Consider the following 144,179-nt stretch of genomic DNA (forward strand, 5'->3'; position numbering starts at 1 on the left):
AGCAAATGACTGTACAACCCCTACTTTCATACATGCTGAGTGCAACCAAATTTTAATATTTGCTGTTTATCTTCATTTCCCTTAATTTCTGGTGTGTTTAATTTCCCTTAATTTCTGATGTGTTTAATGCAAAGACTATATGGGGCCATGTTGTTAAGCTTTTGTGCAAGGCATAGAGCTCTATAATTTGCGATTCCCTGGGACTGTCTTGAAAATAAGCCAGAAATTGCTGCAGGTGCAGAATTCAGTAGCTTAAAAACTGCATTCAAGGAGAAGACCAATTTCATTAAATGAAGACATGGTATGTAGAGTTTTCTACAGGCTCAGGCGGAAGAACCCAACCTACTTGTATTTTGCATCGAATTAAGAATTTGGCTGGGCAGTTATAGTCCTGCCCCTCTGATTTCAACAAAAGCTTTAGTTAAAATGGGGGTTCCATCACCAGAAACGTCTCCTCAGAGATGTACAAGTTTTGGAAGGGTAGTTTTAAGAGTTAAAGATGTGTTAAATCACCAACTGCCTGCATAAATAATGAGCACCTCTCTTTTCTGATCTCAGGTCATCTGTTTCAAGGGAGATCAATGGTTGAAACACTACAGAAATCAGAGATGGCCTACTGCAGTATGCTGTGAGTACTTATTTTTGTTGTTTTAGTCAAATTTGAAGAATGGAGTAAATACTTGCTAATAGGAAACAATTTATAGGGATTATGAAATGAAGGTAGAAAACCAACAGTCCTTGGATGAAATTTAAGAATGATTGAAATAAGGGAATGGATCCTGAAGACAGGCCAATTCCTAAAACAGACAATGCTTTGTGTTCTGTTCAGAAAATCATATACTCTATTTTAATAATATACTACATAGTAGTACTATGTGATATTCAAAGTATATACTAGAAGTAGATTATGCATCATTACTCTTTATCATCTCATTTTATTGAAGAGGAACACTTTCCTCACAGGAACATCCTGAATAGGGATGTCACTACCACAAGGTACTCCATTAGAAACTGGGGAATTATGGCCTATCTCAGGGCATCATGTATCTCTAATAAGAATTTTAAACTTCCTTATCTCTATCCTCTTCCATGTTTTTTTGTATGAGTTGTATTAGTTAAAGAATGTCATGCCTTCTTGGAGGAAAGAAAGTGCAGGGTAGTTAAGTAATTCTAGAAGGTTTTTTAATTCTAAATTTAGTCTCCCTCTTACATATTCCTGAGAGTTTCTGGCATAGCAAATTTTAAAAAATACAACAGTAGTCTTTAGCTCTCATCAGCGCTTCATTTATTTAATTACTGGTTCAATGTCTTTTCTCTTTAACTAAATAATAGCCTATCTCAAGAAGAGGACTTCTCACTGCTATATTTCAAATGCTTAGCACATAACAGAAAATCATAACAGAAAATCAATATATCTTTATTGAATAAATGAATTTAAAAATTAATAATCAATGCAGTCATGAAAAACTCAGTCTGGAAGTCACTTCTGACTTAGTCTGAGAATCCTCAGGCTTTTCTTACATAAATGTCAAATAACATTGATTCCCCTCCTTACATCTATATTATAATATCCAAGCACCTCCTTTGGGCAATTGTACCTCTCTCTGAAGCTCCCAAGAAACCCACGTTCTGGCCAAATATAGTTCCCCTCCTGAGCACAGATCCGGCTCATCTTAGCACTGTGGATATTTCTCATTTGGCCATGTGACATGTTCTAACACCAAATATGTGGAAGTTTTCCCACACCAAACAATTCTAATTCTCCGACTCCAACTGAGCATCTAACAATTCAGTTCTGATATCAACTCCTGGGGTTAGTTCAGACCCCATGAATTAAGAGCTCAATCATGCCAGACTGCAACTCATATTTCTGCTCAGTCAACTCTAAGTTTGAGGGTTCCCACAACCTTCCTCTCAGGTGTGATAATATGCTGTAATGACTCACAGAACTCAGGTAAGCACTTTATTATTACCCCTTTATTATAAAGAAACACTCAGGAACAATCAAATGGAAGAGATGCACAGGGCAAGGTATGGGGAGGCAGGCACAGTGCTTCCACGTCCTTTCCAGCTATACCATTCTTTCAGAATTTCAACGTCTTCACCTACCTGGAAGCGCCCCAGACCTCACTATTTAAAGGACTTTATGGAAGTTTCATTATGTAGGCATAATTAAAACGTTGGCCATTGTTGATTGAGCTCATTACCCAGACCCTCTCCCCTTCCTAGAGGTGAGGAGGTGGGGCTGAAACTTCCAAGCTTCAAATCAATTTTTGTTCTTCCTGGTGACCAACCCCATCCGGAAGCTAATTAGAAGCCTACCAGGAGCTGAATAAATAATGAATAAATGCTAATTTATTCATTAGCATAAATTCAGGTACAGTTGAAATGGACTTATTGTGAATAACAGAAGGCGCTCCTATCTCCCTTATTGCTCAGGAAATTAGGGGTTTTAATAAGAGCTTTTGGGAACAAAGATCAAATATTTTGTCTTATTTTACCATACCATGATTGTCACTTTTCAACTTCCTCTTACCTGTAGTACACTGAAAGGGGAAATATGATCCCCTATTTGTGCTGAAATCCACTATTAAGCTATAGCATAGAGCATTATCGGGCTCCTGGATACCAACATGGCCTTAACGCTATACATGGCTCATTAACATGGCTCACTAGAGACCCAATATAGCCCCACCCCAGGAACCTGGTCTGATTTCCCTAGCAGGAATTTTTCTGGAAGATAATTTATTAAGAAATCATACATCATGTGTTCCACATTTTCCCCTTCAAATTCCCACCAAATGACTATAAACGAGATTTATATATCCTGACTCTATCCACCTTATGACAAGCTCTTTGCCTATCTAGGCGTATCCTTCTTGGTTGAAACAGCCCTGAATGCTGCCCATGAGTATCCTCGGGCATTTCTTTTTTTTTTTTTTTTTAGTGTAGCTAAAACTTAAATAGTGTCTACTACATGCCAGGCACTGTACCCAATGTTTTACTGATACCAAATCAACCCTTAATGAGGAAAGAGAGAGACCCTCTCATATTGTTCTATATTGTTTTATGCGCAGTACGTGTTTTAAGAAAAAACAATGAAGTAAAACCAAGGACACGCAGCCCAGCGTCAGGCATGGAACCAGGCCTGGGTCTGCCTGGCCTAAATCCAGTAGTTAAAAATCAACTCATGACTTAGAAACTGATGTTGCTGACATTGTATAGAAGAGCACTGTGAAACTCCCTGCCCTGTTCTGTTTCACTCTGACCACTGGTACATGGAGCCCCTGTCACGTACCCCCTGCTTGCTCACATCAATCACGACCCTTTCATGTGAAATCTTTAGTGTTGTGAGCCCTTAAAAGGGACAGAAATTGTACACTCAGAGAGCTCGGATTTTAAGGCAGTAGCTTGCCGATCCTCCCAGCTGAATAAAGCCCTTCCTTTTACAACTCGGTGTCTAAGAGGTTTTGTCTGCGGTTCGTCCTGCTACATTACAACAGTCCTTTGAGGTAGGCACCATTATTTTCTCTATTTTCCAGATAAATAAAATGAGGCACAAATTAGTTAAGTAACTTGTCCAAAGTAACACAGGTAGTGAGTAGGGGAGGCAAGGTTCAAATCCTGGCAGTCTGGCAGCAGAATCCAAGCTCCTGACCACTAAGGTAGTAGACCAGGTTCTACTATGGGGATCGTTGCACTTGTAAGCAAATTAAATCTTCCATATTCTACTGAGTGGTTGTAAGAAGGAAACTCAGGCTTGTTTTCTCTTGCCCAGATTCCCATTGAAGGAGCCTAGAGGACTATACCTTACAAACCATAAAAATCTCATTAGATAGGTTTTTTTTTATGAACCCAATCTTACTTACTTCGCAATCTGACTCTGATGTAACATCACACCACAAATAAAGACCCTGATTATTCTTTTGATTATTTGTTCCTGATTATTCATTTTCAAATGGTTGCCTCAAGGCCAACAGACTGAAATGGGCTTGCAAACCTGTCTTTTGTGAGGGAAATTTGCATCTGTAAAGAATCTCCATTAATGTAGCCATGACTTCCCTTACTAGGCCTTTCCTAGATCTAGGGGAGATTGAGTCTGACACCTTTCAATGTCTGAAAAGAGACATTCACCATCTGTTCTGAGGGCTGCTGCCTGTAAGGATTCATCTACATAACAAGGCCACCTTTGCTAGCCAAGCCTCTTCCTTTCTCCTTCCCACAACTCTTCTTGCCGCTAAAACCTGTTTTGGGCCATGATCTGAGCTTGCATTTATTCTGTAACTTCAGGATGATATATAAGCTTTTGAACCTCATTGACAGGTGGTGTTTTCATTCTGAAGGCTTGTACACATTAATAGGGAAAAAAAAAAAGGCATACAAATTTATTTAATCAATCTATCTCATGTCAGTGATTTTCAGCAAATGTTCAGAGGGCCAAAGGACCCTATAGTCCCATTAACTCAAATCAAGCACACTTTTCTGCTGACTGCAAGTCTTTAGATAACTCAACTCTCTCAACCAATTGTCAACTGAAGGATTCCCACCTATAACTTGTAAGACCTTGCTTTGAAATGCCCTGCCTTTTCCATTCAAACCAATGTATAGCTTCCATGTATTGACTTATTATTTTACCTATAATACCTGTCTCCTTGAAATGTATGTAAACCAAAGATGTGAGAGTAGTCTCAATCAACTTAGAAAGTTTATCTTGCCAAGGTTAAGGATGTGCCCATAGCACAGCCTCAGGAGATTCTGATGACATGTACCCAAAGTGGCCAGGGTACAGCTTGCTTTTATACAATTTAGGGAGACATACACATCAATACATGTAAGATTCACATTGGTTTCATCTGGAAGTGCAGGACAACTCAAAGCAGAGGCTTCTAGGTCATAGGTAGATTAAAACATATTCTGATTGGCAATTGGTTGAAAGAGTTATAGTAGAAAGGAATGTCTGGTTTATGCCAAGGGGTTATGGAGACCTAGGTTTTATCATGCAGATGAAACCTCCAAGTAGCAGGCTTTAGAGAATAAACAGTAAATATTTCTTATGAGACTTAAGGTTTGTGTTGATGTTAATGCTGGAGGGGTATAATGAGGCATGTCCAATCCCCAGTTCCCATCATGGACTTAACCAGTCTTTCACATTAAATTTTAGAGTGCCCTGGCCAAGAATGGAGTTCATTCAGATGGTTGAAGGGGGCCTTTAAATTTTACTTTTGGTTTACATGTATAAAATGAAACTGTATCTGATCACCTCAGGTGCACTTCCTCAGGACCTCTTGAAACTGTGTAACCCCAAGCCATAGTAATTCATATTGGTTCAGAATAAACCTCTTTTTTTAACCCTTTTCTTGTTTAGAAAAACAAAAGTACAGCTCACTGCCAGCAGTCATTTAATTTTACATAAACACACTGAAGCAAATCTGGCTGATTTTCAATGTAAAAATAAAACATAAAAATTGTCCTTAGAGTTATTTCTAAACAGAACATCAGAATCATCTGAATCATCGGAATCATCTGTTTCAGAAAGATCAGATTCATCAAATGAACCTTGCTGATATGGTTGGGCTGTGTCCCCACCCAAATCTCATCTTGAATTGTAGCTTCCATAATTCCCATGTGTTGTGGAAGGGACTCGGTGGGAGATAATTGAATCATAGGGGTAGTTCCCCCATACTGTTCTCATAGTAGTAAATCTCAAGAGATCTGATGGTTATACAGGGTTTTCCTTTTTGCTTGGCTCTTATTCTCTCGTCTGCCCCCATGTAAAATGTGCCTTCCACCTTCTGCCATGATTGTGAGGCCTCCCCAGCCATATGGAACTCAGTCCATTAACCTTGTTTTCTTTATAAATTACCCAGTCTCAGGTATGTCTTTATAAGCAGCATGAATGAAAATGGACTAATACATTAAATTGGTACCGGGTAATGGGGTGCTGCTGTAAAGATATCTGAAAATGTGGAAGCGACTTTGAAACTGGTAACAGGCAGAGATTGGAATTGTTTGGAGAGCTCAGAAGAAGACAGAAAAACCTGGGAAAGTTTGGAACTTCCCAGAGACTGGGAGGGCTCAGAAGACAGAAAGATGTGGGAAAGTTTGGAGCTTCCTGAGACTTGTTAAATGGTTTTGCCCAAAATGCTGATAATGATATGAACAATGAAATTCAGGCTGAGATGCTCTCAGATGGAGATGAGGAACTTGGGAACTGGAGTAAAGGTGACTCTTGCCATGTTTTAGCAAAGAGACTGGTGGCATTTTGCTCCTGCCCTAGAGATTTGTGGAACTCCAAACTTGTCAGAGATGATTTAAGGTATCTGGCAGAAGACATTTCTAATCAGCAAAGCATTCAAAAGGTGACTTGGGTGCTGTTAAAAGTATTCAGTTTTAAAAAGGAAACAGAGCATACGAGTTTGGAAAATGTGTGGGCCTGATGATGAAGTAGAAAAGAAAAATCCATTTTCTGAGGAGAAATCCAAGATGGCTGTGGAAATTTGCATAAGTAACATGGAGTCAAATGTTAATCACCAAAACCATAGGGAAAATGTCTCCAGGGCATGTCAGAGAACTTTGCAGCAACCCCTCGCATCATAGGCCTGGAGGCCTAGGAGGAAAATATGGTTTCGTGGACCGGTGAAGCCTAGGGAGACTGTGTCCCAGCTGTTCTAGCCATGGCTAAAAGGGGCCAAGGAACAGCTCAGGCCATGGCTTCAAAGCATACAAGCCTCAAGAAGGCAGCTTCCACATGGTATTGAGCTTGTAGGTGAACAGAAGTCAAGAATTGAGGTTTAGAAACCTCCACCTAGATTTCAGAGGATGTACAGAAATGCCTGAATGCCCAGGCAGAAGTGTGCTACAGGGGCAGGGCCCTTATGGAGAACATCTGCTAGGGCAGGGTGGAAGGGAAATGTGGGGTTGGATCCCCCACACTGCGTCTTCACTGGGCCACTACTGCCTAGTGGAGCTGTGAGAAGTGGGTCACCATCCTCCAGATGCCAGAATGGTAAGTCCACTTATAGCTTGCACTGTGCACCTGGAAAAGCCACAGACACTCAATGCCATCCTGCAAAAGCAGCCAGGAGGGAAGCTGTACCCTGCAAAGCCACAGGGGCAGAGCTGTCCAAGACCATGGGAACCCACCTCTTACATCAGTATAACCTGGATCTGAGACATGAAGTCAAAGGAAATTATTTTGGAGCTTTAAGATTTGACTGCCCCATTGGATCACAGGCTTGCATGGGGCCTTTAGCCCCTTCATTTTGGCCAGTTTCTCCCATTTATCCAACACTTGTACCTTCATTGTATCTAAGAAGGAACTAACTTGCTTTTGATTTTATAGGCTCATAGGTAGAAGGGACTTGCCTTGTCTCAGATGAGACTTTGGACTGTGGACTTTTGAGTTAATGCTAAAATGGGTTAAGACTTCGGGGGACTGTTAGGGAGGCTTGATTTGTTTTGAAATACGAGGACATGAGATTTGGGAGGGGCTGGAGTGGAATGATATGGTTTGCCTGTGACCCCACACAAATCTCATCTTGAATTATAGCTCCCATAATTCCGACATGTTGTCGGAGGAACACGGTGGGAGATAAATTGTATCATGGGGGTGGTTCCCCCATACTGCTCTCATGGTAGTAAATAAGTCTCATGATATCTGATGGTTTTATAAGGAGTTTCCCTTTCGCTTGGCTCTCATTCTATCTTGTCTGCCGCTATGTAAGATGTGCCTTTCCCCTTCCACCATGATTGTGAGGCCCCCCTAGTCACGTGAAACTATGAGTCCAGTAAACCTTTTTCTTTATAAATTACCCAGTCTCAGGTACATCTTTATCAGCAGCATGAAAATGGTCTAATACATTTGGCCAACAACTCTGAGAACAATGTTAACATCATGTGTAGAAATGCTACGTTTTCTAGGATTTTACATTTTTAGCAATCAAGAATTACTAGATTTTATAAATGGAAATACCACTAATAAAAAACAGAATGCTATAAATAGAATGAAGTACTTTGTTCCAAAGTCAATATACTAGAGTAATGCTAAAATAATAATAAAGGTGAGATGGCAAAATTATCTTGGAATAAATGCCAGAGCCACAAGCACCTCTGGCAAGGTATTCCTGGAGATAAGAAAAGGGTTGAATTTTCTGTAAAGTTTTTTATTTTTAAATTGTGTAGGAACATAGTAGGTATACATATTTGTGAGTTACATGATATGTTGATAGAGTAATATAACGTCAAATTATCACATCAGGGTAAGTGGGATTTCCATCACCTCAAGTATTTTTCCTTTATGTTACAAATGATCCCATTAAACTCAGTTATTTTAAAATGTACAATAAATGATTGTTGACTGTAGTCACCCTGTTGTGCTGTCACATACTAGAACTTACACAATCAAACTATATTTTTTCCTTCTTCTAGAAGTTGTACAATTTTATTTTTATATTTGTCTCTGTGATCCATTTTTTTAAATTATACTTTAATTTCTGGGATACATGTGCAGAACATGCAGGTTTGTTACATAGGTATACACATGCCATGGCAGTTTGCTGCACCCATCAACCCGTCATCCACATCAGATATTTCTCCTAATGCTATCCCTCCCCTAGCCCCCCACCCCCTCACAGGCCCTGGTGTGTGATGTTACCCTCCCTGTGTTCTCATTGTTCAACCCCCACTTATGAGTGAGAACATGCCGTGTTTGGTTTTCTGTTCCTGTGTTAGTTTGCTGAGAATGATGGTTTCCAGCTTCATCCATATCCCTGCAAAGGACATGAACTCATCCTTTTTATGGCTGTATAGTATTGCATGGTGTATATGCGCCACATTTTCTTTATCCAGTCTATCACTGATGGGCATTTGGGTTGGTTCCAAGTCTTTGCTATTGTGAACAGTGCTCCAATAAACATACTTGTGTATGCGCCTTTATAGTAAAATGATTTATAATCCTTTGGGTATATATACCCAGTAATAGGTTTGTGGGTCAAATGGTATTTGTGGTTCCAGATCCTTGAGGAATTGCTACACTGCATCGACAATGGTTGAACTAATTTACACTCCCACCAAAAGTTTAAAAGCATTCCTATTTCTCCCCATCCTCTACAGCATCTGTTGTATTCCTGTTTCTCCCCATCCTCTACAGCACCTGACTTTTTAATGATGTCCATTCTAACTGGCATGACATGGTATCTCATTGTGGTTTTGATTTGCATTTCTCTAATGACCAATGATGATAAACTTTTTTTCATGTGTTTGTTGGGTGCATAAATATCTTATTTTGAGAAGTGTCTGTTCATTTCCTTCACCCACTTTTTGATGGGTTTATTTTTTCCTTGTAAATTTGTTTAAGTTCTTTGTATATTCTGGATATTAGCCCTTTGTCAGATGGATAGATTGCAAAAATTTTCTCCTATTCAGTAGGTTTCCTGTTCACTCTGATGATAGCTTCTTTTGCTGTGCAGAGGTTCTTTAATTACATTCCATTTGTCAATTTTGGCTTTTGTTGCCATTACTTTTGGTGTTTTAGTCATGAAGTCTTTGCCCGTGCCTATGTCCTGAATGGTATTGCCTAGATTTTCTTCTAGGGATTTTATGGTTTTAGGTCCTATGCTTAAGTCTTTAATCTATCTTCAGTTAATTTTTTTATAAGGTGTAAGGAAGGGGTCCAGTTTCAGTTTTCTGCATATGGCTAGCCAGTTTTCCCAACATCATTTATTAAATAGGAAATCCTTTCCCCATTCTTTTTGTGAGGTTTGTCAAAGATCAGATTGTTGTGGATGTGTAGCATTATTTCTGAGGCCTCTGTTCTGCTCCATTGGTCTATATATCTGTTTTGGTACCATGACCATGCTGCTTTGGTTACTGTAGCCTTGTAGTATACTCAATCAAACTATATTTTTAAACGTTCCCTCTTCCCCTAAATACCTTTCCTGCCTCTGGTAATGACCCTTCTACTCTCTAAGTTCAATTGTTTTAATTTTAGCTAAATTTTAAGTTTTAGCTCCAAAAAATAAGTCAGAACATGCAAAGTTTGCCTTTCTTTGCATGGCTTATTTCACTTAACATAATGACTTCCAGTTCCATCCATGTTGTTGCAAATGACAGGATAGTATTCTTTTTTATGGCTAAATAGTACTCCGTTGTGTATATATGTCACATTTTCTTTATCCATTCATCCCGTTCATGGACAGTTAGGTTGCTTCCAAATGTTAGCTATTGTAAATAGTGCTGCAATAAATGTGGGAGTACAGATATCCCTTTAGTGTACTGATTTCATTTCTTCACCGTATATGCCCAGCAGTGGGATATATGTGGTAGCTTTTATGGATTTCATGTGGTAGCTCTACTTTCCATTTTTGGAGGAACCTCCAAACTGTTCTTCATAGTGGTTAATTTACTTTTCCACCAACAGTGTGTGAGGGTTCCCTTTTATCCACATCTCACCGGCGTTTGTTATTGTCTGTCTTTTGGATTAAACCCATTTTAACTGGGGTGACATATCATTGTAGTTTTGATTTGCATTTCTCAGATGATCAGTGATATTGAGCACTTTTTTAAATGCCTGTTTGCCATTAGTGTCATCTTTTGAGAAATGACTGTTCAGATCTTTTGTTCATCTTTAGATTGGTTTATTATTAGATTTTTTTTCCTATAGAGCTGTTTGAGCTCCTTATATATTCTGGTTATTAATCCCTTGTCAGATGGATAATTTACAGACATTTTCTCCCATTCTGTGGGTTTTCTCTTCACTTTGTGGATGGTTTCCTTTCCCACACAGAAGCTTTTTAACTTGATGTGATCCCATTAGCCCGTTTTTGCTTTGTTTACCTATGCTTGCAAGATATTACTCAAAAAATATTTGCCCAGCCAGTTGTGATGGCTCACACCTGTAATCCCAGCACTTTGGGAGGCCAAGGCAGGCGGATTGCCTGAGCTCAGGAGTTCCAGACCAGCCTGGGCAACACAGTGAAACCCCATCTCTACTAAAATACAAAAAATTAGCCACGCATGGTGGCATGTCCCTGTAGTCACAGCTACTTGGGAGGCTGAGGCAGGAGAATTGCTTGAACCCAGGAGGCAGATGTTGCAGTGAGCCGAAATTGACAGCCTGGGTGACAGAGTGAGACTCCGTCTCAAAAAAAAAAAAAAAAAAAAGTGCCCACTTCAGTGTTCTGGAGAGTTTTCCCTATGTTTTCTTGTAGTAGTTTCATAGTTTGAGGTATTAGATTTAAGTCTTTACTTCATTTTGATTTGATTTTTGTGTATGGAACAAAATAGGGGTCTAGTTTCATTCTTCTGCACACAGATATCCAATTTTTCTAGCACCATTTATTGAAGAGACTACCCTTTCCCTAATGATTAGGCAACTTTGTCAAAAATGAGTTCACTGTAGATGTATGGATTTGTTTCTGGATTCTCTACTATGTTCCATTGCTCCATCTGTCTGTTTTTTATGCCATTACCATGCTATTTTGTTTACTACTATAGCTTTGTAGTGTAACTTGAAGTCATGTGATGTGATTCCTCCAGTTTTGTTCTTTTTGCTCAGAGTAGCTTTGGTTATTCTGAATATTCTGTGGTTTCATATACATTTTAGAATTTTTTTTCTATTTCTATAAAGAATGTTATTGGCATTTTCATAGGGATTGCATTGAATCTGTAGATTGCTTTGGGTAGTATGGACATTTTAACAATACTGATTCTTCCAATCCATGAACATACAATACCTTTCCAACTTTTGAGTCCTCTTCAATTTCTTCAGCATTTTATAGTTTTGGCTGTAGACATCTTTCACTCCTTTGGTTAAGTGAATTCCTAGGTATTTTGTTTTATTTGTACCTATTGTACACAGGATTATTTCTTAAGATTGTTAGAAATTCTACTAATTCTGTGTATTGATTTTATATCCTGCAACTTTACTGAATTTTACTGTTAAAATAGCTTTTTAGTGAAGTCCTTAGGGTTTTCTAAATATAAAACCATATAATCTACAAACAAGGATAATTTGACTTTTTCCTTTCAATATGGATGTCCTTTCTTACTCTTGTCTGATTGCTCTAGCTAGGACTTCTAGTACCATTTTGAATAGCAGTGGTGAGATTGGGCATCCTTGTCATGTTCTAGATCTTATAAGAAAGGTTTTCAGTTTTTCCCCATTCAGTATGATACCCCATTCAGTATAGCTCCGTACTGTCATATATAACTTTTTTTATTTTGAGGTATGTTCTTTCTTCACTCAGTTATTTGAGAGTTTTTAATCATAAAGCGATGCCGAATTTTGTCAAATGCTTTTTCAACATCAGTTGAAATGATCATATGATTTTTGTCCTTCATTTTTTTGATACAATGTATCACAATAATTGATCTGCATATGTTTAACTATCCCTGCTTCCCTGGGATGAGTCCCACTTGAAAATTGTGATCTTTTTAATGTATTGTTGAGTTCAGTTTGCTAATATGTTATTGAGAATTTTTACATCAATGTCCATCAGAAACACGGAGCTGTAGGGTGTGTGTGTGTGTGTGTGTGTGTGTGTGTGTGTGTGTGTTTTGTTTTTGTTTTTTGATGTGTTGTTCTAATTTTGGTATTAGGGTAATACTGGTATCATATAACAAGTTTTGAAATATTCCCTTCCAAGCCGGGCGCGGTGGCTCAAGCCTGTAATCCCAGCACTTTGGGAGGCTGAGACGGGTGGATCACAAGGTCAGGAGATCGATACCATCCTGGCTAACACGGTGAAACCCCGTCTCTACTAAAAATACAAAAAAAAACTAGCCGGGCGAGGTGGCGGGTGTCTGTAGTCCCAGCTACTCGGGAGGCTGAGGCAGGAGAATGGCGTAAACCTGGGAGGCGGAGCTTGCAGTGAGCTGAGATCCGGCCACTGCACTCCAGCCTGGGCAACAGAGGAAGACTCCGTCTCAAAAAAAAAAAAAAAAAAAAAAAAAAGAAATATTCCCTTCCATGTTTTTTTGCAACAGTTTGAGTAGAATTGGCATTAGTTCTTCTCTAAATGCTTGGCAAAATTCAGAATTCAGCAGTGAAGCTCTCAGAAATGCCAGGTACTGGGCATTTGTTTTTTCTTTTTGTTGCTGGGAGACTTTTTATTACAACTTCAATTTTGTCACTTATTATTGATCTATTCAGGTTTTGGATTTCTTTGTGGTTCAATCTTAGTAGGTTGTGTCTAGGAATTTACCCATTTATTCCAGGTTTTCCAATTTATTGGCATATAATTGCTCATAGTAGACTCTAATGATCCATTCAATTTCTGTGGTATCAGTTGTAATGTCTTATTTTTCATCTCTGATTTATTAGGTCTTCTCTCATTTTTTTGTTAGTCTAAAGGTTTTTATCAATTTTATTTATCTTTTTAAAACACAAGTTTTTATTTCATTGATCTTATGTATTGTTCTTTTCCTTTCAATTTTATTTACTTCTGCTCTGATCTTTATTATTTCTTTCCTTCTACTAATTTTAGGCTTGCATGCTCTTGCTTTTCTAGTTCTGTAATATGTACTGTTATGTTGTTTCTTTGAAGTTTTTCAATTTTTTTGATGTAGGTACTTATAGCTATAAACTTTCCTCTTAGTACTGCTTTCACTATATATCATAGATTGTGGTATGTTTCCAGTATCATTCGTTTCAGGAAATTTTTCAGTTTCCTTCTTAATTTCTTCACTGACCCACTGGTCACTCAGGAGCATATTGTTTAATTTCCAGGTGTTCGTATAATTTCAAAATTCCCTGTTATTTATTTCTAGTTTTATTCCATTGTGGCCAGAGAATACTTTATATATATATAGATAGATAGATATATATACACACACACACACACACACACACACATACACACACACACACACATATATTTTATATTTTTTGTATATATTTATATATTATATACACACACACACACATATATATACACATATATGTGTGTATATATATATGTGTGTGTGTGTGAGAGAGAGAGAGAGAGAGACAGAGTCTCACTCTGTCACCCAGGCTGGAGTGCAGTGGTGCAATCTTGGCTTGTTGCAACTTCTGTCCTCCTGTTTCAAGCAATTCTTGTGCCCCAGCCTCCTGAGTGGCTGGGATTACAGGCACGTGCCACCACACCCAGCTAACTTTTGTTTTTATTTTTATTTTTATTATTATTATTATTATTTTTGTGTTTTTAGTAGAGACAGGGTTTCACCATGTTGGCCAGGCTGGTTTTTTCTAATTTTTTAAGGCTTGTTTTATGCCCTAACATATGATCTATCCTTGAGAATGATCCATATGTTGAGAAGACTGTGTATGCTGCAGCCATTGAATGAAATGTTCTATAAATATTAGGTCCATTTAGTCTTTAGTTCAGATTAAGTCCAATGTTTTTGTTGATTTTCTGTCTGAATGACCTGTACAATTCTAAAAGTGGGGTGGTGAAGTGTCCAGCTATTATTGTACAGAGGTCTCTCTCTTTAGGTCTAGTAATATCTGCTTTATATCTCTGGTGCTCCAGTGTTGGTGCATACATGTTTACAACTGTTATGTTCTCCTGCTGAATCCACCCCTTTATCATTATATAAAGACCTTCTTTCTTTTTATAGTTTTTGTCTTGAAATCTATTTTCTCTAATATTAGCATAGCTATTCCCACCCTTTTTTGGTTTCCACTGGCATGGAGTATTTTCATAGCTGAAGTGTGTTTCACTTCACTACAACAGGTAATTGGGTCTTGCTTTTTCATCCATTTAACCAGTCTATGTCTTTTTATTGGAGCATTTAGTTCATTTACATTCAATCTCATTATTGCTAAGTAGGGACATACTCCAGCCATTTTGGTTTATTTTTCTGGTGTTTTGTGATCTTCTCTCTTTCCTTCTTTTTTCTTTTTAGTGAAGGTGATTTTTTCAATAGTATGTTTTAATTTCTTGCTTTTTATTTTTGGTGTATCCATTGTATGTTTTTTGATTTGAGGTTACCATGCAGCTTGTGAATAATATAACCCATTAAAGTCATGACAACTTAATATTGATTACACAAACAAGCGAAGAGAAAACTAATACAAACTACATTTTAACTTTGTCCCCCTGCTTTTTAACTTTGTTGTTTCTATTTATATCTTATTGAATGTCTTGAAATGTTGTACTTATTTTTTATTACTTTTACTCTATTGTAATTGAAGAGATGAGATTATATACAATTACGGTATTATAATATTCTGTGTTTTTCTGTATACTTACTATTGCCAGTGAGTTTTACACCTTCAGATGATTTCTTATTGCTCATTAATGTCCTTTTCTTTCAGATTGAAGAACTCTTTTTAGCATTTCTTGTAGGCCTGGTTCAGTGTTGATGAAATCCCTCACCTTTTGTTCGTCTGGTAAATTGTTTATCTCTCTGCATGTGAAGGATATTTTCACTGGATATACTATTCAAAGACAAAAGTTTTGTGTTTTTTTCCCCCTTTGGCATTTTAAATATGTCATGGCACTCCCTCCTGGCCTGTAAGGTTTCCACTGGAAAGTCTGCTGCCAGATGTTTCGGAGCTCCATTGTATGTTCTTTCTTTTCTCTGGTTGCGTTTAGAATCCTTTGTTTATATCCTTGACATTTGGGAGTTTGATTACTAAGTGTATTGAAATAGTCTTATTTGGGTTAAATTTTCTTGGTGTTCCGTAACATTCTTATGCTTGAAAATCGGTATCTTTAAGTTTGGGGAGTTCTCTTTTATTATCCCTTTGAATACCAATCTCCTTCCCCACACCCGTCCCTTCCCCCTTCCCACACACACACATCTTCTTTAAGATGAATAACTCGTAGATTTGGCCTTTTGAGGTTATTTCCTAGATGTTGTAGGCATGCTTCATTCTTTCTCATTCTTTTTCTTTTTTCTCCCCTGACTGTATTTTTAAATAGCCAGTCTTCAAAGTCACTAATTCATTCTTCTGCTTGATCAGTTCTGCTGGTAAGAGACTCTGATGCATTCTTCAGTATGTAAATTGCATTTTTCAACTCCAGATTTTCTGCTTGATTTTTAAAAATTATTTCAATCTCTTTTCAATTTATCTGATAAAATTCTGAATTCCTTCTCTGTATTATCTTGAATTTTTAAGTTTCCTCAAAAAAAAAGGGGGGGGGTATTTTGTATTATCTGTCTGAGAAACCAAATCTCTGTCTCTCTAGGATTGGTCTCTGCTTCCTTAGTTTGTTTGGTGAGGTCATGTTTTCCTAGATGGTCTTGATGTTTATGGATATTTGTCAGTGTCTGGGCATTGAAGAGTTAAATATCTTTTGTAGTCTTTGCAGTCTAGGTTTGTTTGTACCTGCCCTTCTTGGAAATACTTTCCAGGTATCTGCCTTGGAGGGCACCCCATACCAACTAACAATGTAGCTCTTGCAGACTTATGGAGGTACTGCCTTGGTGGTCTTGCATAAGATCCAGGACAATTCTCTGGATCATCAGGCAGAGATTCTTGTTCTCTTCCCTTACTTTCTCCCAAACAAATGTAGTCTCTGTGCTGATTAGCCTGGCGCTAGATAGGGGTGGCACAAGCACTCCTGCGGCCACCACCACTGAAGCTGTGCTGGGTCAGACCTGAAGCCAGCATGGTACTGAGTCTCACTCAAGGCCCATGGTAACCACTATGGCTACTGCCTATGTTTTTTTTCAAGGCCCTAGAGTTCTACGATCAACAGGTGGCAAGCCAGCCAGGTTTGTGTCTTTCCCTTCAGGTTAGGAAGTTCCCCCAGCTCCAGGCATGTCCAGAGATGCTGTTCAGGAGCCAGAAACCCTAGGAATCTACCTGGTACACTATTCTACTGTTGCTGAGCTGGAACGCAGGCCACAAGACAAAGCCCTTCCCATTCTTCTCTCCCCTTCACCACCACTGCCCCAGGCCTGTTGTGAGTACTGCCTGGCTAGTGCCAATGTTTACTCAAGGCCCAAGGGCTCTTCAGCTTGTGGTGAATGCTGCCAGGCCTGGGACTCCCTCTGTCCCAGGGCAGGTCCAGAAATGCCATCCTAGAGTCAAGACCTGGAATCAGGAACTCCAACAACCCTCTTGGTGTTCTACCCTACTGTGTCTAAGCTGGTACCTAAGCTGCAAGACAAAATCCCACAGACTCTTCCCTCTCCTTTTCTCAAGCAGAAGGAGTCTCTCCTCATAACAACTACAGCTGGGAATATGCTGTTACACCTGAAACCAACATGTCTCTGAGTTTCACCCAAGGTCCACAGCAAGTGCTACCTGTCTACCACTGCTGCCTATTCAGTGTCTAAGGGTTCTTTAGTTAGCTGGTGACTAATCCTGCCAGAACTGGGTCCTTTCTTTCAAGGCAGTTGATTCCTTCTGGTCCAGGGTGTGCATAGAAATGTCATCCAGGGCTGGGCACGGTGGCTCACGCCTGTAATCCCAGCACTTTGGGAGGCCAAGACCAGTGGATCACAAGGTCAGGAGATCAAGACCATCCTGGCTAACATGGTGAAACCCCATCTCTACTAAAAATACAAAAAAATTAGCCAGGTGTAGTGGTGGGCACCTGTAGTCCTAGCTACTGGGTAGGCTGAGGCAGGAGAACGGTGTGAACCTGGGAGGCAGAGCTTGCAGTGAGCCTAGATAGTGCCACTGCACTCCGGCATGGATGACAGAGCAAGACTCCATCTCAAAAAAAAAAAAAAAAAAAGAACTGTCATCTGAGAGCTAGGACCTAAAATGAAGCTTCAGGACTTCTCCCAGTGCCCAGTCCTATTGTGGCTCAGCTGGTATCCATGTTGCAAGATAAAGTGCTCTTTACTCTTCCCTCCCCTCTCCTCAAGCAGAGGGAAGGAGTCTCTTTTGGAGCTGTGAGCTGTGCTGCCTGGGGTTCAGGGAGGGTGGTACAAGCCCTCCCTTGACTGCTCCAGCTGGTGTCTCACTAGCTCACATGCCCCTCACAAATCCACAGGACCCATGCCCAGCAAAGCACCAGGACTTGCCCAGGAATTACAGTCCTTGTAGCCTAGACTACGTTCCAAGTTTAGGACTCCATGGCACTTTAGCCCACAGTGGCAGCACCTAGTGGAACTCAGTCTCCAGCTGCTGGAATGGGTGATTCTTCTCTAGCTCAGGCTGATCTGAATGTTCCTTCTGTGGCTGCTGGCTGAGTCCTGCCTGGTGTTGCTTTCCACTATGACAGGGCAACACTGAGCTCTAGTGAAAAGTCTTACAATCACTGTGTTCTGTCTCCCCCAAGCACTTGGATTCTCTCTCTCTACCACATGGATGCTGCAAGGGAATAGGGAAGAGGTGGCATAGGCAGTTCAAGACTGTCTTTCCTACCCTCTTCAATGCCTTTCAGTGGTATGAAGTTAAAACCAGGTACTGTGGTTGCTCACTTGGCTTTTGGTTCTTATGAAGGTGCTTTTATGTGTGGTCAGCTAAATTTGATGTTCTTGCAGGATGATGATTAATGAAGGCTTCTATTCAACCATCTTGTTCTGCCTCTTCTCAGAATAAACCTCTTTCAATATGCTTTTACAGAATTTGGCTTTTCTGTCAACAGTTGTAAATATTAAATTATATCATATATACAAAAGTATTAAGCTATTCTTCTTTCAAGTAGTGTTGGTTTCTAATTTCCTCCCTCTTCATTCTTTTTTCCTCCCTTTTTTCCTTCTCTTCTTTATTATTTCCTCATTATCAGCTCCTCAAAAAAAGATTATAACAAAATGTATTGTTTTTCAATGAGAATTGTGGAAAGTGGGGCTAGGTGAGAAGTTCATCAAACAATTCAATGAGAACTCCAGAAAATAGCCTCATATCAGCTTCTACCAGATGTTAAATCTTAGGCAGATGGAAGTCACAGAGCCTCAAGGGATGCCTGTTTTGTACAAGACTGACCAGACTTCAACGTGGAGTATAAAATTAAAAATTGCAAAACACTTCTTCTTACAGATATCTTCTTGAAATCAAGATAACACATCTCTGCCAATTCTACTTGGTTCTTAGGGGTCTTAGAAAACATTTTTTTATGATTCCATGGGGCAAAAACTTGAGTCATTGGGATAATGTCTAAGCCTGAGAAATAACCATCCCAAAAGACCTCCTACAAACATTTGTTTCCACATTGGTAGACTGGCTAAATTTCTCTGGTCAAGATGTGCTTCTAGTTGGTTTGCATGGCCTGGGGACAATGTGACAAACAATGCTTCTGTTTAACCAGGACTAATATCAGCAATCTTTCCTGTTGTGAATAGAAAATATTGTACTCATATGCCCACATGAATTGGTTAGACATGTCAGCCTTCTATAATTAAAGTATTATTGCTGCTTGCCATCTTGGCTGACATACGAAGAGACAGTACCACCTTCATGTATGCTCATGAATCCAGCTCAGATAATGAGCCAGTTAGCTGTCCCACCCTATCCCTGTGAAACATCAACAGTGATAAAAGACAGGTAACTAAATCTTAGTTAAGAAGTAGCTCTGAAGAATGATAAGAAAGTAACAATTGGCAGGAAGAGTAAAAGACTATAATCAGCCTATAATTCAAGAAGTAAACCCTTACCACTTAAATGTCCAATATGGTATGTTGCAAAAGATAGGATGATCACATTGTTTAAATGAATCATAATAAAATAAATGGTTACCTTTGAGAGTTCTCATTATCCACACAAGATTTGTTGGCAAAAAAAGCTGAGGGTTGGGAAGAAAGCTGAGGCAGGGCTTGCGTGACTGACATAATGTCCTCTGGAATGTGTCTCGACTTGCTGGCTCCTTGCTTCTAAGCCCTCCTAGGTGCTTATTCCCATTATCTCAAGTAGCAGAACATGTTCCATATAAATGCTAAACCATCACAGCTGTAGATCATGCACCTGCCCTTTTGACCCCCACATTCTCACCACCTATTTCTCTGTTGGATTACCAATAAATAGTGTGGGCTTCCAGAACTCAGGGCCTTCACAGCCTCCATGATCGCAATGGCCCCCTGTTCCCACTTCTCTCTCTCTGAAACTGTCTTCTCTCAATCCTTTGACTCCACCAGACTTCATTACCACCTGGTGTTGGGTCTGGCCACCCCAACAAGATTTCCACAGTGAGGTGAAGAGAAAACCCTTTTAATATTTCCTATTGTCATTCCATACTCCTGGCTCAGTATTATTCACTCATTATCTAAAATAGAGGTTGGCAAACTATGGTCTGCAGGCCAGCCAGCTGTTTTTAATCAATAAATTTTTAATGGGACACAGTCATACCCATTCATTTATATATGGTTTATACCTGATTTCATGCTATAACTGCAGGATTGAGTAGTTCCAACAGAAATCATATGACCCACTAACCTAAAATATTTCCTATCTTGCCCTTTAGGGAAAAAATTTCAAAGTAGTGTCTAAATTCTAAGCCAGAGTTTCTGAATCTGGGCAAGATGGAGTAAACACATTCCTCGCTGTCTCTCACTGAATTCAATTATAAAACCTGGACAGATTGCATGCAGAACCTTTTGGACATTCTGAAAAGTAAATAGTTGCAGATTAATTGGGACTAAAGATCAAAATTCAAAGTACCAACAAATCAGTGATGAATTTACCATTTTTTATCCCTCTAGTCAGAATTTCCACCACTTGGCCCCACAGGTGGGTACAGATGCAGAAGTCCAGGGCAGAATAGGATAACTGAAGCCCCATGTCTGGCTAAAGAACTAAAATTGTTTGTTAGCTCCTAGATTCATCCAGGAGCTGTGCACATGTGGATAAGATCTTAATCAGTAAATAAAATTTTGAAAACTGAACCACTCTCTCCTAACACACAAAGAGCAACTCAAAATGAATTAAAGACTTAAATGTAAGTCCTGAAACTGTAAAATTCTAGGAGAAAACAGAGGGAAAGCTTTACGACATTGGTCTTAGCAATGATTTCATGGATATGACACCAAAATTACAGTCAACTAAAACAAACCAGTGGGACTGTATTCAATTAAAAGGCTTCTAGCATAGCAAAAGAATCATAGTGAAAAAGCAGCCCACAGGATGAGAAAAAACATTTGCAAATCATCTATCTGATAAGAGATTAATATCCAAAATATATGAGACTCCTACATCTTAGTAGCAAAAAAGACTAATAATTTAACATTTAAAACATTTAAAGACTTGAATAGATATTTTTCCAAGGAAGCCATACAAATGACCAAAAAGTATATGAAAAAAGTTCATTGTCACTGATCAGAGAAATGCAAATCAAAACTGCAATGCGATATGACCTAACACCTGTCAGAGTAGAAATTGTCAAAATAAATAAAGACAAGTGTTGGTAAGGATGTGAATAAACTGAAACTCTTCCACACTGATGGGGGAATGCAAAACAGTGCAGTCTCTATGGAAAATAGTATTAAATTTCCTCAAAAATTAAAAAATAGAACTACCATCTGATCCAGAAATCCCATTTCTGGGTATTTATTCAAAAGAACTGCAATCAGAATCTCAAAGAGCTATCAGCACTTCCATGTTCATTGCAACATTCACAATATCCAAGATGTAAAAGCAATCTAAATGTCCATTGACAGATATATAAAGAAAATGAAATATTATATAAACTTTAAAAAGAAAATTCTGCAGTATGTGACACCATGAATGAATCTTAAGGACATAGATGAACCTAAGTTAGATAGGCCAGTCACAGAAAGACAATGATTCCATTTAGATGAGGTATCCAAAATGATCAAATTCATAGAATCAAAGAGTGGAATGGTGGTTGCCAGTGGGGTTGGGGGGAGGAAAATGGGGAGTTTCTAATCAAGGGGCATTAAGTTTCAATTAATCAAGATGAGTAAGCTCTAGAGATCTTCTGTACAACCTTTTAACGATAGTCAACAATAATGTATACTTAAAACTCTGTCAAAAAGGTATAGCACATGTTAAAAGTTCTTACCACAGTAAAATAAAATTTAATAAAATAAAATAATTGAACTAAAAGACAGATCTCCACCCAGTTTGGTGATCCCAAACTGACCAACAGCTGATGCGCAGATGGAGCAGATCCAAACATTGCAAGGCTTTTAAAACTGACTTGACATTGGAACCACTACAGTTTTAAACTTTCAGTCTGACTAATCAGACTACTAAAACAAAACTATTCATATTCACCGCAGGATTAAACAAGACCCAGAGTTTCACAACATAATATTTAATATGTGTCAGACTTAATCCAAAATCACTCGGCATATGAAGAACCAAGAACTTCTCCATTCACATGGTGAAAGGACAAACTACAGACATCAAAGATTAAACATTTGTTAGGATTATCTGACAAAGACTTTAAAGCTGCTATTATAAAAATGCTTCAGCAAGCAATTGTAAACACTCTTAAAAGAGCAAATAAATAAAAGACACAAAGAAGAACAAATGGAAATTTTATAACTTAGAAGTATTGTCTTGGTCAGTTGGGTAGCTATAACAAATTACCATAGATTGGGTGGCTTAAACAACAAACATTTATTTCTTGTGGTTGTGAAGATTAGGAAGTTCGAGACCAGGGTGCTGGCCTGCTCTGGTCTCTCATGAGGCCCCTCCAGGTACATATAGTACATGCTACTCAAACTACCCTACTACCCAGGCACACAGAGTGATTTTTTTTATGAAGAGGAGACCACAGTGCAGAATGAGCATAATAGAACATCATTAGGAAACTGAAGAGACTGATAGCTCTGCTTTAAGGCAAAACATAACGCAAGCTGATGTGGAGCATCTTGCCAATGTCAGATGTAGAAGAGGCTGGAAGTAACCTGGACCCTGGGCCTCCCCTTCTGCTTCACAGCAGCAGAGAAAATCCCCATCACAGCCTGGGAGAGGTAGGGGATGGTCACCTCACATGGCCACCACAGCCCTTCACACATGTAAGGACCCCTCAACCTCAGGGTTTCAGAGAGAGAAGGCTGGAGTCCTGACAGCTTTGAAAGCAGAGAATGAGTTAGAGAATAAATTCTCCTCCTAGTCTGTGATCCCCTTTTCCTCCTGGGGAAGTGCAGGTGTCATTGCTTAGATCCAAGTTACCTTGGTAATCTTCTCTTGCTGAGAAGGCAGGAGAACTGGCCCTATGTGGACTTCTACAAATCATGACCAGAAATAAGCAATCCTAGTAAATAATGACTTTCCTCCATATTTCAACATTGTCAGTGTGTGTATTCAAACACTATATCTAAATATTAGCAATAAAGAGTTTTTTTTTTTTCCTATCAGCAAGAGACTTCCTTTATTTTTATGAGAATGCCATGGTGGGCTCCTAAGATGAATGTGGGTAAACTCACTAAGCAGATGTGGCCTGCTTTCACAGACCCACAGACTCAATTACTCTATGTACATCTCAGCAGTGTGAGTACGATCTGAGCACATGCTGGCAGCCAGCATGACAACATAGTTTCGTTATTAGGAGGTGGGCAGGCATAACAATCTGAGGGAAGAAACTCAGGGGAAAATGTAGTCAACACACTTCTCCACTAATTTCCCTTCATAGAATATCTACCATGTTCCAAGCAAAAACAAAAATTGTTTCCAACAAACAAAACATTTTTCTTTCTTTCTCTGAGGCAGAGTCTCTCTGTCACCCAGGCTGGAGTGCAGTGGTGTAATCTCAGCTCACTGCAACCTCTGCCTCCTGGGTTCAAGCGATTCTCATGTCTCAGCCTCCTGAGTAGCCAGTATTACCGACATGCACCACCACACCTGGCTAATTTTTGTATTTTTAGTAGAGACAGGGTTTCACCATGTTGGTCTCCAACTCCTGACGTCAGGTGATCCGCCCACTTCCCAGATTGCTGGGATGACAGGCGTGAGCCACCGTGCCCATCCCATTTTTCTTTCTTGATTAGCATTCTTGTCATCCAATAACCTTGTCCTTTATATAATTTTAACTGTGTGCTACAATGCAAGGTATCATTAGGACTCTTTCAGACACAAATGATAGAAACTTAAATCAAACTAGCTCAAGCAAGAAGAGGAAACTACTGGCTCAGGTAACTGGAAATCTTAAGGGAGAATGCAATTTGGGCATAAATTAGAGAGCTGAATGAGGCTGCTCCCGCTCTGTCTCTCCAGCAATGGGCTCTACTTGTCTTTGCTTCTCTGTGTATTTACCTCATTCTTTCCTGCCTTAACTTTATAGGTTATTCTCCAAAACAAAAAGAGTCATCCTACCATCTCAACATCTGTATTTAAATTCTGTATTTAAAGATTAAACATTTGTTAGGATTATCTGACAAAGACTTTAAAGCTGCTATTATAAAAATGCTCCAGCAAGCAATTGTAAACACTCTTAAAAAAGCAAATAAATAAAAGACACAAAGAACAAATGGAAATTTTATAACTTAGAAGTATTGTCTTGGTCAGTTGGGTAGCTCTCAACATCTGTGTTTAAAATCTCACAGGACTCCAATTCAGTCTTTTTTTTTTTTTTTTTTTTTGACATGGAGTCTCACTACAAGCTCCGCTTCCCGGGTTCAAGCCATTCTCCTGCCCCAGCCTCCCGAGTAGCTGGGATTACAGGCGCCCGCCATCCCACCCAGCTAATTTTTTGTGTTTTTAGTAGAGACAGGGTTTCACTATGTTGGCCAGGCTGGTCTCGAATTCCTGACCTCGTGATCCGCCTGCCTGGGCCTCCCAAACTGCTAGGATTACAGGAGTGAGCCGCTGTGCTCGGCCCTAATTCAGTGTTCTTATATCCTATGTGCACACCTAGACCAACACAGTGGTGAAAGGAATAAGGTCTCCCAATCAGCCTGGCTAGGTCCTGTGCTCACCCTAGAGGTCAGTAGGAAATAAGAGCAGGTCCATTAGAACTTCTGAACTCAAGAGACATCAGATCCCCCACTTAGAGAAGGGATCCAGACAGACAAAAGTAATACATGTCCATTTCACATGACCAGTCCTGTGTTTAGTTAAACTGAAAAACATGTGTTAAAAGAGATGGTTAAAAAAAAATTAAAGAAAATAACAGTTTAAAATGAAAATATTTTGTTATGTTATTCTAATCTGCTTTTATTTTGTTGTATTTTATTTTTCTTCTATCCTATTTTAATCCTCATCTTATTCCATTTCACATTTAACGCAACTAGCAATCTCTTCTGTCTCAGTACTTCCATCCCCCTCACTATGGAATCATTCCCAGCAACACAAACATTTTGCAACATTTTCCATCAGAAACAAGCTCCAGTACCGCATGACTTCTCTCCTGCTCTTTATTGCAAAACCAAGAACGGTCTCTATTCACTATCTTCTTTCTTCTTTTTCACCTCACATTCTATTTAAATCTATCCTAATCAGACAACTTTCAGTCCCTACACTTCCCTGAAATTTCTCTGTCAGCAAGGTCATAAAACAAGATCTATTTTGTAACTTTTATGGTCAATTCTCCATCTTCTCCTTGTTCATCGTTTAGCAGCATTTGACACCCTCTGGTCAACTTGAAAAACTTTGGTCTCTTGGATTTCACAGATTTTTGCTTTCCTAGGTCTCCTCCTACCTCAATGACTGCATCTGTGGTATTTTTTTTTTCCAAGCTAGCCTTCCTTCTTTTACACTTTAGAACATTCCAGGGACTCTTCAGTCTTCTTCTTCTCTTCATCTCTACAAACTCCTTAGGCAACTTTTTCCAATCACATGGCTTCAAAGTACCAAGTACTCTCAAATTTTACACTCTATCCCTAATCTCATCTCTCAGTTCCAGACCCATATACCCAGTGACTTATTTAACATCTCCATTTCAATGTCTAAGAAACACCTCAAATTTAACATGTCTAACACAGAGTTTAATCTTTGCCCTCCACCAGAAATACATTTTTCCTGCAATTTTTCACATCTCATTAAATGGCAACTCCATCTTAAATTGCTCAGGCCAAAAACTCCAGAGTTGCTCTTGACTTCCGTCTCTCTCTCACACCCCACATTCAGGGCATCAGCAAGTCCTAGTGAGGTCTGCCTGCTTCATATATCCCCCAAACTGAAGAGATCACTTTCACCAATACCAGCTAGTCCAAGCGTAGACCACTGCCACAACCTCCAACTGGAATTCCTTCTACTTCTCTTGCTTCCCACAATCAAATTTCTACCCAACAGCTAAAGCACTCTTCTCTTCTGAAGTCCCAGTCTTATGATCTGCACAGCTCTCCATAATCTGGTGGTTGCCTATTTCTCCAACTTCATGTCCCACCATTCACTCTTCCCCTCACTTCCTCTACACTAGCTATCCTGTACTTTATTGTTCTGTAAATATCCTAAGCTAATCACACATCAAAGGTCTCTGCATTTGCTTTTTCCTCCCCTGGAAAGTTCTTGCTCCAATTCTCATCTCCTTGTTATTCACATATCAGCTCTAATATTATCTCTTAAGAAAGATTTTTCCTAGCCACTCTATTTAAAATACTCCTCACCCCTCACCATTCATCACCCCCATCCTCTTATACTGCACCATTGTTCTTCTATGCACATCACTTGGCCAAAAGTTATGTGTCATTTTTTTTTTTTTTTGTAGTCTGTCTTCCCAGATAGAAAGGAAGCTCTGTAAGGGAGAAGCACAGTTCCACTCTACTCACATCTATACATGCTCAGCCTCTAGAGTAATACCTGGGTAACAGCAGGCCCCTAATAAATAGTAATGAGTGAGGAAAATGCCAGAAGATGTTTCAGAGAAACTGGAAAAAAAATGAGGAACTGTCAGGGTAACTGGAATTTGAAAGAAGTTACAGAAAACATCCCTCTGTTCAATTAAAGAGTTTTTATCAGAGACAGAACATCTCTAACCTAATTATGTTTGCAGGAATCTAACTGATTTTTAAATACTGTTAAAAAAGCACAGCAAACACTGCAGAGAATGTCAAACTCCTGACAGGAAAATGACAGTTAAAATTCATCAAGAATATGTAATGAACATCTTATGACTGAGTAGGCTATGATTAAGAGGTTGCATCTTGGAATATGCTTAAGTATCGCATATGGAATTTGATCATTTCCAGTTATCTTTGTAAATTCATGTTATGTGTTATTTCTCATTTATTATTAAAGGTTATTTATATTTATTATTTATTTATAATTTAAAATTTGACTCAATTTTTTAAGAGAAATAGTCATTCTATGTTCTCATCTCCTTTTGTATTTAATTTGTTCATTTATACACAATCTTCAAACTGTCCAGGTATTGCTAACCGAGATAATTAGTATCTTTTCTCACAAATGGAACACAACTTAGGAAGAAGGTAATAGTTCTTGTATTAGTCAGGGTTCTCTAGAGGAAGAGAACTAATAGGATACAGGTATATATGAAGGGCAGTTTATTAGGAGAATTGACTCATATATTCACAAGGTGAAGTCCCTCAGTAGGCTATCTGCAAGCTGAGGAGCCAAGAGTAGGGAAGCCGATAGTGCAGCCTTCAGTCTGTGGCCAAAGACCCAAGAGCCCCTGGCAAATAAGTCCAAGAGTCCAAAAACTAAAGATCTTGGAGTATGATGTTCAAGGGCAGGAAGCATCCAGTACAGGAGAAAGATAGAGGCCAGAAGACTTAGCCAGTCTAGTCTTCCCATGTTCTTCTGCCTGCTTTTATTCAGGCCATGTTGGCAGCTGATTAAATTGTGCCCACCCAGATTGAGGGTGGGTCTGCCTTTCCCACTCCACTGACTCAAATGTTCATCTCCTTTGGCAACACCCTCACAGACACACCCAGTAACAATACTTTGCATCCTTCAATCCATTCAAGTTGACACTCAATATTAACCATCACAGTTCTTAAAAACCTTAAGAGTATATAGTAACCATTTCCTAGAATATCAGCTCACTCAAACTCTTTTCAAAGCCTCTGCTTCCACTCTGCAAGCTGAGTTGGTAGCAAGCCATGGCATTATTGCCCTTCCTATAGACAAATAGAACAGGAGTGTACAATTAACCCGAAATGGACTATTGAGATGGTCTCTGCCCATAATTCTGAGACAATCTTCCAAAGCTCCAGCAAAGGAACCTCTACTTCCAGGAATACAGAGTAGACATACTTTATCCTACTTATCCCTCTAACTACAACTAAAACCTTGGATGCTGTACATATTTTAAAAAATAATAATAAGATAACCCTAAAAGGTGTAGAAGGCCAAATGGGTCCTTACAATCCAAAGACCAACATATTAGTAATTTCTTTGTTTATTTGGGGGAAGTGGGTGGGGTCTTATCTCAGATATCCTAAACTGGGTGCTTCAGAAAATGGCAGCTAGGAAACACCAAGAGGAACAAACAAGAAAAGTCCCAACAAAAGACTCTTTCTAACCAAAGAACCAGGAAAGGGGCAGCCTAGAAAGATGGAAAACTTTTAGATAATAACTACTCTACTAAAGTCAAATACCACAGAATACACTAGATGTGGCCCCATCTAGTGAAGGCTAAATGGAGAGTCCTGACTGCCACACTTGCAAGGCTGTCCTGAGGCACTGAAAGCCCCCACACCAAGATGGTGTCAGAGAAGGCTGAGTAGGTAGCCAGGACGTTTGCCCCTGCTGGGTGATAACAAGTCACCCCAACTCAGTGTCAGTGGAAGCCACGTGGGGAGCCTGGACTTCTACTCCCATGGAACAGAAACAAGGTGCCTTTCCTCTCCCACAATGTGGTAGTGTCAGAGGAGGTCCAGTGGATAGTCAGGATGTTCACTGTTGCATGTAATGAGGCCACCCCCTTCCCGTGGTGTCACTGGAGGCCCTGGGGGGAACAGTAATGAGGTGCTGGTGTCACTTCAGCCTAGGAGGAAATCAGTAGAGGCCTAGAGAGGAGCTAGGAATCCTACTCAGCAGTAAAAATGAGCCCTACCCTCAGCTATCAATGTATTAGTCCATTTCCATGCTCCTGATAAAGATATATCTAAGACTGGGCAATTTACAAAAGAAAGAAGTTTGCTGGACTTACAGTTCCACGTGGCTGGGGAAGCCTCACAATCATGGCAGAAGGTGGGGAGGAACAAGTCACATATTACATGGATGCAGCAGAGAAAATAAAAAAGGGAGATGCGCGGAGAAACTCCCATTTTTAAAACCATCAGCTCTCCTAAGACTCATTTACTCTTAGGAGAACAGCACAGGAAAGACACGCCCCCATAATTCAACCACCTCCCACTGGGTTTCTCCCACAACACGTGGGAATTCAAGTTGAGATTTGTGTGGGGACACAGCCAAACCATATTGGTGGCCAAGTGAGAAACCTGGACTTCTATCCCCACACGGCAGTAACAAGCAGCATTATCCCTTCCCCTGAATAAGCAGTGGTAGAGAAAGCCAACTAAAACAGAAGGTGTAAATAAAATGCAGGATCCTATAACAAAATATACAAATGTCAGCTTTCAAGTGAAGATCATATGAAAAAATTCCAGGAACATCTCAAACTGAATGAAAATAATCAACAGGCGACAAGTCAGATAACAGATATGTTAGAATTACTCTGACAATTACTTTAAAGCAGCCATTATAAAAATGCTCCAAGGAGCAAATGCAAACATACTTCCAACAAAAAAGCAGAGTCTCATCAAAGAAGATATAAGAAAGAACAAAATGAAAATTTTAAAACTACAAACCGCAATAACCAAAATGTAAAACTCAGTGAATGGGCTCAATAACAGAACTGACAACTGAAAACTATAATAATAAAAATGTAAAACTCAGTGAATGGACTCAATAACAGAATCGAGAACTGAAAACTATAATAAAAAAATGTAAAACTCAGTGAATGGGCTCAATAACAGAATTGAGAACTGAAAACCATAATAATAAAAATGTAAAACTCGGTGAATGGGCTCAATAACAGAATTGAGAACTGAAAACTATAATAATAAAAATGTAAAACTCGGTGAATGGGCTGAATAACAGAATTGAGCCCATCTGAGGACAGAAGAAAAGAATCAGGGAGGAGTCCACCTGAGGATAGAAGAAAACAATCAGTGAGATCAGTGAGCTGGAAGATAGAACAACAGACATCACCCAATCTGAACAGAAAGAAAACATACTAAAAATATATTAACAGGGCCTCTGGGACATGTGGAACCAAAAGATCTAATATTCAGCCACTGGAGGGTGGGAAGTAAAGGATAAAAAGAAAAATGCTGAAAAGGTATTCAAAGAAATAATGGCTAGAAATTTTCCAAATCTGACAGAAGACATAAACCTACAAGCTGAGTAAGCCCCAAACAGGATAAACCCAAACATGCCTACATCAAGATACATCATAGTCAAAGTTCTAAAAACATAGAGAGAAACACCATCTTATCTGTAGGGAAAAACAATTCAAATGACAATGGATTTATCATCAGAAATCACAGGTGCCAGAAGGAAATGGCACATTTTTCAAATGTGAATATTTTTCAAATATGAAGCAGAAACAAGACATTTTCAGGTGAAAGAAAGCTAGTGTTGCCAGCGGACCCATTTTTAAAATGGCTAAACAAAATTCTCTACAATTAGAACATCAACAAGGATATAAAAGAATTCAACAGCATTATCCAACAGGATCTAACAGACACTTATAGAACACACCACTGAACATACAATAATTTGAAAATGCAAATTATGTTCAAGCACTCTGGAACATATAACAAGAAAGACTATATCCTGGTTCCTAAAATAAACCTCAACAAATTTTAAAAACTGAAATCATACAAAGTACATTATTGCAACCACAATGAAATCAAACTAGAAATCAATAAGAAAAAGATAACAGGAAATTCTCCAAACTGAGCTGCACACTTCTAAGTAACTCATGGGTTAAGGAGCAAGTCTCAGGGACTACAAAAAAAGATACACTGAACTGAATTAAAATGAAAATAAACTATATCAAGATTTGTGAGATGCAGCAAAAGCAATGCTGAGAGGGCAGCTTATAATATTAAAGGCAAACCAATGGCAATGATATTAGTAGAAGGAACCCTGAAACAACAGGACAAAAAAATATGGATAAATACAATGGACTTTTCTTTTTAGTTGTCTTATGTTTGATAGTGAGAACAAAAATAACACTGATGAGGTTCTAAATGTCTGTAGAGGAAATATTTAAAATATTTATAAGTTGGGAAAATTGACAAGGGGAAATAAGGTTTTCATACTTCACTAGAACTGGTAAAATGATGACACCAATGGACTGTAACAAGTTATATATACATAATATATTAGCTACAGTAACTACGAAAAGAGCTGCTCAAATGGATATATTTTAAAAGTAACACAAATAAATCAAAATAGAGTTGTAAAACATGTTCAACTAACCAACCTGGGCAGCATGGAGAAACCCTGTGTCTATTAAAAAAAAAAAAAAAATACAAAAATTAGCTGGGCATGGCCACTGCACTCCAGTCTGGGTGACAGAGCAAGATTCTGTCCCCAAAAAAGAATAAAAAGTTCAAGTAACCCACAGGAAGGCAGAAACAAAACTAAGAATAAGAAAAAACAAAGAAAGAAAAAAATAAAATGAAAGGTTTAAGTCTTCCAAATTAAGAAAGACAGTAAATAGAAATCATCTAAATATATCAATTAAAATATAGCTATTGGCAGAAGGAGGAGTGGCTGTAAATACTGATGAAGCTTCTTTGCTCACTTGCCTGCCACTCATCTCTTGCTGTGCAGCCCGATTCCTAACAGGCCACAGATCAGTACAGGCCAGGGGTTGGGGGACCCCTGACTTAAAAGACACATAGTGGCAGGCTAGATAAAAAGACAAAATCCAACTATCTGTTGTTTTCAAGAGACCCATCTCACATGTAACAACACCCATAGGCTCATGGTAAAAGAATGGAGAAAAATCTACCATGCAAATGGAAAACAAAGAGGAGTAATCACTGTCTTTGTATCAGATAAAACAGACTTTAAATCAATAAAAATTAAGAAGGACATTAATATGTACTTTAAAGCAATAAAACTTAAGAAGGACATGCATTAATACATAATAAAGGGAATTACATAATGATAAAGGGTACAATGCAACAAGAAGCCTTAAATATCCTAAATATATATGCATTCAACACTAGAGCACCCAGATTCAGAAAACAAGTTCTTCTTGGCCAATTAAAAGACTTAGACAACCACACAATAATATAGGAAACTTCAACACTCCCACGGACAACATTAGACAGATAGATTATCAAAAGGTAACAAACTCTGGACTTAAACTTGACTCTTCACCAATTGGACCTAATAGATATCTACAGAACACTCCACCCAACAACCACAGAATATACATTCTTCTCATCTGCACATGGAATATATTCTAAGATCAATCACATGTTCAATCATAAAGCAAGTCTCGATAAATTGAAAAAAAACTGAAATTATACCAAGCACATTCTGGGACTGCAATGTAATAAAAATATAAATGAATATTAAGAAGATCTCTAAGAACTACACAAATACATGGAAATTAAGCAACTTACTCTTGAACAACTTCTGAGTGAACATCAAAATTAAGGCAGAAATCACAGAATTCTTTGAAATTAAAAGAGAGATACAATTTACCAAAATCTCTAAGAAGCAGCCAAAGCAGTATTAAGAGGAAAGTTTATAGTTCTAATCAAATCACTTATCATCAAGAAGTTAGAAAGATGTCAAATTAACAATATAAATTTGCACCTAAAGGAACTCGGGAAAAAAAAGAACCAACCAACCTCAAACCTAGTAGAAAAGAAATAACTAAAATTAGAGAAGAACTTAATGAACTTGAGATGCAAAAATCCATACAAAAGAGGAAATAAACAGTTGGTTCTTTGAAAAACTAAGATAAGTAGACCACTAGCTAGATTAACAAAGAAAAACAAAGATCCAAATAAACACAATCAGAAATGACAAAGGCAATATTATTGCAACTGATCCCACAGAGACATAAAAGATTCTCAGAGACTACTATAAACAACTCCATGCAGATAAGTTAGAAAATCTAGAGGAAAAGAATACATTCCTAGAAGCACAGAATCTCCCCAGATTGAATCAGGAAGAGTTTGGAACCTTTAACAGACCAATACCAACTTCTGAAATTCAGTCAGTAATAAAGAACCTACCACACACAAAAAAGCCCAGGACCAGATGATTCACAGCTGACTCCTACCACATGTATAAAGAAGAGCTTGTGCCAATCTTACTGAAACTATTCAAAAAAATTGAGGAGGAGGGTCTCCTTGCTAACTCATTCTATGAAGCTAACATTAGCCTGATACCCAGATCTAGCAGGGACACACACACAAAAATTAAAACTTCAGGCCAATATCCCTGATGAACATAGACACAAAAATCCTCAATAAAATATTAGCAAACCAAGTGGAAAAACATTCCATGCTCATAGATTACAAGAATCAATATAAAAATGGTCATATACCCAAAGTAATTTACAGATTCAATGCTATTCTTATCAAACTATCAATGTCGTTCTTCGCAGAATTAGGAAAAACTATTCTAAAATGTATATGGAACCAAAAATAACCCAAATAACCAAAGAAATCCTAAGCATAAGGAACAAAACCAGAAGCATCACATTACCCAAATTCAAACTCTAAGCTACAATAAACAAAATGGCATGGTAGGCTGGGCGCAGTAGCTCATGCCTGTAATCCCAGCACTGAGAGGCTGAGGCAGGCAGATCACAAGGTTGGGAGATTGAGACCATCCTAGCTAACATGGTGAAACCCTGTTTCTACTAAAAATACAAAAAATTAGCCGGCATGGTAGTGGGTGTCTGTAGTCCCAGCTACTCGGGAGGCTGAGGTGGGAGAATGGCCTGAATCTGAGAGGTGGAGCTTGCAGTGAACTGAGATCATGCCACTGCACTCCAGCCTGGGTGACAGAGTGAGACTCCATCTCAAAAAAAAAAAAAAACACAAACAAAAAACAAAACACCATGGTACAAAAATAGAAACATACACCAATGAAACAGTATAGAAAACTCAGAAATAAAGCTACATGCCTACAATCATCTGATCTTTGACAAACTAACAAAAAAAAGCAATGGAGAACAGACCTATTCAGTACATGGTGCTGAGATAACTGGCTAGCTAAATGGAGAATATTGAAGCTGGATCCCTACCTTTCACCATGCACAAAAATTAACTCAACATGGATCAAAGGTTTAAATGTAAGAACTCAAACTATAAAATCCTAGAAGACAACCTAGGAAATACATTTCTGAACATCTGTGTGGCAAAGAATTTTTGACTAAGTCCCCAAAAGCAATTGCAACAAAAACAGAGATAGACAATCGGGACCTAATTAAACTAAAGAGGTTCTTCACAGTGAAAGAAACTACCAACAAAGTAACCAGACAACCTACAGAATAGGAGAATATTCACAAACTATGCATCTGACAAAGGCCTAATATCCAGAATCTATGGGAAACTTAAGTCAACAAGCAAACACAACTTCATTAAAAAATGGCCACATAACATGAACAGACGCATCTCAAGAGATGACATACAAGTGACCAACAAACATATGAAAACTTGCTCAGCATCACTAAATGGAGAAATGCAAATCAAAACCACAATGAGACACCATCTCCCTCCAGTCAGAATGGCTACTAAAAGGCCAAACAACAGATGCTGGTGAGGCTGTGGAGAAAAGGGAATGCTTATACACTGCTAGTGGGAATGTAAATTGTCCAGCCATTTTGGAAAGCAGTTTGGAGACTTCTCCAATAACTAAAAACAGAGCTACCTTTTGACCCAGCAATCGCATTGCTTGGAATATACTCAAAGGAAAAGGAATCATTCTGCCAAAAAGACATGCACTCGTATGTTCATCACTGTGCTATTCACAATAGCAAAGACATGGAATCAAGTCAGGTGCCCATCAATGGTGAATAAAGAAAATGTGGTCCATAGACAGCATGGAATACTATTCGGCCATTAAAAGAATGGAATAATGTCTTCTGCAGCAACCTGAATGCCGTTCTAGGCCATAATCCTAAGCAAATTAATGTATGAACAGAAAAACAAACCAACAAAAAAAAAAAAACAAATACTGCGTGTTCTTACTTATAAGTGGGAGCTAAACATTAAGCATACATGGAGATAAATATGGGAACAATAGACACTACAGGCTACTAGGGTGGGGGAAGAAAAAGGAGGGAGGGGTTGGTCAGAAAACTACCTATTGGGTACTATGCTCATTACCTAGGTGATGGACTTTGTACCTCAAACCTCAGCATCACATAATAGTCCAACATAAGAAACCTGCCCATGTACCCCCAGGATCAAAAATAAAACCTGAAATTTTAAAAAGAAAAAAGAAAAGAATGAAACAAATCTGGTTCTTTGAAAAGACTTTTAAAAATTAAAAATCTAGAGGTTTATCAAGACTGACAAAAAAGAGAGAAAAGACACAAATTATCATCATGAACTAAACCCAGGTTATCACTAAAACATTGTAGACATCAAAAAAAGAATAAGAGACTACTATGAACAATTCTACATGTATAAATTTGACAATGTAGATGAAAAGGACCAATTCCTTAAAAAACACAAACTACCACAGTTTGCTCAGTGTGAAATAACTAGTTTTATAGCCCTGTAACTATTAAGTTATTTGAATTCTTAATTTCAACACTTCCAAAAAATAAATCTTTAGCCCCAGATGGTTTCACTGTAGATTATGCCAAATGTTTAAAGAAGAATTAACATCAATATTACACAGTCTCCTCCAGAAAACAGAAGAGGTGGAAAACACTTCCCAAGTCATTTTATAAAACTGGCAATACCAATACCAATCCAAAAAGTATCATAAAAGCCACTACAGACCAATATCCCTCATGAGCATCAACACAAAATTCTCCACCAAATATTGACAAACAGAACTCAGCAATACAAAACATACAAGTATACAGCATGACCAAGTTGGGATTACTCCAGGGATGCAAAGCTGGTTTAATATATGTAAAAAGTAACCGACCTTATTAACAAGCTAAAAAAGAATGAATCAAGATCATATCAATGGACACAGAAAAAGCATTTGACAAACTTCAATAACTACTATAAAAACTCTCAAAAAACAGGAATAGAGGAGAACTTCCTTGACATAATAGTTTATAGCTTACTTTATACTTAATGTTATGCTTGAAACCCTGCAGCTGACATTATACTTAATGATGAAAGACAGGGATAAGGCAAAGATGTCCACTCTTACCATGCTAATTCAACACAGTACTGGAAGTTCTAGCCAGCGCAATAATAAAAAGACATAAAAGGCATAGATTGGAAAGAAAGGTAGCCCTGTTTGCAAATCACATGACTATGCAGAAACTCCCAAAAAATCTTCACAAAATACTCCAAGACAAAAGGACGTAAGTTTAACACAAACTGTGGTACATCGAGACAATGGAATGTTATTCAGTGCTAAAAGAAATGGCTGTCAAGCCATTAAAAGGCGTGGAGGAACCTTAGATCATGTTACTAAGTGAAAGATGACTGTCTGAAAGACTACTTATAGTATGATTTCAACTACATGACATTCTGGAAAAGGCAATACCACAGACACAATGAAACGATCAATGGGTGCCAGGGACTGGAGGAAGGGATGAATAGGCAGAGCACAGGGGATTTTTAGGGCAGTGAAAAATATACTAACACTGCAATGATGGATACCTGTCATTATACATTTGTTCAAACTCATAGAATATACAACACCAGAAGAAGACCCTAATGTAAGGCTATGAATTTGGGATGATGATGTATCAATGTAGGTTCATAGATTATAACAATGTACCACTCTGGTGGGCATGTTGCTAATGGGGAGTTAGGGGGATATATGGGAACCTGTACTTTCCTCTCAATTTTGCTGTGAACCTAAGACTGCTCTAAAAGTCCTTTTAAAAATGATGCATAGAATACATCAGAGGTAGATTTCCTTTTGTTTTGGGTTCCACCAGGGCACTCATTTTTTAAGGGTAATATGAAATGGCTAATTTGTGGAAATACGCATAATATTACCAGTATTGATTATAGTTGTAAACAGGGTATCTGCTCAGATCAATTGACTTGTATTTAACCTTTTGGATTGAAATGCCTTATTTTCGTGGGAGAATCTCAAATTGTTTTCCTAGTAGTTGAAACAAATCATTTTAAGCTTCCCTTACTTTCCTTAAATTAGATCATCATGTTCAATGCTTAGAAAAACAAAAAGAGAATGTTTAAGAACAATGTGATTCCTTAGAGGACATCTATTTTTCAAGCTGGATACTGTGAGGGGGAATCAATTTATGTTACTGAGCTATATAAACCTTCAGTAAAACTTAATTCTTTTGCTCTTCTGCTTATGATCATCCTTAGCTTTTCATATGGCCCCCAATTAAATGCAAAAGATCATTCTGATCCCTTCTTATAAAGCAGAGGAATGATTCATTAAAAAAATCTTCTCAAAAGCATTTATCTCAGTTTTGTTTGAAATAGCCATTACCTTTCCATCTTGAATAAAATTCAAGTTTACAAAATAAATAAGTGAAGAAAATTCAAGTTTACAAAAATCAGCCACAATTCTTTCAGAACATATCTATTACATATATATATATATATATACCTCCTTACATATTGTGAAGAGCACTTAGCCACATACTTATTTATTCTGTTCAATAGTTATGATACTCACACTGTTACACATTGGACTACATCTATAAAGTAGAATAGCATATCTTAAGATCCTCACAAGCAGTGAGAACTGTAGTGGGCCTGTTAATTGCATGCTATCTCACAGTTGTACATGAGCAAGCATGTGTTGCGACATGTAGAGGAAATCAGCAGAAATAATTCTATTTAAAGAAAAACTATGACCAGACTGGGCAACATAGCAAGACCTCATCTTCACACACACACAAATTAGCTGGGCATGGTCTCACATGTCTGTAATCCTAGCAACTCGGGATGCTGAGGCAGAGGGATCACTTGAGCTCAGGAGTTCAGGGTTGCAGTGAGCTCTGACCACATCACCACACTCCAGCCTGGGCAACAGAGCCAAACCCTGTCAATCAAGTAATAAAGTAGAACTAGTGGGGTTGTATTTATGGGTTGTGTGTATGTCCAATCACATCATCATGAAATTGAACAAGGAGCCCGAGAGGACCATCTCATAGCTTGTGGTGTGCCAACTAAAGGTAAGCCTTTAGTGAAGTGCCAGGAACAAGTTTCATGGAAAACGAAACAAACCAAAATGCAATACAATATTTTAGGAATTAGGAATCTTGTATTTGTACCATGATAAAAGTGCATTTGAATAGAGGCATAGTAACAAAAATGCATTATGCCACACAAGCTGTGAATATAAGCATGAAACTTTGTCATATTTCTGACAGTGAGAGATGTCTGGATCCCAGAAAATTTACCTTCAGGAAGCCTGGCATATTTGTAACTCAGCAAATTATAAGAACATTGTCTCTGACATTTTCTGTGAATGGCAAAAGCTTCCAACCTGCTTCTGCGTATGTGGAAATTGGATTAAAATGGAATAGACATTTTTGTAAGGTAAGCAATACTGCCTAAATGTATCAGACAAAACACTTGCCTCTTACCTCATTAAAGTGCTTTGTTCTGAAGGCAGACTGTTAGTCAGTATCATAATTATAACCCTAATTGTTCCATTTATGAAGTGCCTATCACATGCCAGGTACTATATTTGCTACTTTCTGGATGTTGTCACATTCATCCTCACAATAATCCTATGAGGTATTGCCACCCCACTTTATAGAAGAGGAAACAGTCTCAGAATGACCTGGCTAGCCTAAGGTCACAAACGAGAGTACTGTATCACGAAACAAAAGTCAAACACCTCACATATGCTTAGAAAATGGAGGAGGGAGATGGTAGTTGCCTCTGGAAACTTAAGACTGAGAGGTGGTGGGTGAACCAGCAGAATTTTCATTTTTATATCTCTCTCTACTGTCTCATTTTTTTTTTACAAAGAGTATGAATTACTTTTATAATAAAAACAATTTAATTCTTTGGTCTGAAAAACACCTGCTATATGAAAACATCAAATCCCTGAGAGCTAAACACACAACAGGCACTAAGTAAACACTAGACAGAACTGAAACAGGTTAGAATATCTTGTTCATTTTAAAAAAGAAAGATAATGATTGAAAGTAGCTAAATAGAAATGTGTTTGTTTACACTTATAAAAGATCATTAGATAATATACACATATATGTATATACACATACCCTTATATGAAGTGTAAAAAATATATCTAAGGAATGTTTAACATGGTTTGCCATAAAAAAGATCACTTATTCTCAACTTCTGCCACATAACTGAATTTCCATGAGGTTTTGTTTTTAATGAAGAAAACTTAGTCTTAATCAGGTAGGAAGTGGGACTTCTGGAGGCAGAACTCTGTCACAGGACCAAATTGAGGACTAGTTAAAAACGAGGTCTGGAAGTATCCCCTAATTAGACATGCCCACCAATGTACCGTGTTTACCATTGCCATGGCAATGTCCAAAAGTTATCACACCTTTTCATGGCAAAGACCCAATGACCTGGAAGTTATCACCCCTTTTCTAGGAATTTCTGCATAGACTACCCCTTATTCTGCATGTAATTAGAAATGGGTAGAAATATGACTACAGAACTCCTTCTGAGCTGCTATGCCCAGCACATTGCCTGTGGGGTAGCCCTGCTCTGTGGAAGCAGTCATAGAGCCATAGCACTTCAGAGCAATTCTTTCCTAGGCAAAGCCAAGAACCCTCCCAGGCTAAGCCCCAGTTTAAGGCTCCTGTGTCCCGCATCATTACTCCAGACGGATGACCTGAATTTAAATTGCTAAGGTGGAATTAGACATAGGAATGTTTAAAAATCTTCAAAGATATTTGTTGAATAAACCAATGATTTAGTATCCCTACTAAAATTGTTCTTAAAAAAATTCCACTCCTAGGTATATACCCAACATACATATGTTTATCAAAAGACATATACTAGTCTGATAACAGCACTATTCATCATATCCCCAAACTAGAAACTAGCCAAAAGCCTAGAGACAGAAGAATGGATAAATGAGAATCTTCACACAATAGAAGGTTATAAAGCAATCTACAGCTACAAGCAACAGTAAGGATGAATCTCATAAATGAAATGTTGAGAAAAAGTATCCAGATATAAAAGAGTACATAGTGTATGATTCCATTAACATAAAATTCAAGAACTCACAAAACTAATTTTTGCTGCTAGAAGTCAGGATAGCAGTTACTCTTGGAGTGAGGAGTTTGGGGAATAAAATGGAGAATAAAGAGCACTTCTGGGATGCTGGTATTTTTCTGTTTCTCAACCTGGGTGCTAATAACATGGGTATGTTCACTGGAGAAAAATTGAGCTGTACACTTAACACTATGTGCATTTTACTGTAATATGTTATACAGCAATATAATAAAAGGTAAAATATATCTAAAATGTCCATAACAAAATAAACAGGAGTTATTAGGCAGTTGAACATTTTAAAATCAAGACATAATAAAATTTAAAATATATAGTAAAGGAAAGGGTGACGTAATAGGGAGGGAAGGAGTAACAGATGTAGGCACTGAGATCCTGGCACTAGAGCATGAGATAAACTCAGGCGCATCTTTTGACCTGAGGCCATCTATGTCATAGATTCTATTTTACTTCTCTTGCAGAGTCATTGCCAGGATTATGTAACATATGTATGTAAAGCCTAACACTTGGCACTTGGTTCAATAAGCACTCATTCATCTCCATTCCTTCCTTGACTCTAAAGCAAAATATGAAAATAAGTTTCATAGAAAGCCAACTGCTATATTCTTAAATGTAGTAAGGGTATATAACCAATGTACAACTCAGTATCAGTGTGAGCGTACAGAATACAACAAAACGTTGACATCAGTTCAGAATTACATAATCCCTGAGGATTTTTAGGTATTTCCAATTTGCATTCTTTTCTGCGGTGAGAACACAAATGGTGGTAGTGACTGAGCTACCAGACACACACCTTCTCCAGCATCCATATCCATGAGCTGGACAATGTAATGTCTAAGAAAACACTGGCAGTGATACACTGTTCAACAACCTGGATCTGTTGTGTCATTGAAGAAAGGATGATAAAACTCAAGCAGCCAAATCCAGATGCAACAGAAAAAACATCTGGGTATTGAAAGATTTCAAGCTGAATGGGAGTAAGCACTAGTATGTTCTCATTTAAAAGACAGCCCATTACCTGATGCTGCAAGGGGAGCCGGCATGGTCTGTCACGGCGCTCTGACAGTATGGAACATCTGCCCTCACCCCCAGTTCTCATCTGGGCTCCAGAGCAGATGAGACTTGGAAAAGACTGAAAGGAGCAAAGGTTGAAGTCTAAGACAAGTAAGCAAAATGTTAAATTAACTAGCATTCTTCACACAGGGAGAAAATTTGGGGACACTTCAACAACTGTTAACTGTATTTGAATCAAAACATCAATGATTTATGAAGAAAAATAACAGAAATAAATAGGCAACAAAACCAAAAGTGACAAACCTTATGGTGTGGTTTTAATGCCCTGCATATTGGTTCAATTACTGCTTTCCCAGGCAAGAATGATGCCTTCCTGACTGACTTTATTTTGCTTTTAGAACAACAAATACAGTGGAGGGAATAATAACTATAATTTCTGATGGTAATAAAAAAATGCCTGGAAATAAAAGAAAAAGTAGATGAAAAAGAAGTGTTTGAATGAATAAAGTTGTTTTATATTCCACAATCTTCTAATATGGTCTTGGCTACTAGGGTCTATTGCAAATGATTCTAAATGTCATGGATCATGATCATCCCCAAAATAGATACTAAGAAAATTTGGAGGCAGTTATACATCCATGAAAGATCAATATATTACATGACGGTCTTCTAAATACCAAAAAGGATGATAAAGACAATAGCAAAATATCACAACTTTGCTCTTTACCTTGAAATCTTTAAAAACTTAATTTTCACGCATCTTCCAAAAAGTAAATTGATTGCAGACAAACATTGGGTCAGCTCTGTGGCTAACAATTTAAAAGGTCTGTTTCCATGCCAAACTTTCACATACTAACTACTAAGAGGACAGAAATGGGAGATGGAGATTTCTGATTTATTTTTAGAGCGATTATAATGGAAAACCATAGAAGTAGAGAATTAATTGTAAGGTGACAGAGAATTTGCTCTTCTATAGCAGGGGTCAGCAATTTGTTTCTGTAAAGGGAAAGATAAATACCTTACAATTTGTAGGCCATGTGATTTCTGGCACAACTATTCAAAGTTCTGCCATAACAGCATGAAAGAAGCTATAGACAATATGTAAGTGAATGAGTACGGCTGTATTCTCATAAAAGTTTTCAAAACAGGTAGCAAATATTTAGCCTTAGGATCATCATTTGCCCACCCCTGCTCTAGAGAGTACTATTAAAACCACCTTTCTGTTCAGTGGAATATATCAAACACCCATTTTAATAAATCTGGCCATGAGAAGATATCAGTCCTCAATGCCATATTAAAAGCTTGGGCACTTATTCTCATAAGATACTAGCTTCCTCTTTAAGTCTTCTTACACTTACAAAAAATAGAAGACCTTCTTTCTTGATATTTAAGCATATATTTCATCTATTTTCATAAGCTTAGAAGCATAATATCAAAACCTTAAAATGAATGAAAGATAAACGCCTGACACAAAATAGAATTCTTAGGGGAAGAAAATCCAGTCTATGTGACTGATTCAAACATGATTCATTCTGATGCAACAAGGGCTTATAATCTAAAATATGCAGGCAAATAAAAAAGAGTGAAAAAAATGTCTTTTGCAGCAACTTGGATGGAACTGGAGGCCATTATCATAAGTGAAGTAACTCAGTAATGAAGAATCAAATATTGCACATTCTCACTTATAAGTGGGAGCCAAGCTGTGGGCATGCAAAGGCACACAGAGTGGTGTAATAGATATTGGAGACTCAGAAGTGAGGAGGGTGGGAGGAGGGTGAGGGATGAAAAACTATCTATAGGGTACAAAGTACACTACTCAGGTAACAGGTCATTAAAATCCCATACGTAACCACTATCCAATTCATCCATGTAACCAAAAACCACTTGTATCCCTAAAGCTACCGAAATAAAATAATTACAATTAAAAAATAAAGATGTATGCAGGCAAGACAATTTTGCTCCTTTCAGTGACACTATAAAAAAACGTAAGAGTTAGAAACAAATGCAGGCTCTATCTTCAACAAAATTGGTAACCTACTGTGGCCTTGAACCACCATATATGAGAAAGGGCTGCCAAATTCAGGGGAAGTCAAAAGAATTGGTGTGGGAAGATGTCAGAAGAGCATGCCTGTGGCTACAGACATCAGACAAAGCAAGCCACATCCATTTTTCCAAGAGGTGGCGAATTATGAGAGAGAACACCAACAGTTCCTTTTTTGGTAACAGACTGGGGTAGGTGCACTGATGGCAAGAGCTTCCCTAATCCCATCTGGTACAGAAAAGGCAGGAGGGATGAGAAGTCAGGAAGCAGTTGTCAGTGAGTGGGACAGGCTGACTACAGGAGATGGTTTGCGTTGATTGCTGTCCTGCAGCATCAATCTCTGCTCCCTCTCATCTGAGAGGTGGAAGGAGAATGAGGGATGAGAAATTACCTATTGGGTACAATGTACACCATCTGTGTGAGAGTTGCATGGAAAGCCCAGACATCACCACTACACAATATATCCACATAACAAGTTAGCACTTGTACCTTCTCTAAGTCTATAAAAATAGAAACACACACACACACACACACAGTGGAATAAGAAGCTTGACCAAACCAGCCATAAATCCACTAAGACTAGGCTCTAGTTCTATAGGACCTATGGAGAAATTCCCTAAGAAAAAGAACAGAACAGAACAGAGCAGGAAAAAAAAAAAAACTGGCAGACCAAGAATATTCTCCCCTCCTAAAAAGTGACCATGGAAATTAAAACTGACCAAACATGACATGTATGAACATAAAGGTCTTAATCAAGCAATCTTTTGTATAAATAAGACCTTGAAGCAGCAATTTTACATCTCAAATAACCTAATGTAAGATTAGCAGGAATATCGGAAGGAAGCATAACAGGAGCTGGCTCATGAAGGAAAACAAAAAGCAGTCACAAGAACGTAGACCACGTTGAAAGCAGCAAGAATAGACACTGCTAAAACACAGTAAGAGACAAGGGGGACAGAATTGAGAAAAGTGACTAAGATAAGATAAATAAAAGTGAATAAAGGCAACATATACTCACTATTGGTGCCCCTAAGGAAGACAGTTTAATCAAGGTAGCAAAAAGATATGTAAAAATGCAGTCAAGAACATTTTAGAGACATTCGGCCAGGCACAGTGCCTCACGCCTGAAATCCCAGCACTTTGGGAGGCCAAGGCAGGTGAATCACTTGAGGCCAGGAGTTCAACACCAGCCTGGACAACATGACAAAACCCTGTCTCTACTAAAAAATACAAAAATTAGCCAGGTGTGGTGGTGCATGCCTGTAATCCAAGCTACTTGGGAGGGTGAGACAGGAGAATCATTTGAACCCAGGAGGCAGAGGTTGCAGTGAGCCAAGATCATGCCACTGCACTCCAGCCTGGGTACGAGAGGGAGACTCTGTCAAAAAGAGGAGGAGGGAAGGAGAGGGGAGGGAAGGTGAAGGGGAAGAGGAAGGAGAGACAAAGAAAATTTGAGAGACATTCAAGAATTTTATCTGCAGATGAAAAGGGCATACAATGTTCCAGGAAAACCTGACACAAAACAACCAACAGTAATAGGTATTCTAGAAAACTTACTAGATATCAAAAGCTCAAAATGAGTAAAAGAGTTATTTGAGCATCCAGACAAAAAGCTTAAGACACCTAAATGGGGGAAAAAAGTCACTGAACTCACACCTCTCTGCAGCCATATTCAACCCCAGAAAACAGTTAATACTTACAATATTCAAGGAATGAAAATGTGACAAGAATTTTAGACTGATCAAATGTTATTCAAGTATAAAGACAACGTAGAACTGGTGTTGAACTTTAAGTCACTCAGGAAATACTTTTCCATGACTCATTTTTGAGGAAACCACTAGAAAACAATCTTTAACCAACCATGAGCTAACTGGGAAGCTACAGCAAAATGGAGGGTAGAGAATATTCATCCCATTAAACTATAGGACTAAGACCAGGACAGATGTGGGAATTGTGTTCCTAAAACAGGATTTAACATTATAAGCCCTAGAAATGTTTAGAAATTATATAATTAACAAAACTGGAAAGACAAGAAAGGAAATATGTATGATGGTTTTTCCTTCTTTTATAGATATTAGCTAAAGCTGGCAAATCAAGCAGTAAAGGCATACATAGGCTTAAGAGTCAGACGATCCATAAAGACCTTGATGAGTCACAGCTCTGCACAAGGCTATGATGAATTTCCACAGTGCATTAATAGGTGAAATATTTTCTCCAAACACGTTATAGCCTTTGGATTTTCTTTATGGCGTATGATGTAAAGAGAAATACTTAAGCTTTGTAGAGAAATTTTCTAGAAACAAGTTACTGAAATGCAGATAAAATAAACACTGATGGAAATGGTAAAAGCAGGGAATCTCAAACTGTGGGAAGAAGATATTATACGGGGATATGGTCACTTTTTTGACTTAGGAAGATTGTGACTTCCAAAAATATTGCTATATTTTTAGGCCTTGAACATTTATATATTTGTGAAATTTTTCATAAATATCTTTATTAGAAAAACTAAGAATTTTGTTTTACAATGAGAAGTTCTAATACAGTAACTGACTGGCAGCTCATAAGATATAAAGGTGTTAGAGTTGCCAGTTTAAAAAACTCCATGTTAGATGTGAAGGAAACACTAATACATTGTTGGTGGGAATATAAATTAGCATATTATTTTAGACAGCTATTTGGTGAGATCTTTGAAATTTAGCACTTGCAATCCTAATAATTTATTTAACCTGTTCAAAGAAAGACCAGTTAAATAAATTATGGTATATTCATGAGAATTCTATTGCCAATCTATACATTTTTAAGTCATATATAATATATATAATACATATAATCATATGTAAACACTTGTATATGCAAAGAAAATATCTGAAAGGATATCAAATATGAGGAGTATGAAAGAGTTCTTTCAACATGGTTTGACTTTTTTATACTATGCATTTTTATAGTTAAAAATGAAATAAAGATCAAATTTATGATACAGTACCAATGTTTAATTTTTCTTTTTTAGATCACAGAATCAAACAACATTAGGGTTGGAAGGGACCTACAAGGACATCAAAGCCAACTCACTCTATGAATATTTCTCCTCCAGAGATTCTAAAAACATAGTTGTCCAGTCTTCTTCAACCTTTCTGTTCTGAGAATTCACAGCCTCCTGGTGCCTAAGTATTTGTGGTTCTGGTAGGAATATCCCAGAACCAAGTCACCCTATTATAGTCTTGTACTCCAGGGCCAATGGCCACCATGTGAGTATGAATGAAGAATTGTACTGGCCACCTAACCACTGCAGAATGCCAAGGAGCAAGGGTGCTTCCATGACAAATCAGCTTTTCTTGAAAAGGGCAGAAAAGGCTGCAACAGAGACACTATGTGGCAGCAAGAAGCAATGGCAGTAGAGGACTGATCAGTTACCTCCCCTGCCCACATGAGGTTTGGTGTAGGACTGACCTCTTTGGTCAGAGACTCCAGAGTCCTTCATCAATCTGGGGGAAAGCGGGGATAGTAACGGGCTTCAAAAGGGAGATACTAGACATCTTGTTTTAAGGGCAGATAGGAGCCCAAATGATTAATTTTTACAAATAAAATATGTAACCATCTTTTTTATTCCAAAATTATGGAGCACGTCTTACCAGACATATTCAAATAGAATGTACAACCTTATCCTGGACAACACCATCAAGCATAATTTGAGATAGAAAATAGAACAGGAAGAGTAATTTCAACTAAATTGAGATAATGTTCTGATCCATTTCAGTGGTTTCTAGGACACCATCTGAGATATTGGTAAAATGCTCTGAGGGGATTAAGTGCCTAAATCATCACTATCAGGTGGACAGAAGGAACAATAATTTGGTTTTTAAAAGTATCTTCATGAAGGTGAGAACTTGACTTTTCTGATATACTGGGAAGCTCCCAAAGGCAGCATTTCATATTCATACTGACTGACCTGTGGCTGCTGAAGCCATTGGAATACAGAGAAAGCAAGAATCTGCTCGACCCATTCTACCCTGAAGTCAAAATTCAAGACTTCCATTCTCCCAAACTGCCACTCACCACAGAGGGAGAGCACCGGCGTGAGTCAAGACCAGGGACGCCATTAGGCCATATTGTTAACAGATCATTGAAAGCAGCAAAGAGGTTAAAAATCTATCCTCTGAGTAGAGAACTCTCGTTATTTTCATTTTAGGTTTGTCTCTTTCCTCCCATAGGCTGCTTTTCTCATATAGCTGGTTTGATAAAATTGGTCCAAAAGACTCCTCTTTTCCGTGGGAAGTACCTGAACCATCAGTCTCTCCCCATCCCTCTCAGCCTGAAGTGGGAACCGGCTGGGCTCAGAGCACAGATCTAACAGGCTGCTAGCCAGACCCTGACCAGGAAAACAGAACCCTTACAACCCAAATGTCCTGTCTGGTTCACCACATGCCCTCTTTAAAAGTAAGAGGTAAATGTACCTTGAATATCCATTCAGCCACAAACACCTGACAGTTGGTGCCGGAACAAAATTTGGGATCCTGGCCAAACATCTTAAGTTTCAACCAACAGGCATCTGCAAAAACCGGTGAGGGTAATTCTTTGGGACTAGCAAAAATCTTTTGCCTCAAATAGTTCTACACTTTTCTTATAAGAAAGGTAATCATCTTGCTCTATGATAATCTAAGTGATAATATATTCACTTCTCCCAAAACCTGGGTTATGCCTGGTAGTAAATTAGATATTTTGGGAAACACACTTTTAGATCACTGACTGGCTGAAGTGCTATTTACCTCCAGAGTAAAAATGTAAAAAATGACCTCCCTGTGACCTCAAAAAAAATGTGATGCCTCGTGAAACAACCAAGTATGACTCAGACACCAGAGCCAATGTGGCTGAGTAAAAACACAACAAAAAATAGACAAGCCGAAGAGTATCTTGTGCTAATAAAGAGTCATTATTTTACGGGCCTGGGCAAAAAACATTTATTTGGGAAATGGTCCATTTCCTATAGTGTCAGTGAAGCTGGTAAGTCGTGTTGCTCTGATCCCCTGCCCACAGGGACAGCAGGGTGACCCAGACTGGCTAATTTGAGTACTCTATTCCCCTAGCTATCATGATCATTTCAGAGATGGGCATGTGGGTCTAACCAGGGTCTTGTCTGCAAGTGAAAAATACTCTCTTGCAGAGTTAAATCCTGTTTCACAGGCTGCAGTTATGTAAAATCAGAACTGCCAACCACCACCTTTTCCAGTTACATGAAAGAAGCCATCTACAGAAGAGAATCAGGTCAGTGAAAGGGAAGCAGATTCTAGAGGTAGCAATGTAGTCCTAATAAGGTCCTTTCAGCCACTAGATCCAGCCATGCCTTAAGTTAGTCCCACCTGGGACTTGTCAATTACTTGCACATCTCCCTTGATCCTTTTCGACTTGGATTTCTGCCATTTGTCTATAATAATCCTGAATAAAACAACTGCCACACCTAACAAAAACAAGCGGTTTAAAAATTTTAACTTAAAGCCAGTCTGTCTCAGTCATGATTAAAGTATAAGGTCATCTCTGACCCTCCTTTACCTGAACTTATTTTAAATATTTTTGAAATAATTATGTTTATAAACACATGCATGCTTCAGAATATTTACAAAATTCAAAATCAGCATTGAAATAAAAAAAAAAAATCACAGCTCCTTGACCCAGAAGATATCACTGTCAACATTTGAATGTACTTCCTTCTAGTTTAGAACCATGTATCCACGGTTTTTTAAAGCTGAGAACATGGACTATAGAGCTCATTCTTGTTTAACATTAACTTGTGCATGATTTCCCACATAATGAAATGCTCTTCAAGTATTATGACTCTTAGCAGCTTCACCATATTTCATTCGGTCTCTCTCCTTGAGATATTTTCTTATCTTGGCTCCTAGAACACCACATTCTTCACTTTTCCTCCTTCCTCACCAACCCCCAGTCTCCTCTGCCACGTCTTTCTTATCTCCCTTACCTCTAAGTGTTGAAGAAGCTCCAGATTCAGTCTTTAAACTGCTTCTTCCTCTACTCGGATATTTAGGGAATCACATTCTACCTCACAGCTTTCAAAACCATGTATATACTGACAATTTCCAAATTTATATCTGCATCCTGGACCTCTGTGCTCTATTTCAGACTCTTATGTTCAATGTCTTATAGACATAGTTATTTGTCTTGTACAGACCTCAAGTTAGCATATCCAAGACTGGTCTGATAATCACCCCAAATAAGCTCCCACTGAAGCCTTGCCTATTTCTGTTAAGGACAATGCCCCATCCTTCTGTTTGCTCAGATCTAAAACCTTCAAAGTGACGCAGCTCTCTTCTTTGTGTCACGTCCCATATCCTATCATTACCTGTCATCAAGTTTTGTTGGCTCTACCTTTAAAACTTACGCAGAATCTGACCATTTCTCGCAAACCCACTAGTACTACCCTAGTGCAAGCCACACCATCTCTCACCTGAAACTGATGTTCTTGCTTCTATCCTCCCCCTCCCCTCTTGAACCCATTCAGTTGGGCTGTTATTCCAACTACTCCACTGGAACAGGTCTTATCAAGGCCGCCAAAGACTACCATTTTGACAAATTTTATGATGATTTCTCAGTCCTTATTATACTCAGCCGATCAGGAGGCATTTCACCCAGTTGCACACTCATTCTCCTTGACAGTCTTTCTTTTACTTAAGGATTACACTTTCTCTTTGTGTCTCTCCTAACTTGCTGGGAGCCCCTTTTCAGTCTACTTGACAGGTTCCTCCATACTCTCTGACCTAAAATATTGGAGTAATCCATGGCTCAGTTCTCAGACCTCTTACCTTCTTTATCTCCACTCACTCTTTAGATGATTTCACCTAGTATCATACCTTAAATACCAATATGCCACTGGCTACTTGATGTCTCTTCTCTAAACTCTGTACTCATCAATGCTACTGCCAACTATTTCTTGAACAAATGAAGGCAGGAACTATGCTCATCTTCATGGTTATACTCAGCACCTAAAATACTGCTTGACACAGCAGTCAATTATCAACTGTTAAATTAATGAAAATTGTGCAACTCAACGCCACTGAGAGAAAATTAAAAAGATAGATGACAGTCATTAGCTAATTTCAAGTAGTTTTTTTTTAATACAAGCCAGTGCCATAACAGAAGGCAGTTCATGATATTGTTTTCCAAGTATATGTTGGTCAGATGATCTGGCTTGTTCCAAACCTGGGAATCAGAGCACCGAAAGGAAGTGATAGATTAAATGTCAGTCAGTAAAACCTCTGTTAATATTTTTTTCCTCCTTCTCAGGCCATTAGTAATGTTTGAGCAGCAGAAATCTTAGAGACATATTCTTAAATATCATAGAGTAAAAGAATTCTATGCTGCCAATTCATAACAAAATCAGGTATAATCAATTGAGTGAAGGTTAAGGTTGGCACTGTCTTGAAAAATTAAGCAGCTTAGAAAGGACAGATGCAACAAAGAAAAGAGACCGAGTCTATGTTCCTTTGAACAAGAAAAAAAAATAAATATTGATATCCCAAATGTCCAGGCCATTTCAGTTTCTCAGACTACAATCCATTAAATAATAATTTAATTACAGCGACATGGATGAACTCACAGATACACTGTTAAGTGAAAGAAGCCGGACACAGAAGACTGCAGAAGATGCTACAGTCTTTGCCTCCACTAGGAAGGAGGGCCACATATTTCCATTTAAGTTAAAGTCAAAAAAGAATAGGAGGGTACTTTCAAAAATGATGAAAATGGTGGATATCTTAATTTGAGTGATGGTTACATGGGTGTATATATTTGTCAAAACTCAGTGAATTGTATACTTCAGAGCATTACATTTTAATAAATTTAAAATATAACCCAATTTAGACAAAATAAGCGTCCTTCAATGAGTGTTCTGGAAGAGGAAGAATGAAATCGGTAAATATAAACAAATTTCCTTACTGCAGGATCCTTCACAGCTTTTAATATGCAATTATGCACTGTATATTTCTAAGAGGAGACTATACGATACAGTAATGTTCCAGATTTAATTGGCCAAGGAACTTTTTTTTCCTCATATACATTGACATCTATAAGGCACTATAGTTTCAGAAACCCAGTAACTTTAGCCTGGAAAAAATTCAAACAAGGGCTACAAATACCACTGAAGTCATTAAGAAAAAATTAACATCTAATTTTAAGCAATGACTTTGTGGTGAACCTTCCAGAATGAACTAGTTATAAAATGTATTCCCATATAAGGTCCAATTAAGGACTAGAGAAATTCTGCCTAAGATAATAAATATAGTTCTGAAATTGTTGACCTTAAATTCCTTCTGGCAGTAATTAGATAACAAAGCCAGATGTATATTGAAGAACTCTAAGCTTATGGCAAGGAAGCATCATTCATCATTATATAGACAACACTTACCTGTTTTGTGTAAGACATCTAACTCGGCCAGAGATGTTATTCAAGGCATTAAAACACAGCTAAAGATGATAGGTCACAGGTTGAGCTCCCCAGGAAGTTGACTCTGTGACTGATGTGTGTGCAAGAGGTTTGTGTGTGGGGAGAGCTCTCAGATCAACACCGGCAAGGGAGCAAGAGAAGCCAGACTGGACAAGGGGAGAAATTTAACTTGGATTTGGTACAACAAAGGCCTCAGTGGATCCCATAGGAGCACTGGAACCAAAGTTATTCAGCCATCAAGCAAGAGGGCCAGCCCTTTATATCCTCTCCTCACAGCAGACCAGTGTCTGCATGCTGGCTGCCAGAGAAGGGGCATGACCACTGGCAAGTTGGCCTCCTTGGCTGAGGGGAGTCTTCACAGAAAGAATGAAGAACCAGCTGCCAATCCTTCCAGCAGCAGGGAGCCTGAGTGTCCCAGGCCTGAAGCAGAAGCTGAGCGATGCATCACAGCGCACACTACAGCAGCCAACACACACTTGTTTCACCAAACTCACAAGGGGCATCTGCCCAGCAAGAAACCATTCGTACCTAATCTAACTCTCACGCTATTAACCAAGAAGCTCTGTAAAAGAATCAGGAGCCTAGATTGTGCCCCTACTACTTTGTCCATAGCAAGTATTCATAAAATTGCAATAAAAACTACAAATAATCTTACATGGTTGCCAAAAAAGTTTTTCCCAGTGTAAACCATATAAGAAACACTGATTAGTTTTGACGTGACTAGAAGCCTAGCTGTTCTTCATGAGACATAATGGACTGAGATCATCAGAATTAACAAGAAAATCTGTAAAATTTAACCTCAGAAAACTTTTGAATAACTTCCTAACACTGGAGTACTTTTTAGATCACATTTCCCTTTGTTCTCTTTAATAAAATTAAATTGGTATCCCAATAAAGTAACAAGAAAGAATGAGAGGTTCTAGGTTTCTCCCTGGTTCTCCTTTTTAACAATCAATTCATCTTAATTTATGCTAATAACAATTCAATCAGAACACATCTGTTGAGGACCTTCCATTATGAGATACCATGCTTAGATACCACATGTGAGGTTTATGAATTACATCTGGGTGGATAATATAATAGTATAATATAGTTGTAGTAGACATTACATCTATATTAAGGGCATAGAAATGAAGTTCAACATCTAATAGAGAAGACATTTACACAGATGTCTGTCATGCATTCATTCAACAAACATACTTAAGCACTATGTGCCCAGCTGTGAACAAGATAGACACAGTTCCTGCCTTTATGAGGCTTACATGAGATGTGATGTGTTAAAATAGAAGGCTGCAGAAGATGCTATAGTCTTTGCCTCCACTGGGAAAGAGGGCTAAGGAAAGCTTAGGAACAGTAAACTTAGTAAGAATAATAGCAACTAGCCTTTACTGAGTGCTTCAAATGTGCCAGGCACATATGTAAATTTATTTGGCTTTCACATCAATCCTCTGAGGTCTTTTAATTATTAATATTCCCTACTTGCGGATGAGGAGACTTAAACACAGAGATTAAGTAGCTTAATCAAGGTCACGCAGGTGATGAGTGATAGGCCTGGGATCCAGAGCTGCTCCTGAACTGAGCAGGAATTTGCCAGATGGACACACACACACACACACACACACACAAGGAATGGTAAAAGCACTCCAGGCACAGGGAAGTGCAAGTACAGAGACATAAAACTGGTCAGAAACATGTAAGTTCAGTCTGCATATAGGCTGACTGGGAGAGTAACCAGAGTCCAGGCCCGCAAAGTGGGGCAAGAAGGGTACAGGTAGATGAAGAAAAGTGTCATGTGCCCCACATGGAAGGGACTGTAGGAGTGTAGGCATGGGAGTGATGCCAATTCTGTCACTAAATAATATCAGTAAGAATATCAGTAAGAATGAAAATGGCTGACATTCCTCGAGAACTCCCTATAAGCCAGACATGGGCCAAATACTCACACACATTATCTCATTTTAGCTTCACTACAATCTTATGAGGAAAGTACCACCTTATCCCATTTTACAAGTGAGAAGACTGAGCTTTAAAGGGAGCAACTAGATGATGCCAGGTTCTACTGTTTATGAGTTACAGAGCTAGGATTCAAAACCAAGGAACTCTAAGGTCTGTGTTCTCTGCTGCCTGCTCGCCAGTGTGCACATTTGACATGGAGGGGTAGGAGGGTGGCAGGCAGGGCAGTGAGGGGGACACTAAGGCACCCACCCAGGAAATGGATGGCCCAGGTCTCGACCACAGGGTACGAACTGCAGGCTGCAGGAGAGGACATGTGAGAAATATGCATACAGAGGTAGCACTGGAGACTAAGCGGGATCTGGCAGCCAGAATGAAGAGTTACAGATAACAGCAGCTGTCTGAAGAGGTGGTGATTCCATCACGCAAGTGAACGGGTAGGAACAAGCACTGAGAGCAGGGCAGGGGGATGGAGAGTGAGGGAAGATGCTGAGGTTGAGGTCTCATAGGCTACCATGGAAGGAGCCAATGGGCAGCTGGAGACTTAGGTCTGGAACTGAGGGAAATAATCAGCTGTGAAGGTACAGACTTGGCCACAAACATATTGAAGCCATGAAAGTGGCTGAATTTGTCTAGGGAGAACGTGAAGAACGGAAGGTGATGGAACTCTAGAAAACCCCAACTATTGAGGAAAATATTTTCATGCCTGCAAAAATAGAGAGATCAAACTGCTTCCCTGAGAAACCTACTTGGGAAAGGGCTTTCTTTACAAGTACGGCAAGCTGTCATTACTGGTGGGGGAAAAAGTTGGTACTGCAAAACCAACTTGTTTCCTACCACATGTGAGGTTTTGAATAACATCTGGGTGGCATACTTCTGCTGAAGAAAATAAGCCATTTCAATGGCATATCTATTCAATAAAAATAGTGCTAACAGTTTATCAGAGTTATCACCACAGATATGCCTGGCCACCCTGAGCCCATGTGGCCAACGTCAGTAATTCCACTCTGGACACAAACACTGCTGGCTTCGGATGGAAGTGCTGGCCGCTCACAGCACTCCCAGGACGTACTGTTTTTCAGCCTTATGTATGTTCTCCCTTCACCCTAAAAAATTACCACAGTGCCACTTACCCACCTTAATGGGAATCTGCACGAAAGGCCATTTCTCCAGTTTCTCTCTCTCAAAAGCAAAGGAAAACTTCCCCATATTAATATGTAGCAAAAAGAGGGAGAAGAAAAAGCCTATTTGGTCCGCCCTCCTGGCTGTTGCTACCTTGCAGCTTATGACATACACATAGAGGGAGGTCTGATGAAGTGAACGAGGCAGCCGGAGGGCTACTCCATTCCCGTGGAAACCAGGAGTCCCTTGGTGCAGACGGCTCTTCCTACTTTCCCGTGCAGTTCTTTTGTGTGACTTTGAGGGGCTCGTGAATGATTTCTAAATGTGTGCCTGCTGAGGCGAGCCGCACAGCGAGGGAGGAACCCAGCCGAGCCGTGCCAGAGGAAGCCAACAGGATCCTAGCAGTGCGGGAGCTGGCTCGGCTCTTGCATGCAGTTTTTGAAGTCAGCAAAACAGAAACCAAATTACTATCATATTATGCTGGTGCAAGATCGAGAAGAGGGGACTCTACACCAGTTTAATTACTGTGAGAGATACACTTGTTATTCTGTGACTCGCTGCATCTCACGTGTGGACCCTGAAGACAAACGTAAGTTCTCGTGCCGCTATATTTTATTGCTATGTAATTTTCTTTCCAGTTTGAAATCATGCTTGGCCAACATGTCATCATTTCAATGAGAATTTCTAGTGAGCAAAGTTGTCTGCTAATCTTTACTTAAGACTTTTTTGTTTTCCTTCTATTAGCTAAGCAACATTGTGGGAGCTGAAATTCCTGACAGCAGCTGTGGCAATTCAGCCTAAGAATGGCTGAGAACTGTAACCCAAAGTACATCCAATTACTATGGGATTAACACTGGATGTATTTTTAATTGACTTTCTTAATGTAGAATGTGTACATCCCCGCTGTTTCTGATTGCATGCTATTTTAATAATACTGTGGCTAAACTAGTACTATCGGCATAACCAAGAAAATGAGATATAAACAAGAGTCCCAGTAATTATAAAACTTTTCTTCTTTGTCCAGGACATTTATCTCCCCGAATGCTCAAAAAAACCTGCAACCTTTATGCTAAAAGTTCATTCAGCTTTTTTGTCCTCGCTTTGCCGAGAAAATAATAAAACCAAACAGTGGACTCTCCTAAAATTGTGAATGAAGAAAACCTAGAGCCACCACGGTTCGGTTCTTTATCATTGTAATAATTGTAATAATGGAAGACAAAAATCCAGCCCCGGGAGACCAGCATGTACACCAGTCTCAGTGTTACAGAGCATGGGGACATCAAGGTGAATGGTGAGCAGAGGCTATAACGTGTTAGTCCTTCCACACCTCATCTGCTACAAGTTCTGGCTTAGACATGGATATTCTTTGTGAAGAAAATACTTCTTTGAGCTCAACTACGAACTCCTTAATGCAATTAAATGATGACACCAGGCTCTACAGTAATGACTTTAACTCCGGAGAAGCTAACACTTCTGATGCATTTAACTGGACAGTCGACTCTGAAAATCGAACCAACCTTTCCTGTGAAGGGTGCTTCTCACCATCGTGTCTCTCCTTACTTCATCTCCAGGAAAAAAACTGGTCTGCTTTATTGACAGCTGTAGTGATTATTCTAACCATTGCTGGAAACATACTTGTCATCATGGCAGTGTCCCTAGAGAAAAAGCTGCAGAATGCCACCAACTATTTCCTGATGTCACTTGCCATAGCTGATATGCTGCTGGGTTTCCTTGTCATGCCCGTGTCCATGTTAACCATCCTGTATGGTGAGTGGCATTAGTTTCCCAGCTGTACTCGCACTGGTAATAAAGAGCATGTGCATGCCATCAGCAGATGAGATGGGGCTCAGGGGGCAAACAAATTATAAATAGAAGGCTTTATTTATAGACTAGGGTCTACTGTGTTACTTATATTTTACTTTTAAAATGGGATTTCACATAAAAATCAGACAGTCTATGACCTGTGATCATTGGAGAGTTTTGTGCTTTAAAACATGTATATCCTGTGTAAAAATGATCATTGGAAAGTTTTGTGCTTTAAAACACGTACATTTAATGTAGACATTTTTATAAATTACCCCGATATAGTCATAAACCAGTAACTTACCCGTCATTCTGAATCTACTTGATTTTTGCTCCTTTATATTCCCAACCAATATTCCAGCCTTCAGGACAGAACAGTTTCATCTTTGTCACACAGTTTTCAGCACTTCTAATGGAGTGATAAAGCCTTCCCAATTACCTTGGAACATTTGCAGGGAGGACATTCGTGGTGCAGTAGGTTTTATGTTAAAATATGCAGAGTCTCCATTAGAATAAATGAATTACTCCAGTTTTAATCGTTCCCTGCCCAGAGAAGCTAATTTGGAAATGTGCCTTGAATTATATCCTCAACTCTTTAAAACTGCATATGCATAAACTCCTCCAGTCTGGTTTGGAGGAGGGTGGGAAACAAATGGGAAGGGATTAATCTTGCTTTCTTCTCAACAGAGTTTGAAACAGTCAAACCTCTCAGCAAGGGACCAGAATGTGATATTCTTTCCAAATTATGAGTAATACAGCCAGATACCTCCTTAAAAGAGAGAGAGACTATTGTGACTGCTGACACAGGCACGAGCAGCAGTCACCCAGAGCTTAGAGACAGGTTATGATAGCTATCTTTAAGGGGAAATTTTCTGGCCAAGTCTTAGGGGCTAAGATTTAAAAACAATCAACCCAGCGGTGGAGAGTGTGAAGAAGGAAGGCGGTACGCAAGGGCGAGCAGACGCCAGTTTGCACAAAGCTGGTAAAGCTCATTGCAAGTCCAGCCTTCGCCTGACCATTTAAATGCCACACCAGAATGATTTCATTGAATTTGCCTGTCCTTTCCCCCGCATCCTGGGGAAGATTCTCCCTTCCCAAACCCCCTCCCCTAGGGGGCAAACTCCAGTGGGGGTAGGAGGAGTGACAGAGCAGGAACCAAAACAGCGGCTGGAGGGTGGGGTGACCCCAGGCGTCACCCGCTTGGGGAGCAAGGGCGCCCCCTGGCGGCCGCCGCTCTGAGCGCAGCCCATTCCCTCCGGAGCCCCGCCCCTCCCTGAGCTGCTCCTCCCGCCTCCCCGAGTCCACGGGGCGTGGGGCATGAGGCTTCTCCCACAAGGAAATGCCCCCTCCTTATCCCGCATCGGAAACACGGACTGAGGCCTGGGCTGCCTCCTTGCCAAGAAAACCCCTCCGAGGGCCATCTGTTCCGAACAGAAAGAATGTGGTTTCCCCCATCAGGCGCTGCAAAGGAAAAGGCTTTCATTTCAGCTCAAGCTCTTCGCAAATAATACAAGTGAATGGATGTAAATTAGGCTTGTACCTACGCTCTTTACTTGTCTAAGTATCTCCTGTGGCATTTTGGTAGAGAGTGTATGTTTGCGTTGGAGTTTGTTCAGCTTTGTGGGTCTGTAATAAGAAAAGTGGACTTTTAAATTTTCCTTCTCACATGCAGGCAGATCTAACTCCGCTGCTTATACTGTGATCAACACTAATTAAAGTTTATATAACTGCTTGATCCACCTCCAAAACACAAAACCAGGACACTTTGTTTATGTCCATAAGGCAAGGCACACTCTAACCTTCCTCATATAGCAGGTGACCTGCAGTGTCTCTTACATTGGAATTGTCTGGGGAGCTTGGAAAAGGCTTTGCAAACGCTTTGACATTTGATGTCCACCTCAGCCCACCCTCCAAAGATGACTTAATTGGGCTGGATTTGGCACAGGCATCAGGACCTTCTCTAAAGCGCTCCAGCTGATTCTGATGTGCAGCCAGGATTGAGAGCCACCACCCCAAAGCAGCTGTTCACAAAGCGTGGTCCCTGGACCAGCAGCATCCGCATCACCCTGGAGCTTGCTAATTCAAATGCAAATTCTACAGCCTGCTCCAGACTAACTGCATCTGGACCACTGGAGGGAGGTCCAGCAGTGAGAGGCGTGGCAGAGTCTGATGCTCACTCAAGTTTGAGAAATGCTTCCCTAAAACAAAGTTCAGAGCAAGGACACCTTCCTTTATTTTTCTTCACCCTTGCCTTCAGCTCTCCCTACACATACCCTAAATTTGAGTTTGGCACCCAAAGCATTATTAGATCATTATTTTTCATTTTTACAGCTAGACATATTCACAATCTGAATTTTTAATCATTTACTCATTTGCACCAGTGCAATTTATTGCCATCAGTGGATGGGACTGGATGGTTATAATAATGACTAAGAGGTGAGATTAACCTCAGGGAAATACAATCCAGAGAATCTGTGACCAAATCCTGACAGTAGTGTGAGAGGTGCTCCAGAAGAGGAGCCAAAACACAACTTTTGATGTAAGCCATTAAGAAAAGTTTTGCCAGGTGTAAGGGGGAAGGAAGAGAACTCCCAAATAGAGACAATCCGAGTTTCCATGCCACACTCACATAACTCCAGACGCTAGAAATTTTCAAACCCTGCATTCATCAGCCAGTGCTAGCTTATCATAGTTAAGTATAGCTGCCAGTGGGCTTCGTTTTTCAAATACTAAAAATATATTGTGTTGTCCTTTGCCATCACCTGTGCCCGTCCCAGAGCTGGAAATTGTCATAGGGTAGGGATCCGCATGCGCCAGGAGGCACAAGGTTGCTCACTGACACCAACCTTCTGCCTCGTAGGGTACCGGTGGCCTCTGCCCAGCAAGCTTTGCGCGGTCTGGATTTACCTAGACGTGCTCTTCTCCACGGCCTCCATCATGCACCTCTGCGCCATCTCGCTGGACCGCTACGTCGCCATCCAGAATCCCATCCACCACAGCCGCTTCAACTCCAGAACTAAGGCATTTCTGAAAATCATTGCTGTTTGGACCATATCAGTAGGTAAGTGGGAACATATTTCAGAGTCTCATTTGAAATGACAGTTCGTGCTTTCTGAAAAGACTTGTTCCATTTTGTTGTACTGAAACCTGACATCCTCAATCTACTGTTTTAGGTGGTACAAGATATGTTACAACACCGTAATTATCAGATTCGCTTCAGGAAAGAAAAATCTGTTTATGTCACTGGCTGACAACATCAATTTGTATTGCTTTGCACAGGCAAGACTATAAACAGTAGAGCCAAAAAAAAAATCAGAAATAACTGTGCTGTTTTCCCTATTTCTTACTTTCAAGTCCACGACTCTAATTATTGGGTTTCCCAAAGACCTCAACTTTTATAATCACTGGACTTATGGTCAACGTAAAGATGCAGATCACTTTGCTAGAGAACAGAAAGCCTCTGGGCTCTAGAGAAAGGTCCCACGTGCTGAAGCTTGGAGGGAAAAGGTGGGCCAGAGGGAACTGCCAGGATTTGCTTTGGGGCAAGGCTGCTTCTCAGTCTGCGCCGGTGTCCTTAATGACCTTCCTCCTTTTATGATACCACACGCCAAAGGATTTCAACCCGCTTCTGTTAGGTTGATCACATACATTCATCTGTTGCCAGTATTGATCTTCTGTCACACACCTAACAGTCAGAAAAGCCAAGGGAATGGAAGCTAAGGGGGCAGGTCTCAGGCAATGAAGTGAATTGTACCTGTCAACCTCGGCAGCTTGGTTGGTAACCAAAGATTCTCTGACATTCATTTTAAAATCCAAAAGCCTGTCAGGCAGGAGTGTTGCACCTGCTTATGGCCATGCTGGTGCCAGCATCTGCTAATATGAGAGACTATGGGATTCCACCGCTTGAAATCAAGGGCTTGAGCGAGCTCATCCACAGCATTGGATAATAGTACCAATAATAAGAGCCAACACAATAATACAGTATCTTGTGTTTTTTAGTTCCCACTGTTTACTTTGCTGCTAGCAATGGGAACTATTATGCAATTTGAAGAGTAGGTAGCTCCATCTTATAGAAGAGGAAAAACTGGGATTCAAAAAGCGAAATGAGCCGTGCAAAGCCCCACAGCCAGTAAGCAGCACAATGAGGATTCTATTGAATTCTGATGGGAACATCTGATGGAAACACTAACAAATCACACTTGTGTCACTTTCAAATGTTTCCAGTCTTACCTGCATTCTGTTTTAAATTTCCCATTACAGTTTGAGATAGAAGATTCTATGGTGCTTATTTGATAAATGAGGGAACCAGAGTACAGAGGTATTGTGGCTTATTGGGTCATATCTCCAACTTGCAGCAAGACTAGGACTCTAAACTTCCGGCACCAAGCCCTGTTCTTTCTGTTCCGTCCTTAGGAAACAGTTTTTGCTCCTAGAAAATGCTTGTAGTTTCTGGGACTGTGCAAGTTGAACTCATTCTACTAGGAGCAAGAAAGTGAAGGGCCAGTAACCACTCATTCCCAGTTACACATAAAATACTCCTGGGGGACATTCTGATTTAATGGTCTAGGGTGAGGCCAGGTGATTCTAAGGAGCAGTCAGAGTTGAAGACCACTGAGACAGGTTTTCAGGGTGGTCAGTGTGATAAGTAGGAGAATCAAGAATATAATGCAAAGGGAACAAATGAAGCTATTTATTTTTACCCTGATACACTGTCCATAGTCTTATCCCAATATACTGTGCCACTGGGGAGACAAATGCTGAGAAGGTCAACCATCTTTTCCTCAGCCACACTGACTCCCCCATCTCATTCAAGCTTCATGGTAACAACAATAGTAAGGTAACAGTTTCTGAGCACTGAGTACAGACCCAGTAGTATACAAAGCCCCTTAAAGAAAATCAGCTGCAGAGAACTCAGTTGCACAGGATGATATCGCTTATAATCAGGAGTCAATATGGGTCAATCGGAGTCCAAAGCCCATGCTCTTTCCACTGCCCAAAAGATAGCCAGAAAGAGCCAGAGGCAGACTATCACCACAGGAGGCAGGCAGGCTGGAATGGCTATGGTGGTGCTGGGCAGGGATCATTCATCCATCCATTTGGCCAGTCTTTCTGAGATGGAGTTTCACTCTTGTTGCCCGGGCTGGAGTGCAATGGCACTATCTCGGCTCACCACAACCTCCGCCTCTGAGGTTCAAGCGATTCTCCTGCCTCAGCCTCCTGAGTAGCTGGGATTACAGGCATGTACCACCACACCCAGCTAATTTTGCATTTTTAGTAGAGATGAAGTTTCTCCATGTTGGCCAGGCTAGTCTCGAACACCTGACCTCAGGTGATCCACCCACCTTAGCCTCCCAAAGTGCTGGGATTACTGTGCCCACATTTGGCCAGTCTTGTAATGTGCATCTATTATGTGCTTGGCACCACATAGACCAAGATGAAGAAGATATGCATTCAAAGATTTCTCACAGTAAGGTAGGCGAAGACAATCGATTCTTTTATCATTAAATGTCCCACTTTATATCTAGTGATGCTTCTTGACTTAATATCTATTTGATCTTAGTATAGTTAATTTTCTTTTGATTATCATTTTTGGATATATCTTATTTCATCCTATTACTTTCAAACCTTTTGTGACTTTAAAGTGTTAGCCTATAAGCAGCATAAAGTTTTGTTTTTAACCCAATCTTTGTCTTTTACTTGGAGTATTTAGTCCTTTTACATATAATGTTAACTCATATTTGGGTTTAAATCTGTTATCTTACAATTTGCTTTCTATTTTCCTTTTTGTTCTATATTCTAGTTTCTTTTCATTCTTACCTTCTTTTGGACTAATCAAGAATTGTCAATCCATCATTCCCCTTTATGAGCTTTTATCCATTGTTTTAAATTACTTTAATAATTACATTCCTTATTGACCTTAGAGTCTAAAACAAATTATTACTTGTAACACTTCTTGGTTAGTGCAAAAACTTTAGAACCTTTTAACTCCATCTATCCCTGTTGTCTTTTGGGTTTTTCCCTGTTTACTAAATGTCTTTTTTTTAAACCCATAAGACATCATTATAGCCATTCTATTCAGTATTTCTCATATATTAACCCCTGTTGCTGTTTATTGTTTTATTCACTTTCATGATTTTGCCTGGGTTCCTCATTCCTGAAGAATTTTCTCTAGAGTATCATGTAGTTTTTTCTGTTTTTCTTATCCTAGGCATCTTTATTTTGTTTTCATTTCAAACACATTTTCCCTCAGTATAGAATTCTAGGTGGACAGTCATCTCTTTTTCAGCACTTCATAGGTGGCAAATCCAACATTTCAGGCTTATATTTTTTGTTTGTAAGAACCCAGCTGTCAGTCTTATTGTTATTCCTTAAGAACCATCACCTTGTGCCATGCCCTGCTGCTTCAGAATATTCAGTCTCTATTTTAGCAGCTTTACCATGATGTACTTAATTGTGAATTCGTTTTTGTTTTTATCCTGCATGGTTATGTATTGATTCTTAAACTTGTGACTTTGGTCACTTTGAGAAAACTCTTGGCCATCATCTTTTCAAATATTGCTTCTGCCCCATTCTCTCTCTTCCTCATGTCTGGGACTCCAATTTCATGTATGCTAAACCTTTTACCCAAGTTCCTTATAACTCGAACACTTGTGTATATATATATTTTTTTTCTTTTTTCTTCAACTTTTAAGTTCAGGGGTACATGTGCAGGATGTGCACGTTTGTTACATAGGTAAACGTGTGCCATGGTGGTTTGCTGCACCCACCATGTGGTCATCCCATTACTCGGGTGTTAAGCCCAGCCTCCATTAGCTATTCCTCCTGATGCTAACCTTCCCACCTCCGCTCCCCCCACAACTGGCCCCAGTGTGTGTTGATCCCCACCATATGTCCATGTGTTCTCATCATTCAGCTCCCACATATTAGTGAAAGCATGCAGTGTTAAACACTTCCACATTTTCTACATTTTTCTTCTCTTATTTCTTTAGATAGCTTTACTGACTTTTCTTCTTCTGTTTCTAGTCCTCTCATCAGCTACTTCTAATCTGCTTAGGACCCATCTCTTGTTTTCTTAAATTCCTACACTTTTAGTTCTAGATTTTTTCATTTAATCCTTTATAGATTCCAGGTTTTTAGAAAAATTCTTCATGTTTTCATCTATTTTCTTAAATATTAATCACAAGTATCTGGATATCTGTTTTCTGGGTTGTGGGATGACCTAGGGACTTCTCTTTTCTGAGTTGTAGGTTTTATTTCTTCATTCTGTCGGTATGTCTGGTATTTTTTTTAAATTGAGTACTGTGTATGCCTGGTAATTCTTTATAATTGAATACTGGACACTGGAATAAAATGTTTGGATGTTTTGTTGATGCTGTCTTTCTCAGAGTGGAGTCTTTTAGCATTAGCAGCAGTTAAAGTAAGCACAGGTCCCCTTAATCCAATAAGGGATTGAGTTTAATATTTAAGGCAAGGTTCTTATAAAAACCAGTTTATTTCCAGTTTGCCTTTACAGCTAGGATGTATTTTTTCGTGATCCCAGATGAAAGCCTGACGTGTTCTCCATTTTGAGGAGCCCTGAACTTCAAATTTTTTATCCTCAACATCGTAAGACTACTGCCAACTCTCTTTAGCTATTCGGTCTCTCAATCTGTTTGATCAACAAACTGGCAATTGCCTCAGTAGAAAGGTAGCTCATAGTGTTATCTTGCTTTCTTGCTCTTCCCTTCATTCCACAATCTTAACTTCTTAACATCCTGGCTACCTTGGTACCCTCTCACCAACTGCTTTTTATCTCCCTGATCCCAAGGACAGGTTTGGGACCTCGAATTCTGCTTTATGTGGTACTAGTATTACTCTACCTTTTTTGTTTGACTCTCCCTAAGCTATTTTCTCATCTGTAGCTTTGCTTTATGTGCATTTTCACAAGTAACATATGGACAGATTTATTTTTAACAAAATCCGTTAGTCTTTGCCGTTTTAATACTGAAATTTGACCTGCCCACATTTGTGACAATCAGCACCAGTTTTAGCCCTTCCATCTTATATTCGTATTTTAATAGCTCGTTTTTTAAATGAACTATTTCATTCACTGACTTGCACAGTGTCTCCATTTCCTTCTCCATCCCAGTTAGTTTGAATTGTTATGGGCCTCTTCCATTGCTCTCATTACAGTCCCATTGCAAATCATCACATTATTTCTATTAATATATCTAAAGTAAATAATCTCATTAAGTTATTTCCTCACTACCCTGAGTCCCAAGTCACAGGTTTTCCAATAATTTCTAAATAACCTAGTGGCAGAGTAGATCTTTTAAAGCAAGTCAAAAAATGCAGAAGCCATAAAGAAAAATATATAGATAAACAGTTATGTAAGTTTGATGTGGCTAAAATCAGTGTAAGCAAAGTATTTCAATGTGTATGATCGGCAGACCAAGGGTTAATAACCTTAAGCTACAAATAGCAACAGATTGAAAAAGAGGAAAAGGAAACAATCTAACAACGAGAGAATAAGCAAACTAAAATTTCAGGCAATTCACAGAAACATAACATGAAATGGACAATAAAACTTATTAAACATGTTGAGCCTCTTTAACAGTCATGGCAATATAATCTAAAACAACGCAGTAACATGTTTCACTTATCCAGTTGGCAAAATGAAGTTAGTGAAAACAGCCAGCGCTGCCCTGAATATGGTACCACATGCACTCTCTCAAAACCCTGCTTGTGGAAATGTGAATTATTTGTTCTGGGACTATCTAGCAAAAGCTATTCAAACTTGACCTACCAATTCCACTTGAGAGAATCTATTCTATAGAAAAACAAGAGTACATATAATGATCTTTAATGCAGCAATTTCTTCAGAATGGAAGAAATGGAAAGGTTGGATTATGTTGAGATACATCACTTTTCTCTAAATTGCAGAATATTTTGAAGATCTTAAAAATACTGAGACTATACAGTTGTTTCCATTTATCCACAGTTTCCCTTTCCATGGTTTTATTTACCCAGTTAACCACACTCTGAAATTGTTAAATGGAAAATTCAAGAAATAGACAATTTGAAAGTTTTAAATTGCCCTCCATACCAAGTAGAGGGATAAACTCTCCCACCATCCTGCCTCATATTACCCAGAATGTGAATGATCCCTTTGTCCAGCATATCCACACTGCAGATGCTATCCACCTGTGAGTCACTTGGTAGCCATCTCAGTTATCAGACCAACTGCCATGGCATCATAGTGCTTGCGGTCATCTTTATTTTACTCAATCATTTACTAATACTTGAATTCTTACTGCTGCTAAGCTCTTACTGTGCCTTATTTATAAATTAACCTTTATCATAGGTATGCATGTACAGGAAAAAAAGTCTATATAAAGTTTAGTATCCTTGGTTTTGGGCATCTACTGAGGGTCTTGGAATGTATGGCCCTCAGATAAGGGGGACCACTGTATTTGATATTTAAGTGAAGGAATGTTCATGATGTTAAATGCAAGCAGCAAGTTTTGGGGTGGTATGCATGGTGTGAGCTCATTCTGGTAAACTAATAATAATACAGTGATAATATGTGGGGATATAGATATATGTATACATACACACACAAATACACACACAAGTGCTGAGAATCTGTCAAAAGACTTCACACTTATCAAGATGATTAAATTAGAAAGAATGGTAGGATTGTCATATTTTTCTTTATGCATTTCTAAATAGTTTTGTGTTTTTGTTTTTTTTTTTTTTCCTTCTTAAGACAGAGTCTTGGTCTGTCGCCCAGGCTGGAGTGCAGTGGTGCGACCTCGGCTCACTGCAAGCTCTGCCTTCTGGGTTCACTCCATTCTCCTGGCTCAGCCTGCTGAGTAGCTGCGACTACAGGCGCCCACCACCATGCCCGGCTAATTTTTTTTTCTTTTTTAGTAAAGACAAGGTTTCACCGTGTTAGCCAGGATGGTCTCAATCTCCTGACTTTGTGATCCACCTGCCTTGGCCTCCCAAAGTGCTGGGATTACAGGCCTGAGCCACTGCACCCGGCCTGTCACAAATATTTTTATTCCAAAGTGTTTCAGATGATCCAGAATGCAGCTGTCATACCTGCATCACGGGTCAAAGACAGCTTCTTGGATGAGGCGGCCTACTTTCAAAGTTAGCAAGGATCTGACACATTTTCACCGTGGTAACCACATCATAGATTAGTCAAGTTTTCCTGCACTCAGTACTCCTGAAATGTACTGCTGCTTCTCCCTTGCTCACCATTATCGGTGTGGTCACTTCACTGCCTGCCAAGGATTCCATCTAATTCTGAGGAAAAGGAACATATCGCAAATCAATTGTGTTTTCTGTGTGGGAGCTTCTGAGTAAAGCAGCAATGACAGGAGATTGAAGCATTGGATTAAGAATAATCCTGGGGGGTGGGGAGGGAGGGATCCTGGTGTTTTCTATGGGTTTCATTTTCCCTTCATAAACCTACCTCCCATGATCAGCAGTAACTGTGACTTCACCGCAACCTATAAAACGAGCACACCCTTTCCTCAGGATGGTTTCCTTTCTCATAATGGACGCTTCATAATGTATCCTTTTTCCATATGCCAATGCCATGAGAAGAGAAAATAGAAGCTACTTTATTTCCTGTCTTTAGCAAAGACATATCTCAGAAAAGGTGAAAATGACTATTTTCACTTTGTCATATTCTGACAGGCAACCAAAGATACCACTTTAAATTCCTTTTCCAGACATTATTTCATTTCAGAAATATATTTGCAGTTTATGGGGTAATTTTGAAGTACCGTCGGTCTAAATAGATTTTTTTCCCTCAAGGATAAACACGACCATGTATTTTCTGCATTATTACTTTTGTAATGGGAGGAAAGGCAAGCTGTGTTACATTTATTTGGGGCCTTTGCCCGCAAGCTGTGACACCTTGCATAGAATCTTCACCTGAAGGCTGAGGTCACCGGACCTAACCTCTTGCCTTCATGCAGCTCAAATCCTACCTTCCTAGACAGTGCAGATGTTTCAGGAATCTTTGAAGGACAGTGAAAATAAGCTCTCATTGTAGTTGTGTGTTGATTTAGCATATGGGGGTTTTAGCATCTTTTCAAGTTTATTCATGTTTAGCATCGTTTCATGTTATGTTTATGTTTTGTTTTCTATGATTGGCTGTCCATGGTTTTTACTGTAGGACTTAGGGAATATAAGCAAAATGTCTAGAGCCACACTATCTGGATGTGAATCCTGGCTCTGTTCCTCATAAGCTGTGTGACCTTGGGCAAGTTACTTCACCTGTGTCTCGGGTTCCTGGTGATAAAATGGTGATGGTAACAGTACCTATATTATGGTCTGTTTGCATGATGGATCTCTCTTGGATTCTATTTCATATGCTAATGCCATGTGAGAAAAGATAATAGATGCTGATTTATTTTGTCTTTATGAGGTTATTTTAAAGATTGAGTAAATGTAATGCTTGTCATATAAGTGTTAAGTTTTCAATATAATTTGAACTCTTGTCTATAAAGTTCTTGGCTTTTTCCTAATTGGTAAATTAGGGGATTAAGCTCTTTGTGTTATCACAGCTTTCTTGTATATTCCCAGTTTGTCATTTGTCATTACTTGTTTTTTTTCCACATGGATTTATGGAGTCTCATTTATAAATGTTCCTTTCTCTTATAGCTTCTGAATTTTGAATCATTACTACAAAAGCCTTTTCCACTACAAAGTTAAATGTTCTCTCCCATTACTTTTATGGTTTTGTTTTATAAATGTAAGTCTTTGAACCATTTAGAAATTAACCTGTGATCTAATTTTATCTTTTTCTGCATGGCCACCTACTGTCCCCGCGTCATTTGTTTCCCCATTGATTTCATATACCACCTTTGTCATCTACGGCATTCCATGTGTATTTAGGTATGTTTATCGACTTTCTACTGATCTGTCTACTCATTCACCAGAGCATACTTTTAATTAAGGATTTTTTTTTTATTGTCTGATTTAGTACTTTCTCATTTTTTTTAAACTTCCCTGATCATTTTCATTTGCTTATGGGTTTCAAAACTCAGCCTCTCATTTCCCAAAAACTACTATACTTGGAATTGCATGTAACTTTATATATCTACTTTCTAGACCTTTTGGCTGGCGTAATTTTTGCACTTTTTTTGGTCTTATTTTTTATTTCTTTTTTATGAGCAACCTCAAGCTCTACATGGAATGAAGTGAATGTATATAAGCAAATGTAACTACATAAAATCTAAGCACTTAGGTTGAAAAAATAGCATGCTCATTTAGGTCCAAGAGGAATGACAGCGAAATATATTTTCCCATGATGCCATATCTTCTGGGAAAAAAAAAAAAATTCTTGAAAAAATTAATCAACTGAGGAAACCAGACTCAAAACCAGATGGTGTTCTGTCAGCCTTTACACTGGAGGACATTCCCAGCCCCACGGCCTGAAACAAACGATCTGAAGAATCCACTTGAGATTGTCTCTCCTGGGACCCTCCAGGTTTATACCCAACTCCTTTACATGGAGATTAGTCAGAGACTATTCAGGCAACCAGGACAGAAAGGGCTTTGGGTTACCTGTCCTGGCTTCTACTGCTGGGAGATCATGTTGTAAGTTAGCATCTACCAGAATACAAACAGAAACTTGAATTCGTCCAAGTCTCCTTTGGTTTCTCTGTCTTCTCACTTTCTCTCCTGGGGGAAAGAAGTGAAACTGCCTCCATCTGTTGTACTTTTATTTTTGCCCCTGCCATGCTTCATTACCCTCCCCAGAGGTCCAGGGAGAGATCCAGGCACTGCCCCAGCATGCAGCTGAGTGGCTTGGCATTCAGGAACAGAGATGTTCCAGCCACGTTGAGAGAAAGTGCTGCTGTATGGCAGTGTTGCAGAGCTGTCAAGTATCAAGTGGCCATCTATGCCTGTCTCTACCCTGAAACCAAGGACCTGCAGGGCCACCACTTGGTCCACCCCTTCTCTTGTCCCTGAGTGCAGTGACCCTTCCTCTCCTCGGCCCACAGATGCAGGAGAATTTAGGGACATCTCCTTGCCGGGCCAGTTGTCTCATACTTAGAAGTACAATATGGTAAAATATCACAAAAACCTCTGCTCTTGAAAGACATGTCCTTGGCTGTCCTTCAGGACATTAGCCCATGGGTAAGAAGTCATTTAATGACCCAGACAGCTGAAAGCCTGCCAGAGTGGCAGCTGACTTCTCTCTGCATGGTAGACTTCAACTACAGCTTTGGGAAAACATGCTCAATAAAACAGCACTTAGCACAGCACAGACACTCCATAGCCACTGGAAACTGGTGCGAATAATTAAGAAACGATCAGGTCATAAGAAAGAAAGAAGCGCTTTTTTTTTTTTTTTTTTTGAGATGAAGTCTCACTCTGTCACCCAGGCTGGAGTGCAGTGGTGCCAATCTTGGCTCACTGCAACCTCCGCCTCCCAGGATCAAGTGATTCTCCTGCCTCAGCCTCCCGAGTAGCTGGGATTACAGGCACCCGCCACCACACCCAGCTAATTTTTGTATTTTTACTGGAGACGGGATTTCACCATGTTGGTCAGGCTAGTCTCAATCTTCTGACCTCAGGTGATCCGCCTATCTCGGCCTCCCAAAGTGCAGGGATTATAGGCGTGAGCCACCATGCCCGGCCAGAAGTGCTTTATTCTTTGTTAGTCTGTTGATTTGGCCTGGCTTATGGACTATGAATTTCTTTATTCATTTGCTAAATATTCTTTCTAAGAGGAAGAGAAGGGACAGGGGATTTGTGTTGCTTCTGGCTATTTAAAGCAGAGGAACGACATCTGCATGCTGCCCCTTCATGCCCACTCCCTGCCCTTGGGCTGCGTCAGGAGGCTGTATGCTCTTGAGGCTTCCACTCTCTCCAGATCAGTCTTTTCTGGGCTAAAAGATAGGAATCGTCACCATGCGAGGAGCTAAGGCGGATCCTCTGATCAGTTTATTATCACCAGCATCCTCTGTGTCCTAGTATCCTACTCCTTCATTGGCCTAACCAAATCCCAACCAAGATGGCTCTGACAAACCAGCCTTTACTGTTGCTATACTCAAGTAACTCAGACCTGCTGGAGAAAATTCCACTCCATGAATTGGGCACACACCTATCTGTGGTTTTCAACCTCAGCTGGAACCTCTCCTTCATTGCTATCAGTCCTGAATTTGTTCTTGGATTTTTTTTTCTTTTTGATATAGGGTCTTACCTGTCACCTAGGCTGGAGTGCAGGGGTGTGATCATGGTTTCCTGCAGCCTCAGTCTCCCATGCTCGTGAGATACTCCCATCTCAGCCTTTCGAGTAGCTGGGAATATAGGTGCACATCACCACATCTGGCTAATTTTTGTATTTATTGTAGAGATGGGCTTTCAATGTGTTGCCCAGGCTGATCTTGAACTCCTGGGCTCAAGCAATCTTCCCACCTCAGTCTCTCAAAGTGCTGGGATTACAGGCATGAGCCACTGTGCCAGGTAGTGGATTTTTTTAGATTTTTCTACTTAGATCCTTTTTATAGCCTTTGATCGCCACTGTCTAAGGCAGATAACCATTTCCCATTCTTCCCCAAGAAAAGACCATCATGCACAATTGTTTTTTTCTACTCCCATCATCCAATTGTACCCCTGATCTTCTGTACTTCCTGTCTCTACCACCTGTCCTTCCCAAGAATTTGATTTCTCTCCATCTCTCTTCAACTTGTGTTAATTTCCTCAAGATTTTGCCCTTGCTTTTTCCATTTTGTCACCTCTCATTCATATCTTAAAGCAACATTGTCTGCAGCCTCCTTCCCTTTTATTGTTCTTGTCAAGATCACCAAGGCCTTCTGCATTTCCAGTTGAATCCAAAAGACTATTTCAATAATTTATTCAGGTAATACACAAATACATTCTCAACATGAAAGAATCAAACAGCTCAGGACTATAGAGAATAAAAGTGAAGTTATCCTTCATCCCTCTCTGCCTCTCTGGATCAGCACCCACAGCTCTTGCATTAACCTTGAACTATGCTGTTCCTCCCCAGCGCAGAGCAGAGGCAGGAGAGGAGCACTGCCAAGCAAACCTCCCTCAGATTTCAGCCCTTGGAGAATGCCCCTCAATTCCCATCCCTGTGTATATCCTTTGATCCTGCATTTCATGCCGATTCCTCAAAACCCTGCTGACATTTACTGCAGTTTCTTATATTTATTTTTGTCCTTTCTTCAAGTTCTGTTTCCCTCTAAACCAGATCCCATCTGCTCTCTTCCAGAAATTCTGCCATCATTTAAAAAATACTAATAAAATGACATTTTCTTTTTGGGAACTCTGTTTTTATTCTTTTGTATCATTAAACAGAATTGTAGGGGTGAGGTAGTACAAACCTGTGCTCAGATACTATCTTGGTCTACAAAAACAGAATCGTATGTGTATACATACACATATATGCACACAATCATCTGTTACTGTTTAATTCAATTTTTTGATTCTGTGGATTGATGTCTTCACATCTATCTTCTTTCTCTGCTCCTTCCCACTCCCTAGATCTTCTTCCTCTGTGGCTTTTGCAGACTCCTTTTCTTCTCTTCCTTAAATGGTAATATCCTCCAGGGACCCATTCTCTACCTTCTCATTTTTTTATTCTTGCTTCTGCTGGGTCCTTTTTCTTTTCATGGGTTCAGCTAGTAGAACACTGACAGACTGCTTAATCCACATCCTAGCATGAAATGCTTCCTAGGGCTTCAACCCCCTGCATCCAACTACTTGATGGACACTTGTAGCCAGAAGTCCCCCAGACTTCTCAGGTGAAAAGCTCTACTCATTGTCTACCTGTTTCTTCTCCTGAAGTCTGTCTTAGCATCGGCCATCAACATCTACTCAGCCCATTAGACTCACAGAATTCCTCTCCTCTTCCTCACCTCCACATGCAAGTAGTTGAGTGGTTCTTTTGTTTTTAACTTATTCACTGTTCCCTAGTCAGTTTTCTCCTCCCAGTCAGCCCTCATCATCTCTCTCTGGTGCTACTGCAGACATTTCCCTGTCCACAGGATGGTTGCTCTCATTCTCTACCTCGCCACTGAAGTGAGCCATATGAAACAGGTTTAACTAAATCACTCTTCTGATTGAAACTCTTCAGTGTCTCTCTTGCCCCATAACGTACAGATCCTTAAATGAAAGGCATGAAGTCCCCATAAATAAGGTCCTGGTCCATACCTCTATTTCATCTCTTACCGTGTATTGCCTCACCTTTTATTCTCCAGCTACAATAAATTTCCCATCATTCTCATGTCATTTCACTTCTACACTTCCATTTTTTAATCTTCTACTTGAAAAGTCTTCTCATCCTCCACCCCTCCATATCTCTATCTTTTCACATATTCAATTACAATCATTAGTTTATTCCCATACTAGGTCACAAATTTTCAGAGAGCAAGGAATGGAAAGCAAAGCGGAAAATGTACTTCATCTTGAGTACAAACTATATAATAGAAAATGCCTATCTAGGTTCGCCTGCATACAAAAATTAGTTTCTGGAGTCTGACTCTGCAGGCACTTTAAAAAAAAAAAAAAAAATTTGTTTCCTTATGCCCTTGGTTTCAAAAGTTTTAGGTTACTTTCCCCATACGGTACTTTAAATAAAAGCCTAACCTTTATATAAGAATAAACCACTTTTGTTTGTCTACTTAATACCACCATGTTGTAATTAGAAAAGCCTAGTTAGTAAGGTCTGTTTAAAAGAAAGAGCTGTTGAGCTGTTGATCTAGTTTGAATTTCACCCCAACTCCGCCTGCTCCACCAAGCTGGTGAGCTTTAGTTTCAGATTGAGATTTCCTTGGGAAGCTTGCAAGAATCGTTTTCATCTGAGTTCTGCCATAGAGGAACACACATATCATCTCAGGGCAGGTTTTTGTTCTTTAAATTTGATGCTTTTGGAAAATATATATAAGAAGGGGTATAATACAGCTTCTAGAGGCCTCGTGGGTCTCATCGTAATGGCTACTCATTAGTGGAGTCCCCACATTTCACAGTCTAGGCATCAACTTAAGCTTAGATTACTATGTTTTCCCCTTCATCCAGAGATGATTGCACTCTGGGAAGTTGGCTTATATGACTCAAATTACAATAAACTCACTTATTTAAAATGAATGTAATAGGAACCCATTTTCCTGGATCCATTCACCTGCGGGGGACGCACCTTTCTGATAAGAGCATCTTCTCAGCTGGTCATATTAAACGGTAGTGCAAAGTTAGTAAGGGTCCACAGTGGATAACGGACTATACAAGCATATGGGGGACACAGTGAGGATTCAGTGGACAAAAAGCATCTAGCAAAAGGGTTTGACAGATCCATTCTCATCAACTTTTGTTAAAAATATGAATCAAAATACAAGCATGCAGCAAATGGCTAGCAACTGAATGGAGCAACTGCTAACTCTAAGAGAAAGCAGAATCTGCCATTATAATAAAAATGCAGAGAACTCTGGCAAAAATTGGGGATCCAAGATGGTTGTGTCAAGAGGGAGATGCTTGAGTTGAACCTTGAAGGATGGGCAGAATTTCAACAGTGAAAATGGAGAATAGGCCAGAACTTTTGAAGATAGAATATGGAAAAAAGACATTATGATATAGCTTGATAAGCAACAGATTGAGATATATGAACTTAGATGTTCTTTAAAGGATATTTTTGTAACTCTATAACATTGATGAATCACCATTTTCCACTCTAGGGATATTTGTGATTAGATAAGCAATCAGTTTTCTAAAATCAGAATGTCTTCTCCCCTGGAAAGAATGCTGAAGACTTTTTAGCTGTTATACTCATCTTTTTCGGTATTTCTTGTCAATCATCAAAATTGTTATAACATATATTACTATTACAGTTTCAAAATTAGCACCTGCTTTCTCTAGTTGTGCTGTGGGTATTTGCTTTTGATTACTTTTGGAGAGCCATTTTGGAGTCCTGGATGAACAGGGAGCCACGTTTTTAATCAGAAACATTTTCAAAACATTCCTTCTGAAGAGTCACTTCTAGGAAGATTTCTGTAGGTGAATATTTTCATCCATTTTATGTTGATCTTCCTTGGCTCATTTCAGAATGCAGCATTTTTCTGACCTTTCCTTGAATTCTAGGGTCCTGTTTAAGGGTCTATAATAGCTTTTGTTTTAACCAGGAGGAGCTGAGAAACATCAACTCTAGTGACACTTTAAAAAGTGATGTCTTCAAAGCCAATGATTTGCTGTCTTTTAAAATTAATTTTAATTATTAATAATTGATTTCATGAGTTAGGACCATTAGCTATAGTGACATGTAAAGATGAACAAAACCTTTTGCTCAATTTATATTAGCATGTGTCAATAAGAACCTTTAGGGTAACAATCATGAATGCTTGCCATTCTCTGCTTTTTAAAAGGTCTTTAAAAATGGGAATTGATTTTTCTCCTACCTTTCCCTATTTTCTGCGGGGGTGGATTCATGATTCCTTTTCATATTTCAAACTTTTTAAAATCCCAAATGAACTATAAAGGTTTATATGAGTGACATTTGCAGGCTACATTCCCATAATTTATACATTGTGCAATTAATTCCAACTGTACATATGATTCAAGGAAACCACTCAGATTATACATTTAATAAAGAACTTTTGGAGATAACCCAGTTGTTACAGAAATCAAAGGTCTGTCTACTCAGGGGTAGAGTAGACCAATTAATCCATCTGTCTTTGATAAGGGCAGATGGATTTTCTTTTTCTAATAGACCAATTAATCCATCTGTCTTTGATAAGGGCAGTTATGTATTAAAGTTGTTTCATCTGAGAGAAGATATTCAATCCTGTCTGGTATAAAGAGAGTTGATCCTCATGTATTGGCTGTGCTTCAAGCACTGTGGTTTTATGTCTACTATTTCTACCTTAGGCGCAGTCTTCTGAATTCCCCAACCACACACCTGTGACTTCTTCACTCAAAGGAAAAGAGGTTCCTTTTGTGTTTCTCAGCAACTCTAACTCTCCAACACATTTCCTATACCAGTCCTCAAGAGTTCTACTGTAGCTCCAACCATTCTGTTCTGGCATCAGGATTCCTAATGTTGATGGAGCCATTTTGTGTTAGATGCCAGGGATGGCAAGACACCAACCTTACCCTTCCATTGTTTATATCTGTTTAAACAGAGATGCTTCCTAGACAGAATGCCAGAGAGTATCTATTGGTTTCTCTCTGAAAACCATGCATCAGTGTTCCTGACCTACGTGGGAGAAAACAAGTATGTGTACATATATTTAACCATACATAGGAACTCGATTATATTGGGTGAAGGAACGAATGAATAAATGAGAAGGCAGGGAAAAAGAAACAAAAGAGGGATAGGGAAATAGAAGGAAGAAACATGGTTCCCTGAGAGGCCCTTGTGGTTTTTCCCTGATAGCAAAGTCATTTTTATACTAGGATGCCAGCCTGTGCTCGCCTTTTTACACCCGCGACCTTACTTGGCAAAGTACAGCAAATGAGTTTAGATGATCATCCCCGTGGTAGCTTTTTCAGTATTTTCAGATTTGATGTCTGTTTCCATGGAAATAGTTTTGGCAAGGCTGGTTGTAGACAGAAGCTAAGAATGACAGACATACCATGAGAATTTCACGTTCCAATTGTCAGGCAAAAGCTGAAAGTCGCACTTTTGTCTTTTCAATAACTTCGTGCTTTAAACTCAGCAGGAGAGAGTTTTATTAATTCCAGCAAGAAATATTTTCATTATATTAATGAGGTTTCATTTTTGACTGTTTACATTTCTCATAAAAGTGAAAGCAATTATGGGAACAGTGTTAATAGGGAATTTTCCTCAGGGGAATGAACTTCCTTTAGATTCTGGTTATGGCCTTCAGAACTCTCCCCCTCTAGCCCTTTCCTCAGTGAACTGCCTTAGCCAGCACTTGCTCACCTGCCTATGTTTGGGGACATTTGAATGAAAGACAAGAATATGACTGAATTGTGAAAGTGAAGTGTTTCTGAACATCCAGACTAACCGTTCTCAGACAAGTTTGAAAGTAAAATAGAAGCAAAAATAATCACTCATAACTGAAGATCATTTCATCTTTGAATGAGAATTTGTCTCTGAAGGCTAACTTTTCTAGGCAAAGTCAGGAAACAATGGCAGTGGCCGGGTGCGGTGGCTCATGCCTGTAATCCCAGCACTTTGGGAGGCAGAGGCAGGTGGATCACCTGAGGTCAGGAGTTCGCGACCAGCCTGGCCAACATGATGAAACCCTGTCTCTTCTAAAAATATAAAAAATTAGCTGGGCATGGTGGCGGGCACCTGTAATTCCAGCTACTGAGGCAGGAGAATCACTGGAACCTGGGAGGTAGAGGTTTCAATGAGCTGAGATCACGCCATTGCACTCCAGCCTGGGCAACAAGAGCAAAACTCCATCTCAAAATAATAACAACAATAATAATAATTACTGGGAAATACATATTCTCAGGGTCCATTCCCAGAGAATCTGAGTAGGAACTAATGGGAAGCCCAAAAATTGGAACACTCTGAGAAGCACTGCCTAAACTATCCATTTGGGATTGGAGCAGACTTCTAACATCTACTCATGAATTATACTGCATGTACACTTTAAAGTTCAGGGCTTTTGTATATAGAGATGCAAGGTATTAAACTAATAAAGATGCAAGGTATTAAACCAATGTTTTCATGTGTCCTTTTTGCACGTATGCTTGTTAATGTTAGCACTTCCATTAGTAGTATACAGAGTGGTCAAAAAACAGACATAACAAATCATAATTGTAGCCCAACTTAGACATAACAAGTCTATCTAATATAGTATATAATTGATACAACTATAGAAGCTAGCCTGTAACTCCAAAGTTATTTTTCATAATAATTACTAATTGAGATGCAATGTATTAAACCAATGTTTTCATATATCCTTGTTGCACATGCGCTTGTTAATGTTAGCACTTCCATTAGTAGTATAGAGTGGTCAAATAAACCATGCAATACAGCATGCTAGATTTTTAACCTCTCAAGGACAGGGGCTATGTCTTATTTGTCTTTGAGTTCCTCAAAGTGCTAAAACTGGCCATTGATAACCAATTCTGATTTCCTTAAGCAGGTGCACATCACTTTCTTATAATTTTCTCTCACATTATCTTTGATTTAAAGTCTGTAGTCTTCATTCCAAATTGGTCAGAGTAAAAAAGTACCTTCTCAGATTTAAAAGAACACCATGGTATTTTAAAGATATCGCTGTCCATTAATAAGATATTTATCAGAATTTAAAGAGGATAAATAGAAGACACAACTAATTTCCATGGCGGTCTTCTGAAACAGTTCAGAAAATCACATCTTATGCGGGATTTGTCTAGAATGACATTACATTTTGATAATCCTTTCCAGCTCTATAATTCCATTTTCTACTGTTGCGTTTCAACACCTAAAATTGTCAGCAAGCCTCTGAACAAAGATGCTTTTGCCCTGTTGGCAAAAGATTCTACTTCTAAGTTTCCATGTGACCCACAGAGCCATACTCCGAGCCAGTTGGGTGTCAAAAATGCAGGGAAAGATACTGAAACCTCTTACTGGCCTGACCAATACATGCAGTGTTATCTGCAACTCATGTCTCTGTGTGCCTACCTGGAGAGTTTACTAACACTTTGTAATTATTTTGAAATTGGGTTGGCTCTTCGTGTAATAAACTAAATCCTAGACCCTATTGAAAGAGTAATGCTAAATAATGTATTTTCCAAATTGCTTGTTTTCTTTTTCCATTATGGATAAGTATAGGATAGAAAACTGTTTAGTTAGCAGCCTGATCAGTGGCTCAGCAGCCTATAATAGTTAGGCAATAAAATTAGACCAAAAGAGAACTGATGGACCAAAAGAGGTGGTTTTTTTAATCCAGTCTCTTGCTTCAAGTAAAATTGAATAATCATAAAAGGAGGCAATGTTTTCATTACTGATTTCACTTTTTCAAGTCAAAATTGACCCACTGAATTTATGGATTTGGAATCGCTTTTTCACAAGGATGGAATAAGAAATCTGAATCAGGTTGCATTTGCACTTCCACATTAAGCTTCTAGCATGTGCTGAAGTCCAACGACTGCTAAGTTGAAGTAATTCTCACAATGTCAGAAGGGATAATGGGTTCAGTTAATTTAGTACAAGTAAACAGCAATAAGTTTGCATCCTTTTGAAGTTATGTCTTCTAGCACCAAGCTCATGCAGGCATGTGTCTATACTGCTTGGTAATGTAGAGTTTGAAGATAGATAAGAAATTGCTCTGGCATAATGGTATGAGCAGAGTATTAAGACTTAGGCAACCTTGGCTACTGTCTGGCTTTTGTCAGCACATGGGCTGTATATCTCAGTTTTTTCCTTTGTTAAAAGAACTTGGACAACTGAATTCCTAAGCTAATTTCAAACTATATAATCTTAGTTATGTATGTTGAACCTTGAAATATTGGAGTTAAATAAGATTATTTAGTGAGATCCCAAGCAAAACTCATTGTGGAATTTCTTTAGCTTTTAACTTCTTTAAATCCCTGGCTTAGCTGTAATATCACTAATCACAGCCCAGTTTAGACATAACAAATCTGCATGGTAAAACAGTATATAATGGATACAACTCTAGAATAAAGAGAAGCTAGCCTGAATCTCCAAAGTTATTTTGCACAATAGATAATTACTAATAGAGATGCAAGGTATTAAACCAATGTTTTCACGTATCCTTTTTTCTAGAAACCTGAATTAACAATAAAGCAACAGTAGTAGAAATGTTTTAATCGTAGCGCAACTGTTTTCATATTTTGTCTGCCACATACAACATACCTTAGCAAAGTTGCAATAATGTCATATAGTGTTTTATGTTCTAATCCTTTCACATAACATTGTATTGTCAATGTATTTGCTTTTCTACATGGGCTTTATAGTGACTTTAATGCCTGCAAGTTATTCTCTCATATTGGTATACCACAATCTGTTAACTATTCTTCCAGTTCTGTTTCTAGTCTTGACCATTAAAAACAAAGTAGCATTTTCAAGACAGTAGTTAAGCATTTGATCTGATTTATTCTACCCCTACAGTACTCTGTATCTGTCCTTTTAGTTTCACTTGCCTGTAATTATCTCAGGTATGTTTACCTAGACCCCAATAATTTCTTCACATTTTTGTTTTAAAAAATCCTTTATATATATATTTGCCCAATTTAGAATTCATGTTTTTAAAAGTCACAAATAAAGTCATATACTTTATGCAGTAAAATATATAATAGAGAATTTGCCATTTTAACCATTTCTAAGTACAATGGTTTAGTGGCATAAATTACATTCACGATCTTGTGCTGCCGTCACCACTGTCTATTTCCAAATTTTTTCACCTTCACAAATTCTGTAACCATTAAGCAATAACTCCCCACTCCTTCCAACTCAACTCCCTGGTAACTTCTAATCTGCTGTCTCTTAATTCATCTGTTCTAGATATTTTATACAAGTATGATTATACAACATTTGTTCTTTCTATCTGGCTTATTTAACTTACCATACTGTTTTCAGGGTCTGTAGTATAGTGCATATCAGAACTTCATTTTTTAATGGCTGAATAATATTTCATTATATATATGTACCTCATTTTATTGATTCATCTGTTGCATATGTGGATTGTTTCTGCTTTTGACTATTCTGAATAATGTTACAATTCAGAGCACTGGCATATTAATAACTGAGTCCTTGTTTTTAATTCTTTGGGATATATACCTAGGAGTGGAATTACTGGGTCATATGAAAGTTCTACCTTTAACTTTTTGATGAACTATCAAACTTTTCTACAGCATCTGTACGATTTTACACTCCCACTATCAACATACAAGGGTTCTGATTTCTCCAAGTCCTCAACAATATTTTCCTTTGGTTTCTTATAGCCATCATAGCATGTGAGAAGTGGTTATCTCATTGTCATTTTGATTTGCATTTCCCTAATGACTACCAAGGTTGATCATTTCATGTGCTTGTTGGTCATTTGTATATCTTCTTTGAAGAAATTTCTATTCAAATTCTTTGCCCAATTTTTAATTGGGCTGTTTTATCTTTTTGTTGAGTTTCAGAAATTCTTTATGTTCTGGATGTTAAACCCTTATCAAACATATGACTTGCAAATATTTTTTCTCATTCTGTAGGTTGTCTTTTCACTGTCTTGGTAATATCCTTTGATGCACAAAGGTGTTTAATAATGATGAAGTCCAGTTTATCTATTTTTCTTTTTTTTGCTTGTGCTTTTGGTGACGTATCTGCTTCAATCACTTTGTATTCCTTTAATCTAATTTCCCTTTTTATTCTTTTCAGATTCCTTAAGCTACTTTATCACCATGAGTCCAGTCACTGCTTATTTGATAATGTATCTGGAAATTTTAAAAGACGTTCATGAAGTTTTATTTTTCTAACACTTCTTAATAAGCATATTTTAATACATATTGAATTTGTGTGCCAATAGTGGCAGTAAATAACTTTTTTGTTCCACATTTAGAAATGACACTGTATAAGTAACTGGTGAATATAGAATATAGTTTGTAGAGCACATTTAGATGCTTCAAGGATGGAAAATTGCCCTAGACTTCCTTCGGGAATTGCCCAAGGACAAATAATGGAAATGCTGCATACAGGATAAAATAGGAACTCAGCTGAACATAGGGAATTTCATATATACCCCCTGTGAGTAGGTTCTTTCAAAGAACTCTGTTTAATAGTAAAAATGATGTATCTGTAAGGGTGCTAATTACCTAATTTTGAAGAAAAAACAATTAGCAGTATTTTGGGGAAATATTAGACACAGGTAATACAGTTTCTTGAGGTGGAGTCTTCTTTTGGTCCTATGAATGACCCCCTCAAATCTATGAACTTCTGAATAGTTTTACTTGTTCTTGGCAATTGCCTTTATCCTCAACAACCTTGTACAAATGTTAAATCTCAATACCAAGCTGTTAGAGCTTAACTTTCCACTTCATCTTCAGACTGCATTTCCAGCCATATAGCTGCCTTCAGTAATTCCATTCAGCTTGACCCTCTGACCCAGCTCTGGCAGTTTTGCACATCCAGGGATGCTGAGCTTTCAGATTATTTAAATGTTATGTGCTTCCTGAAGTCTGACCTTTCTAGGGAAAAGGTATTCCCATCACTTCAGAAAGATGGAAAGAAAAATGTTTAAAAATGGAGAACGTCCATTAGTGGTCAATTAAATTCACAATATTATCTAGATTTCCAGTTGCCTAAGGAAACCAGCTACTTAAGAATTAACTATCTCTTTGCAGTGGTGCTGGGATAATTGATGAACCATTCTATTTTCTGCCTTATAATCTGGGTACTTTGTACTTCACTCAGGACAAAAAGTTCTAGATTTCAGGAAATCCTGCCATAACTGATGTTTATATGGTTTATTATCAGTTCTTAAATATTCTCTTTAAAAAAATCTCAAATCATAGATGTCAAGACTTAAAGGCAGGTTTTGGATTTTATTCTAGTTGCAGGCTAACACATTATCTTGCTGCAGTTTCATGGATGCTGGCAGAAGACATGAGACTCTTGGATCAGAGATTCACCACAGCACAATAGCCAGAGTATCACCACTTTCTTGCACTGGTTGTCCAAGTCCCAATTTTCACAGGGTGATGTAAAGAGGGCCACATGGCAACTACAGACACAGTGGATTGTATTACAGGAAAGAAAACTGAGCTGAACAAACCCAAATCTTCATAATGAGCAGGAAGCAAACCTGACCTTTGCTCCAGATGGAGACACTATCTCCATCTTGAAAGATTATTCACTGTTCGAAAATCCTTGAAGTGAGATTCTGGAGAAATTAGCAACTCAGATTTCCATGTAGAATTGGCTAATAGTTTTGTATATTACATACAAATATGCACCAAGCTATCTCATGATATTGCTACAAATTCATAGTAAATGGTGGAACAAGACAGATTCAAATTGAAAATGATCCCTTTCCTGAGATGCTTTTAACTTGTCAAGATATTTGGGATAAACTTCATTTTCCATGATGAAGAAAGTCAGCATCAGCCTTTAAATGTAAATAAGTATTTGGCACCTAGCACATAGTAGGCATTTTATGAGTAACTTATCTCTAGGTGAGGGTCAACAATCAATTTTTATTTTCAGGTTTCTCTGTCTTATTTCTGGACTTAAACTTGGAGGGTTCTTCACAGATAGGTACATGCCTTATTTCCTTCAAGCCTTTGCCCAAATGTCTATTTCTCAGTGAGGCTTATCCTGATTCCCCCACAGAAACCATGTTCTTGCCCATCTATTCCCCATCCAGTTTACCAAGCTTTATTTATCTCCCTCACTTACCACTTTTTGAGACAGAGTTTCACTCTTGTCAGCCAGGCTAGAGTGCAGTGGTGCAATCTCGACTCACTGCAACCTCTGCCTCCCAGGTCAAGCAATTCGCCTGCCTCAGCTGCCCAAGTAGCTGGGATTACAGGCGCATACCACCACACCCAGCTAATTCTTATATTTTTAGTAGAGACTATGTTTCACCATGTTGGCCAGGCTGGTCTCGAACTCCTGATCTCAGGTGATCCACCCACCTTGGCCTCCCAAAGTTCTGGGATTACTGGCATGAGCCACCATGCCCAGCCTACTTATTACCTTCTGATGTGTTATATAATGCATTTATTATGTTTTGTTTTCAGTTCCCCTTGCTGAAAATGTAAATTCCATGAGGGTAGAGGTTTTTAGTCTAGTACACTGACAACTCTCCAGTTCCTAACACAGTATCTAGCTCAATATTTGTTAAATGAATGGGAATGGGAAAACTAAGTTTCAAAGAGACTAAGTACCTAGTCAGAATTTTGTAATTAACAAGGCAAGTCTGGGACTCAAAGCCAGGTCTTGTGACTTCAAGTGAATTACTATTTACACTGTGTACCACTTACATTCCTCAGCTGCTCTCTCCCCTAAGGCCTGAGTTCATTGCACAGCCCCTCAGGCAGTACAGGCTAGCTCTGCAAAGGGGCTGACAGACCCTAGGACAGGAAGCAGGTAGAGAAGGGAGGAACCATGAGGCCAGGCTGAGGCTGAAGGGCAAGTCAGCTTTCTCGGTAAGCCTATCGGGAAGCTTATTGCTTAATCTAACTGAATCTGTGTGGGCCTGCCTCCTGGGCTAATAGCACAGATGCATTGCTCCAAATCCTATAAATGGGAATTGTCAGAAGTCTAATCTCTCCAAGTCAGGACTGCAGATAGTAGTAGACACTTTAATAGGGAATTTTAACCTATAAAACAATTTATAAAACTCACGAATTAATCCTCTCATGATTCCCGGGATGTGAGCAAGATAAAGATAGCAGAACTTAAAAATAATGAAATATGTGAAAAATACAGCAAGTAGTCTCAGGAGATGGCTGGAGAGAACCCAGAAAAGGGTACCTCGTCTCAAGCACCCAAATGTTTCCATCACTGCCAACAACATCTAGGACCACTTCAACTGTAGTATCTGTACATCTTCCAATCAGTGATAAATGCTGATCAGTATCCTACACATGAGATTTCTCTCCAAACAGCACAGGCCTTGTAATATTTAAGTAAATGACCCCAAAAATCATCTTCCCTTGAATCATATAGTTCTATGCTGTGCAACAGAGTAGCCACTAGCCATATATATTGCCATTTCATTTTTGTTTTATCAACTTCAATTTAACATTCAACTCCTCTGTCACACCAGCCCCATTTTCAGTGGTCAGTACACACATGGCTGGTGGCTAGCGCACCGGGCAGTAGATACAGAACCCTTCCGTCACAGAAAGTTCCAATGGACATTGCTGCTCCAGGTACAGTCCAGGTGACACAGGACTGGTTTAGGTCAGCATCTTTACCTAGAAGAGCCAGAATTGTTTTGTATTGCTGTCTGTTGCTAGAACTTAAGGCTGAAATCTCTTACATTGCTTCTTTTCTGTTGATGAACTTTGAGCCATTGCTTCATTTCGTCCTGCCTTTCTAGGCATGTAATATTTCATTTTTTGTTATATACTCACTGACCTTAAATCCTCAACAGCTCAGCCTCTTTCCTATCATTTGCAGTCTTTCTCAGCTAGCTGACGCGTGAAGTTTAAGATAGTCTACTTGCTGTTATCTCATTATTTGAGATACCAAAAATCCTGTAATTTAAATTAAAACTGCTGAGCATTATCAGTGATAATCCCAGGAAGTGAGTGAGGAGGGGTGGCAAAACATGTTCTAGGGTGACTCAGCAAGATCTGGAGGAAGGAGAATCAGTTTTGATATGAATGGTTAAGCCTTAGGCAATAAAGCTAATGTTCACATCTGCTGCGGTTTTAGGGACGTATTTTAAGAGCGTGTGAAATATATCTAAAATCAATATGAGGTTAGGTTGGGTAAATTTAAAGACAAAATCATCTTCCAACCTAAAAAAAAAACCCTTTTTATATAGTAGAGAAAGAAAGCAGCTTTATTATTGAATAAACACAAAACAGAATGTGATACACATACAGGGAATCCACTGAGGGATTGCAAAGACAAATCTCACTCGTTTATACAGCCAAACAGATGCATCCTATTACATAGGCATTCTCTAGATAAACAACTAGCCGGTCCTCAAATAAGAATTTGACAGCATCATGTGCTTCACATAGTTCATCCTAAATATACCTGGTAATTGGGGTGACCATCTGTGTTGGCTAATTAGTGTCATATAAAGGGAAAAACAAACTTCTCATGTCTTAATGACAAGAAGTAGTTTTGCAACTTGGAGGAAGAGGCTCCTCGGAAATTTAGGCTCCTACCTACTTAACGAAGCCACAAAATAGGAGTGTTGTCTCCTTTGTGTCAGAGAGATGGCTCCTTGGTCCTAGAAAATGACACTCCTGGCTTGTAAGACCTGCGAGGGCCTTTTAAAATATTTAAAATATTTTTCATCTCAAAGAGCCAAAGAAAGAATTTATAATTAGAAGGATTTTATGAACTTTTAAGTTCAGGGGTACCTGTGCAGGTTTGTCAACGTAGGTAAACTTGTGTCATGGCACAAGTTTGTTGTACAGATTATTTCCTCACCCAAGTATTAAGCCTAGTACCCATTACTTATTTTTCCTGATCATCTAACTTCCTCCCAGGCCCCACCCTCTGACAGGCCCTAGCTGTGTGTTGTTCCCCTATCTGTCCATGTGTTCTCATCATTTAGCTCCCACTTATATGTGAGAACATGTATATGGTTTAGTTTGCTAAGGATAATGGTCTCCAGGCTCCATCCATGTCCCTGCAAAGGACATGATCTCATTTATATGACTGCATAGTATTCTATGGTACATATGTACCACATTTTTCTTTATCCAGTCCATCAGTGATGGGCATTTATGTGGATTCCATGTCTTTGCTGTTGTAAATAGTGCTGCAGTGAACATAGGTGTGCATGTGTCTTTATGACACAATAATTTATATTCCTTTGGGTATAGATCCAGTAATGTGATTGCTGGGTCAAATGATATTTCTGCCTCTAGATCTTTGAGGAACCACCACACTGACTTCCACAATGGTTGAACTAATTTACACTCCCACCCAACAGTGTATAAGTGTTCCTTTTTCTCCACAACCTTGCCAGCATGTTATTTACTTCTTAATAATCACCATTCTGATTGGCATGAGATGGCATCTCATTGTGGTTTTGATTTTCAAATGATCAGTGATGTTGAGCTTTTTTCATAAGATTGTCTTTTTTTTTTTTTTCATTTTGAGGGGGTCTCACTCTGTTGCCCAGGCTGGAGTGCAGTGGCAGCTTACTGCATAGCTCACGGCAGCCTTGAACGCCTGCTAAGTTTTGTATTTTTTGTAGAGGTGAGGTGCTGCTCTGTTGCCCAGAGTGGTCTTGAACTCCTGGGCTCAAGCAATCCTTCCACCTCAGCCTCCCAAAGTGCTGAAATTTATAGGTGTGAGCCACCACACCAGGCCAATTACAAGTTCACAAAGGAAAATGCTCTAAGAAAAGAGAACTTTTCTTCTTATTCTCTTTGTATTTTTTGAGCATCAGAGCTATCACACTGGGTTCTCTTATTTTTAAAAGAGAGTTAAGCCTTTTATTTTTCAAGTATATTTGCCCTATAGTCTTCATAAGAAATGAAGAGTTTTGTATAACCATTTATACTTTCACCTTATTTAACTAAGTTTGACTAATTGTTGAGAAAATAAGTCTGAATTAAAGAGTCAAAATTGCAGTTTATTTCAGATCAATTTTGATTCTCCAATGCACATGGTAACTAGTGTTATACCAGAAAGAATATCAGCGGGTGGAGGTCCTTGAGGTATCTTGAGGATTAAATTAAAATGTTTTACAATTAGTGATTTAAGTCATTTACACAGAAATGACTGGCAAGTGCCTGAAAAGTCTAAGCATTTTAATTATCTCCCTGTAATTGTATACCATTGTAGAACAAATAGCATTTTATAGGTAGTGCAAATATAGTATCTTTCTGCATGTTCTGACAATAGTGGCATTCAAATAAAGTTTTATTATATGAACCAGACATATTACAAGCTATTTATTATCAACGAGAGGGCACGTCTAGAGCTACCTGACCCAACGTAAGTTATAAGTTGTCTCACAGAGCTCATTTAGCAGAAGCCACTAACAAATGCGATCTCCCAAGTGAGTGGTCAGCCAGTTTTGGTTTTCCTGTTTCTCTTTTCTGTTTCTGGAGTTTCTTATGGGACAGGAGGGGCTCTATGTTCCCCAAAGTCACCTTTTATCTATCCCAAAATGGATTATACCATACCCTTCCCCCCGGCTAACTCTATTGTTTTTGTTTTATTAAACTTGATAGCAAAATATAACAGATTCCCTAATACATTCATTTCCATAGAATAGGCCCTCATGTTACACAGTTCTTACCTTTGCACGCCTGGATTGTGATACCTACCACACAGTAAGCTCTTAGTGATGAATGTGATGTATATAAAAAACATTTTAAAAGGAATTACATGCTTTGAACTATCTCCTTTCATGTATAATACACTTAAGCTGATTGATTCAAAATCACATACGCGTTTCCTATATGCTGTGTACTGACTGTTGGGGTTAAGTACACTTACAGAAGTTATAGTAACTTCATTACAATAGATCTGGCAAGGAACTTACTCATATCTGGTTCTCTACTTTACAAAGTTAGACAGAGGTTATTGAGGTCCACAGCTAATTTCTTATGTAAGAAATTAAAGGGATCCTAGACCACTGACCCGGAAACTGAAGGATAGGCAATAGCAAGACAGAATCTATTTCTATCTTATAAACAAGGTGGTTATCTCCATGTGCATCCAATATTCCTCATTATCTAGGGTTCTTTTGCAATATAGAGAGGCGTTAGGAAACCAAAACTGACTTTAGTTTGGGAGTTATTGATCCAAAAAGTTTTGGCAGTAAAGTTTAGTTAAGCCACAGAAGGGCCGTCCTCTTGGAAGCTGTAAGATAGGCAAAAATGATCTCTTCCAACTCTTGGGAGTGCCATTTTCCCTCTCCCAAACACTAATTGCTCTGAAATAATCCACTCCTCAAAACTTTTGTCCTGACAGAATCTCTATTTAGGCAAAGGTATTAGTTGATAAGCCTAATGGGTTCTCAGTTATTGCCTCTTCAGAAGTGTTTGCATTTTAAACAGAAGCCAGCAAGTTCAAAATGCTTGACAGATCCAAAGAAACAAATATTTGATGGGAAAACCAGGAAGGTGAGGGAAACAATCTAAGAACAGGCCTTTCCAATGTCTCCCAAACTGTCTCCCAGAAGCAACTGTACTCCTTTGCCCACAGCTGGTTCCACTCAAATGAAATTGGGTTGGTGTTTCTTGTTGCTGGGTCATGTCTGAAGGTAATGAACATTAATAATGGCTTTCAGGATAAGGGAAGTAAAATGCTTACAATCTAAAATTATGTGAGAAGAAAGCTGCCAACCAATGAATTTTTAGGAGAAAAAAAGTAAATCACTTCTTTTGCACTTCAGTCCAAGTTTACAAATATCAGGAAAGCTAACACAATGGAATTGTCTTATTTCTTCTCCTGTTCTTGCCTCTGAGCTTTTCTCCTCATTCCCCTCTGAACCTACCTGCTTTCCATTTATGATTTCAGTTCAATTTCCTACCAGCTATTATGAGATAACTAGGACCTTTAAAGAATAAATTTATATTTTCCCACTTAGTCAGCTTTCCATTCCTGCCTACAACAAAAACATCTGGTGAGTCTAATTTTAAGTAATCAACCTTTTCAGTATGGTGATTAAGAGATATATATCTGAATTTGCATTTCATTTGTGGAAATTCTGCCTGGGAGCCATTCATTTTTCATTAAGCTCCTGTGCTTTTCATTACTCTCTCCCTCACCTTTTCCCTGTGGTCAACCTGCCTGAGTAAACAGCTCTGTTTCGCTGGTCTCAAGCTCTGCAATGTAAAACCATTAGCAAATCTTAATAGTAACCCACCAAATTTCATTATTTCAGCAGTGGAATCTGTCAAAGTCAGCCACTGATGGCTGTTAATGGCCACTTTGTTGATAAATCGGGGGTAACTGCTATAATATTCATTTTAAGCAAATAAAATGTTCTGATTAAGAATTCATTCTGCCCAGTTGGAGTCCAATTAAGCCAGCTTCTGGATGGAGGCTCACCCAGGATCTCTCCACTTAAGGAATATATTCACAGTTGAAGTTTGACTTTTTTCAATTAAGCTCTTCTCTCTCCTTGGAAGAGATAAAACTTTGTCTTCAATCCAAAAGAACATAAAGGTGATTGTTCTGCAATCCTCCCTTGCCACAGACCTCCCTAACTCCTAACCCTGACACAAACATGTTCACACAGACCTCCCCATCTGTTTACCCTACCTGAGGTTATGGTTTTACTTTAATATGAACTGAACTTGTTCATAATTAGCCATAGGGATCTTTTCCTATGTTACTCTATGTCATTATTATGGACATTTCCACATATTATATAGCAACAGAAAGTAGACTCTGGGTTTGATTTAGAAGTCTAGGCAGGTATGACCTTCAAAATATTTACCAACCTGTACAGCACAGACACCAACCAAGGTGAACAAACACAGGCCTCAGTACCAGAGCTAGTGCACACTGGGCCAGGTGTTAGGCCTTAAGTTGTGGGTTGAGGAAAATTCTGAGAATTCCCTGAAAAGGGCAAATAGAATAAGTAAGGACTGGGGGACTTCCAGGGCTCTGAGCAGAGGTTATTGATTTAAGTATAGGAGTTTGAATTTTACCAACCAACATAGCCATAAAAATGACACTGGCTAAAAAGAGCCTTGAGAACAGGAATCTCGACTGTTCTTTGTGAACTTAATTAGTATTTATAGGATGGTGATGACATGCCAGGGCATAAAGCTGCCACTGGCTATACCTGGGTAGAAGAAGCAAGCACAGTCTTCAACCTTGTATCAGTCCATTCTTGCATTGCCATAAAAACCTGAGGCTAAGTAATTTATAAAGAAAAGAAGTTTAATCGGCTCATGGTTCTGCAGGCTGTACAGGAAGCATAGCGGCTTCTGGGGAAGCCTCAGGAAACTCACTCATGGCAGAAGGGGAAGCAAGCGTGAATTACACGACCCAGAGCAGGAGGAAGGCGAGGGAGGTGCCACACACTGGTAAACAACCAGATCTCCTGATAACTCCCTCATGAAACAGCACTAGGGGAATGGTGCTAAACCATCAGAAACCACCCCCATGATCCAACCACCTCCCACCAGCCCCACCTCCACACTGGGGATAATAATTCAACAGGAGATTGAGGAGGGACACAGATCCAGACCATATCAACCCTCAAGGACCTTATAATCATAGTGGGAGGAGAAGAATAAATATGTAAATAAAAATATACTTTTAAGCTGATGAAGTGGTATGGATGACAGGACATAGTGTGATGATAGTAATAACGGGACCTCTTTGGAGAAGGTATTCAGGGAATGCTTTTCTGACCATTTTTTATCTCAGCTGAAACTTGAAGAATTAGTGGAATCAGCCATGTGATAGTATCTTGAGGGCTTGTGCAAATTATAGATACTTCTCATCAACAGAAGATTTTAAATATCTCATTATTTGGGAAAGAGATCCCCGCAAATACTAGTTATATTCTGTCAATTTCTAACATGTTGAATATGTTTCTTTCAAAAACTAAAGTAGTTTTGCAAACAGAACTAATTCCCAAGCCTTGATATTGAAAAAAAGGGTAAAGTGATGCCAAATTTTTCACTGCAGGTGAAAGTAATTAAAATTGCTATTTCTTGCAGGAATCAAGAATTCGAATGTCTTAGTGACTCATGATTTTTCAGTCAATTGTAAGATCAGGGTTTATGGCGCATCTGCCCTGCTTTTCTCAGATCTGTACCTTGCCATTCCACCTCTGAGATGGGTAGTGCCCATCTCACCAAATGGTCCACCATCAACCAAGCCAGAACCCTGAATATCAACCTTGCCATCTTCCTCACCTCCCACATTTAGTCCATGGCTATAGCTGTCATTTCTGCCACCTCAATATCCCTGAAATTTATTCCTTCTTCCTCACCCTCTCTGTTCAGCCTTAGATTAGGACCTGATCTTTTGAGGGGCATAAAACTAGATTATTTTAACTGGTCTGATTTATTCCCATTTCCAGTTCACACTCATGCCAATGCCAGTCTAATTTCCAAAACCCAAAGATGATCAGGTTTCTCATCTGTCTGAAATATTGTATTAGCGCTATCTCATTCCTAAGGCACAAAACATGACAGGCAGAACCCATCAAGAATTGTTCCTGGCCTTTCATCCACATCCTTCTGTACTACCTGCAATTCCTCATGGCATTTTAGTCTCACCATCATTCCCCAGCTTCCAAGCATTTCCTGCCACACCCCCTCCCACTACTCTTCATCCTTCAAGGCAGCTCAGTACTCCTTCCTGGAATCCCCTACCCTGAGAGCTATCTGAGTGAGGGGTTGTTTTCCAAGCATCTCTGCTTGGGCATATTGTACGTATATCCAAATCAGTATGTCTAAAACTCAATCGTCACCTTCTCGGCAAAACTTGCTTCTCTCCAAGTTCTCAAGCTCCACTGGGAGGTACCACTCTACAAAGCTAAACTCTTAACCTTCATATTCTTACTTGCACCTCCACCCAAACAATCACTAAATCCTGCTGATGCTCCCTGCCACTATCTTAGGAGTCCCCCACTTTTGTCCCCAGTGGCACTGTTTCTCATTTCTCACGTTGCTTACTGCAGCAGCCTCTTTACTGGTCTAGGTTCCCTCTAATCCTTCCACCACATAGTCAGGCCATCATCTGAATATTTCCATTCTCTGCTTAAAGTTATTTAGTAGCTTCTTACTGCCCTCAGGGAAGAGGTAAATCTTCTCCATGTGGCTTGCAAGGCCCTTTCAGATGTGGCTGCTGCCTCCCTCTCCAGGCTCTTCTCTGCAGGATCTTTACCTCCTATCAAATTACTTTCAGCTCTTATATGCTGTGCTTTCTTGCCTCCAGGGCATTTATTTCATTTGTCTGGATAAGCCCTTCGTGTTTCTGAGGCCTCAGCTATCACTTTCTACAGAAAGCCTTTTTGATCAGTTCTCAGATTCAAGTCAAATGCCCCTCCCTACTTATTATGGTCTGAATGTGTCTCCCCAAAATTCACAGGTAGAAATGTAATCATCAGTGTGATTATTTGGAGGTGAGTGCTTTGAGAGGTGGTTAAGTCATGAAGGCAGAGCTCTCAGGAATGAGATTAGAGCCTTTATCAAAGCGGCCCTAGAGAGCTGCCTTGCCCCTTCCACCTTGTGAGGATACAGCCAGGAGGTGCCATTTATGAAACGGGCAAACCGACCCTCATTAGACACTGAATCTGCTGGTGCTTTCATCTTGGGCATCCCAGCCTCGAGAACTGTGGGCAATAATTTTTTTTTTTTTTTTTTTTTTAAGATGGAGTCTCCCTCTGTCACCAGGCTGGAGTGCAGTGGTATGATCCCAGCTCACTGCAACCTCTGCCTCCCAGGTTCAAGCGATTCTTCTGCCTCAGTCTCCTGAGTAGCTGGGACTACAGGGGTGCGCCGCCACCACCCCCAGCTAATTTTTGTGTTTTTAGTAGAGATAGGGTTTCACCAAGTTGGCTGGGATAGTGTCGAACTCTTGACCTCGTGATCCACCCACCTCAGCCTCCTGGAGTGCTGGGATTACAGTCGTGAGCCACCGTGCCCAGCCAGCAATGAATTTCTATTGTTTACAAGCCACCCAGGCTGTAGCAGTTCGTTCTAGCAGCCTGAATGGATGAAGATGCTAGTGCTCCCCCCAGCACCTTGCACTGCCCTCATCCTCACATGAAATTATAGATACCTCCTACTCAACTGAGCTCCATGACAACAGGGAATGTTATCGTGCCCCTGCTATCATGTGGCTATTTTGGACAAGTTTGTTGAGCATTATGCCTGGCATTTAGTAGACATTCACTGAGTATTTGCCAGATGAATGGATTTGTTGTGTAATTAGATAATGATAACCCTCTTAACCTAATCTGCAAATCCTTCATTAAGGACTTTCATCCCAGGATGGAAGTACATACATACGACTCATCATACTAGATGATATAAATGGCCCATTCAGCCTAGTGATTTTTTTGTATTTTTTTTTTTTTTTTTAACTAAGAGAGTTAAAGCCTACTGGGGAAGGATTTGCTGACTTTCACTTTCACAAACTTTAAGGTATACCCAAGACTCACATCCATTTAGAAGACCCACATCCCAAGTGTGGGAAGAGCCAAGCCTCACATTCATTTAAAAGGCTCTTCTTCAAAACCCTGCTACATTATCTACCTTTTGAATTTCATAAACTTGCAGTGTATGAAGAAACACTTTACATTTTTCTTCCCACTTGCTTTGCTTGGAAAAATAAAAGTTAAGTAGTTTTATTGAAGTGTCATTAAAAAGATAAAACATTGTACTAGGTATTTGCATTTATTTCAAATCTTTTCTAAGTGGTACATTACTTTGATTATAAATCTATGAGGGATTGTTTTGCTTTTTATTGCAATGAATTTTTAGAAATTTAAACTGTGTACTCTTACAAAAGATATGAGAGCATATTGTCGGGGACAAAGAGGTACTTGAATCTTCTCACCTACTGTCTAGAGCACTCTTGTTTTTCTAAGATCGATGTACAAACAGGGATGAAGCAGGGTAAGGGATTGCTTTACTACCTGTTCTGTCCCAAACCCACACTAGGTCTCTAATCTTACTATTTTGGAATGTCAAAGAACACACCAGTCAGGAAGAAGGTTTAAGTACAAGACAATGGTAGCCAGAGGCAAGACCATTTGCTCCAATGCCCAAAGCTGTTTCAGACCTTTGGCACCCTTACTTTTGGAGACCCCACCCACATATAATATTATACATAATACACCACATTAAATAAACTTAATATACTCTACTATCAGCTTATCTGGCTAGTGGACATGTTATATTTTAGATATTGAAGTTAAATGTTAATTTTTAGATTGAATTTTGGAGGGAGAAATACTTCCTTTTCTCAGTCCTGAAATTTTTGTAGCAAGGTCCTCACCTTCCCTACTGGCCATCCCACCTCGGGTCTTTTTAGGGAGGGAAAGCTTTTGGGTTCTGTCTCCAGTTTACATGCTCCCTGGCCACACAGAATGAAGAATGTCCCAGAAGCATAAGGGAAAGCCAATGAGAAAAGCAGCCTGTATACCTCCCAGTTGGGAGCACCTTCCCCATCCACCCACACTGCACTGGGAAAGTGGAAATTGAGACAGCTACCCAATGAGATTGATTTATGTCTCACACAAAGCTCCACCCACCAGAAAATATATTTGACTACATCCTGTGAAACTGCCGCTTCTGAGGGTCATAGTAGTTACATAGCAGCCTTTTCACATGTTTCCACCAAAAAACTTACGGAGTTCCCTTGAGTTTGAGCAATCTATAGCATCACTTCTCCTGGAAAGTAGAGTGAGAGAAAGGGGGGTGTACTGGTTTCCTAGTGCTACTGTAACAAAGTACCTCAAACTTATTGGCTTAAACTGACGTATTTCTTGTGTCACAGCTCTGGAAGTCAGAATTCTGGGAATCAAGATATTAGCAGGATTGGTTCCTTCTGACAGCTGTGAGGGAGAGGCTGTTCCATGCCCTCTTCTTAGTTTTGGTGGGACATTCGTCATCTTTGGTGTCCCTGTAATTCCATCTCCCAATCTCTGCCTTCATCTTCACATAATGTTATCCCAGTGTTGTACACATGTCTGTGTCCAGATTTTTTCTCTTTTTATAAGCTCAGTCATAGTGGATTAGGGCCCAGCCTAATGACCTTACTTAACCTTAACCCGATCATCAACTAAAGAATCTATTTCCAAACAAGATCACATTCACAGCTACCGGGGATCATTTGAGGGGGCACAGTTCCACCATAACAGGGTGGGTAGGGATCTGTGATTTCCTGGCCAAAGGCATTATTCTGTTGCTGTCTGGAATGCTATCAAAATGTTAAATATGTTATCACATCTCTGTGCCTAGGAGTCTCTACTGACTTCTGTTATTGGTCGTGTAAGATCTTACAACCCCAGGGCAACTTTCAGCCTCAAAAGAACTGGTGTCAGAGCCAGAGCTGGGGATAATGATATTTTGTTCTGATACAGACTTCACTATTTGAAGTCCTGGCATAAAAATTAGTTCCAGCAGCTTTCACCTAAAGCTGGCCCAGGTCTGAAATGAACTAAATTGCATGAGCTCTATTATGTGCCCCTCTTGTAATATAAAAATCTAATAAAAGTAAATAGCAAAATCTAATAGATAATCCTAACAGAGGAACAAGCACTAAGGTGTGGTAGCTGAGGAACACCTAAGCTTGTGCTGTGTATAATGCTGCCTATTAGATACATCGCTGATCCTGTCAACACCAGTTAATGTTTCTGTCCCATTCAAATTGAAAATGTCCAAATTCAGCTAATGTCTATGGGCATCTCCTGAAAGCCCATAACTCCTGGCCTTTCTTCCATTTTATCACATTTAATCCTCACAACTCAGAGAGGAAACTGATTTGTTTTTCTAAGACCACCAGAGTGGGCACAAAAGAACCAGCGAGTAGGCAAGGCTAAAAGCAAAACTGCAAATTTATTCTTTAGTCATCTAGCTTCAGGGACCGAAGCTGGGCAGAGGGGGGAGTTTCTAATACAGTCCCGACAAGAGTGGGGGCTGAGAAAGCTCACCCCGGGCGCATCTGCTGGGAGTGACTTTTCTAGGAGTGGAAGGGCAATAGGCGGGGCACGGGCATGTCGGGGAAGGGGGGGGCTCCGCAGGTGCCACCAGGTAAATCTTGGTCTCCTCGGATTGACATCACCTGGTGCATGCCTGATTAATCTTCACCTTCCCGGGCATCAGCTGCATTCTCGCACACACGGGAAGAGTTGGTGGTGAAGAAGAACCCGGAAGTGCACCATCCTGCCTCCGTTCGTCCAAACAGAAACTTGTTTTCTTAGCTAAGAATCAAATCCTGGACTTTACACTAAGTCCACTGTGCTGGTCCCCCCCACCCCCCACCCCAACTATTTGATAATATTCCAAAGCGAAATACCCATGCTACTGATGACTGGGACCCCCCGGCTCAGTCACTTGGGCTAGTTTTTCCTGTAGTCTTTAGGATGGGAAGTAGAGTGGAGTTGTCAGGTCCTGTTACAAAACTAGACTAACTGGAACTGTAGACTTTTTTCTTGAAACCTAACAGAAGGAAAAGATTGGTGAATCGAAAACTAGCATAAAAACTGCAAAAACCCTCTGGGAAAATAGATGGTCATGAAGTCCATATATGGGAGAGAAATGTAGCCCAGAAATTTCTAGGCATTCGAAAAGCACAACTGTAAAACTAAGATGTTTTAGATGGAGGAGAGCTGAGAGTCACAGGCAGTGTGACTTGGAAGCTGCCTTGGAAGAGTGTCCACGCTACCCTGGACATGGACCTGCCCACCCAGTGACCATGGCAATGCAGAGAAAAAACAACGTCAGCCTAGTATCTTCTCCAGCCAGTGGGGTGGCTTCAGGAGAGGGCTGGGACTGGGGATCGCAACCTTAGCAGCACATTAGAATCAGCTGGGGAGCTTTAAAACAGCCTGATGCCCTTGGCCTCACCTGGAACGCACAAAATCAGAATCTCTATGGATTCAACCCACCATCAGTGTTTAAGGCTGCCAGGTGATTCCAGTGTGCTGCCAACAACCCTAGGCATGTGAGAGCACACAGCAAGGGAAGAGACAACCTGCTGCTTGGGAGCTCTTTCTCCTCCCAGCCCAATGGTTAGGGGATTGGGAGTCAGAGAAGGGGCCCAGGCAGATGAGTATGGTTGTGTCCAGCAAGATGTGGGCAGATGGAGGATCTGGGAGCCCACATTTCAATGCTGGAGGCCATCTGCCCCTAAGGTCCACCTTCCCCTTCTTCCTAATCAATATCACCAGGAGGCGCACAGGCTGTAACTCCTTCTCCTGGTGTACGATATTAATCATGGCATCTTATATCCCCTGGGGGGGATATAAAGTCACAAGAAAAACTTTCTAGGCATATGAGAAGCACAATCTCTTTAAGATAAAGACAACAAGCAGACCAACTTTTACCTAACAATTCAGAAGCAATGCACTATATTAAGGAGAAAAAGAACACTCAAATAAGAAATACCAGGAACTTTATAGGAAAAAAAAAAAAAAGAACCCTGGAACTATTATAGGACAGACAAGACCTAAGTAGATTTAAAAAAAAACATATAACGTGTTCAAATTATTGAGATAACGTACCATTGTTAACTGTAGAACTAAGGTGTTTGTTTTCCACCAGATTACAGTTTCAACAGTTTTAATCCAAACGTTAAAATTTTTTGAGGAGCATGACTAAGTGATTTTAAAATGTTTGTGGGGAAAAAAAGTTCATTACAACCATAGCTTGTATGTGAACAGGCCAACGAAAGAAATCAAGGCTTCTGTCTCCCAGTCTGGTGCTAATTTTACCCCACCTGTCTACAGCTGTGAACTGCATTTTGCTAGCACATAAAGAAATACACTGCATGCAATGCCACTCCTCATATCACAGAACAATTATCTTCCTCACAGGAAAGCTTAAAAGTTCACACATCAGTCTGAATGGCATCATAGCTCATTAAGTTTGTCCCTTTGACAAAGAATTTTTGTACAGAATACCACTCCAAGCGCACAGGGACTAAGGCAACGCTATTACCGCAGTGGAAGAGGGAAGCACTCTGTGTAAGCAGACATGGCCAGTCCAGCCGAGAGAGCCCCCTCGCCTTTGCTCACTACCTCCACGAACATGGGCACCTACAGTGCCACCCAAGTGCCAGAGCAGGAGTGAGTCCCGGCAATGCGTACCAGCTCCCTAGTCCTGCTGTAGCAATGACTGCAAACTGAAACGACACCTCTGCTGTTGGCTTAAAACAACACAAATTTATTACTTACAGTTTTGGAAGTGGAAAGTCCAAAGTTGGTCTCACCAGGCCAAAACCAAGGTGTCAGTAGGGCTGTGTTCTTTCTGGAGGCACTAAGGGAATAAAATGTCACTGGCCCCTCCAGCTTCTAGAAGCCACCTACGCTCCTTGGCCCATGGGCCTTTTCCTGTATCTTCCAAGGCAGCCAGTACAAACTGAATCCTGCTCTTATTGAATCACTTTGACCCAACACACCTGCCTCCCTCTTCCACGTTTAAGGAAACCTGTGATTACATTGGGCTCACCTGGAGAATCCAGACATTGGGCTCACCTGGAGAATCCAGACATTGGGCTCACCTGGAGAATCCAGGGTACGCGCATTATTTCCAGCTCAGCTGATTGGCATCTTTAATTCCCGTCTGCAGCTTTAGTTTATCCTTGCCATATAACACAACATATTCACAGCTTCCAGGAGTTAAACGTAAGCATCTTTGGGGACCATTATTCTGCTGATTACAAAATGCATCAGGTTCAAACATTTAGCAGGCTAGAGCTAACACCTTCCTTATTACTATCACAAAATGTAGAAAAGCAGTAAATAAATCATCCGGAAGTTTGCAGCTTATTTGGCTGGATCCACAACTGCCTTTCATGCCCAGAATGTTTCTAAAAGGAGAGTCTCTCCAAGTTACTCTACGCCCATCCTGCCCTTGTAAAGTCACCTGGAAAACTGCAGCTATTTTTCAGAAATCCCTGTTTCCATTATACAGATATTCTGTGCGAAAGTGTTCTTTCGGTCTGACTTATTCTAATAAAGCTCCCATTTAACACGCTTGTACGTAACCCAGCAAATTACCTTCTCCACAGGATATTAAAGTTAGTGTGTTTTGTGCTGTATGCATCTGTGCGTGTATTATGTTTGAACCAGAATATACAATGTATCAAGGAGCTCATTCTTTATCCTTTTCCTGCATTTTCTTATAAACTATTGGGCTCATTCGATTTTTACTGTGACTTCTGTTTCTTAACATCTTTTAAAATTAGAAATTCCCGCCATATTCTTAGAAAAGTACTATGCAGAAGAAATTGAACTATGAAGATATGAAACTGTGGTTTTACTAGGAAACACACACATACCCAGACACATACACACAAGACGTAGTGTTGGTACATCCAGGCTCCGTGATTCAGAATCTTTTTTGTGTTGCAGAGTATTGGGAGAATTACCTCTTTCCTGAAAAATGTATGCAGTCACATGAACATAAACTTCTGCACTCCTTTTCAAAGGGTTTCTGCCCCATCCTCACCCCCACCCCAGAAATCATCTATAGGTTAAGTTGGAGGAAGAACATTCAACATCAGCACAGGTACGGGACACCAATTAGGTGGAAACCATGGAAAGAAAATAAGCATTGTAAGAAATAGCATAGGAAATTGTAATTTTAAAAAATGTTGATCCTGGCGTTTTGCATTAAAGACTTGCAGTAAAAGATAACTGCTCATTAGCATTAAGTTCTTAAAAGATGGTTTCTATAGCTTCTTCATTTTTATATCTCTCCTAAGGGAAGCCAAGGCCAGTTTTCCCACGGATAGCATGTAAATGGCTCTAAATGAGAAACTGACAGCCCCTGCAACACAAGCACAGATAAAAGGAGGCCTGTCCCCACAAAAAGATTTCATAGGTAGGACACCGCATGAATTCCAGGCTCCAGATCTAACAGCCAGCCTTGAGCAGCAATGAAGCAGCAACTCTTCAAGCAGCAACTTTTCTGAAGTGAGGAAGTTTGATCCCCAAGCCTGCATACCTGATGGTGAAAGTGTGCTGAGGCTAGAGAGCATAGAAAAATACAGAATACAGAGCCGGACTGTGGCTCAAAATTCTAGTTTCACCACTTACTGTGTGACATTTGGCAACTTACCTAACCTCTCTGTGCTTCCACTTTCTCATCAGCAAACAGTGATAATAATAGCACAAACTCACAGGGTGACTGTGAGGAGTAAGTGAGCTAATCTGTATAAAGCACTTAGGATAGTGCCTGGAGCACAGTAAGCACCATGTAAGTATTTGATTGTGTTATTTTTTATCATTATTATTCACTACCACAACCAAGACATAGTCCTCCCTGATGCACTGTTAGGATGTAAAGATGGAGGATTATTATTAACTAGGACATTAGAGAAAGGGCTGTGTCTATGGAGAGTCCTCAAATTAACCAGCTTTACCTTCAACTTCTATAAAGCCCTAATTTGTCAGAATTGTTAGTCTCCCAAATTTGTGAGATTTGAGCAATTTCTTGCCCTTGCCCAGATAACTAAGGTAATGAGGAAGTCTACTAGGTAGTCGTAATTGTTCTCTCCTCTTCTTTTTGGGAACTGCATGTGTTCCCAAAGGCCTCTGCATATGCTTATTCATTTATTTCAGAAATCTTTATTTCATGTTTAATATTTAAATACTATGTGCCATGCACTGTCTTAGGAAAGTATCTGGTTTTATGCAGCTCACATTCGTGTAAAGAGAGAGATATGACAAGCAAATAAATAGACCAACAAAATAATCTCATACAGTGGCAAATGCTAAAGGAGAAAAACAAATCAGAGAAATGCGCTACAGAGTGACTCAGGCAGGGTGAGGAAGGCTGACTGGGGAGAGGGCATTTACACAGATGCCAAATAAGAAGGAGCCAGCCATGGGAATATCAATAAAGAGTGGTGTGTGCCTGGCAGTGGGAATAGCAAGTCCCAAGGCTCTGATGGAGTGACCAGCTTAGAGGGTTGAAGGAGCAGAAAGCAGCCAGTCCAGCTCAAGCATAGTAAGAAAGGGAGGGAGTGGGAGGAGGGGAGGAAGGAGACGTCAGCAGGGCCACATCTCTGAGGGCCTGTAGCCAAAGTAAGGAGTTTGGATGGTATTCTAAGTGCGGTGCAGGGTCTCTGAGAGTCTCAGGCTCAGAGGTACACAGGTAAGGATGGGAGCCCCTCGAGGGCAGTGGGGAAGGTCTTGTGGTAATTCAGGCAGGAGTCCTGGTGGCTTAGAGTACAGAGATGGCAGTGGAGAAAGAGAATTAGACGGATTTGGTCAAAAAGTATATTTTGCAGGTAAAATTAGGATAGATTATTAGGTAGACTTACTAGAATGCTGGTGAGTCTTTTGTAAAGGCAGGATAACGGAAAGAGACTCCTAAGTTTTTAAGCTGTATATCTGGATAGATGGTAGGACCTTTTACTGGGATAAGGAAAGGTGGGAGTGAGCAAGTGCAACCCAGAGTCCTAGTGTGACCACATAAGCTTAGGGATGCCCATTGGAGACATCCAAGTTGAAAGGCCAAGGAGGCAGCTAAATATCTCAGTTGTTCATTAGTTACTATGACGATGCTTGGCCTTTGGGGTGCAGGTTTTGTTTGTTTTCCATTTCCTATCTCCCATTTCTATTCCTGCTTCCCATGTATAAGTAATATCAGATCTCAGTAATTTCCATATGCATCTCAAAGTTCTTTACAAGTAAACACTCTTAATCCTTAAAACCCAAAAAGTATGAACTACAAAATGAAAGCAGTGAAAAAGCTAACTAAACTCTTCTGATGTCGTGAAAAGAGCACTAGATTAGGGTTCATGAGGTCCAGATTCTAACAAAAAATTGAAGCACAGAAGAAAACAAATCAGATGTAGATTCGAGTCTTAGCTTGTGCATTTATTAAGTATAAGGTCTAGATCAAGTTATAGAATATCTTGGAGTCCCAATTTTCTTCATCTGTAAAATGGGAATAATAATTCCTTCCTCGTGAGTTCCTTGTGAGGATGAAATGTGCTGACGTCTGTAAAGACCTACACAGTGTCTGTCACATTGTGGACACCTGTAAATGTGGAGTTTTCCCCCACTTTTTACCCATTAAACTTGCACAGAGAGCTTAAGAGCCCTACCTTGAATCATTAACTGTAAAAGAAAGCTGCTTCCTTAGATAATCGCTAAGCTCTATTTCATCTCTTCAAGAAAAGTCTGTACAAGACCTTGAAAACAACCAAATAAACTTCTTGATTAAAGCTGCTTTTAACCTGAACTCAGTGCATCTTTCTGCAAACTAAAGGCATACTTCGGACTGGGTAAGACAGGGCCTTCACAAGCAGAAATTAAACCATAGAAATGTCTCCCCGATGTTACAAAACAAACAAAAACTTCTCCCTCCAAATCACGAATGTTTCAGGGTATGTACAACTTTTTAGGAGATGGAGTAAATGAAATCTCATAGAGTAGCGGCTTTCATATCACTCGCTGAAAGATAGTAAAACCAAAAGCTCTTCATCTTGGGCTTCCCTGAGCTGGATGGGAAGTTTGGAGGTCTCAGCCAACCAGACTGTTGAGTGATAAAAAGTGAAACTGTGAAGAAGCTTCTAGAATCCTAGAAGCTCAAGGAAATGGTGGGTAAGACAAAAGGGAGATATAGAAGTTTAGCTTGGGTTGCGAGAAGAAGTTGCTAGTTAGGGACTTTCTGTGCCCCAAATAGTGCCCAGGGGCACTTATCTATCTGCATGATAACAATTTTTATCTGAATCCCAGAGGCATGCATCTGAAACCCAAACTAAGAAAGCTCCTGCCTAATCTCAGGATTTAGGACCAAAACAAAAAGTTGTTTGGGCCTTGTGTTACAAATAGTGTCAGTTGATCAGGACGTGACCAGTGACCATAAGAGCAAGGCCAAGATGAGAAGTCCATAAGAGATAGGAATAAAGAAGAACCCAAAAGAAAGTTGGTAAAGCTCTAAACCTGTGCCAAGCTAATTGAATAATGAAAAATGTGTCTAGCCCACAGATCTGTTTTGTTTGGCTTGCACAATGTGTTTTGTTTTTTATGGTATTGAACTTGATTGCCCTCAGACACTATCCAGTTTACCAAGCAGCACTCCTCCTACCATCTTCTCTGCCAAACGTAGCTCAATTACATTGCTACACCAGCCCTGTAAGCATTTGAAATGATAACTATCGGTACATAGTTTATATTTTCAGATGGATTCATTTTTAACTGTTAAACACTTGAACATATGTTGACTGCAGAGATGCCAGAAAAAGAGAGGAAGATCATAGGGGGAAAAGTGGGAAATCGAAAAAGGGTAGGAATCCTAGCAGACCCATCTTTGAAAGAGGCACCCCCGCTCACTGCCCCAATTACAGCAGCTACAAATCATGTCATAGGTCAAGCGAAGTGGGTGCCTGCTACATATCTTTCAACTAGCTTTTCAATATTTTGGGAAATTCCCAAGAATCAAAACTCAAATTCCCACCCTTCTTTGTAGCTAGGACATTGGCTTATAGCCTCAGTTCCACCAAAGAGCAGCATGCTGCCAAAACTGCAATTTGAAAAAGAGCAAAATGAACAAACAGGAGGAGCCAGCCACCCCCATTTTTGCCAGCACAGCTGAGGTATCAAGTTTCCAGGACTTGCATGACTGAATTCCCAGTACAGAAGTGACACTAGTGACACTGTGGCAGGTCCTTCTGTTGTCTTGGGTGAGGCATTGATTCCATATTAACACAGACCTCTGTGCAAAGAACTGATTCTGTACTAACACAACACCTGTGGAAAAAAAAGTCCCAGATTTCATATGACCACCCTTGTTCCCACAGAGAAAGTACACAGTGGATGTCTCTCTTTAGTCCTTGTTCTGCGAATCCCAATGTGTACTTTTAAGGCAATATGACATTGCACACTCATTACTCAGCACCCTTGGCACTTGACTTCATTGTCACCATCCACAGAGGAGGTCATTCAATTTTCACTGAGGAGACCATTATCAGCCATTCTGGGAAACGTTCTTGCTCTGCAGGATCCCTATCTTGGGTGATGAACTGGTTCCATATTAACAGAGACCTATGTGCAAAGTGGCAAGCAATGCCCAGATTTTTTAACTAAATATAAAGACAATATTAAACTGGTTTTCATTTCTGTTAGCACCAAACAAGAGTGGTTGGAGGTTTCAGCTACAGCAGAGATTTTTAGACAGAATGAAGAACTCTGGGCATTAAGGACAGCTGTAGAACATTCTTCTCTATAATTGCCAGCTGTTAGACAACACTATCTTTACTATGTAGTATTTATTTTATATTTACTATATAAGGTTAGTAATATTCATATGTATTTCTCATGATCATCTCTTGAAGGGTACACTGTTAATCCCCATTTTATGGGAGAAAAAAACTCAGATTAAATGACTTGCTTAAAACCAGAGGGGATCTAAATTTGGGCTTTCCCACTGCAAACTAACAACTTTTTTCTCTTATATCAGTGACGTTCCAAACATATTCTGCAGGTTCCCGGGGATCCCTAAGATCCTTTCAGGATGTCCAGGGGGTCAATACTGTTTTCAAAATATAGTCATGCATCGCTTAATGAAGGGGATATGTTCTGAAAGATGGATCATTAGGCAGTTTCATCCTTGTATGAACCTCACAGAGTATACTTGCACAAACCAAGATGGTATAGCCTGCTCCCCCCGTAGGCTGTGTGGGACAGCCTAGTGCTCCTAGGCTACAAATCTGTACAGAGTATTACTGCACTGAACCCTACAGACAATTACAACACAATGGTAGTTGTGTATCTAAATGTATCAGAAAAGGTATAGTAAAAATACAGTGTTATGATCTTATTCTGATCTTATGGAACCACTGTTGTGTGTGCAATCTGATGTTGACTGAAACATTTTTATGGGTGCATGACTATGATATGATGTTATTTTCCTTTCTCCCAGTTACCCTTTTTTTTTTTTTTTTTTTTTTTATGAAACGGAGTCTTGCTGTGTCGCTCAGGCTGGAGTGCAGTGGCGCGATCTCGGCTCACTGCAAGCTCCGCCTCCCGGGTTCATGCCATTCTCCCACCTCAGCCTCCGAGTAGCTGGCACTACAGGCGCCCACCACCACGCCCGGCTAGTTTTTTGTATTTTTAGTAGAGATGGGGTTTCACCATGTTAGCCAGGATGGTCTTGATCTCCTGACCTCGTGATCCACCCGCCTCGGCCAGTCACCCTTTTAAGAGGGTAGGGAGTTTTCCAGAGGATACATGCTATGTAACTTCACAACAGACTGAAGCAGAAGCAGATATATTTCCCTATAAGATCTATAAGATCCTAGTTTTCTCCTTATACCTCTGTATCCTCTGCCTCCCTAACCTTTTTTTTTTTTTTTTTTTGGAGTGATGAATTAACGAATGGTAGTGAAGGTATTAGATTGTAAAGTAACTGATTATAGACTCAACCACCTTCTCCCTCTCTAATTCCTCAAGTACCTAGCTCAGTGTAGGCTCAATTACTACTTGATTGATGGATGAAGGAACAAAACTGATCGCTATCACAGATAGAGGAGCTCCTCGATGTTTCTGGTAAGTGATAAGCAATGTGTACACTTGCTCCTGAGTTCACAGTTGCATACCAGACAACAGACTGCCTCAGCCCCAGCAAGTCCAGGCGCACCTTGGCCCAGGATGCAGAGATCACTCTTGTCTCCTTGCCTGATCCCTGTCCAGATTCTATTCATTCACAGGCCCAGCTCAGCTCCTGTGCCTTTTCCAGAGATGCCAACCCACAATGAGCCTTGCATTCCGACATAGCATAGGAATTTATCGATGTCATCTATTTTGCCTCTTGATCTCATTCTGTCCTGCACTGCTGCCTTCCTAAATCAATTGTGTATATTTTGTTTTCCCTACAAGATCTTAGACATCATGATTGTATTGAACTTGGGTGATGTGTACACAGGGTTCACAGTACCATTTTCTCTAGTTTCATGCGTTTAAAATTTTCCATAATAAAAAGCTTAAAAAAAAATCTTAGACATCATGAAATATCTCAAAGGTCTTTTGCAGTACCCAGAGTCTCACATAGTGCTAAGTAAATTATAATCACTTTCGTCTAAATAAATCTTAAAACTTTACAAAATGATTCAGACTCATTACCTCACTGCTTTTTCACCAAAGCCTTGCATGCAAATTAGAGGAGCCCTCTTTATATTATCTCCACCTTACAGATGGAAGCTTGAAAGTTAAGCAGCCTAAGGTCACCCAGCTACTGATTAACAGAGTCTGGAGGCAAACCTGTGTCTTGTGATTCCAAATTCTGTGATTTTCCCAGTATATTCATGCTCCAGTTTGCTGATACATACTTGTTTCATTTACCTGAAAGACACTTTGTGAAAAATAACGGGCCCAGATCCAGGACATGAGTCAGAACAGACAGGAATAAACCCAGGTCTCCTGATTCTCACTAGGCACCATGTTCTACAACGATCTTTTCCCTTGTGATTTTAGCTGTTAAGGTGGTCAGCTCATGTGCTGGTTATTCCTGTATGTGGCTCCCTCAAAAGAGTGTACAAATTATGTATCATACAAATACCCGTTTTCCATTTTTCCACCCTATGTGGCTAATTGACAGCCTCATTACTGTGTTTTCCCAACAAAAATGAAGGGAAGCATTATGAAATTATTCAGTAATTTCAAGCTGTGTCTATAAAATGTATTATAATTCCCAACTCTTTTCTTTTTCCTCTCTCTCATTTGTTTACCCATCAATCCCACAAGCATTTACTAAGCTCCCAGTATAAGGAGAAGCACATTAGATGCTGGAATGTCTTACAATACAGAAAGGAAAAGATATCCCTGCTATTAATGAGATTGTCATCTCATGAATATAATGGCATGTCTAGAGAAAAATTCTAAGATATTGAAAGTGTGAACTAGCACAGTATAATTTATTTATGGAGGTGTTGAAGGAATATAGAGAAAGAAAAATAGTTCTTATTGTAGAAAGAATTAATTTGGGGAAGGTTTCCTACAAGGGATGTGCCTTGAGAGACGTTTTGAAAAAAAATTGTAGGGTGTGGTTTGGAAACACGATCTCCATCTTCAGATTCCCAAAGCAGTCGCAAATAATTGTACAGTTAAAGTACAATAATGTGTTTTCTATGCAAATGTAGCCTCAAGACAGATTGCCTCATTTGCCCATGCCCTCCAGCCTCCACTCCTAAGCCCCTGCTACGTAGAAATCCTGGAGCCCCTACTCACTGGTATAGCATTTCAAGGAAAGGAAAGGTATCAAAATCGGTCCAGGGAAAAATGAAAAGTGAGTCTCTGTACCTCTCAGTAGCTGTTTACGTTGCCCCTTCCTGATGGTGCTCTGGGCTCTTAGGAATAGCCCAGTATGGCATAGCCACCATACCTCCCTCAGACCTGCATCCCTGAGCAATCTTGTATGTCTTCACTCCTATGGCAACCTTCCTTTCCAAGGCCTATGCCCTCAGGAGTCCTCCCTGCTATGCGTCTCTGTGCTGCTGCACCATGAACTTAGGTTAATAGTCAACCCTCCAGGGAATTATAGGTACACAGAATGGGACCTCTCACTCTAAGAGAGACACTGCAGTACAATAGTTTCCCCTTGTCCTTGGGGCTCACATTCCAAGACCCCTAGAGGATGCCAGACACTGTGGATTGTGCTGAACCCTATATATAATATTTTTTTCTATGTGTACATACCTATGGTAGAGTTTAAGTTATAGATTAGACACAGTAAGAGACTAACAATCATTAATAATAAAATAGAACAATTATAACAATACGCCAACCTCACTACTCTTGCACTTTGGGGCCATTCTTAGGTAAAATAAGGGTTTCTTGAACACAAGCATTGTGATCCCAGAATAGTTGATATGCTGAGATAGCTACTAAGTGACTCATGGGCACAGAGCATCTGCAGCATGGATCCACTGGACCAAGGAATAGTTTATGTCCCAGGTGGGGTAGAGTAGGACAACACAATATTTCATCATGCTACTAGAACAGTTCACAATGTAAAACTTATGAATTGTTTATTTCTGGCATTTTCCATTTAATATTTTCAGACTGTGGTTGACTGGGTAACCAAAGCCATGGAAAGGGAAAGCAAGGATAAGGGGGGACTACTGTATACCAAGCAAGCTACTGAGACACATGTGAGGGGAGGCAGGACTTGGGGGCTCTTCAAATCACACTCTGTGACTGGTTGAAAAATCTTGCTGTGGTTAATATCCTCCCGAAGAGTTGAAGACATAACATAAAGAGGAGAGCGACAGAGAGAGAACACCATATGACTATTGAGAAAGTCAAATAATTATGTTAAATCTGATTACAAAGACCCTGTAGCGTGGGCTGCATAGCTGGTAATTGCTCGAGCATTAGGGACACTGTAGGCTCTTGTGTAATATGATGGACAAGGTGCTTTAGGATGCTGCATACAAGCGAAGCTGGAGGAAAGAGAACTGACTGCTGTGGGTCTGGATTGTGTGCGCACCTGCTGCAACCTCACTTTCCAGACACCATGACTGTTTTTCCCCACACCTTCTAGACCAGAGTCTCTGAAATGAGACATGTCACATGTAAGACTCATTCTCCAAGCTTTCAGAGAGAATAACTCCCAAATCTGTCCCCTTGATACAAATGGGAGAAAGGATACAATACTTTTAAGATGGGGCCTAATAATGTAGGACAGAGATGAGTTTTTTCCTAAATAAATCTTTACTCATGAGCATGTTGCTAGATGTGCAGCCTAGAAAAAGAGCAACTGCTGTGGGTAGATAGTGTAATATCCACTCATTAAAAAAGAAAGAGGCAGGTCTTGATTTTGCCCCCAACTTTCTGTGGCATTGAAAAGTTTTATTTTCATTATTAATACTATTTTTGATTTATAAATCATAATTGTATTATTGATGATGTACAAATGTGATATTTTGATCAATGCCTACAATGTAGAATGATGAAATCAAGCTGACTAACATAGTCATCAGCAGAAGTTGCCTTATTACTTATGATTCCAACAACAAAACAAGGCTCTGGTAATTTATTCAAATTACATTATATGGTTCAGACTCTCTTTGGGTTTTGTAACGTATTGTCCGGGGTGGGGGGGGGGGAAATGGTAGATGAAAATCAATCTTCCCTGAGACAAGAGAGACGTGGATGGGTTCTTAAGTGTCGTACAACCAATTACTGGTGGGGGGTGGAGAGAGAGAGAGTTTGTGCTATACATGCAACATCGGCGTATTAGTCTGTTCTCACACTGCTATAAACAAATGCCCAAGACTGGGTAATTTATAAAGGAAAGAGGTTTAATTGACTCAGTTCCACATGGCTGGGGAGGCCTCAGGAAACTTACAATCATGCCAGAAAGGGAAGCAGGTGAGTCTTACATGGTGGCAGGTGAGAGAGAGCGTGGGAAGGAGGAACTGTCAAACACTTATAAAATCATCAGATCCATCTGGTGAGAACTCTCACTATCACGAGAACAGCATGGGGGAACCTCCCCATGATCCAATCACCTCCCACCAGGTCCCTGTCCCGACATGTGAGGATTATGAGGATTACAATTCAAGATGAGCTTTGGGTGGGGACACAGAACAAAACCATATCAATTGGTGTAATTGAGTGCTTATTATTCATATTAGGGGCTAGAACTTCGTCTAAGGAAAGACCTATCTATCTCCAAGGAAATATACATATATACAAATGTTTCAGATTTTAGGACTATCATAGACTTCCTGAAGCTAATGTTAAAAACCTCAGAGGTAGTCATAGACTTTTGAAACTACCTTCAAAGGAACAAATCCACCATAAGAATTAAGAACCCGAAGTAGAGGTCTTGATTTTGCCCCCAACTTTCTGTGTGATTCTAATTAAATTACTTAAGCTTGGTAGGCCCAAGTTTTCATATCTGTAAAGTGAAATTTTCATCTGCCTCATAAGAAGGTGTGGGTAATGTTTTAACAATTTTGTAAAAGTCAATTTAGAGTGAATGAATATGTGTGAAAATACCTTGAAAAGTTGCGATTTATTATCAGAGCTATTCAGAATTAATCTGAGAAAAAGACACATACAGTTTTTGGGTAACTGACATGTTTGTGTAGCTCTCATTTTTATGTGCATCTGCCTTGTCAACACACCATACACAGATTAGAAGGAATTTAGCAACTCTGTATCAGAAGGATAGTGAGTCCCATTGGCAGTTGCCCTATATATTCAATTTTTCTTTCCCTCTAATATAAGGATTATCCTGCAGTGTTTACAGGGGGTGTTTTCTGTCAAACTACTAGTAAATTCGTTCTTATAACTTGAAAAATACAGCTTGCATTAAAATTCAAAGAAAAGGTAGCAGTTTAGGGGAACAGAAACCTATGAACCCAAATTTCAATCTTTTTCACAAGAGCCCCAAAATAACTTGCGCCCTCCACCTCCTTTCCAGCTGAGGGCCCTAGGGACTGCCACTGTCCTGTTCCCTACAGGAGGATGGTTAGCTAGGAAGGCAATCTTTTTATTTCCCAAGAAATGTACACTGTCTCAGAAAAAGTCCAAGATTAAGAATAAAGCCAGTCCTTCACAGCCTGCAGTTCAAAGTGAGTTATTTATGCAGCCTGTGGTAAGATGTTAACTAGAGGTGCAAAGTTTATGTGCAGGAAGTAAGCAGAGCTATGCTGAAAGAAAGACACCAACCAAAGCTTTTGTGTTCTTGGGTGTCAAGGTTTCCCATTCATTTTATTGTCTGAGTTTCAGTGGAAATAAATAAAATGCTACACAGAGGATCCAATACTGATATTGAATTTTGATAGCTATTTTCCACTCTTCAGAAAAATATATTAAACAAAATGCAGAGTCACGTAATTCAAGTTACTGTCTGTTTTGTTCATAAAGGAAAATGCTTTATATGCAGAAATTTCAAGTGAGAGGAGATGTCAGGTCTCCAAAAACAGCTATTATCAAACAAAGTAGCCAGATAATTAATGCCCTGGAGATGGCTGTGACCACAATATTGGAGAGCAGCCCATGTCTTCATCTCTCTTGGTAGAGGCACATGCTTTTGAGCTGCTTACTGTACCAACAAAGCCTATCTATGTGTTCTAGTTTTTTGACATAAAGTTTCCTCTTCTCTTTACAGAGTATTACTTTAACTTTCTGGTTATTCTTTCTACAACCCTTGCTGACCAGTTACTATGACTGAGGCATGGAAAAAGAATGGTATACAATAGTATTCAGGATGTTTTTGTTATATGTAAAGATGAATAGGCCATTTAAATAACTGATCAGCTGGATTCTCCACCTCCACATTAGTGTCCCCCTTCCAGACAGAACAACTCTGCCTGTAAGCTCTTACCACATCCTCCTGTAGAGTGGCTTTTTATCCCAGGCATTTAAGAGAGGGATTATTGGCTGGGTGCAGTGGCTCAAGCCTGTAATCCCAGCACTTTGGGAGGCCCAGACGGGCAGATCACGAGGTCAGGAGATCGAGACCATCCTGGCTAACACGGTGAAACCCCGTCTCTACTAAAAAATACAAAAAACTAGCCGGGCGAGGTGGCGGACGCCTGTAGTCCCAGCTACTCGGGAGGCTGAGGCAGGAGAATGGTGTAAACCCGGGAGGCGGAGCTTGCAGTGAGCTGAGATCCGGCCACTAGACAGAGCGAGACTCCGTCTCAAAAAAAAAAAAAAAAAAAAAAAAAGAGAGAGATTATCTATTTCAGTTCAGATTACTCCATCACCCCTCTCAGAATCTGGGCTATTCTGGAATGGTGCGTGTGTGTGTGTGTGTGTGTCCAACCCAAGACACTATTCCAAATAATTAAAGAATTTGGCATTTTAGGTAGGCCCACATTCTGGTTAATTGAGAATTGCCACTTATGTAAATTACCAGGTTATAAACAAATAGGGCAAAAGGCTCTCAAGGTAGTTACTTCCTTTGTATTAATTAGAAAAAGGAACACCCAAGAGTTTAATAACAAAATCACACACCTTTTTTGGATGGTTGATATCTTGTTTATGTGTATCATGGCTAATAGTAATGCTGTAATTCATCACATTTGAAAAGTAATCAACAGTTCTAGCTGTACAAAATTAAAATTGATTAAGACCCTGCATCACCCTGGCAGAAGCTAATAATTACATCAGTGTTAACTCTATGGCCAGTAGCCAAAACCCTTTTTAGCCTCTTTTGGTTTAAAAAGATCTGCTATATAAAATCTAGTATATACAATCTAAGCAAAATGGATTAGAATAAAATAATGTTGATATATTTAATATAAATAATTCTGCAGAGAAAGCTACTCTCATGTTTATTGACCACTGGTAGAACATTACTGTGGACTGGGTGCTGTCCTAGGCGCTCTGCAAATTTGATCCATTTTATCCTCACCAAATGCATGAAGGTATGTTGGTGCTAGCCTCCCACAATAGATGAAGTGGGGACTATAGGAATGAAGAAGACAATTCGGGAGCCCAGAGTCACAGTCAAGACTCAAATACAGGGATGTCTCAAATGGATGAGCAAAGCATCCTTTCTAATCAATGAGCAACTATGCTGTCTAACAAGACCTCGTACATGAGTACAGGAAATATATTTCACAGATCTAGAGTCAAACACTGGGAGAAAAACACTCTTCTTAGAAATCATGCCCTTACTTTTACAATCAAGATTTTTCTGAAGGATAAGCAAAACTGGTCAATATCCAAGGTCTCAGAGGATGTTCCCCCTTGGAAACACAGCTCATCAATCTCGTCTTGAACGTTGCAAACAATGGGTCAGGAACAGAGAGGGATGGAGGAAATGAAGAGTCATTAGCCATAATAAGTGTCCTTATGAACAGCTCTGATGTCATTTATCTCCACCTTCCAAGAACCCTGGATGGGCTTGCATAGGCAAGTGACAAATATTGTCAATTAAGTCTTTGAAGATAATGGCAAATGTCACTAAGAAAGATTTGTGTTGAATATTACATCAACTCAGTGTTCTCTCCTGGTCGCAATGGCCAATGTGAGGTAACATGAGGTTAGGACAGTCATGTCTGTGCTTGGATGAAGCGGAATTCTAATGCAGAAGTTAGATTAGAGATTCTCCAAAAACCTTTTTCCAGATGGATGGCAAGAGTGAGGCAGTGGCCCTCAACTCTGGAATAAACTAGTGTTCTTGGCTGGCGTGAGACCACGTATTAGACCCCAAAGATGGTCAGAAGCAGTAACCAGGACACTCGTTATTCTATAGTTCTGAGAGTGCTGAAAATATGGGCAGGAATTAGAAGGGAACTTTTTTTCTGACTTTTTATCCCAGGCTGTCCCTGCAATATCTACCATTTCATGAAAGAAACAATCTTAAACTAAGTTATACAGAGTACTTGATTCATGTTTCCTCTCTTTTTTGCCATCCTGATTCTACCTTTATGGCAGAGAGAATAAGCCATCTCGTGATTGCCTTGGACCAAGCATCCGAGGCCAGTAGAGAAAGATATGCCTATTTCCCCAGGAGCAGAGAGGTTGTCCATGGTGGGGGTTGGGTGGTGAAACTACAACATGGCCAGTCGAATCTTCCTTTAAAAAGGTCCTATCATCATGTGGGGCATGGAGCATGATTAAAGGCCAGTGGGGGTTGCCTTTATTCACTTTTGCTTCCTCCTCTGCCTAATCTCTGTGCCTGAGGGAGCTTTACAGATCCCCCAACTCTGGGTGATGGAGCAATGGACCATATAGGCCCATGTTCCCCTGTATTATCTCATCCTGTACCTACCTCTTATATTTGTCAATAAAAAGTCTATGGCTGTCTTGCTTTTTGTAGTCCACCCTTATAAATGCTCTACTACTAAAAACATACAACTTTTATGGGACAATTGGAAATTTGAACACTAACTCTACATTTAATATGAAAGAAATATTAAACTTCTATTTAGGAGTGAGAATGGTATTGTGAAAATATTAGGTTTGTCTAAGAGTGCACAGCTTTTAGACCTACATAATAAATATTTTCAGATTGAATGACATGATGTCTAGGATTTGGTTCATAATAACATGGGAGGGATGGCAGCCGCAGGACGTATGGATGAAACAAGGTTGGGCTTGAGCTGATAATCTCTGAAGCTGGGTGATGAGTTCGCTGTACTGGGTTTGGTTTTTGGTTTGTTAGTTGTGTGTATGTTAAAAATTTTTCCATAATAAAAGCTTTTTTAAAAAGAATTAAAATTGATTAAAGTTATTTTAAATTAATATTAGAAAATTGTGTTTCTCAAAAATATTTTATGTGCAATTATCATGATTTATAATGTTAAATGGAATAGGAAGATCTAAAACATATAAGATACAAAGCACTGCATATAAAGTACTGCATATACACATTTATATGTACATGTAAGTGGAAGAAGAAATGATACAAATGTAAATTACGTTTGCCCCTGGTTGGTGAGAATACATATTATTTTTTTTATTCATTGTTATAATTTTGTACCTCCCAAATTGTCTAGAGAGAAAAGATACTATATTTATAATTTTATAGTTACTTTTATATGTAAGCCATGCTTGTGACATATTCTTACATTTTTTAAAAAGATACAGAACTGTTTGTGAAAAAGAACCTCAATTCTGTTCTAAAATGTGTGCACATGGTAAGAGTGTGTGTGTGGGTGTGTCTAAAACGAACAGCATCAAAAAAAGAAACAAATCTATATTCTAGATTTTCATAGACAAAAATAAATAAATATATAAATAAAATGAACAGCATCAGTTGTTAATTGTGGCTATCTCTAGATGGTGACGTTATTGGACATTTTTTAGTTATTTACCTCTCTGTATGTTTCTTCAATTAATAAGTATAATATTATAATTAGAAAAAATATGGCATAAAAAATTAAAGCTAGATTATAGTTCTTTGTAAGTAAAGGATTAGCTATATGGGGCAATATAACATATAAGGAACTACATAATATATATTTACAAAACACATAAGTAAGTCCAAAGGAATTTTAAATTCTCCAAGTATGCTAAGCTTTTAAACAATGTTGATATAAAATCTTTTCAATAGCCAACATTAAGTGGTGATGCTCTTGCCTTCATATACTCAACTCCTTAATAATGATGTTTCATTTTCTGTCCAACTCCAGGTATATCCATGCCAATACCAGTCTTTGGGCTACAGGATGATTCGAAGGTCTTTAAGGAGGGGAGTTGCTTACTCGCCGATGATAACTTTGTCTTGATCGGCTCTTTTGTGTCGTTTTTCATTCCCTTAACCATCATGGTGATCACCTACTTTCTAACTATCAAGTCACTCCAGAAAGAAGCTACTTTGTGTGTCAGTGATCTCGGCACACGGGCCAAATTAGCTTCTTTCAGCTTCCTCCCTCAGAGTTCTTTGTCTTCTGAAAAGCTGTTCCAGCGGTCGATCCACAGGGAGCCAGGGTCCTACACAGGCAGAAGGACTATGCAGTCCATCAGCAATGAGCAAAAGGCATGCAAGGTGCTGGGTATCGTCTTCTTCCTGTTTGTGGTGATGTGGTGCCCTTTCTTCATCACGAACATCATGGCCGTCATCTGCAAAGAGTCCTGCAATGAGGATGTCATTGGGGCCCTGCTCAATGTGTTTGTTTGGATCGGTTATCTCTCTTCAGCAGTCAACCCACTAGTCTACACACTGTTCAACAAGACTTATAGGTCAGCCTTTTCACGGTATATTCAGTGTCAGTACAAGGAAAACAAAAAACCATTGCAGTTAATTTTAGTGAACACTATACCGGCTTTGGCCTACAAGTCTAGCCAACTTCATATGGGACCAAAAAAGAATTCAAAGCAAGATGCCAAGACAACAGATAATGACTGCTCAATGGTTGCTCTAGGAAAGCAGCATTCTGAAGATGCTTCTAAAAACAATAGCGACGGAGTGAATGAAAAGGTGAGCTGTGTGTGACAGGCCAGTTGCCATGGTAACTGTGGAGGGCACACTGAGCAAGTTTTCATCTATCTGGAAAAAAAAAATAAGAGATTGGAAAAAATTAGACCAGTCTAGTGGAACCAACGATCATATCTGTATGCCTCATTTTATTGTCAATGAAAAGTGGGGTTCAATGCTACAAAATGTGTGCTTAGAAAACGCTCTGACAGCATTTCAGCTGTGAGCTTTCTGATACTTATTTATAACATTGTAAATGATGTCTTTAAAATGATTCACTTATATTGTATAATTATGAAGCCCTAAGTAAATCTAAATTAACTTCTATTTTCAAGTGGAAACCTTGCTGCTATGCTGTTCCTTGATGGCATGGGATAGAGTTGGTTACCTATTGCTGTAAATAAAAATAGCTATAAATAGTGAAAATTTTATTGAACGTAATGGTCTCTTAAAAAAACTCTTTAAAACTTACTATGGTATATATTTTGAAAGGAGAAAAAAAAGACACTAAGGTCAGTGTTACAAAATCTGTATTGCTAAGATAATTAAATGAAATACTTGACAACATTTTTCATTCCTGCTTTTTCATAGATACCATTTTGAAATATTCACGAGGTTGCTGCATTTCAAGTTAATTCTCAGAAGTGAAAAATATTTCAAATGTTATTCAATAACTATTGCTGCTTTCTCTTCTACTTCTTGTGCTTTACTCTGAATTTCCAATGTGGTCTTGTTTGATATTTGTTCTTCTAGGTAAACTAGCAAAAGAATGATTTTACATTACCAAATGTGTTTCTAGCAATTGCTTCTCTAAAACAGCACCATAGAGGTATTTGGTAACTTGCTGTGAAATGACTGCATCATGCATGTACTCTTTTGAGCAGTAAACAGTATATCGATGTAACTGTGTCAGGATTGAGGATGAACTCAGGTTTCTGGCTACTGACAGTGATAGAGTCCCGGGACATCTCCATAAAAAGCAGGTGACTTTCCAAGGACACTCGTCAGGTAAATTGATGCTTTCAGATCCATTGGTTTATACTATTTATTAAAACCATTCCGCTTGGTTCCACAATCATCTATTGAGTGTACCTTTATGTGTGAAGCAAATTTCTAGATATGAGAAATATAAAAATAATTAAAACAAAATCCTTGCCTTTAAGCAAAATGGCTCGGCCAGGCACGGTGGCTCATGCATGTAATCCTAGCACTTCAGGAGACTGAGATAGGAGGATCACTTAGGCCAAGAGTTCAAGACCAACCTGGGTAAAAAAGTGAGACCTCCCTGTCTCTACAAAAAAAAAAAAAAAAAAAAAAAGTAGCTGATCCTGGTGGCGCACAACTGTGGTCCAAGCTACACGGGAGTCTGAGACACAAGGATCACTTGAGCCCAGGCGCTCAAGGCTGCAGTGAGCCAAGTTCACATCACTGTCATTTCCTCCTGGGCAACAGAGCGAGACAACTATCACAGAACAAAAAACAAAAAACAAAAAAAAAAAAGACTAAACTGAAATGGTCTTAGTCAAAAAATATAAACAGACTTATTTTTAGAATCCTTTCAACTTATTTCCTTCTTACCTGGTTCAGAAACAAGTTTGTTTCAACAGTGAGAGTAGTTTTCAAAATAAGTTTTCTTGATTGGTTACCAACAAACAACAAATAAACAAAGGAGGGGGAAAATATCACTTGAGGCTTAACATTGCAATTAATTTAGAAATATACACCTCAATCTCAAACCGATTTATAACTACCACAGTTTTGAGCAAAATTTTTATTCTATTTCTCCAAAAACTCACTCATTTCAGTATTACTCATTGGCACTGGGCGCCCTAATAGAAAAGGAGATATTATAATATTTCGTTGAAATTGTTACTAAAGAGAAAAAGAGATTAACAACAGTTAATCCACTTTGATATTGTAACACTCAAGGTTAAATTACATGTTGTTATTGGAATCAGTGTTAGATATGTGATTACAATGCTGAAGCATTTCTATTGAATGAGAAATAGTTTTTGCCCTAAACCTTTGGAAAAAGCTACAGATTTGAAAACTAAAGAATGTGGGAAGTGTCACTGTGTAATTTGGAAATGCATAAATTCTAATTATGTCCTCATAGATATGTTGAAACATAGTTCACTATTTCGAAGATAGAATGTGTAAGATGCTGCTAGTACCAAGGTTGCTTTTGAACTGAACTACTCCTTATGATTATACCATACTAACTGATAAAAATATAAATGTTAAAATGTCTCTGCTCTAATGTATTTTGCCTTCACTTATAACACTGCACATTTCATTTTATATTAGGGAAAATATTACAGATTCTACCACCATATACTCAATCTTGATCAGAATGAACATTAATGTTGCCTGATAGATGTCTTTTGACTACCTATATATTACAAATGTATATGTGTTTTTTTATTCCATAAGTATTCAAGTGTATACTGTATAGGCAAATGTGTAGCTGTATATATGTACAGACATGTTCTCATGCACTTTATTCAATATTTATATATTTATATGGAGGAAAAGCAAGTCAATGAAAACACTCAGTATATACACACGTGTGCATGTTTGTATCATGTTTATTTAAATGTGAATTCATGTTCTAATATTTCTATGACCTTCCATTGCTGCAAAGCAGATTAAAGTGTAACAAAAATATCAGCTCTTTAAATAAACTGGAAGTTAATTTAATTTTGTGGAAGAACTTTAAGACAAGTCTATGAGGATGGTGAACACAATGGTCCACATATATAGTTCATTGATCCTAAATAAAATGGCACCTTTGGGCCCTTTGTTTAGTTTGGCAATTTTCTGACTACTCTGCCTTTTTAAACAGACTCACACCTAAGTGAAACACAGTTGTCAAATGATTTATGGATCTATGATTAAAGGACTCACTTTTAATCAATACTATCAAAACGGAGTAACAAACCTTGCTCTACTTTAAGTTGAATGATCGATTCCTCTATATTTTTTTTTTAAAAAAAGCAATTAACTGCCATAATTAGGGAAAACTCAGTTTAAAGCGTACTTCATCTACTTGGCCACAGCGCCATCTCATGGTAATTTTTTAAAGTGCTACCGTAGCCAAATTGAACTAAGTCACCGTACTGCTTTTAGAAAAGGGTGCTTCTCCCATTTGTGCATCAATGAGACACATCAATGAGACATATTTATAAAGTGCTAAATTATTCCGTGCTATATGTAACAAATACAGTGAAGATTATTTTATGAACTTATTTTAATCAAGGCGATGCTAAAAGTTTTTCAAGAAAGAATAAATAACTGTAAATAAACTATACTCAAAAATGAAAGCAATTTTGTGTGAGTCCATAGCTGTGTCTTCTAAAGGGAATTACCCCAAATATTCCAGGTCATCAGACTCAGAACTCCAGGTATCATCCTGATATTTGAGAACAAAAAAGCCTGTGCTTCTGGAAGTCAGCCATGTCACAGAGCTAGGATCCATCCGGTTGGATTAGCTTTATCGCCATTATCCAGTTTCTAGTTATCTGCAGTAGAAATATCCTCCATGTTTGATCACTATGTCTGGTTCCTCAAAGCCTAGGAACATAGAGAACGACTTCAGTGCCTTAAGAGATGTGCATAGGTAGGAACATAGAGAACGACTTCAGTGCCTTAAGAGATGTGCACAGGTGCTCGTGGTGTACACCAAGACATGCACACAGGTGTGCATATGCACAGATGCACTAACATACACACACTCTCTCTCTCTTTCACAGGAGATCATTTTGGGAATTAAAGTAAACCAAGGAGGCATGGTGTCATTTAACAGTTACCCTCATTCATCATTTCATCTTTAACTGCAGGGAAAGTATATTGAGTACCTATTGTGTGCCAGGCGTTAAGCTGGTTGCTTTGCTTCTTTACCAAATGGAATTTTCACAACAGTCTCACAAGGTAGAATCATTTTTCTTTTTTTTACAAATGAAGAAAACTGAGATTCAGAGCAGTTAGTAACATATTCAAAGTCACACTGCTGGCAAGAAAATTGGCAAGTTTAAGCCTGGGTCATCTGACTCCAAAGCATAAAATATTTTCCCAACCTCACACAGTGCAGGGGAAAGATCACCTGTCAAAACCACAACAGGAGAATTCCCATGTTGGCTTCTCCATTCGCTGCTTATGTGGGTTGGAACCAGTCTCTTAACAACTCTGGGCCTTCATTTCACTGTCTGTAAAATGGAGCTGCTGGTACTCATCCTGGCTAACTGACAGAGTAGCTTAGACAAGATCATGCCTATGGCTGTGCTCAGTAACTTGTAAAACACCATGTAAACGTAATCAGTGTGTTATTAAAAAGGAAAAACTCCAAAGCCTCTGTAAATTATTAGCCATCAGAGCAAATTCTAGCCAAAACTGTGGGATAGGCAATATTATAATTCAGCAGCTTCTGCTACTCTCTTGGTGTTTCTCTTTTTCAAGAAGTTTACTGCTGCTTTGTCCTCACCTTAATGCAGATCTCCCTTCTTTGGTGCTCTTTCTTATGACTTACATAAAAACTTTCCATCCCATGTGCCATTCCCTTGAGTGTCAACTCTCTGGAAGACTACTACTAAGTAACTGAAGCTGATATGCTATTGTGTGTCATTGACATCTCTTCAGCAGCGCACCATGATGAAAACCCAAAAGGCAGAAATCAAAGGAAAAATGTTAAGCATGAAGGAGACAAGTGAGAAGAAAATTCGGGGATGCGAAATATTTTCTTGGTATCCCTCAAATGACCAACAACAACAACAAAAAAGCACCTTCAAACACTTCATAACTTATATAGTGTTATAACTTAATATTGAATTTAATCCACAATAGTAATGATGATTTTGAAAGAAACATTCGAGACTTTGAAGATTTCATTCTAAACTGAGAACATTAATGATGTATTTGTCCCAGCAAATATGCAATGAGATAAGACTTCTTTGTGAATTTCTGATTATTTTGGCATGTGGCTTGCTAAAACAAATGTTTTTCTTTTTCTTTTTTTTTTAATTTTTCCTTAATGGTTTACACACCAGTCTTAACTCTGACCTTATTATTTTTTTGTTTGTTTGTTTGAGGTGGAGTCTCGCTCTGTCACCCAGGCTAGAGTGCAATGGCGTGATCTCACCTCACTGTAACCTCCGCCTCCTGGGTTCAAGCAATTCTCCTGCCTCAGCCTCGTTAGTAGCTGGGATTACAGGCATACACCACCATGCCCGGCTAATTTTTATATTTTTAGTAGACGTGGGGTTTCACTGTGTTGGTCAGGCTGGTCTTGAACTCCTGACCTCGTGATCCACTCACCTCGGCTTCCCAAAGTGCCGGGATTACAGGCATGAGCCACCATGCCCGGCCCAACTCTGACTTTCCTTTTTGATAGTAACACCAGTATGTCCATCTCAGCCAATGTTTTTTGGGAAGTCTTCATACCCAATTGGAACCTTTTTTCACATGGCCCAATCACAGCAGAAGACAGACAGGAAACCGAGTTCCAGCCTGCTGCTGTTGTCTGACCTTGGACAAATCTGAGCTTTTCCTCCTTGAAGCATATAATAAAGGACTTGGGGTCAGTGATCTCAGCAAGGAATCTCTTCTATGTCTATGCTGATCTGAACACTAGAGAGTCCAGACAAGGCCTCGTTGAGCCAAGGCACAGCTTCAGGTACGAAGGATAATCTGGAATGCACAACCCTCACATTTTCTTAAATTCTCTAGATGAATTTCAAATAAATGACAACTTCATCTTTTATATGGGAATCTTATGAGATAAATTCTAAATGTCTAAGAAGTTTCTAAGATAAGAGTCCAGGAGGCAAGTACCAACATAAATGTTTGTACATTGGCATTTTCGTCACTCTTCCGCACAGTTTCATAACTGCTACAATATTTTGGATTGGCCTGTTTAATAACCCTCAGGCTTCCTGAAGAACAAGTGTTTCTACTATTTGAGTTCAATTTCCCTGAAGGGTTAAAATTTAAAAGCCCAAATAGATTTAGAAGTCATGGTGCAGAGAAGATCTCCTTTTTAAAAGCTAGATTTATGTTGACAGTATGCCAAGGTCACTTAAGTTTTCATTTATAATTCAGATTATGAGATCTTAAAAAAAATACTTATTCTGTCTTCTAGAAAACAGCACAATTTGTACTTCCTGTCCTACACTTATTTCAGATATTAAAAAGTAATATGCCATTATTCAGATAATCTTGTCTTAGTCGGGGTGACCCTAAGAGCAGAGTTAAGACTCAGGTGCAGGTTATTTATGCAGGAGATGACCTGAAGGAGCCAACAGCATTAGAGAGGGAAGAAGTAAAAGTTCATTTAACTGTGTGTTCAGTGTGTCACATAAGCAAAAACTATACTCAAACTGGGTTGAGCAACTAGTGCTGCAAACTTATTTATTCTCTTAACAGGTTTGCTAGTGAGAGTCTGCTATGTGTATGTTATATGTAAGACCACTAAGTGTGGGAAGTCTGGGGATGGAATTACTCTTTTAAAATACTTGAATAAGACACTGGGTGGGGAGATTTTTCTGCCTCTTTGCAAAATGTTTGTTTATTTCATTGAATCTACCAACTTTGTTACAAATTAGCCTAAGTAATATAGGATAACTTAACATGCCTACCCAGAGATGCCACGCTGCGTATGATAAGATGTCCCTCAAAGCATTGCCACCACCTGATGCTGATGTTTCAGCCACTTTGGACGCTGGACGCTGGTGAAAGCAAAATTGTGTGAGCCAATGGCAAAAGTGTTAAGAATATAGAATTTTAAAATTAGTTTTATGAGGAAAAAATGAAAATTAGATAGAAAGTTCAATATCACTATCTCCAGGTTCCATTGTTAAAGTTCTGCATTCTAAGACCTAGGATCACAATGGGGTATATAAAGAAGAATACCTAAAAGATGGGAATTAGTCAACATACACAAGCATCCAAGAAGAATTTTTAAAAAGAAGAAAAAAGGAAATTAAAATATAGACGATGGTAGATATCAAAACAAATGTGTTCAGCATGTACACATGTAATGATGTGTCTCTCTGATACTCTAAAAAGGGGATATATTTATTAGTCTTTAATTTCTAGAGACAAGATGGTGGGTTTTTTTAAATAAATTAGCAGAAAAATAGAAAATGTTAGTTATTCACAAGTGATTACAATTATGACAAAATTAAGACAACTAAACATTTCCAAGACTGAAGAACAAGAAAAGTGATTTGCATGGAAATGTAACACTACATTTATTCTTTCACCAGAAAACTTGACTATGATTAATTATTCCTACACTTCTCTAAAATAGAATGTGGAAGCTATGACTCACTTTTGGTCCGGCTCCTCTCCACCAGATAGACCTGACTAAGTCTGAAAACATATTGGAACCACTCAAAAAGAAAAAACTCTTGTCAAACTTAGAATTATTATCACTGTCATGATGTTCAAGCTACTTCAATTTATGTGAAGTATCAAGTTACTTCAATTTATATGAAGCACAAAAAATAAAATATTGAAACTGCTAGTGCATTTATATAACATTCAGGTTTGAGAAATTTGGTTTAATAACTTTGAAAGACAAAATAACTATTTCTGACTTAGATGAGAATTTTTTTTATTTGACTTAAATACCAGCTTCTTTTGCTGATAGCTTTAAGTGGTCCTACTTGGTTCTAAGAATTTGAGCAAAGTACAGCTAGTCACTTGTAGTGGGCAATTATGTATACATAAAGCATAAACTAGCAATGTTTTCACATTTTTTGAAACAGCGAGATTAAATCCAGAAACATCCAATCTATTTATCTTACTACAACAAGGAAATCATAAGGAATGTCAGAGGAAGACACTAAAGTTGATACTTATTGAGCAACAATTTTGTGCTAATTTCACACATTTAATCACCAAAACATGTCTATTTATGTATCATCGTAACCACAGAGGAAACTGAGTCTCAAAGGTAAATTTGACCAATTCCACCAAGCTAAGGAGAAGAGTCAGAATTCAAGCATGACTATGTGAATGATAAACTTTTACTGTTTCTTATTTCCACTGTGCTAAAGATCAGAAAATATTTTCTATAAGGAGCCAAATAGTACGTGTTTTAGGTTCTGGTGTAGTACGAAAACAGCCATAGACAACAAGCAAATGAGTGAATGAGACTATGTTCCAATAAAACTTTATTTACAAAAAGAGACTCTGGGTCAGATTTGAGCCTGGACTATATAGTTAGCTAATCTCTGGACACTACCATCAACAACAGCAACAATAATTACCAAACTACAACAACCACAACAACATATACTACTACACTGCTACTACGATCACATCTATTTATTTGAGCCCTTAGTAAATGTCGAGTATTATGTTAGATATTTTAGTATATCCTTACAATGCCAACACTACACAGTGGATATTATCATCACCTCCATTTTCTATATAAGGAAACTAGAGATTAACCTACCCAAGCTCACACATAGTAAATAATAGAGCTGGGTTCTGAATCAACATCTGTATTCTCAGCCACTTGCTCTATTTCCTCCCTACCCCAAAAGAATGAAAGCACATCCCTATCATGGCTGCATTATGCCTGTGACTGCCTTGCCTTAGACTAAAGAGTGAAGCTTAGCAAAGCTTTAACTTTGCGAAGGATACAGTTCCTTCTAAAGCCTCCAACTTACAAAACAAAGGGTAAATTAGACTTACTGAACAAACATAATTTCAACCCATAAGTATAAGTGTTGAGAAGTGGTGATGAGCAACATGGTTAATTCTCTAAAGGAAATTCTTGATTTGGTAAGATAGAATCATAATACATTGATTGCTGTCTTTTCTCTTAGCTCACCTTGCACAGAGAATGCATCTAATATTAACTTCCTCCTAAATGAAAGGAAGAATGTATAAACTCTATGTCCTTTATATTTGTAGAATAATGCTCAAAAATAAATTTCTTACATGCCCTTTCTAATTCCTGTGCTAATCAATAAAATAATAAATTTTGACTGGAAAAAATACTATTTAAAATAAATGTTATAGATATTAATACAAATCAGGGAGATTGAAAAATCTCCAAGTTCCTTGAGAGAACATGGATCTTATTGTCAGAATACACATGGAAATGACAAAATAGGAATCATTGTTTTGAATCAATCTCAAATAGGCCTCACAGAAGATCAGAGACACATAACCCAGTACAGACCAAATCAAAGGCTACCAGAGGGATGGAGGCACAAGTTCCTCCATTTTCATCAAAGGCCTCAGTCATCCACAGGACTCAGCTACTCTCTCTCAACCTGTTTCACTCGGTCTCTTTCACTCATGTTGCGGAAGTCAGGGACCCCAAACAGAGGGGCCGGCTGAAGCAGTGGCAGGAGAACATAAATTGTGAAGATTTCATAGATATTTATTAGTTCCCCAAATTAATATTTTTATAATTTCTTACGTCTGTCTTTACTGTAATCTCTGAACATAAATTGTGAAGATTTCATGGACACTTATCACTTCCCCAATCAATACCCTTGTGATTTCCTATACCTGTCTTTAATCTCTTAATCCCGTCATCTTCTTCCTAAGCTGAGGAGGATATATGTCACCTCAGGACCCTGTGATGATAGCGTTAACTGCACAAATTGTTTGTAGAGCATGTGTGTTTGAACAATATGAAATCTGGGCACCTTGAAAAAAAGAACAGGATAACAGCAATCTTCAGGGAACAAGGGAGATAAGACTTGGAGCCTGACTGCGCCACTGAGCCAGGCGGAACAGAGCCATTTTTCTCTTCTTTCAAAAGCAAATAGGAGAACTATCGCGGAATTCTTTTTCTCAGCAAGGAACATCCCTGAGAAAGAGAATGCGCCCTGAGGGTAGGTCTATGAACGGCCCCCTTGGAGGCATCCATCTTCTATGGTCGAAGCCGAAGGGATGAAATAAGCCCTGGTCTCCTGTAGCTCTTCCAGGCTTATTAGGACGAGGAAATTCCAGCCTAATAAATTTTGGTCCGACAGGTTGTCTGCTCTCAAACCCTGTCTCCTGATAAGATGTTATCAATGACAATGCCTGCTGAAACTTCATTAGCAATTTTAATTTCACCCCATCCTGTGGTCCTGTGATCTCGCCCTGCCTCCACTTGCTTTGTGATATTTTATTACCTTGTGAAGTATGTGATCTCTGTGACCCACACCCTATTCGTGTACTCCCTCCCCTTTTGAAAATCGCTAATAAAAACTTGCTGGTTTTATGGCTCGGGGAGCATCACGGAAACTGCCAACATGTGATGTCTCCCCCGGACACCCAGCTTTAAAATTTCTCTCTCTTGTACTCTTTCCCTTTATTTCTCAAGCCAGCTGAGATGCCTAGGAAACAGAAAAGAACCCATGATAAACATCGGGGGTGGGGTTCCCCCGATACACTCATCTTGCCTCTACCAGCTGGTTTCCATTTGGTTTCTTCTTACATATAGCCTGTGCTCACTTACAGTCCACCATGACCTCTCTACCTCATGGACTTTCATCTTCTACAGCTGCCACTAATTACATGAACTTCTCTATACTGACTCGTGTAGATTTCTAAGAGAGAGCTGGTTAGATCAGTCCGTGTTCTCCCTACATGGGCAGAGACTTTGTTCCAAGCTCCCCTTATAGTCTACTGACCGGATATGGCCAGTTGCCTTTCCCAATCTAATCAGCTGTGGTGAGCTATGCAGAATATTCCCCCAGCTGAATCTCTTGACAGGAGAAGAGTTTTCACACAGAGGGCTAGGGTATATCCATCACTGGGTCTGACTGCTAATCAATACCTTATCTGAAAAGAGAGAAAATCTATTGACTTACTCTTCTGGTAAGGGTAGCCACCTCTTTCAACTAGCACTCCCTTTTCCTACTTTACATTTTTGCCTTCTAATGTAGTTATTTCCAATTTCCTATCCACAAGTTGACACTTTAAAGAATATAACCAAGAAGTGAGTCAGCCAATTTTCTTTTATGGGGTTATCTGCAAAATAGTTGTTGCAAAACACACCCACACACTGAGACACACACACACACACACACAGAGAGAGAGAGAGAGAGAGAGAGAGAGAGAGAGAGAGAGAGAGAGAAGCTTGAATCTGAAATCCTGGGAAAACAATGGATGGGAGGTGAACCAACCTCAATGATGCTTTTTCAGGGCTTGCCCTGGGAATTGTGATTTGATGACCTCAACAAACAATCAGAGTGCACCATGATTAAAACAGCCACGTTATAATGTAATGAAAATTGAACACTCTAGAAAAATCTGCCAAGCTCCAGTGGAGGAGAAAATCATTTAGTAGCTGAAACATTTATGTCATTGGGGCAACAGAGTCCTACAACCCTTGGATCCACCAATGTTACAATTCATAACCATGAGAACAAAAATATAGGATGACCCCTGTACCTGCAGCCCCCTGGAGGGTGGCCAGATTATGCCTGAGAAGACCATGGATTTAATTCCCTACAAACCAAAACTCTAAGAATAAATTAGGGAATTGGATGTTAATAAAAATAAAGGAATAAAACATTTTCCCTTGTAGTACAATGAGAATTAGTTATTTCATATCCTTTAGGTTCAAAACAATAAGAAAAAATTATGCAATAGAGCTTGGGTACTTTACTTTTAGAGAATATTACAAAGACGAAGTTCATAGAACTTACATGAGGCTGTATTTTCAATCTAATTCTAAAAGATTTAGAAGGATATTTGAAAGAGCATGGCCTTAGGAGTTACACAGACATTACTTCAAATTCTCTATTTAATTTACTGGCTATGTAAGAAAATTACTTAAACTCTATGAGATACATCTGCTAAATGGGGATAATAATGTCTTGTGGAGTTGCAAAAATTAGAGGTAGTTTATGAAGAGCTTCTCGAACAGTCTGACCTATGATAGAACTTAATATGTGATGGTTATTAACATGACTAGCTAGAGGAAAAAGAAGTAACTGCCTCTCAGTGGGGCCTTCCTGACTATAACCAACAGAAAGGAGGGCCAAAATGAGGACAAAGAGACCTCTAGAGCTAACGTGCCTGAAGCAAAACTACAACGTGAGGTCTGGCAAGGTTCTCAAATGAATCTATCCCCATTTTGTTTCTCCCTTGGGGTTCTTATAATAAGGTGGGTTATCAAAGGAAAACACAATCAACAAAGACAAATGCAAAGACAATCAACAAAGACAAATCTCACTTATATGCAGATCTCACTACTGCTTAGAGAGTAGATCTTAAGTGTTCTCACCATCCCACACACACACACACATACACAGTAACTATGTGTGGTGACTGGTGCATTAACTAATTTGATTATGGTAATCATTACACAATACATATGTATAGCAAATCATCTCATCATTCATCTTGAATATATACAATTTTTATTTGTCAATTATATCTCAATAAAACTAGGAAAAAATAGGAAATGTACTTTATAATTTTTCTAGAAGATTCACAATATATTTTAAGATAAAACTCCTGGAAATTCCTGCAATAAAGAAGCAAGTTTAACTTAAAAAAAATCAATCACTGTTTTAGGCCCTTTTGCAAGTATGGGTGTAAAATGAGAGGTGTCTCCTTTCCCTGCCTGCACCTGTTTCTAAAGGTCTACGGGCTCCTTCTCACAAGGGGCCAGGTAAACAGGTCTTTCAGTCCTGCTGGGATTGTGGCGTATCAAAAGGATATGGAGACTAACGCTTTAACTGAAGTTGGGGGTGATAGCCTGACCCCAAGGTTATCCTGAGACTAGGAAAAGTATAGGCTAAGAACTTTGACAAGTGAGAAAGCACTGCACTCTCCCCCATCTGGGACCCTGAAGGTTTGTAAGACCTCTACCAGGCTGTCAGTGAACGGCAAAGGACAGAAAATCAGACACCCTGGCAAAAGAGGTCCAGGCCTGAGCCTGACACAGAGACGGTGAGCCTCCCAGCTTCCCACTACATGAGTACCTCAAGGCTTCTGGACTACAACCTTCAGATTTTTGTAAAGTAACGGTGTGAGGTTCCTGGCAACAGTGACCACAACGGGACCTTCCATTGACCTTTGGAGACAAAGGAGAAATCAGGTTCAAACTTATTTCATTTGGAAAAACAAATTTTCAGGGTCATTATTTAGAGTAGTAATAAAAAGGAAGAATGAAGAAGTTATATTTCCTTTTCAAAGCTGTCCTTTGATGACATAATAGATTATCAGACCTGTCTGCTTGAGCAAAAGGAGGCTGCATTCCATCCCAGTTAAGCCATCCCTGAGCAGAATAATCCCCTTCTAAGTGGAAAGTTGTATACACTGGCTGACACTGGCTGGGCATCAGCTGTCAAGCAATCTCAGCCTTCCAGAACACAGCTATATAGAGAAAGGAGTGAAAAGAGCTGAGTAGCCAAAGTAGTTTTCATCAAGACCCACAGACTCAAGTCTGTCCTTAATACCTCCATAGGCTCTGCTCCAAGGTTTGAGGACATTAATAGAAGCAGAGCCTACGGGTATAATAAGCAACAGTATGTTGCCTGCAACTTACGAACTTTAAGTTCCATGTGCCCTGGAGTTGTTGTGAGGATAGGGTGATGAAGTGCTATTAATTACTGTTGTATTGTTTGTCATTGCAAAATAAATTAGAAAATAAGATTGGAAAATGGAGATGAAACAGGAAATAAAGAACAGCTGAGGTAAGTGACCACCACGGTGAAGGTGTAGGCAGTAAAACTACAAAGTAGGGTAGGGAAGTGGAATAAAAGCACCTTAGGCCTAACAGTTTCATTTTTGGCAACAAATCTCACATTCTTCAAAGATCCCCAAAGCTAAATTCTCAATCTTCAGAATCCCTGGAGAACCGGTTTAAAATGCAGATTTCAGAGCCCCATTCCCAGAGATTCTATTTGGATCCTATCTAGAATTGACCCCAGGAATCTGAAGTTTTTTTTGTTTTTGTTTTTGTTTTTAAGACCCTAGTGTTTCTGCAACAGTTAGTCCTTGGACCACTTTTCGGGAAGCATGGACCTAAAGGTAGAATTGCACCCCAGTTATTCATTCCTTCAACTAATGTTTATTTAAAATACACCCAGGTACTGAGCAGAATGCTGAGAATTACAGAGATAGCAATGGCAAAGGCATGGTCCCTGCCTTCAGGAAGCCCACAGCCTACTTGGAAATACACACAGGTAAATAAAATCTGCAAAAGTACAAATCTGCAAAAGTGTGATCAATGCTATACTACATGGACATAAATTTATATATGTGTGTGTATATATATATGTGCAGATATATACACATGCATATATGTGTGTGTATATACACATATACATAAATGTGTGTGTGTGTATATATATGTGTATATATATATATAAAACACATAGGTAACCCAAAAAAAGAACAAAAGAGAATGATGAATTCTACTTCAACAGGTCTGAGAATCTTTTGTAGGTGAAGAGGTCTTGGAGTTATATCATGAACAACAAATACAAATTCATTAAGCTGACATGAGGGAAAAAGCATTAAGTAACAGGTAAGTCCAGAGGTTGAAAAAGTGAAGATGTTCAGTGAACCTAAAGTCTTACATTGAGAGTGAAGGAGAGAGAGAAGGGAACAGCAGAAGATAAGGTAGAACTGTACAGGTAGGGGCTAGATCAAAGACAACTCTAAATTGCGAACTTTCATGTTAGGAATCTCTCCTGCGGTCAATATAAGCCATTAAACAAAATAGTAAAAAAAACAAAAACAAAACAAAACAAAAACATGTAATCAGATTTGTACCTTTGATAACTAGGGCCATGGAAAGTATACTGTAAAGGTAAAGGAATTGATGGTGAAGGTGTCAACAGTTGCAAATGCACACGCCAGGGCCTTTTCTAAAGCAATGGGAGCAGGAGTAGAGAATACAACAATGTTGAAATTGTTTGGTAATATAAAGGATGAATTGGAGAGGGGAGAACTTGTTGTGTGATGCCCTCTGGAAACTATTATACAACAGGCACACAATCTTTTAACCTCAATTCCAAAAATCCTTTATCCTCAACTCCAAAGCCAAAAGTTCTGAAAACTAAAATAAATTGACTAACTGATTTGGTAGCAAAACCTGACTTGACCTAAAGTAATTCTGACAAAACCTGCCCTGAGCTGATAGGAAAATATGCATAATTTTAATTATCCCACTTGATGTAATTATTTATGTTTCCATTCAGAAATACGAAAGTATATGATTCCTGGGAGATGTTCAAGATCCTGCTGGAGATGTTATGAGGAACGCATGGTTTGGGGTTCAGAATACCTTCCTACAATCAGAACAATCTGAATTCACAAACATATATAGCCCCAAGAGTCTTGGATAGGGGATTGTGGATCTATGAAAAATAAAGTGAAGACACTGACTCTCACTACCCAAGAATGAGAAAGAATAAACAAGCCACAAGATTAAAGAACATTCAATGGGAGTTTAGACTACACAGTAGGAATGTGTCCATTCAAATTATTATTTTTTTAAAAAATAGTACTCGAATGGGTACTTAACACCTATCTAGAAAATCCACTTGTCCAGAACCTCTCAAAACTCTTCAAAACTAGATGAGCAAAAATGAAAACAATAATGCCTTGTGTTGGTGTAGCACTTTAAGGCTTACAAAGCTCTTTCCTAAAATTATTCCATTTAGTCCTCTAAACAACCCTAAGGCATTTTTGTATGCATGTGCTCATAGACTTAGCAAAATCTTAATTTCAAAAAGGCATTCAGTTTATTTTTACACATGTGAAGTTTCAAAACTTGTATTCAATACTAGAAAAGACTCTAGTGCAAGGAAAGGCTTGATATCCTAAGAAAAAGAATCTATAGAAACACATTCAGCCTAATTAGTTCTACTCCCACATCAATGTGAAAAATGTTGAAGTCTATACTGAGTTCACCAAATAATACAGCATTATTGGACTGCTGGAGAAAAAAATAGCAGCCCATACCTCCCTCTCTTCAAGTACTTTATATGGTTTGATCACTATTTTCATTTCAATCAGTAAACTTTTCTTCCTTCTAAAAAATGCACAATGATCTATAATTGTAATCTATTAACTTAAATTACATTTACATCTCAATTTCCTGAGTCAATAATAAATTTAATTGTTTCATTCTTGATTGCATTTTCTTTATAATGCTATATTTATCAGATGGTTCCATGGCACATGGCATTCTCCTTGCCAATTGTAGATACTAAAGATTTGTCTGAATTAATCCACATCTCTGACAAAGCTCATGTTAAAACTGCACACATTGCCTAAATGAAACAAAATGTGTCCTTTGCAGAAGTTGTCAGTCTTGCTTATAACTTTTTCAGAAGATATACAAATAACATAAAAACATATTGTCACTGTAAACTATTCAAATATACAACAGCTCACAGCCAAATGGGAGGGTCCTTTTTACAGCTGTTCACTCTCTTCTACTTCATATCAACAGTTTAATGTAAGTCACTCCATCCTCCATACTCCTTCCTTCACTCCAGGAGTTCAAACAAAGAATTCAAACGTTTTTCTCTTTTAGGTTCTCTCTCCTTTCTCTTCTACTCCTCTCCCCTCCTCTCCCCTCCTCTCCTCTCCTCTCCTTTCCTCTCCTCTCCTCTCTCTCCCCCTACCTGTGTGTCTGTCTGTCTCCATACATTTGATATCTTCTCCATCAGGAAGTCCTGCTGGCTCAGTCTTCAAAATATATCCATCACCCCACACCAAAACCACCATCAACTCTCACATAAATGACTGAGTAGCTCCCTTCCTGGTCCCCTGGCTTCTGTTCTTACCCCACCCAGAAAATCTGTTCACATCACAACAGCCAGAGGGACCCTTACAAAAATCAATCTTCTGCTCAAAAGCCCCCAAGGGCTCCCCATCTCATGCAGAGTAAATGCCTGAGAAATTCCTTCATAACCTGCCCAACCCTCATCTCTCTGAGCTTTTCTGTAACTCCCTGAGCTGTGAGCAGCCACACTTGGCTTCCCAAATGTTCCAGAATGTGAAACATAAGTGGCCACTTCAGGGCCTCCAGAATGAATGCAGCTCCTCCAGCACCTTGATTTTAGCCTAAAGGACTCATTTCAGATGTCTAACCTCTGCAACTGTAAAACACTACATTTGTGTTGTTTTAAGCCGCTAAGTTGTGATGTTACAGGATCACTGGGGTGTCACTTTTTCTGGCTGGAACTGTGACCACAGCACCTTTACCCAAGTTCTTGTCCTATGTCCTGGAAGAATGAGGTATGCAGACAAGTGAAGGCTGAAGAAGAAGAAGAGTTTTATTTGGTGTTAGAACAGTTCAGAGGAGTGGGTAACTCTTCTCTGTTGGCAGGTGGTCCAGTCAAATGTTCAGCTCTTAGCAGAGAGGAGGCCCTGCAGAGGGTGTCTCTTCTCCTCAGGCAAGTCATTCCAATGTCTCTGCAGGTCTTTGAAGCTCTCAGCAGAGAGGGTAGCTCCTCTCGGGCCCTCCCATTATCTGCAGCTCTCAGTGGAGAGGATACTCCTCCCTGCAGCTGCTGGTCGTCTTCCTTACCTCTCTATCCTCTGCTCTCTTTGCTGTCTGCCCATCTTCTGCCCTGCTCTGGCTGGGCCCAGGGCTTTTACCGACCTCATAGAAGAGGAAGTGAGCACTGATTGGTCCATGGGCGGCCATGGGCAGCCCAGAAGAGGCACCATAAGACCCACCTCCAGTCCTGCAGGGATTGGCAGCCAGGATGGCAATCTTCAGGCCCTCCCTGGCCTGAAGGTGGGGCCTCACTGGGGATCTGCCCTCTTCCACCCAGTACTCTGTCTGCCTCCCATAGCCATTCATGGCCCCGGGGTTTGGCCCCAACCCGGCTCTGAGATCAGAGCAGGCGGGAGTGGACAGAAGCCAGGCGGTGGGAGCAGACACCCCTGAGCCTGCAAGGACCAAGGGGGTGAGTCCTTCTTGGGGCTCCCGAGGGTCCAGGCTGCAGAGATGCCCGGGTCCTGCGCCTGGGAGGTCAGCTGCATCCATGCGCACACGCCCTCCCGACTCAGAAGGGGCAGGGCTCCTGGGCGGCTGTAGCCATGCCCTCCTGGCGGGGGGCTCCGGCTTGCTCCTTAGAGCAGGAGGCCTGGGTCTGCAGCTGCGGTTTGGGAGGCTGCAGCAGCACAGAGAGCTCCCTCCCCAACTCAGAAGGGGCAGGGCTCCCACTGGCTCCATGGAGCGTGCAGTCTCAGCCATGCTTCCCTGCTACAGCCAGCATGATGGCAGCAGCCACTGCCATAAATAATTTGTTACATTAGCAATAGAAAACTAATACAAAATCCAAACTTCATTTCAGAGTAGCCACAGGCAAGCATCTCTTCTAGACACAAGTGGGGAAAGTGCTTCCAACTTTTAACTTTCACAAAGTTCCTAGTGAATGTGTGGCTTGTTATTTCTGTTAGTATATGGCAACTGAAAACCTGGCCTATTCAGTAGACATAATGTGTAGCAACCGGGTATTCAAATAGAGAAGGCAGAGAGAGCAAAAACAATTTTATCCAAAAGTTACTGAAAAAACTTCCATGGGGGCAGACACCATAACCATGGTAGGCACTGTGCTACTACGGAGTATAAAAGAAACAGATTCATTCAAAAATTGAGTTTATGATCTCAGAGACCAAAATACATGCCCCTTTATCAACTAAAATGGACCCTAAGTTTAAAGAAACAAAAGTTACCTACAAGCCGAAGGTTCAGGACTCAGCCAGCATGCAACTTCCTAAATTCCTACAACTACCAAAAAAAAAAAAACAAAAAACAAAAACACTTGCTAAACTCCCTAACAATAGGAGCTATCAGGCAAAATGTCAGACCCTCCCCAACTCTGATTCACAACCCAGAACACTATAATTCTAACTGGACAGAGGACTGGCCTTAGAAACACCATTTCCTGATGAGCAACTGCAAAGCCCAAGCCAGTCTCGGCCAGCTTATAGAGACTGCACACAAATTGGTTTTGTATCCTCTAGTATATCTTTTGATGTAAAGAGCCAAATTCCACCCCATTTTAATACTAAAACCTTGCCCCAAGGCAAACATGGACTGTATGTTACGTATGTTTACCCGTTGTGCATGCACTTTACTCGCCTTGTAAATACGTACAGATTTTCCCCAAACCTACTCAGTATGTGTGATTCTACTATGTAGCACAGACTCGTGGGAAGTAAAAGCAACCTCTTCCTTCCCACTTCTGAGAGAGAGCATCTTCTCATACCAGGGACTGGCTCTTCCCAGCACGCAAACTGATATGACCAATAAAACTCTCCTTTCTACTTTATAGCCATCCTGGTGGTACTTTGGACGATAAACGCATAACAATGGTTATCAATAATTAACCAGCCAACTAGAAATTATTGATCATCTGCTGCTCAATATTATGCTACATGCTGAGTGACACAAGCATCAGAACAGGTTCACAATGATGTGAGAACAGACTAGTAGACCAGAATGAACAATGTGAGGCAGGATCTATTGAGTTTCCATGGAATTATAACAGGAAGTCAGTGTGGACTAGCAAGAGTGGGATGGGTGAGGAGGGAATATGAGGGCACCTTAGGCAGGAGAAACAATAAGAGCAAACGTGTGAAGAGAAAATGAGCATAGCAGGAGGGAGGGATAATGAGGGAAATAGCTTGGTTACAGCAGATGGCCTGATAGGGAGCAGCAGAAAATAAGGTTGGACAGGTGTAGCACAACTATAATCTTTCTTTAAAGGCTAGGCAGAGGCATTTCAACTTGATGTAATAAGAATAGGGAACTGTGGCAGACTTTTTTTCCTGTTTCATTTTGAGGATTTGCAAATATCAAAAACAACTGAAAGACCTGTACACTAAACACCGTCTATGCATCACATGGACCCTCCATTATGTATTACTACATTTGCCTTATCTCTATTTGTCCTAGTACCTAGCTATCAATTATTTTTCATTTTTCATTTTTGTTTTTTGGCTTTTTTTTAAAAGGGTGGTAAATTTTCAATTCTTATTCTTCCAGATGAATCTTGACTCATTCTGCCAATTTCCACAAAAATACCCTTGGGATTTTGATGAGGATTACATAAAACTTGTAAATCAATTTAGAAGGAATTTGCATTTTTTTAATTATCTGTTTTTCTTCCCAGGAGAATAGCTTCAGTAATGTTTTGTGTTTTATATTTTTTCCTTTTACTGATTTCTCAACTTTATGATGCAGCTTATTCTTAGGTATTTTATTGATGATGTGGACATCTTTTTTTTCCCTCATTTAATGTTTCTGGCTGGTGACCCAAGTCTTTCCTTTCATGCCCATGCTTAGCCAGACTTTGCTCATTTTGCTTGTTTCTCTTATACAAGGCTCTATTATAATGTGGGCTCACAATGCCAGATGCAGAACTGAGAGGAGTAAATGGTCTATGCACACAAACCAGCATTTTTTCTTATGCACACAACAAGCATTTTTCTCAACAGCTCATTTGTCAATTATTTTTCAGGAAATCCATATTTCTCAGTACTTATATACTCTTTTGCTAACCTAACATTTGGGAGAACAATTCATTCACAAAAGTTTCAAGAGTCAGGGAAATAAAAGACTTAGAAGTTGACAAAAGAATATAGCTAAAAGTAAATATATGTCCTTTGATAGCTGGTAGCATCCATTTCCTGAATCGATCACTTATTTTCTTCTGAGAGAATAAAAAGCTGGACTACAAAGAATGGTTATTCTAAATTAAAGACAAAAGATAATGGGTGTGATAAAATGTTCATTTTCATCTAAAGTGGAAAATCAAATGGACAGCTCTGTGGCACATATTCTTAACAGCACAAGGCCACATTTTTCTTTAGACATAGTCTTTAATTAAGCCATGAATGAGCAGAAGTTTTAAAAAACATTGTAAGTTTCAAAACTAAAACCAATAAAATTGGGAATCTTATTGCTTCCTGTTCCCTCATGTTCACTCCCTATAGTATGTTTATAGGTAGCCCTTTTTATTAGATTTTGTGTATCCTTCCAGTATCCACTAACACAAATACCTACTTTTATTTCCATTTTATATATAAAAAGTAGCATACTGCATACATCTATACTTGATCCATACCTCACATTTTTTAAACTAGAGATTGATCCATATTTCTATACACAGAACTACCTCATTCTTACGTAAGGCTGTATAGAATCCCATTTTGTAATGTACCTTAGTATATTTAAATGGGCCTTTATTGACAGATATTCAGGTTGTTTTTCTTGTTTTGGTGTTATAAACAATGTTGCAATGAATAACCTTAGAGGTATAATATTTAATACATTTGCAGTCATATCTGTAAGAATAATTCCACTAGTACTGGGTCCAAATATTAATGAATTTTTAATTTTGACAAATATCATAATTTGATTTCCATGGTGTTTTTTTCTACCTTGTGCTCCCATCAACAGTGTGTGAAAGAATTTGCTTCTCCATAGCCTTGCCAACAGTGTGTTGTTAACTTTTCAAATTTTGTCTAATAGGTAGAAAATGGTATCTCAGTATGGTCTTAATTTGTATTTCTTATGATAAGTGAAGTTGAGCATATTTTCATACCTTGAAGTCTCACTTGCATTCATTTTCCTGTGAAGGTCCATGTTGTTTGCCATTTTTTCTATGGGGTTATTTCTAGATCTTTTTCTGCTTGATGTCTAGGAGCTCTTTATTTCTAAGGGAAGTTAAATTTTAATTTATGCTATGAGTTCATTATCTTTTTCTGTTTTTTTCCTTTTTTATTTTACTTATTGTGCTTTTCCCTTATGCAGAAATGTTGTTTCTGCTGTTGTTGCTGTTGCTAATATAGTTAAATTTAATGCATACGTTGGGGGAGTGTTATGGCTACTAAATATAAATTGTGATTAGAAGGACCTTCTCTACCTTAAGGCTACAAATAAATTTGTCTATCATTTCTTCTAGTACTTTGATGGTTTTATTTTTAAATTTTAAATCTTTGATGTTATTTGGTATTTAATATTTTATTAAGAATATTTTATCTTATAGTTTAAAATTATTACCTAACTCAGGGAACTATTAAAATTATTTGCTGAATTATTAATTTTAACCTTAATTTACACATGGGGAAGTGAGCTTCACTGTGTTTTTTTGTCAGAAAAAAACAAGGCAGCCCTTCTCTGCATGTGGCAATAATAGTAAACCAAATGATTACAAGTGATTTCAAAGAAGTGAAGAACAAAATAGCTCATATTAGTTTTAAGCAAAGATATGATCCCTCATATTTTGAATTCAGTTTGATTATCATAATTTATGGTAAAACGCCAGTGGACATGTGTAGCAATTAGAACTCTCATACATTGTTACTGGGGATACAAAATGTTACGGACACTTTGGAAAATAATTTGCCAAGTTTCTTATAAAGTTAAACATACCTATCATTCAACTCAGAAATCTCACTCCTACATCTTCACCCAAAAGAAATGAAAACCTAGGTTCACACAAAGACCTATATGTAGATACTTATAGAAGATGTATTCATAAAAGCCAAAATCTAGAAATAATCTAAGGTGCATAAACTGGTGAATCAATAAATACATTTTGATACATTCTGACAATGGACTAACACTCAAGGATGAAAACTAAAGGAATAGAAATTACATCAGTGTTTGCCAGGGGCAGGAGGTGGGAGAAAGGATACAAAGAAACTTTTGAGGGGAAATGGAAATTTTCTGTACTTGTACCTTGTTTGTGGTGTGGGTTACATAACTACAGATACTTATTGACCTATGCAGTTTAGAGGTAAGTTTTGCTATTTATAAATTATACCTCAGTAAACATGATTTCTTAAAAAAGACAGTGAATATACTCTGATTACCACTACCAATTATGACAGAGTAACTAGCACTGTACCTGTCCTTCCGCTGAAGAAAATTCTACCCCTAGCAAAACGCAGCAGTATGTTTTCATGTACTGAAAAACAAGCAGTGAAGCACCGTGATCCCTGAGAAAAGGAAAACCACAAGATGAGTCCCATAATTGCCCAAGTTTTTTTCTTAGTGGCACTCTCCTGCCACAGGTCATAAAGGTGGGGCCTAAGTACAGCAGTGATATTATTGACCTGAGGAGGCAAAGATTAGAGTTCCGGGCTGCTGAAGTAGCTAGAATTTGTGAAAGTACCTGAGAAGAGGGAACTATACAAAGTTGGTTCCGGAATTCTGCATGAGGATTCACAGGGGCCCTTGGCTAGGTCTGACACAAACATGCACAAGACAAGACTTCATGAGACCAAACAAAGATCATGTGTTTTAGGGCTGAGTGACACCAGAAGTTATGCAACACTGGAAGATATTAGAGTCCATCCCAACCAGAGTAGAGAGATGTCACTGAGCATTTCACATATTAAATTGTCACTCAAGAAACACCATATGATAGGAATAAAAAGCATATACCAGGCTAAGGGGTATGCCCTAAGAATAAATTCAAACCAAAAGTGACCTGCCTACCATCAGAAAGGTCTGACAGGACTAAAAAAATGAAAGGATTGTCAGTAAATGAAGTGCCTACTGATAAAAATTCACTACCCTGGAGATAATACAGCATAATCCAAACACCAAACCACATGTCATTAGCATTATCCAACATATTACCAAAAATTATTAGACATGTGAAGAGAAAAGGAAAATGTGACTCATAATTAAGAGAAAAATTAGTCAGTGGAAACCACCCCCAAGATGAACAAGATGTCAACATTAGCAGATGGTACTTTAAAATAGCTGTTAAAAATGTTTGAGGACTTAAAGAAAAACATGGTCATAATGAATGAGCAAATGTGGAAAATCTCAAGAGAGAAATGGAAGATATTATAAATTCAAATAGAGTTTTTAGAACTGAAAAGCATAATATTCTGCAATAAAGTATTCATTAGCTGGGCTGGACAGCAAATTGGAGACAGTAGGAAAAAGAATCAGTGAACCTGAGGATAGATCAGTAGAACTTATTCAACCTGAGGAACAGAAAGTGAAACTAACTTTTTAAATTTAATGGAGCCAGGGTGACTTGTGCATTAATGTTAAAATATCTAACATTGGAATTCATTTGGAGGAATAATTACAGTTCCACTAGAAGAGGAGAGAGAAAATTGGACAGAAAAAAAATTTGAAAAAATACTATGGTCAAAATACACCCAGATTTGGTTAAAAACATAAATTTACATATTTAAAAAATTCACTGAAGCTCAAGTAGAATTAATGAAAAGAAAATCATTCCTAGGTACATCATAGTTAAATGGCTGAAGACCCAAAAAGAAATAGAAAATCTTGAAAAGCTGCCAGAGGAGCAAGGGAAGACACACTGCATACAGGGGACAACATTACAAATAAATAACTAAATTGTCACCTAAAATTATGGTGGCCAGAAGACAATAGAAAAACATTTTTAAAGAGAAAAAACAAATGGCAACCTAAAATTCTATATCCACCAACAAAAATATTCTTTAAAAGTAAAGACAAAATGAAGGCATTTTTTTCAGTAAACAAAAATTGGGAGAATTTGTTATAGGCAGATTTGAACACTAAGAAAGTTACAAGATCTTCAGTCTGAAAGAAATGATACCGGGAGGAAATTAATATGTATTGGAAGAAATGAAGAATACTGAAAGTGGCAAATATTAAAAGGATGTGTTATTTGCCACTTCTTCTCTTAATTATTTTATTATGACAAAATGTTTGCCTGTTTAAAGTAAAAGTTACAATACTACTTCTATAGCACACTTCTATAGTTTTATAATGTTTGTAGATCTAAGAGTCATGATAACAAGAAATAAAATAATGAGGAGCAGGGAAATAGAACTATACAGTTACAAAGTTCTTACATTAAAGTGGTATAATATTAAATCAAAGTTCCAGATTACATGAAGCTTTCAGAATGCTCAAAGACAAAAAAAGAAACTATAACCCCCAATGGGAGATGCATACTGTAAACTAGCACCTTGAAGACTCGGTGACATCTTTTGTTCAACCTACCATTCCCACATTTAATCACAGAAACATAAACCTAAATACTATCCCACGGAATTGCAGTTTCTCAATCCCACTCTGAGAAATGTGGGACCAGATTTATAAAGAAAGTTCATTTACTAGCCAGTTTGGTAACATGATAAAATTTAAAATCAGATATAAATTGTTTTGTGAGCTCTAACTTCACCTAAGTGTATTCCTCAAATATACAAGCCTATGAAACTCCAGAAAATTGGCAGTTTTGCAAGAATTGTCCTTTCTATACCAGTCAGTTCAAATATAATGATAATGTTGCCACTATTCCCTTCCCACTTCCAATAAATTTAAAATAATCTTGGCACTATTTCCCATTTCTTCCATTCCAAATCAGGTTCTGGTTTATAAACATCTCTCCTCTTTTTCTCATATTACTATCTCTGCTAAGTCATTTTACTCATATATCTTTTAAACTCTGTTCTTTCTTCCCCTTATTGATTTCTATGAAAGCACTTTTAGATCTGGCTCTTTAATCCTGTCTCTTTTTCACAGCATAATGCTTCTAGGGGGTTTCTGCAACATTGCTGACTTCCAGGTTATATGAATTACTTTAGTAGGAGGTGGACTGGAAAAGGTCAGAATTTAATAATTATTGAGACATTTTGGCTGTGTCTTCTCAAGTACAACTAGTGTGGGCTAAAAGCTGTTAACATTTGCAAACAGTAATCAGGTTCCATTTTGTGGGACAAATACTGCTTTTTTGCAAGCTTTGTTCTGCTCCAAAGAATTAGGTTTATCTAGTATTTGAGCTGGAGCCAGATCACCTGGCTTCATAGCAATCTAACCTTAAGCTTTATTTCTAGCTGTACCAGTGCTTTGACTAAGGTCATGTATCTCCTTGTGAATCAGTTTATAAGCTGTAAAGACAAAATTAACTTTATGCAAAGATATTTGATGCTGTTAACTGAGTTAATATATATAAAAAAATTTTGTTTTACTGAGAAATAATGGTATTTTCCCATGCTTTTAGAAAAAGTAAGCTTGGGCTGTCATTCACACCTGTAATCCTAGCACTTCAGGAGGCCAAGGCAGGAGGATCATTTGAATCCAGTAGTTCAAGACCAGCCCTGGCAACATAGAAAGACCCCATCTCTACAAAAAAAAAAAAAAAATTAGCCAGGCATGGTGGCAAGTGCCTGTAGTCCCAGCTATGTAGGAGACTGAGATGGGAGGATCATTTGAGCCCAGGAGGTCAAGGTTGCAGTGAGCTGTGGTTGCACCACTGCACTCCAGACTAGGCAAAGGTGAGACCCTGTCTCAAAAGAAAAGAAAAAAAAGAAAAAGTAAGCCCTATGAAAGCAGAGACTTTGACTTGTCTATTTCTTTATTTCCAGTATCTAGAAAAGTACCATGCATATGGTAAGCAAGCAATGATTATTTGTGGGTGAAAGAATAAATAAATGGATAATAGTATAACTAGAGATCCAGAGATATAATGAACGAATTTACTTTGCCCAGTGACAAAAAATAAAGCCATATTCTTGCACCTAATTTTTTATATTTTTAAAATTAGTTCCTTGTTGTTTTCATTAGCTGTGACTAGGGGAAATTATTAATTTGTTCAGTCTAGAGTGCTTTGATAAGAAAAATAATGTATAGGATCAGTATCTTCCTCATGATTATTGATGAAGATTATTATTATCGGCAGTATGGAATGGCAGTTAAGCACACAAACTCAGAATTCCAACTAACAGAAGCAAATCCCAGCTCTGCCATTTACTAGCAGACAGTTTTCAAAAGAAGACATTTATGCAGCCAACAAACATATGAAAAAAAGCTCATCATCACTGGTCATTAGAGAAATGTGAATCAAAACCACAATGAAGATACTATCTCATGCCAGTTAGAATGGCGATCATTCAAGAGTCAGGAAACAACAGATGCTGGAGAGGATGTGGAGAAATAGGAACACTTTTACACTGTTGGTGGGAGTGTAAATTAGTTCAACCATTGTGGAAGACAGTGTGGCAATTCCTCAAGGATCTAGAACCAAAAACACCATTTGACCCAGCAATCCCATCACTGGGTATGTACCCATAGGATTATAAATCATTCTACTATAAAGACATGCACATGTATGTTTATTGAAGCATTATTCACAATAGCAAAGACTTGGAACCAACCCAAATACCTATCAGTGATAGACTGGATAAAGAAAATGTGGCACATATACACCATGGAATACTATGAAACCATAAAAAAGGATGAGTTCGTGTCCTTTGTAGGGACATGGATGAAGCTAGAAACCATCATTCTCAGCAAACTAACACAGGAACAGAAAACCAGACACTACATGTTCTCACTCATAAGTGGGAGCTGAACAATGAGAACACATGGACACATGGAGGGGAACATCACACACCAGGGCCTGTCAGGGGGTGGGGGTCTGAGGGAGGGAGAGCATTAGGAGAAACACCTAATGTAGATGATGGGTTGATGGGTGCAGCAAACCACCATGACACTTGTATACCTATGTAACAAACCTGCACATTCTGTACATGCATTGCAGAACTTAAAGCATAATTTAAAAGAAAGAAAGAAAGAGAGAGAGAGAGAGAGAGAAAGAAAGAAAGAAAGAAAGAAAGAAAGAAAGAAAGGAAGGAAGGAAGGAAGGAAGGAAGGAAGGAAGGAAGGAAGGAAGGAAGGAAGGAAAAGGAGAAAGAAAAAGAAAGGAAAAGGAAAAAGAAAAAGAAAAGGGGTCTTGCTATGTTGCCCAAGATAGACTCCATCCTCCCCCGTCAGCCTTCAGAGTAGCTAGGACTATAGAAGTGCACGACTATCCCCAGCTATTGAGAAAGTATTTTTGAGTTTAGTGAGTGAAAGTCAGAACTGATTTTACCTAGTTCATAAAATATTTATAGAAGGGACACAAAATTAAATCAGTAGCAAAATAAATGTATATGTAACTATGAAATGTAAATTCTATTTTCCCATGATATTTGGAAATTGGAGCAGCCTCCCATGTCACATTTTCAAAGTAACACATAAAAACAAAAATTAAAAAATAAGATCTCAAATACAATCATGTCTCAAAAACAGAGAATCAGAGGCATAGATTATCTCAAGGTGTCAACCTAGAGTCATATTTTATCAATGCAAAATGTTAAAATGTGCAAAAACTCTTCTATAGTTAGCTCTGTGCTATAAAATAAGCCATTAGATGTTTTGTTAAACATAGTTTATAAAAACAAAAGTAGATTAAACCTAAAATAAGCTTTTGATTACTTCTAGACTCCTTTGTCAAGCACAAAAAGTAAACAGCAAAATAACCCACACTGAAATTTTTAAACTGCTTCTAGGTTATACACAAAAACAACTACATATTCAGCCTAGCCCCTAAATCACCTGTATTGCAAATTAAAGACATAACTTTTATCAATTAATTTATAATTTGACCCTCCTGCTCCATCTTCTAAAAATGATTGAAGGGCAATTAATTGCAGTAAGAGCCAAACATATCCCCCGGAAAGAGAGAAATGAGAAGTAAAAGAGGAGAAAAGAAAACCTTTATTTAAACATTGTAATTAAAGTAAATA

At 39.0% G+C, this 144,179-nt stretch overlaps 1 protein-coding gene across 2 annotated transcripts; it reads left to right on the forward strand.

Moving 5' to 3' along the window:
• The first annotated feature begins 54,911 nt into the window (after nucleotides 1-54,911).
• Nucleotides 54,912-118,971, forward strand: HTR2A (5-hydroxytryptamine receptor 2A). Of its 2 annotated transcripts, XM_023187391.1 has the most exons (4): nucleotides 54,912-55,314; nucleotides 55,750-56,492; nucleotides 59,389-59,589; nucleotides 114,865-118,971. In XM_023187391.1, exons 2-4 carry the CDS (start codon nucleotides 56,081-56,083, stop codon nucleotides 115,665-115,667), a joined length of 1,416 nt encoding a protein of 471 aa, XP_023043159.1. In that variant the 5' UTR covers nucleotides 54,912-55,314; nucleotides 55,750-56,080; the 3' UTR covers nucleotides 115,668-118,971. The 2 variants fall into 2 exon arrangements, with proteins under 2 accessions (XP_023043159.1, XP_023043160.1); XM_023187392.1 differs by lacking the exon at nucleotides 55,750-56,492.
• The last annotated feature ends 25,208 nt before the right edge of the window (nucleotides 118,972-144,179 follow it).

Source organism: Piliocolobus tephrosceles, chromosome X (genome assembly GCF_002776525.5).
Source record: "Piliocolobus tephrosceles isolate RC106 chromosome X, ASM277652v3, whole genome shotgun sequence".
Classification (NCBI taxonomy): Eukaryota; Metazoa; Chordata; class Mammalia; order Primates; family Cercopithecidae; genus Piliocolobus; species Piliocolobus tephrosceles.

Coding starts and splice junctions, on each gene's coding strand:
- HTR2A (XM_023187391.1), top strand. CDS start 56,081: ATGGATATTCTTTGTGAAGAAAATACTTCTTTGAGCTCAACTACGAAC. Junction 56,493..59,388: donor CATGTTAACCATCCTGTATG/GTGAGTGGCATT, acceptor TCTGCCTCGTAG/GGTACCGGTGGCCTCTGCCC. Junction 59,590..114,864: donor TGTTTGGACCATATCAGTAG/GTAAGTGGGAAC, acceptor GTCCAACTCCAG/GTATATCCATGCCAATACCA.